At 46.3% G+C, this 119,212-nt stretch overlaps 1 protein-coding gene across 2 annotated transcripts; it reads left to right on the top strand.

The window, feature by feature from the left end:
• The first annotated feature begins 49,324 nt into the window (after positions 1-49,324).
• On the top strand, positions 49,325-115,059 carry LOC126530660 (galactosylgalactosylxylosylprotein 3-beta-glucuronosyltransferase S-like). 2 transcript variants are annotated; one of them, XM_050177927.3, is made up of 6 exons: positions 49,325-50,158; positions 60,457-60,546; positions 66,841-67,061; positions 75,775-75,978; positions 91,990-92,280; positions 114,640-115,059. In XM_050177927.3, exons 1-6 carry the CDS (start codon positions 50,113-50,115, stop codon positions 114,760-114,762), a joined length of 975 nt encoding a protein of 324 aa, XP_050033884.3. In that variant the 5' UTR covers positions 49,325-50,112; the 3' UTR covers positions 114,763-115,059. The 2 variants fall into 2 exon arrangements, with proteins under 2 accessions (XP_050033884.3, XP_054926324.2); XM_055070349.2 differs by having other exon boundaries at positions 91,990-92,288; positions 114,640-114,698.
• Positions 115,060-119,212: the final 4,153 nt, after the last annotated feature.

The raw sequence follows: 119,212 nt of genomic DNA, 5'->3' as shown, positions 1-119,212 counted from the left end.
TCCTTCATCTTCTTCTGCTTCTTCTTCTGCCCCTTTGGCTTCGGCCGCGAAGCAGGCTGGCATGGTGGGTCCTTCAGGAACCGCGCCGCGGGGTGATCAGGGCCCTGATGTGACGAAACAGTGGGTGTTGCGTCCGTCAGCTCCATCTCGTCGGCAGCGCTTTCGTTTGTAGCTGGTTCGCTAGCAGACGCTGCAGTGGACGCGCCGCCATCAGGAGCAGACGGCGCGTTGAGGATGGTGCCGGGCGCGCCCTTGCTCTTAGGGGCCGCGGAGGCGGCGGCTGTAGACTCGGCGGGATGTCGAGAGGTGGTGCTCGCCCTTCCTGGAGGGCCTCCGTCTTGGGCGGCAGGCGGAGAGGAGGTGGCGGCTGTTTCACCCGATTGTGGGGAAATGGCGCTGCCGTGGTCCGGTTGCTGCACGTGGCAGCTGGCTGCCGTGTGCTGCTCCGGGCTGGGGGGAGAGCTCGACGGCTGCTTACGTCGCCCGGTTGGCTCCTCGTCCTCGCTCTCCGTCTCGCGGGCGCGTTTCCGGGGGCTGGACATATCCATGTCCTCGTCGTCGGAGTGGGGGAGCGGGACCGAAGCATGGGGCTCTTGTACTGGGTGCCCGTCCTGGAGAGGCTTCGAAGCGGTAGTAGGCAGGGGGGGATCCACAGGGAGATCGAGCGTGGCGGCCCGTTGACTGAGCCATTGGCCCAGCATACGAGTGGCACGAAGTTCCAGGTCCTCCCTTGCCCGGAGTTCGTCGAGGGATGCAGGGCCGAGTGTCACCAGGCTCAAACTGGCATGGCGACGGTGGCGAACGCGTGGCGGGCGCTCTCCAGGCGAAGCGAAAACCATCTTGGCCCGAGACTTCAGAGCGACACGCAGCCTATCATATCTTCCGCGAAACGACCCTCGGGTGTTGGATGCGTCGGCTTCAGCTCACAGTGCACGTGCAACGCTTGTTGCTCGTGCGGCATCGAGCGCTGTCGGACTCCTTCCACGCGCCGTGTGCCTGCTGCACGTGCGACAGGTGTTCTCCCCGGCGGACCGCCGTCGTCTCGAGGGGCGTTAGGCGTAGCAAGGCGCGGGGCGGTCGGCGAAGATGAAGCTCGAAATCTTGACCAAAACGCACTCACATTTGATGTAGGTAGTATCCGCTGGTTCCTTGAATCTTGCCGATTCTAACGGTGCAAAATGAAAGGGGTGAGCGGCCTTTCTGTAGAGAGGAGCGCAGAACGCAGGAGCCCATGTGAGGCACGTCAGTACTCCACGGCCCCCTGGCGGCGAATCAAAAGAGGTAAGAGGCAAAGTTGCTGTGCAACCCACATGACGCTTTTAAGCAAATGTATCTCTAAACAATTCGGTTTTTATAGGCGATAAAAATTTGTTTTGACCCCCCAAAGCCGCGACGGAAGCCCGAAACTCGACGACAACACCAACGTCGCCCAAGACTAGTGACCTAGTCGCACACTGCAAGCACTGCATCGTCTTGACAGCCTCGTACAGCCACGAAGACCGGGGGCAGCTCAACAACCACAATGACAGCCCCATTGTCGCTAACACCATTTGTGCTGCAGCCGCCGAGGGAGCCACCGACGTTCCCCGGTTCCACATTTGAGGACCCGGAAAGCTGGCTTTAGGTGTATGAGAGGGTCGCCACATATAACAGCTGGAGCAGCGAGGACAAGCTACGCCATGTCTTTTTCGCATTGGACGACGCCACCAGGACGTGGTTCGAGAAGCCAACCTAATGACACCGGACCTGATCCGAAGCGGCTTCCCGCCGACATTTACAAGTGCCGTGCGAAAAGAGCGAGTCCAAGCTTTACTAGAAACGCGAGCGCAGCTGCCCAATGGGGCCATCGCGATCTTCATGGAGGAGATGTTCCGTCTATTCCGCCACGCCGACCTGGAAATGTCCGAATAGAAGAAAGTCCGCCTACTCTTGGGTGGTGTGAAAGAACTTTTCGGCGGAGTGATGCGAAACCCACCGAAGACCACCGACGACTTTCTTCGCGAGGACACCAGCATCGAGAGGAGACTGGAAATGCGGAACCGGTAATTCAACCGCCGCATAAACTACGCCGGAGTTCAATTAGTGGCCACCGACTACCTGCGCGAGACTATTAGGGCTGTCATATGGGAGGAGCTTAAGAAGCTGTTCCCTTCATCCTTCATGACAATCTCAAATGGCTTCACCTGGCGATGTCGCACGCGAGGAGCTCTAACAATCACTCGGAGTGCCCTAATCGCCGCAGCCTCAGCCGGAAGCGTGACGTACGCCGCCGTAGCCCGCCACCACATTCCCCCTCCGCACCTGCGCCGCGGCCCGGTAACGCACCAGTTCCTTCGTCCTCCGGACCAGTTCCTTCACTAGCGCGCCTATCAATCGCCCCGCTCAGCATTTCAAGGAAGACTGCCTTTTGGCGAGCCCCTGACCAGCGTCCGCTCCGAAGTCATTGCGGAGAAGCCGGTCACATCTACCGCCGATGTTTTTACCGCGAGATGGCACTGGGAGGGTTCGCCGTCAACGCACCGCGCCCTCGTGAAGGTGAACGCCCTCGTAATGACAAAGATTACCTCGCCGCTACTCAGTGGAGCCCTCGACGACCGTCTCAGGCGCCGTCACCAAGCCGCTACCTGTCGCAGCAGCGCAAACCGTACATTGGCCCAGCCCGGGGTGGTCCCTCAGCCCATGTCCCGAAATCTAAATGCAGCAACCTATTGAGGTGCGGTTGCTATTCGTCGAACTGACAAAGACTCTCCGCCGCCGGCGAAGATCAAAATCCTGTCTCGACGACATATCAACGAGACACCGCCACCCCGGCGAAGTCTGGAAGCAAAGAATACGCCGACGAAAGACGACCTGACAACGCCACGTACCAGCCACAGTGCAACGCGACGCAGCCGTGATACGACGCCAAGACCTAACTGCAATGCAGGAGAAAGAACCACTGAGCTCGACGTGCTTCTCGACAGCCGCGCAGGCACCGCCTTAGCGGACACAGGAGCCGATTACCCCGTCATCAATGGACCCATCACCGCCTAGTTGAAGAAAGCTAAGACAGCACGGGAACGCCCTCGACTTTGGACCACTGGAGGACACGTCGAGATGCCGTCTGGAATCGGCACGGCAAGAATTGCCGTTCATGACCAGACTTACCCTGCCACCTTCGTTATCCTCCAACAGTCTTCACGAGACACTTTCTTCGCATGAACGTCCTGAACCAAAACGGCGCAATCATCGACCTGAAGTCGAAGTCGATAACGCTGTCGGAAGTTCAATCGATACCGTCAGAGAGCTCTCGTAGTCACCCCACCTTTAGTGTGCTCGAAGATCAAGTGAGTATCCTGCCTCGCTCCAGGACTGTTAGTTCTGGCGGCCCCGAAACACCCGCAGACGTACAAGGCGTCATCGAGGGCGACTAACATCTATGAAAACGTCTATAAAACGACCATGAAACTTGCATCGCAAGAGGGATCACTCGACTGCAAGGAGGGAAAGCGAAAGTGATGCCAACGAACTTCAGCCAGGAGTTCAAGCACATCAACAAGGACTCCAGATTAACGTGCACACATCAAGGAAATGGTAGGAACCAGCAATACGCTTATCCTCTCGGATTCGGCCGCATCTACCCCGACGAGCCTAGTTCCTGAACCAGACTTCAACATAAATTCAAGGCTCTCCATAAGTAAGCAGCACGAGCTCAGTAGTCTTCTCCGATAATACAATGACTGCTTTTCGGCGTCATTGAGGATTCGACAAGCACCAGTCGCAAAGCATTGCGTAATAACCAAGGAGTGCGCTTGACCATTCCGCCAGAGCCCTTATCCAGTTTTGACGCGACAACGTGAAGCTATTAGGCAACAAGTCCACGAAATGCTTGGCGATGACATCATCGTGCCTTCGAAAAGCCCGTGGGTATCTCCTGTAGTCTTTATAAAGAGAAAGGACGGAAGCCTACGTTTCTGCGTCGATTATCGTCAACCGAAAAAATCACACAGGACGTATACCCCATTCGACGGATAGACGACGTATTGGAACGGCTCTCCAATGCTAAGTACTGCTTGTCGATGGACGACAAAGCTGGCTACTGGCAAACAGAAATCGATGAGAGAGCTCGCGAAAAGACAGCCTTCATCATGCCAGACGGCCTCTACGAGTTCAAGGTTTTGCCATTTGGATTGTCCTCGGCGCCTGCAACGTTCCAGCGAGTGATGGACACGGTGTTAACAGTACTGAAGTGGCAGACAGGCTTTGTTTACTTGGATGACGTCGTCATCTGCGTTGGAAATTTCGACGACCATTTTAGGCAACTTGCGACAATACTATAAGCGATGAAGGCATCAGGGCTAACTAAAACCAGAAAAGAGCCGCGTCGCTTACGACGAGCTTCTGTTCCTTGGCCACGCCTTCAGCAAACCTGGAGTTCGCCCCAACCCACAGAAGACAGCTGCCATGGCAATGTTCTCACAGCCCATCGACAAGAAGGTAGTGCGTAGATTTCTTGGCATGTGTGCCGATTCCATGGGCTTTGTCAAGGACTTCTCACGCATCACGGAGCCACCGGCACATCTAACTAAATTTGATATCGAGTTCAATTGGGAAGCGCCACAGCCAGACGCATTTCATTAACTCAAATCACGGATGCAGTCGCCGCCGGTACTTGCGCACTTCGACGAGAACGCCGATGCCTAAATCTAATGTAACACCAGTAGCCTAGGCCTCTGTGCCGTCCTAGTCCAAAAGAAAGATGGACTTTAAAGGGTGATGGCTAACGTGAGCCGGTCGCTGTCAAAAGTGGAAGGCAATTATTGTACTATCGAAAAGGAATGCCTCGCCATCATTTGGGCTACAGCGAAATTCCGCGCGTACTCATATGGTAGGCCCTGTAAAGTTGTCATCGACCATTACACGTTGCGTTGGCTAGTAAATATAAAGGACCCTTCAGGATGGCTCGCGTGGTGGAGCGTCAGACGGCACGAATATAAAGTCACTGTAACCCAGAAGTTCGGATGAAGATACTCGGAGAGAGAGAGAGAGAGAAGTGGTTGTGGGGAAAGGAGGAAAGGCTGGCACTATCTTCTGCAACCTTTGCGGGAGATGGCTCAGCGGCAGCAGGGGAATCGATATCGGAGTGAAAGAGATAGAAGGAGCGAGAAAGGTTGAGAGTCGCCATGGCCCAGCGGAGCAGCCCGGCCGGAAAGGCCCAGTGGCTTCGACCGGAGGAGTGGACTGGTGATAGACCATGGGAGGTGGCCTAGCAAAAGCGAAGTTGAGGCGGATCAGGAGGCCCGAGGGGAAATACTCGGATGCCGATTGCCTATCACGCGCATCCATTGACCCGCCGTCGCAAGATGACGAAAATGACGACGCCTTCCTTGCAATAATAAGCGCGGAACACTTCGCTGAACAGCATAGAGCAGACCCGGTGCTAAACAGTCTCGTCGAGTATTTGGAAGGGAACAGCGAAGTTGTATCTAGGGAATTTAGGCGAGGGTTGCCTTTATTCTCGCTTCAAAACAACCTACTCGTAAAGAAGAACTTCTCTCCAGTCCGCGCCAACTATCTCCTTGCTCGTTGTTGTTCCCTCAGCGCAGCGTCCAGAAGTACTGCACGCCCTAAATGGCGATCCGACCTCTGGGCACCTCAGAGTTTCCCGGACGCTATCGAGGATACAGGGCAAGTATTGTTGCAAAAAACACGTATATCTACAAATATATACAAGTAAGGCCAGAAGCAAAGGAGTCACAGCAGCCACTATGGTGAGGAGCCACCTCTGCGTTTCTTTCATCGATGCTGGCCTAATGCGACAGAGTTCTTCTGTCTCGCGACATTACCCCCTGGCTAAAACAGTCGCACCATCCTGGTAGGCTAGAGTGCAGCATTAACGGACGGGTTGTACAGCTTTAGCGCAGAAACGTGAACTACATCAGTCTTGACCGGCGTAGAAGGCAGTATTGGCATTGCTAGTGCAATCACAATGCGTCACGTCGGTAACTTGGCGCATAACGCCATAAGGACCGTGCTAAGTAAAAGCTTCGCTGTTAGACCAACTCGTCGAGCTGACGACCAGAGGAGTACTAAGGATCCTGGGCCGTAATATACATCCTTATGACGACAGTCGCAACGCAACTTCTGTGATGCCTGCGACATCATAAGGCGGTCACGCGCGATACGACGTGCAGCGTTCGTCCTTGCGATGGAATCTTGTGCGTACTCCGATGGTGTTTGTGGAGCGGATATGAGTAATGTATCCATAGGGAGTGTCGGTGCCCTGCCAAAAAGAAGATAAAACGAAGAACAACCTGCAATATCGTGGCGTGACGTATTATAGGCGAATCTAACAATCGGTAATGTAACATCCCAGTCATGGTGGCTGGTGCCAACGTACATGGAGAGCATGTCGGTTACGGTGCGATTCAGTCGTTCGGTGAGACCGTTTGTCTGAGGGTGATAGGCGGTGGCAGCTTTGTGTTTTGTGGAACGTGAGCGGGGGAGGCCATCCATGGCACGGAAAAAGTAAGGACCGCGATCGGTGAGCAGCTGACGAGGAGCTCCGAGATGAAGAATCACATCGCGGAGAAAAATGCCGGCAATATCGGTAGCACAACTGGTTAGAAGCGCACGTGTAATGGCGTAGCGCGTGGCACAATCTGTCGCGACAGTGCTCCATTTGTTCCCTGATGCTGATGTAGGGAACCGTCCGATCAGATCGAGGCCGACGGGGAAGAACGGCTCTACTGGGACATCGATTGGCTGAACAAGGGTGGCAGGAAGCGTAGGTGGCCTTTTGCGTCGTTTACACAGCTTTAAGCTGCCAACATACTTCTGCACGGTGCGATAAACCACAGGTCAAAATAAACGACGCTGCTCACGATCGTAAGTGCGCGTTACACCAAGCTGACCTGCTGTGTGTTCCTCGCGAAGCTGCTCGAGGAGAGTGGAAGGTTTTGGCACGTAAAGCCCCATAATATTTTAGGACAGTGGAACGCATGTTATCGATGGTTCTGTCCACTGTCTGTTGTCAGCGAACCTTGTGTCATCTGATGGCATGTATGTGCGACGCCAATGCTGTGTTCTCTCCCTGTACTCCCCCCTGTAGAAGCTATCCGGCTTTCTGCACAGAATTTTGTCCCCTCTCGTTGGAAAAGGCATAACGCATGTGCGCAACTCAACCGATTTCGTTGAAAAAGTTTTGGATCTCGTTCTCGACGACGACGAGGCCATGGTTTCGTTTGACGTTGTGTCTGTTTACTTCCATTCCCACTGACATGGCCTTGGTAGCGTGTTCTGCTGCTCTCGACGCCGATCCGGCTCTATGGCTCTGTAAATGTTATCACTCAGTGCGGGGCGCGCCTGTATGTATCGGAAGTTTCTGGAATGTTATCGATGTTTCTATCCGCTGTTTGTTGTTACCAAACCTTGCGTAATTTGATGGCATGTATGTGCGACGTGAATGATGTAGAACTTCCTGGAGGACATGCGGGCACTGGGACTTTTCTGGAATCTTCGATGGCTCGTGTATAAAAAGGCTACGCGCTTGACCGGCTTCCGGTCAAGTGCGTAGCCTTTTTACACACGGCCAGGGGCAGCGTGCTGCCGCTGGCCGTACTGCCATGGAATTCTAGCACAGAGGAATGCCGCTCGTCCACATTATCTTGTGGCTGAATACTGCACCGAGGAAGAACTGGGCAATAAAGTATTGAGTTGCTCCGCAGTTTTAAGGGCGCTTTTCTACATTCGCAGGGCCAGGATGGTGACTAAATTGTTTTTCTCTGAGCAGCCTTTGAATGCGCCGGATTAGCTGGATATTAGTTCCTTGTCAGATGGTTTAACACGCCAGCAAGCTTTGTATTCACCAAAGATGGCAGTAATATCCAAAAACATATTAGCGTTACCTAAAGGCAACCTATGATTTATAGGAACTGGTTCAAGAGATGTTACAAAAAGAAAGACAATGGGGGGATTGTGTCACTGGATCACGTTTTAGTCTGTTTTACTTACCTTAGGCGCTCTATACTTAATGCTTTTATCACGTTCAAGGTGGCGAAGTAAGCTGAGACTACTTCATCATCGCCATATTATATATCTTACGCTCGAGTCATGACAAAGACGTACACCGACCAAGTACAACGTAATAAAGAACACAATGCTTCGGACCAACATTGAAGTTCAGGCATACCTCAGGCCTAGCTTCCTGCCCTGGACGTGAGAAAAGTGGTTTGCTCTGTGGAGCACGCCATCAGCCAAGTTCATTAGTCCCACCGAAATGAGGCCCACACCCGAGTTAATGGTGTCCTCTCTCGGTTGCATCAGCCGAAATTCGCTTCACCACTTTCTGCTTACGAACGCATTGTTGTCAAGCGGCTTCGGGCCAACTCTGAGATCGTCATAATTCTGGACCTCCTTAACGACCAGGACACTTACGTCCGGCTCACCCGGGACCCTACCTTGAAGGTAAAGAAAGAACTACGGAAAATTCTAGCGGAGTTGCTCCACTTTGTTTTTCCTGAGCACAAGTCTTTCTACTACTCGTTTTTTGTCATAATGGTGCGGAGCCTGTGCTCTATGTATTACCGAAGATTCACAAACCGGATGTCCCTTTGTGACCCATAGGGGACTTTACCCGTTCCCCCTGCATAAGCTGTCCTGCTTTCTGCACAGAATTTTGTCCCGTCTCCTTGAAAAAGGCAAAACGCATGTGCGCAACTCAACCGATTTCATTGAAAAAGTTCGGGATCTCTTCCTCGACGACGACGAGGTCATGATTTTGTTTCATGTTGTTTCTCTGTTTACTTCCATTCCCACTGACACGGCCGTGGAAGCGTCTACTACTGCTATCGACGCCGACGCGGCTCTACAGGAAAGGTCGCCATTTGATGTCCCCGGCTTCAAGAGTCTCCTGAGTTTTTTTTTTTTTTTCTGGGCAGCGCCTACTTACGTTTCGATAAGGCCATCTGCAAGCAAGTCTACGTTGCACCAATGGGTGCCTCTGTCTCGGTGACCGCTGCGAATCTGATAATTGAATGGCTGGAAAGTCACGCGATCAATTCTTTCATCCCATCACCAATAACGTTTCTACTCTGCGTTGGCGATCGTTTTTGCGTAATTAAGCGCTGTGCTTTGGAAGCATTCACCACGCATATAAACAATCAAAAGTCAGTTCACGGCTGAGATCCAGACAGACGAGAAACTGCATTCCTTGGATGCTTTCGTGCAAAGAAGCAATAGTGCGCTTTCTTTCAACGTTTTCAGAAAGAGTACACACACTGGCCTGTACCTGAATTCCGTGTCTGCGCACGCTAATGCTCAGAATGGGGCGTAGCTGCCTCCCTGTTGGGCCGCGCCAGCCACATTTGCATGGAGCCTAAAGACCTAAATTACGACGTGCAGACAATCCGGAAAGATATTTCGACGAGTGGTTACCCGCCTGCGTTCATGAATGCTATGGAGCACCGTTTCTTCAACCCTTTTCAGACTGGCAGTGCCCGTCCGAAGAAACGCGCTTCCATTCCTTGCGTGCCCGGGATAAGCGAGACCCTCATCATGCGTGCTGTGTAAATATGAGGTCGAGGTGGTTCATGTTGCTTTACGCAAACTGAGGCACGCACTCGTTAGTGGGAAGGACAAGCTGCCGAAGGAAGCTTTTCCTGGCGTTGTTTACAAAACCGCCTGTGCGGACTGCGATTGCGTCTACATAGGGTAGACGAGCAACTTCAAACAGTAACATCAAAACGATGTGTATAAGAGAAGAGTGGCTTCAAATTGTTTGATTGGTTGGTTGAAATCTAGTCTAACTGGTCAGAAAAAACTTGGTCACATCTGCACCTTGAGTCTCTCTAGATACAATCAACAAACACACGCTCAATTGAAATGAAGCAACCCTTCCCCTGTCTTACGCGCGGTGGTTGCGCCACATGAAAAAATCTATTTAAACAGGCACGTAAGCCTTTTTCGCCCCATTGTGAACAAGGCTTTCGTATGGTAGGTGCTAGAATCCAGGGTTTGTAGCGATCCTTGAAAATCCTTTATTTCTAAAATGCCATTTTCAAGGCATTGAAAACCCTTGAATTTTTAGAAGTACTGGAAAGTCCTTAAACTTGTACACTTGGCTAGACTTAGCAGACATTGCCAGGCGCTTTTTTTTCCCTTCTGTGACACTCTTTCGCATGTCACAGAAAATTGTCTCTGGAGGTAATAGAAGGAAAGCGACATCCTTAAAGTTGACATTACAAAGGAGCTGCAGATACCAGTTTTATGCACATGGAACCGGCGACAAATGTGCTTGGAGGAGCAGAAGCAGGAAGCTTAACAGTTGAGGCATTCGAAGAGAAGCCGTGAAGAGTAAATTGAGAGCGACAGACACAATAAAAAGAAATTAGAAATGACTATTGCTTATTTGATGGTGAAAAAAGCTGAGGCAACAGATGACATCACATACACTGTCAAACCAAACAGTATTCAAAAACTGCAAATGTTGCAGGTCCAAGTAGTTAATTGTGCTATTGCAGAAAAACTTTGAGCGCTTTCTTGGAATGCTTCCTTGTGTGCGTTTAGTGGTGGGCGGTGAAAGGCAAATTAGCAGTCTTTCAAATGTTTGAAATCACTGAAATGCGATTTGTTTTGTTTTCTTTTGTTTGCATTAAAGTTAACGGTGTTCTTGAACAAGTTATTGCCTGTCCAAACTACTACACACATTGCACGAGGTCCTTGAAGTTACTGTGTCGGGGCCTCGAAAGTCCTTGAAAACCATTGAATTTTTTTCTTCAATATTGCTACGAAGCCAGTAGAACAACTGTCATGGAGTAAAAACCTTGGCTGAACAGGGGCTTATACGCAGAGCACAGGAAGACTAGAAATGCAGTAGTAGGCATGGAGGGCCCTGAAAAAAATGTGCCACATCCGCTCGTCTGCCTTATGTTTCTGCACCGACTGTCGCATTTTTAATAGAAGTGCACTTTCTGTTCTACTCCAATAAACGCAACATTACGAACTCCAGTGTGGGGCAGTCCTTCAGCCAGTGCAGAACTTTTTCTGTACATCCGAGTCAGCTCTGTCATTTTTCCAGCATTGTAGTACAAGATTTGTTAAACTGGTTTAGCAGAATATGAGCAGTATACTCTTAAATTAGCTGTTTATTTGTATGCAGAAGTTCAGGTCCTCAGTTTGGTTGCATGACAAATTGCCATACCTCAATAGATACAAGAAACAATTTTATTACAGTTTAATAAAATCCAAACAGTAATAATCACAACAATATAATGACATACATTTCTTTTGGTACGTATACAGCCCATGTCTTGGCAGTGTATAAATTCAACTACACACCGCAAGTACTGTGTCCTGACCACTATTATTCACATGTGTAAAACCATCACAGCAATTCAACAAATATCACAGTAATTAGTGCCATACACTTTGTAACTGCTTTACATGAGCATAATGTATACAAATGGTCCCTGTGTACCTACACATGACTAGTGCCACCCGAGTACTATTACTCACAGGTGTAAAACCAACAAAGCAGTTCTTTAAAAAATATCACAGCGCTTAGTGACGTACATGCTGTAACTCCCTTGTAGAAACTTATTACAAACACGCGAGGACACAGAAAGCTAGCAGTGGGCATACATGGGAATACCACCGCCTCAATACTAATTCACAAGTGTAAAACCAACCAAGCAGTTCTTTAAAGAATATCACAATGCTTAGTGACATACATTTTCTAACTAGCTTATATAAGCTTTTACAAACATGAGAACATACACAAAGCTAGCGGTGCACCCGTATAGAAGTGCGGCCATCTGAACACGATTATTTGCAAGTGTAAGCTCAACAGAACAGTTCGTTATAGTGACGCACATTTTGTAACTGCCTTACACAAGCTTAGTGCAAGCACAAGAATGCACAAAAATATAAATTAAAAACTTGCTCTGTGCATACAGAAACAGATCAACACAAATGGTAAACACCGCTTTGAAGACAAATGTGACTGTGGCAAAGCGCAGTGCTGTGCCGGTTGAAATTGCCACCCACAAAAGTATTGAGCAATGCTTAAACCACAGGCGATAAAGTGCTGAAAGACTGCGTCTCTAACGTAACTATTTTAATTCAAATTTCTTGAATATAGGGCTCGCTTGCAGATAAGGCATCTGATCCAACTGACCTGATTTTACACCTGCTACATGCATACAATGCACTCAGATATAACTGGTAATAATAATTATAAAAGGCATTTAAAAACTTGATAGTATGATGAAGATGCATGACTAGAAAAGTTCTGTCCCCCTCGTACTTGTTAAAAAGGTGTAAGTACAACACATGTTCTTTTTTTCCTCAATTTTTGCATTAATGGACAGCCGGGAACCTCGAACCGACACAAAAAAAAAGATACTGCTATGTTAATAGTGTTATGAATAATTTTTTGTGAAAGCTTTTTTACAGACAAGTTGCAGTCTCGTTTCTGGAGGTTGAGCTGTATCTTGCAAAATAACTTGAAAAGTGGTCACATGGGAGCATGACACTATATCATAATGTTAGTTTCAGTTGACTCTCTTGCCCTACAAGTCGCTGCTCACTGTGGCCAGTGATGCAACAGCAGTGTCTGTGTGATTTTCATCACACTTCTGTCCTATGCCATTCTTACCCGAGTTGGCGGCACATAGATACCCAAATTTCGATAGTGTTGCTTTCTCAGGTGGTTGCTTTTGATTTGCTCAATATCAGTTGGCACTTCAGCTGCATCAAACTTCTTTTTTACCTCTTCAACAACAACATCAACAACAATCTTACGACACCTGTGTTGTCCTTCTAGTTGCCTACAAAGACCAGTCAATCTAGCAACAACACTGACAGTCTCTACTATCTTGTAATGGGGGAGAGGTGTGTCCCACCATGTGTTCCACATTGTTGTCACTATGTGGGCTGGCTGGGGAGGCAACAACTGTAATATGTTTGCATTTGCATATATTAAAGTGATGCTTGTACTGTGTTATAACACCTAACTTAGTCTTGCACTTGCTGCACAATAACACTGGCTCACAGTCGTGGTGAAAAGCTTTTGTATGTTGAGCAAATGAGTTGTATCCACTACAAAAAAAGTCAGTGATAGCACACATGTTGCTCTACCAGGCCTGGTGTGGTTCCTTCTGACACTGCTGCTGATGCTGACGCGCTGCTGCTTGCCTCGTACACTGTTGCAGCTGCAGTAGACATGGCAGTCTCTGTATCTATCGCTGCCGTGTCATCTGTCATGGTAACTTCCAAGTGGTATCGGGCTCACTTCGGCAACAGAGATGTTGTTTGCCCCTTGAGGGCTCTCATGATCAGGGCCAATAATTTCGTAGGCATTGTCTCCTGCATCGAAGAACCAATAAGAACAGCATGAATTAATAAACATAGCTCTAAAAAGTACGGACATCAAGACATAACCACAAGCTTTGCACATAAGTGACCGGGCTTAATGAATAATACTTGCAGGAGGAGTTACACAATTGTTTGTGTATATTACAGTAAAGCCTCATCAGAAGATATTCAAGAGGCACGGGAAACATGTCTCTCGAAACCAAAAATTTTGAGACACTGAGGAGCCAGACAAGATCACTTTATTATGCATCATCACTAAAGTATGTTTTGATATATCTGAAGGAATAAATGCTCAGGGCGGCTTAAAGGGCCCCTAAACCACTTCTCGACATTTTTTGAACATTTCAAGTAAACACGCGTATCGAAATCAGAATGCCGTCACGATCGACGAAGCTAAATGCCAGAGTGCGTAGCACTGCCGGAGCACCACAATATGAAGAAACTGACCCCGTGCGGCTCTCTGGACCTATCCTGCTCCCCCCAGTTTGTCCTGACGTCACCAGGCTGTCTCTGATGATGTCACCAGTTTCCGGTGCTGTCGATTGGTCGAACGAAAGTGTACGACTGCCGGCAAGGCCTGCAAGCAAATACACACACTCCTTCTTCCTCGTCGCGTTGCGCGCGATGCCATTGTGGGCAGCCAATGGGGGCAAAGAACAGAAACGTCAACAGAACGGTCTCCCTATGAGGCTCTTCAACACGAGTCACCATACAGTTCCGTTGTATTAGCGCCACCCCTCGCAGGACGACGGGCCAGCGCGGCAGCAACAGAGCTCGTTGGTGTTGGCCTGTCCCGTAACATTTGGAGGTGTACTAGGCAAGGAAAAGACGATACTGTCCATATGGCGTGTACCAGATGAAAGAGTAAAATGAGTGAGGACTACTTTTCGATAATCAAACACACGTAGCTCCACTATTACTGCACCGTTTCGAAAAATTCTCGTGGCTACCTGTTCATTGCCTTATTGTGTAGAACTGCAACACCGCAACTATATTTCAACTTCGGTGGTTTAGGGGCCCTTTAAAGAAGTCATTCACAGCTTTTTAGTGACTGTGGATTGTGTTAGCTTCCTTCCCAACTTCTGGAATTTAAACACTTCACTTTGCAAGCCTTGTTGCTCGCAGTACCTTTGAGGTGCTCTTAGATGCTCGTCAGCTTCAACTGCCGACACTTTCTGCCCGGCACTGTCCTCGTTGCCCTCCTTTTCTGGTTCATGCTAAAAGAGACATGCGCGATTGACTTGTGTAAGGATTGTGTGATCTTTACGCCCTTCGGAGCACACAAGGTGCACAAAGTGAATGTGTCTGGGTTGTGTCCCTTCGAAGTAGTGAATACTTAAAAAGTCATCCTTAGTAACAAAGGTGTCTCTTGTATACAGTATTGTTAACGTGGCAAACATCGGAAAACCAACCAAACCATTTTCAGATGTCTCTTACAACCAAGTGCATCTTGTTATGAGATTCTACTGTACTGAATATTTTTCAACTATGGATCATCTGCATGTACATATAGTCACAAAGACATGTTATGTGGAATGGCGAATCGGGAAACAGTTCGTACTCTTACTTTTTGTCCCTAACATAAGCAGCTGATAACAATATGATAAAAAAGCAGGCAATGAGGCTAGAATGGAACATAATCCTTCAGCTCTAAACAGTTTTTTGGGCCCACATCATTCCCTCATATGACATAAGGAAACAACTTGATTGCAGTAATGGCTGCATGTGATCTGAGTTGATTGAAACAAACTATACGTAAGGTTGTCCTGTATGTAATTTTATCAGAGTGCTTTTTAGATGTCCTGCTGGTGATCCTGGCTGCGCGATGCTTCTCATGCTTTTTGGCACGATTCCTTTTTTTCCACTCCACTTTTTTTTCAGATTTTCTCCCCTTTCCCTTCCCCCTTGTGTAAAATAGCACACTTGAAGTATCAAATCTGTTGAACTAACGTGTGTATCAAACCTGTTAACATGTGTGCTTCTCTATGGTCTGTGTTGTATTTTTCCGCTGCACAATTCAATTCAAGATGAAAGATGGAACGTCCCTGCCTTTAGTTTAATTGTGTGTGTGTGTATGTGTGTGTGTGTATATGTCTCTCTCATGTTTTGAAATATATGTACATTCAGGAGTGCCTGCATGCCCTTCTCTCCTGCTCCAGTGACGAAAAGGAGAGCCTGTTTATGTACCATAGTAAAAAATTCAAAGGTTTTCGCTGTGCCTATTACACCCCTTATCATATGGATCTGTCACAATACAGAGTAGCAGTGGTCCATAATACTAGCCCATCCCAACATAATTATAAATTAACACATACCGACATGCTGCGAAACAGCTGTTGCAAAGCCGCTGGTGAAGGCAATTTTCGCAGCACTGCAGTGGTACAGCCGAGTTCCACCTGTATAGTGACAAATCCATATGCGTGTTAGCAACTCAGTAGTTGCTGATGGTTTCATAAGCTTTACACTACACAATAAAGTAATCTAGACAACTTTGTTGGAACAAATGCACATAATTAGGACACCACTTAAACACTAACACGATTAATTGCCCCCAATCTCTCACTCACTAAGGGATAATACTACTGAAACATCGGTGGAGAGCTCAGATTAACAGAGCCCATAAAGGACAAGCGTTCTTTGAGGAAAACAGCTATAACAGCGGTTAGTTTTCTTGATCATTTTATGTGGTAGCTTTGATTTAAATGTCATGCAGTACTATAAAATACAAAGTGCCGCATTTCTAGCAGCAGAAGGCGTCGTCAGGCTCATGGTACAACAGATTTTTGCACTGTTTGTCAGTGAGCCGACACATACAAAGAAAACCGAATTCACACATTCATATACAGTGTCAAGTGCACTTCTCCTTCTGAAAACGCAGCTACCAGTTCCAATGTTGCTGAAAGGAAAGGTTATATAAAGTGCCAGACTGCATGGAACTGCCACTTATGACTGTAAATGTATGGTCTGCTGATTGCAGAGGTAGTCACATGCTATTTCTAGTCTCTTTTAGGAGCATTACTAAAGAATAAATTAAGATCTATTCATAAGTCACGAATTTCATGCATCCACAGTTTGGCTAAATAACCTGTGAGAAAAAGACATGTTTACCTGGAATAGCAACCTTTTTTTCCTGCTGCAATACCTTCCTTCGAATTAATGAAATAACTTTACAGCGTCATAATGCGTTTCTGGCAACTACTTGCCGGCAGTGGCGAGTTAGTGTTTATATCCGACTCATTGGGCGACAATACTGCCAAACACAAATGCTTCATGAACACGAGAACACGTCCCTCGCAGAGAATAGCAACCATGTATGCCTCTGTGAGACATGATCGCACCTTTGTGGTCAAAATGTACATTAAAACGACATCACCATCTCATTAAAAAAAAAAGCCTCCGTACAAGGCAGCCGCCAGCTGCATAATGTGAAATTGCAACTGATGTCCACTTACTGGTGGCCTGTGTTTGAGTCACTTTTGGCAGTTGACTGGGTGCTGAGAAATGCACGTCCTGGGTTGTCCCTGCAAAACATACAGGGTTATGTCAAATGTTGAAAATATATATATGCCGGCATTTCATCAGTCGCAAAACAAACGAGTAAACTAATAAACAACTGTAATGTAAACAGAGTACACATCATAAGATAGGCTGTCAACTGTTAATGCATTACGCAAAAAACCTAATGCATAGGAAAGACTATATGTATACACACGAAGCTGACACACAATTTAATTCGCTCTAGGTTTTTCCGTGCAGTATATTCAAATTATTATGTCTCGCGGTTAGAGCAATATTAGTGTAACTTACGAACTAGATTATCTACCCTGGAAACTTTTCTTCAATATGCACCTGTGAGCGCTTCGAACGAGTAGCGTTGTAAAATTTACGTACATGGCATTTAACATAGTTACTGAACAAGAATTTCCTTTGCCCTGTGTCGTGTACAGTGAGCTACATATATCTGCCCCCCCCCCCCTTTTTTGTACTAGCCATACTGCGTGCCACTGCACCTATACGCACGTCAATAAACCTCACGACACAGAAATAAAAAAAGCGCCAATCACCCATGCCTGCATGTTGTAGTGGGCCTAACCTAACCAAGCATGGGCTGTTGCTTTTTATAGTAAACACAGGCACCGTGCTCAGTGCAAGTATGTATCATGTCGCTAAGCAAATATGCAATTTCATTGTACCACTATTTTTTTATCACATGGATATATCTGTTGAGAGGCAAGACAAAAAGCAGTCACTTCTCCGAACTAATCAGCTTTCTTAAAACACATTTTTAACTTTTCAATGACACTTGCTGCTATGTGTTTGTCTCCAGGGAGCATACTTGATTTGACTTTCCAATCAGAGACATTACATAAATATACCATGTTAAGATGACTGCCTGGAGCACGTGAGAATTTTCATCTTCGTGTAACATACTGTATCTTGATTTTGTTGACATTTGGTCAAATGGTACATACTAGTTTTCTTGTCCAAATAACATGCCAATGTATTTTGATTTTTTGGCATTGGCTCCTCTGCACTACGTGAAGTCGCGCTTCACTGGCTCTTTCACATCCTCGTGTCCTTGCAGCTGCCTTCTTGCGTTATATAAAGCGGGTGCCTGAAAAATATCGTATGCAAAAGTCAACACAAGGGCATCGTGCAAAACAACATCAAGACAGTCAAGGCCATGGCAATAAAAAAGTCTTAGCTCTTAGTCTTCCTAGTGAAATGCATGCAAAACATCCAAATGACTGCAACAGTCCACTGCTAAACTAACTTCAATTTTTAGATTTAAGCAAAAAAACAAATAAACCACAGTTCATCCTTGTTTTTCATGAATGTTAGAATACTCCTGCTAATGAATAGAATATTGGTCAGTTTCAGACGTCATAGGTCTGTCATGAGCCTGGTGTATCGCAAACACCACTTGTGACACATCCATGCATTTCACTCTCCTCGACATTTTGCGAGAGTAAAACGACGCTTTGAAGCGTGAACCGGCAGCTTCACTCCTGCGATACCCTTCCTAGTTTTTAGAGTGTATAAGATATCCTCCAAATTACCTGAGAAAATTATTTCCTTCATTATAAAACATTTCAATTGTTCTTGCAAACAGGCAGAAATCAGGTTCTGTCACACAGAGCGTTGTGAACATCAACCCTGAAAGGTATCTCTTGTTTCTGCGAATTGCAATAAATTACGCTTCAAGAAAACTCTCATATTCTGAAACACCTTAGGCACTCGACAAACACCACGCAATGATCGCCGAAACAGAAGATGCATTTCTAGAATCCCCTCAGGCCATGTTCCAAATTGAAATTTTTCATGTTTCATTTCAACTTTCCCCGCGTGCGCTCTCATCAATCTATTAATCTGCCTTTCGCTTAACGTTACACCTTTTCTGAATGTTCCGTCCATATTCCGCTCTTCCGAACAATACCTAAATAATATTCAAGGGGACTTGATCCATTTTTATAGAAGTCGAGAATTGCATTTGAAGTTAAAATTGGCCATCTGAAAAACACTTTCCAGCAAGAAATTCTTCAGTGTGTTCAGCAGAACTGGAGGCAGTTATGGGCAGCCGGGCAGCCCGTTCACGGTGCTTCTTTTCCTTCTTCAATTACTCGAGCAGCGAATGCCACGGCGGAGTAGAGCGAGCGCGAAACTCTCTGCCAACTGAACGTCACCTTGGCGCGTAGTTCAGATTTCATTTTGGATGTTAACGTAGACACCGCTAATTCCGATTTTGGTGCCTACGCCGCGGCCAACATGGTTGTCCTCAGCGAGCCGCAATGCATTCAGTTAGAAGACTCGTTGGGGTTTCCCGCAGTGGCCGTCGCATCTATGCTACGCAGCAGGTCGTAGCTGCATGCACCTCTAGCTTCGTATGTGCTGCGTTGAGTTTGTACACTACAGGGCCCGACATGTGCTCGCTCTCATATCAAACGGTCTTGCCGCGCTACACGGCGCAGGCCAGCTTTGTCCAGGACCAGCATGACCGACAGATAGCAACCAAATTCCACTTGCGCATGTTCAAGTGCTATCGGTATCTCAATCCGCAGTGAACTTCACCAAAATTATTTAAGAAATGGGTCAACGTCAACAAATAGCATCCACGTACGCTGAGGTATGGTTGACACATTATCGAGGAAGTTATTTAAAAGTGTTCAGAATGTACCCGTGATATTTTTTTTTTCGAAATTTTATTGCGGCATTTCAATTTAAGAAGTCCTTGGGGTAGTGGTCAAACCATGTTGAGTGTCAATATTATTGAAAGCCCATTGAAACACTGTGAAAGATGTGTGGAGTACGAACATTGAAAACATATTGAAACATTTTTGCAATCCATCGCATGTTCATAATAAAAACCTCTAGGAATATAGTTGGGGCTGTGTTTAACGTCAGTACTGAAGGGATGTAGAGATGTATAGCCCAAATGTATACTGAACAGTGTTGAAAACAGTCCTTTTCTCAAAATAGTGCTGAGCTATGTTGTGCCGCATAACATTACCTTTTATGTCACGTTGATGCAGTCTTTGCGTGTCAGAGGACAGGGGCAAATCTAAACGCAAGTTATTTTGTACTGCAGACGATGGTAGGCCTAGGCTGGAAACGATGCTCTTAGATAACATGTAATAAACCATACCGTAAAGCTGCTAGCAGAATCGTTATGCCAGTTTTTCAAATGGCTTAACACAGCAACGTGAACGATCCTTCAAGAAATAAATAGCGCGAAATTATTACGGGCAAAACCAATTTTTCCCGGTGAAGTGTTCATTTCTAACCAAACGCTTCCAGAGATGTACAGCGATTCGTAGGTCAAGAATGTGAGAAGCTTTTTAAAATGTGTTGTAAAGTACAAATTGCTGCAGTTTGAAACAATAACAAAGTTCAATACTGACAGAATAAATGTCTGTGTGGCCCTAAAGAAAATGCATTTAGCAATAGAAGAAATAGCAAATGAATAAATAAATATACGAGCAAACTGGCATGCCAATATAGCGACACTCAAAAATCATACTTTGTTTATTGGGTATCAGTAAGAGTAGCCATGGTGCGATTCGCCCGAGACAATGGCGGACGTGATATATGGGTATACGTCTCCGAGTTTTACGAAATTTTAGCCGTCCACTGTTGCAGAAACCCTAATTCTAGACCTTAAGCAGGATTATTCAGAGAGGCGTACATTACTTGGACTTGAAATCAAACGCATGTTCAAGTAGGGAACCATAGTTCAGTAATTAGGTTAATAAATTAGGGCACTATTATAATTCCCGATTTGAAGCCAGTGAGTTTACAATGGGTATGCACTTCGAACCAGCTTGGAGATATGCACTATAAAACAGGCTGCAAAATGAAATGTCTTTTCACGTATTTTATAACAGAACGACCTTTTATACATTGAAGCACAATAGTAACTGGAACACCAGTGTAGTTTGACCCTTAATTCGGGAAATATTATCTTGAAGCTGGTTTCATCTGCTAAAATCAAGTGCATACGTCTTACAAGTTCACTGGCTAGTAATAGGAAATTTCATTATGTCCGTTAAAGAGATAAATTATGTGAATAAATAAACTTGTGAGGATTAGTTCAATATGTGTTTCGATTTCTCCTGATGTCCGCCTCTGAACACTTCAGCTCAAGAACAAGAATTATGGTATTTGCCACTGGTGATTTTTTTTTTTAAATTTCGAAACCCAATGATATTCAATCTGTGTAATCCTCTTATTTTTTTCAGTAGCGTGTGCCAATTTCACTAAACGTTATCTAGCTCTGAAAACACATGACAATTGCAGTAAGCGATGCCTTGGTAGCAGTTTATTGGCTTCCCTTCCTTGTTACATGATCGAGTTGTGTTATCGGTCATGATTGCTATGTTTTTGAGCAGGTCATACCTTACCAAGCGACTTATTCAGTTTGACTATTACTCGTTTTTGTACGAAAGAAGCATGACTATAGGGATGTGCTGAAAGGCATTAGAAATTATTCGTCATGAGAGATCTATTTCATTTCATCACTCCGATAAAAATGATATGAACAAATCCACAAAAAATCTCTCGTTACTTGCATACGCGAACAAAGGCGATTGCCATTACCAACTAGCTTTTGTTGCATTTCCAATTCAAGCTTATACCTCTAAATTCTTACTGTTCTATTGGCATAGCGAAATAAACAATTGTTGCGAAGCTATGTAAAGTGTAGTTCTTATCGAACAAAGACCCTCCGACTATAGCACAGATGCATTCGCAGGTGTATGTATGAAACAAGTAGTTTCGTGAAATTTCTAGTTGTGCATACTACAGGTTTTCCCGCTCAATTTAATCCAAGCGCCAGTCAATTTAATCCGAGCGCCAGTCAATTTAATCTAAGCGCCAGTCAATTTAATCCAAGTGCCAGTGATTTTAATCCGAGCGCCGCTCAATTTAATCCAAACGCCACTCAATTTAATCCAAACGCCAGCCGAAATAATCCAAACGCCAGTGAATTTAATCCAGGCACAACGGAATTCAAGAACCTTTGGATTTCAAAAAATTATCAAAATTTGCGAACATATTATGAGTTAACACCTTGAACTTGAAAGAGCAGGGAAGTAGACCAGTAGCTATCCTGCCACGGGACTAACGACAACTTTTGGAGGTTTTGAAGCGAAAAGTATCGCTACGCTAAACACCGTGCATGGAGCAAGCCGGCGTATGTCGGAATTGGCTCCGTAAGCATGTTCGGAGTCGAATTGGCTCCGTGAGCGTGTTCGGAGTCGAATTGGCTCCGTGAGCGTGTTCGGAGTCGAATTGGCTCCGTGAGCGTGTTCGGAGTCGGCGCAGGCGGCCACTGCCGCGCGCTATGCGTCATCGTTTCAGTTCGCCGCAAGCGCGTGTTTATCGCAGAGGCCGACTATATAACCGCTTGCCAGAGAATAGGCGTGCGCATTCAACATGGAAGAAGACGAGAGTGATACTACCGATACAGAGAGCTGTGTTTATGGCTGTACAGAAATCGCAAGACACTGTGCCCAACAATGATGAATAAAGAAGTTTAATAATCCTGCATAACTTATGGTATATATCATTGATAAGCAATTTGCATAACTGCACATAGCCCACGTGTAGCATAACCATAAGCTAACCAAAGCATATCCATAAGTGAAACCGTAAGCATATCCATAGGCTAAATCATAAAGCATAACCATAAGCTAAATCTTAAAGCATAACCATAAGCTAAACCATAAGCATCACTGAACCTTTTCGATTCGAGATATCCAGGCTTAACCTTAGCTAAGCCCCAGCCAATTTTCTTATTTTCTACGTCATTATGAGAGCCACACAGAAGATGAACATTCTCAAAATTAATTGAGAGGAAACGTCAGCATGAGTACGTCGATTTAATGGTACACATGCAATTTGGTCATGACTATCAAACGAAATAATAAAGGTTGATTCGATGAGAATCACTTGACGCGTTAGCAGAAATTATTAGGCTGATGAATAAAAATTACTTTGAACTTTTTCTCTACGACATCAAAGTACTTTGATGCTCGGAAGTCTAGCTTTTCCAAAACCCTCCTAACTTCTTGCGAGCCCATAGTATATAGGCATGGTCTTACTTTTGCCTAGCCAGTAGCATATGGCAAAGACCGGGAGCGAAACTGTGATACTAACGGGAAAATTCATTGTGGCCATTCGAAGGGCTTCTTAAAGTCGAAACACGAAAGTGGCAGGCTTATGGCGGTCGCGAGAGTAAGCTTTCCCGCAGTTCAAGATTCGCCACTTTTGTCAGCCATCGATGAAGCTCAGGAACGCCTGGCCTGTGCTTCACAAGCGTGCATCCAGCGGACGCACACAGTGAACAGAATTATACAGGAATATTGGCAAGAAGAAAGCATCCCCTACGATGGACCTGACTAATGTACACAAGCAATGACTGAGAGATATGACGATAAGCAAGGCCATATATACAAATTAAGCTCTCCCTGAAAGGAATAATGTACACTGAAACACGTCGAAGCAAAACAAATGCAACCGTTCTAGGCATTTATCATTTACCCTGTTATTAGTACGGCCCTCTTTAAGTGAAGGAAAACAAAACACAAATTGTAGTGCACGCAGGTACGCTTGCTTCTCAAGAGGCTTGATGCTTTCTTTTAAATTATTGTAAAGCCGTTCTTGCAGATTGCATTTTGTGCAATTATGTGTCCATTCCAGTCCTTTTGGGCGTTTCGTCGTTTGTCGCCGCCCTTTTTACTAATTCACATCATTCGCCTTTTCAAGGAATTTGTTAGAACAGCAAACCGTCAAATAAGCCGCCTTTCTCTGAACGTATCAGACCTGCGAAAACGTTCTGTACGCATCACAGCTTCCATACGCATTGTAAAGCACCGTGAACGCCCTGTTCACTTCATAGCGTATAACCGAAGTTTATATATATGCGACGTACGGGAAATGTGATGTGATCTGTCATCTCCAGGGACTAAACCATATGAGATCCTACACAGTATAATCTAATTACGCTGCTAATGACTTTTCTTGAGATGCCGTTACAGTGAAGAATTGTATATACCCGGCAAACAGAACTGTGCAAAATCACTATTTATTGCTAATGACTCGCTGATGTTCTTTCTATTCTTCGAAATATTGCTGGTTTATTGAAACTTTACTCAATTGCAGCGCGTACAAGTAGACGCTGTAATGGTAAAAAATTATTGATATTTACTACTGGCCCAATCTTCTCATTTCATAATTGTGATAACTTAATCACCTTTTGAGAAACTTTTCATTTTATGTCCATGAAGCTGTGATTGGTGAGCAGTCGAGACAATTAAAGTGAACGTAGTCACCAATGACCCCCAGTAATTCGATCCCATCAGAAATCTCAGAGGAAAGTAATTAGGGAAAACCATTCAATACCTGTGGCAAAATGAACGAATGGTGGCTACCGCTGTCATAACAAAGTGATTCGTGATTACTAGTGGCTAATTCTTATCATCTCCAGGTTATTAATCTTGAATCATCGTTTGAATTACTTACCATTTGACATGCCTGACGCTATGCAGCATAAAAGTGCAAGAACACCGAACAGAGCTTATCGCTAGTGACCATTAATGGCTCTGCGATGTCAATTAGCAATGTTGATTGATTAAAACTCTCATTTCCTGACACTTTCATTTATACCATTGACGGCGTGCATGAATGATGGCTGTGACCATCAAACTACACAAAGTGATTCTTCATCACTAGAGTGAATCAATCTTGATATTTCCTATAGTTATCAAATTATAGTTAGTGAATAGCCGTCTGAATTACATTTAATTTCATATCTATGACGCTATTCTGCATGAAAATTCGAGAACATCGCAGTGAGCGTATCACTAGTGATGGCTAAAAACTCGGCGGTATCAGTTGGCAGTGGTAACGCAAAAGTGCTCCATCGTGCTACAACTTCATTGATACTACTGACGGCACTCACGAAGGAAAGCTGCCTCAGGGATAGTAAAATAAGTGAATAATATTCGCCAATGACTTAAGTATACGAGTTTATAGTAGGCATAGTGGGCAACTCGTTTCATCGTATTTCATTCAATGCATATGACCTTATGTTGCGCAAAACACCAAGAACCCCGAACTGCGCATTGTATTTCACTTGTGATCACTACTGACTCGACCTTATCAGTTATGCAATTAAATGGTATTCATGACTGTTTTAGCGGTACCGATGACAAGGTGTTTGATTGGAGGCTGCGGATATCGCAGTAGAATAGTGAATAGTGTTCGCTAGCGACCGAAGCCTCCCGGCGAGGGCCCAGTGATTATCATCAAATCAACCTTTATTCTTTCGTATGATAGCCATGACCAAATCGCATGCGTACCGTTAACTCGACGTACTCATGCTGACGTTTCCTCTCAATTTGGAGAATGTTCATCTTCTGTGTCGCTCTCATAACGAAGTAGAAAATAAGAAAATTGCCTGGGGCTTAGCTAAGGTTAAGCCTGGATATCTCGAATCGAAAAGGTTCGGTGATGCTCATGGTTTAGCTTATGGTTATGCTCTAAGATTTAGCTTATGGTTATGCTTTATGATTTAGCCTATGGATATGCTTACGGTTTTACTTATGGATATGCTTATGGTTTAAGTTATGGATATGCATGGGGTTTAGCTTATGGTTAAGCTCTATGATTTAGCCTATGGTTATGCTTACGGTTTCACTTATGGATATGCTTTGGTTAGCTTATGGTTATGCTACACGTGTGCCTTGTGTAGTTATGCAAATTGCTTATCAATGATATATACCATAATTTATGCAGGATTATTAAACTTCTTTATTCATCATTGCTGGGCACAGTCTCTTGCGATTTCTGTACAGCCATAAACACAGCTCTCTGTATCGGTAGTATCACTCTCGTCTTGTTCCATGTTGAATGCGCACGCCTATTCTCTGGCAAGCGGTTATATAGTCGGCCTCTGCGATAAACACGCGCTTGCGGCGAACTGAAACGATGACGCATAGCGCGCGGCAGTGGCCGCCTGCGCCGACTCCGAACACGCTCACGGAGCCAATTCACCTCCGAACACGCTCACGGAGCCAATTCACCTCCGAACACGCTCACGGAGCCATTTCGACTCCGAACATGCTTACGGAGCCAAATCCGACATACGCCGGCTCGCTCCGTGCACGGTGTTGACTAGCGTAGCGATACTTTTCGCTTCAAAACCTCCAAAAGTTGTCGTTAGTCCCGTGGCAGGATAGCTACTGGTCTACTTCCCTGCTCTTTCAAGTTCAAGGTGTTAACTCATAATATGTTCGCAAATTTTGATAATTTTTTGCAATCCAAAGGTTCTTGAATTCCGTTGTGCCTGGATTAAATTCACTGGCGTTTGGATTATTTCGGCTGGCGTTTGGATTAAATTGAGTGGCGTTTGGATTAAATTGAGTGGCGCTCGGATTAAAATCACTGGCACTTGGATTAAATTGACTGGCGCTTAGATTAAATTGACTGGCGCTCGGATTAAATTGACTGGCGCTTGGATTAAATTGAGCGGGAAAACCTGTAGTGCTTCAAAAAACTTGAAATGGTGCGGTATCATGAAATATTTACCTACAGAACTAGGCTCTTTGGTACGAAATGCCCCGATATACGTAAAACTATACTAGTAAGGAAACACTATCTTTGGTATGAGCATATTAAAATTTAAGATAACAATGTAGTGGAAAATTACAAAGTACCAATTTTATATTCCGGGTTCAGCAATCCGATTCCGCCTCTTCGGGAGGCCAGCATACTTACAATCAATAAAATTGCCATAAATATGTCGACATACAAAAGCACAACACTTGTATGCTCGATAGCAAGCAAAAATAAAATTACCCACATGACAAAACTCACACAAGAACGCCTTTGATTTGGTTTCAATTGTATAACTAGGGCTTGTCACTAAGCTTTAGGTCCTATGCGAAAATTGAGGCCATGGTGTTTTTTATATAGGGCATGTTGGTACCAGGAAACTTGTGACAGGCGAAGCCTGCAAAACAACAAAAAAGTAGAACAAGTTTTAAGATGCGTGTTCCACATGCACAAGTGTGCATACAGTGTGCCCTCATTATTACGAAACTGATATGTTTGTTTTGCTTCATTGGAAGCTTTCGAGGCTACAACTGCAAAAAATTATCAGTGGAATCGGATTCCACTTAGTATAAAACGCAGAGAAGGCCAAGGAATAACAGCACACCGTGGCAGAATAACAGTACGAATATCCTCGGTGTCCAACATGTGAAGTTTGCTTGCTTAGAAAGAAAATGGTGAGGAAAACTTCTTGTCGTTCAGGAAAATACCGAATGGGCGCTACTGGCAACTAAAGCTATTTCTAGTAACTTTCATAATTAAAATGTGCAGCACATTATTGTGGTTTTCATGATCCAAATACAGTACTGTCATTCCACTAGAGGAGTATATGGATTTATTTTAATTTACATTTTACAGTTTCACATGCAGTTGGAGTGTACTTTTCCGTTTACAATGGCTGTTATTAGAACTTTCACATTAGGAAAATACTGCTGATATCACAGTATATTTCTTGCCTCAATGGCTCTGTTATAACGATGATTCCCTCTAGTTGTGCATCAACGTGGTTACACTAACACATGCTTAAAATGACAGCTGCACGAAAAAAAGCTCATTGTTTTAAGAGTCATATGTAAGTGGACTGGCTTCTTTAAGCATGTGGAGACCAGTGCCCTAAGTGCGTGGCGGCGGTGCAACAGTTCCCAAAACGCGCCTTTTAGAACGTAGTGTCGCCTAGCATGACGCTGGTGGTGCTGCTACCTTCCGGGGCTTCTAGATAAAATTCATAATGTGCTGTAGCCCCTTGCCTTTATCCAAAATTGATTGTTATCTCAGCTCTGTAGTGGCTGCTACTGTATTATTTTCAGTGCATTTCCACTTCACCTAACCTAATAAAATAAATTATGCAAATTTAATTGCTATGAAAATGTTATGCTACTTTACTTGCCATGAAAACTCGCACTTTCGCCCGAAAGGTGAAACATCGATTGCGATAGGAAATTAGGCGACAGCTATAAAAAGTAAGGGAAATAATTTTATCAGCCTTTTAAACTCGTAGGCATAGGCATATTAAGTAAATTAACAATCATTGTGTCATGCGCGCACAGCAAGCATGAACACTTCCCACTGGATGACGGCGCAATTGTCGCTGCATAGCCTAGAAAACACATCTACGTAAGCGACGCAGCCGGCTCGACTAGGCAAGTTCTCATGATTTATGTCTATACTATGCATGCACCACTGCCTTGCATCAATCTGACAAGACCACAATGTTGAGCGAAATGACTTCATAATAGCCGCCTTTGAACAGTCTTATGACGTCCTCCGTCTAGAGAGTGTCATATCACACATGATAAGCGTGTAATATCGTATTTTAGCTTTCCTTTTGTAGCCGGTATTGAACGGGCAAAAGCGCACGGCCTAATTGCGAGGCAAGATTATTCGCTGTAGTGGCATCAGAACCCCCACACATAAAAGAAACATCTCTGGTTGTGTAATTCATAACCGAGAGTCATGCGACTATCGTAATTATCATAATGTTGTTATCGTAATATACAGCGCTTCTCGTGATATGATGTGACTGCACGCTAACGACTCTGTTTTCTCCTGCTCAGTGATGTTAACCACATCCGGTTCATGTTTCGTGGTATCGGACACTTCGGAGTGATCAACAAACCGTGACGGGCCACTAAACTGCAATATTAACGTCTTGCCGCTACCCCTTCATTCACATAAAACGAGGTAAAATGCTTTTGTTTGTGATGTTCTCGAAATACGAAGCGATAATAAAATTTATTTGATTGTGGTGACCACAGGGTGCCACAACCACACATCGCACGCCCGACACGGGCGTCTCAGAACACCACGAATTAACGATTACAGCGCAACGTTAAGTGCTTGTGTACGCCCTCCAAAAGTGCCGGGCAGCATTTACAAAGGTGCTGCAGCCACGGAAAGAGCAGTCTTTAAAGCTATTCAAGCTGTAAATGCAAAAGTAAACATGTAGTGCCTAGCAGACGACGAGCGGCGCAATCCACACAATCTCTGCCTTCCAGTCCGCGTTTCGGCTCGACCTCAACGCCAATATCTGAGGCCATAGAGTACAATATTGCTTGTACATTGAACTTTTAGTTGAGGGCTAAACGGTGTCTCAACCTTTAGGTCCCTATGTAAAAAGTTCCTACAAAAAGATGCAGCCGCTGTTTTCCGCTAACCTGCCAGCCGGCTTGGTCAGACTTGCTTGGCCAAGTAATTGCGAGTACACAGGAGAGCCGCACGTGGTCAAGCATAACCGAGAAGCCCTCCTTCAGAAAAAGTAACGAGGAAAGGAAGCTTGTTGAAGGTAGCTTTGAAGCAGCCTTACGGTAAAGGGGCACCAAGGAACGCTCTGTTAAAGACTCCATGAAAAGGAAGCTTTCAGAATTTGGCCGGCTTACGTCAGAATTGACGTGAGCCGGCCAAACCGTAAGGAAGTACTAATGTAAGGAAGACGAAAAGTAATGTAAGGGGCGCATCCCACCTGTGGCGAGCTGTTCTTTCATCCTTTTATTTCCATTTGGTTATATTTCGCGTAATCCAATTAAAACTGCAAGATAATTTTTCAGATGCTGCCATTGGTGTTACGCTATGCTGGCTTCCTATGAGAAGCCTATATATATATATATGTGTGTGTATATATATATATATGTATATATATATATTGTCACGTGGTGCTGACGTTGAATAACACAGTAGCAATACTGCGAATGACAAAACTAACTTTTATTGGGCGAACCTGTGCCCACAAAACAGGCTACACTTATAGCACAACGATAGCGGCGAACACGCTCGGCGATCGTTGAAAATCTGATCAGCGGGTCAAGTGCGTCGGCTTTTATACAGCAGTCGTCGAATGTTCCGGACTAATCGCTCCGACCCGCGTGCCTTCCACAAAGTTCTACACCATTCGCGTCAGGTGATGAAATCAGATAACATAAGGTTCGGCGACAACAGGCAGCGGATAGAAGCATCGATAACTCTCGAGAAACGTCGGATACATGCAGGCGCGTCCCACGCTGTGCGATTACATCTGTTAGGCGGCGAAACGTGGTTGCCCGATAAAGATAAGGAAACGTGTCAATATATATATATATATATATATATATATATATATATATATATATATATATATATATATATATGTGTGTGTGTGTGTGTGTGTGTGCGTGTGTGTGTGCGTGTGTGCGTGCGTGTGTGTGTGTGTGTGTGTGTGTGTGTGTGTGTGTGTGAACTATTAGTTCAAATGGTATCGCAAATTCTGTAAGATATAAGTTGGCTGGCTTGGATTTGCTTACCGCATAATTTTAATTTATTATTTCATAGCATCGAGAAATATGTGACATTTGATGGCCTGTTCAACGCCACATTTTTCTTTACTATCCGGATATCACCTGCGCGATAAATGTCCACAGGAAAAAAGAGGCTTGACGTGACGAACAGCGTTGAAGAAAGATTGTCACTGGAGCCAATATATAAAGCAAGGGCGCTTTCAAAGCGTTGGCTTTCTCTGACTTTCCTTGCTCCACCACTGTTCAAGCATTCGTGTTTTGGTCAGAAATTTTCGGTGTCTACAGTCATATGTCAAGCACCTTGGACACATTTATCAACTTCTGTATACTACAATGGCCTTTTGGCTCCGAGTTTTACACAATTTATTCATATAGTTCCGCGGATGTTGGGAGTATAGAAAGGTTGTATTTACAATATATAAACAAAATGAGTCACTGTAATTAAGATGGCTGACCACCAACAATTCGCAGCAGCCAGGGTCTCGCGATCTCCTTCTTCTATTAAAGAGACGATAGTTGCGCAAGAGGTTTATTGACGACGACTGCCCGGTGCATCACATAATATCTCAAGACACACACCCCTGCTTGGGTAGGCTATCTATACTCTAATGGTGGCGGTGGAGTGACCACAAGCGTGGCCCCGTGCTGGTTGCAACATACAACACCTTTCTTTCCTTCATTTGGCTACTGGTACTTGTATATTCGGTCCCTCGCCGGATCCTAGTGGATCACCGCAGGGGCCCTGGTCCAACTGGCTATGTCGGGTAGTTTGTTCGGTTGCTTGGCCCTCTGTTAGTGGCACTGCCTGCTGAGTGGACGTGACAGCGTATAATGCCCCCTCCCTCGGTAAAATTTCGGGGAGCACCTCGCTTTCGGTATCTGCGTTCTCCGACAACGTTATTTTGGACCAGGGAGCCGTTGGCAATTCCACTTTTCATCTTAAGTGATCGGTATGGCAATACCTAAGTACCCCACCTACGCGTACCACGAACATCACTTTTAACACCTTCTTTACAATTTTCCCTGGCCTCAATTTCACCATTTCGTTGCGAACAGTACGGACATATACCTCTTCGCTTTGCGTAAAGCCACGGCTGTTGCCCCTTCTTGCATCTGCCGTTTGTTTATTTTTTCCCTTCTGTTTTTCTACACTTTCATCCTGCCAGGTTTCAGCATGGACAGTCTGGTTCGGACTTTTCGTCCGAGAATAACTCGCAGGACGCTGATTCTGTGAACGAGTGTGGCGTCGTCCTATATGAAAACAAGAAATTATCAATGCGGTGTTGTAATGACCGCGTCCGGCCGGCTCTTTCATCTTCTAGCTGCAATTTCAAGATCCCCCTCTTCTTGGTCTGCACCAACCGTTCCATTGCACCGTTTGACTGGGTTGATACGGGAGCGTGAAAAGTGACTTTACACCATTTTGTTCCAAGAAGTGTTGAAATTCCCTGGATCAATATTTTGGACCGTTGTCGGTCACAACGACACTGGGCAGGACACACGCCGCAAAGCTGCTCCTTAGCGCCTCCACCGTGGCCACGGCAGATGTGCCGTGCATTACTCTTACCTCGAGCCATTTTGAGTACGCGTCTACCATCAGCAGCAATGATCTCCCTTCCACTTCCGCAAAATCTGAATGAACCCTCTCCCAGGCGTTTGTAGCCATTGGTTATGGCTGCACCGGTACTGATTGCGCTAAATTCCGTACACTTTGACAGACCTCGGACGCTCGTACCATGTCTTCTAGTTCTGTATCAAGATTTGGCCGCTAAATCAAACTACGCAGCAGCATTTTGATTTTTGTCAATCCTGGATGGCTCTCGTGTAATAAAGACAGAATACTTGGCCTAAGAGCTTTCGGCATAACAACCTGACTGTTACACAACCAACAACCCTGCTCTATCGGCAACTCGTGTCGACGATTAAAATATGAGCGGTATGGCTCTTCTGTTTCTTGAGGCCAACCGCGCCATGCCATCTCTACTACCGAATTTCTGAACCTCACCCCTGCTTGTTTCTTCAGCCACTTCCTGGGCTGTAAAGGGAACCTCTGATAGAGGCGGAAAAAAATGCTTTCTTGTTCTTCCTCCGCAATTGTTTCCAACGGAAGCATCGATAAGCCATCTGCGTGGCCATCTTCTTGACCCTTTTTTATTCGATGACATATCGTTAACAAGCCAAGAATTTTTTCCATCGCTGCACTCTTGCTATTGCTAATTGACTGCTATGTCTCTTCGGATCAAACAACTGCGTCAGCGGCTGATCATCAGTCAGTAATTCGAAGTGCCGACCGAACAAGTGCGTATGACACTTTTTAATGTCAGAAGTAATGGCTAGAGCTTCGCGCTCAATTTGTGAATAGTTACTTTCGGCCTCTGTAAGCGTACGTGACGCGAATGCGATAGGTCTCTCGCCGCAACCTTCGGTGTGCGCAAACACCGCTGCAAGGCCGTATGCCGATGCATCACATGTCAGGCGCAGCGGTTTGTTTCCATCGTACAAAGCTAGCACTGAATCCTCGCTCAGGAGCAGCTTGCATTTCTGAAAGCGCGTTTCACACTCTCTTGTTCATTCCCACAGGCAATCTTTTTTGAGGAGCTTGTAGTGCGGTTCCAAGGTAGTGGCTGTTTGGTAAGGAACCTAGCATAAAAATGCACCAACCGTATGAAAGCCTTCATTTCGGAGACACCAGTCGGAGTTAGAACCCTCAATATGGCTTCTACTTTATGTTTTGTAGGATGCGTGCCAACCGCGTCAATTTCGTGACCAAGATAGCAGACGCGGCTTTTAAAAAATTGACATTTATCAGCGTTGGCACGTATCCCATGCTTCCGTATTCTCTGCAGCACCTCTTCGGTGCGTCTCAAGCACTCGTCTTCGATCTTTCCAGCTATAAGAACGTCATCGAGATAGCACACTGTGCCCTCTAAGCCAGCCGATACACAATCCATTACTGACTGGAAAATGGCAAGTGCGCTCACGACACCAAACGGTAAACACATGAAACTGAAAGGCCAAGGTGTGTATTTATCGTTAGGAACTCTTGCGAAGGGTCATCCATTCGAAGCTGCAAGTACGCTTTCGACAAATCAAGCACACTGAAACAAGTTCCCCCTACCAAAGACGCGAACACATCTTCTGGCAATGGTAGCGGGTAGTGCGCAACCGTAATACAGGGGTTTAACGACATATGGTAGTCACCACAGAGCCTGACGGCTACTCCATTACTCTTCAGAACTGCTACGACAGGGTTTGCCCATTCGCTTTCACACGCCAGGTACAACAAACCGGCTGATTCCAACTCCTTCAACTCTTTTTTGACTTTGTCTTTCAGGGAGTACGGCACTGACCTGGCTTTACAAAATACAGGTTGCGCTCAATGCTTCAAAACAATGGAGCCCACAAACGCCTTAATGGTTCTAATTGGGCCTGTGAACACATCCTTGTACTTGTATAGCAACCTCTCCTGTTTAGCGATTGCGTTCACTCGCAAAACATGTGACCAGTTTAGGCGAATATGCTTCAACCAATCTCGGCCAAGCAATGCTGGTAGCGTGCGCTCCTGTTCATTCGCAGCTATCACGAGCGGCAGTCTAAAAGAATTACCGTCATTACGGCGCTTCGAGCGAACGCTTGAGCCATTATACGTCCTTAAGCGAAACTGCACAGGCTGAGATGTCCAAAATATGTCACAAATTCACTTTCAGGCCTAATAGATACCACTGAACCCGTATGTCTTTCCATGGCAATGGTTTGTCCATTTACAATCATATCAACTTTGTACAGCTCGACTTTCTCCTTGCGCGTACAATTCTAGGCTAGACACGTCCCCTTCCGCGGTGACATTTTTCTGCCTTATCTTAGACATAATAGCTAAATGTCCCGACTGGGAACAACTGTAGCACCTTGCCTTTATGTACCGACGGTCCTGCTGGTGGTGGCTACCGCCACAACGAAAACACAACCGTATCCAGTCCTTGCCAGCGGACCCTTTCCTCGCAGCCACCGTACCACGTCGCCGACAGTCGCTGGTCGAGCGCGTAGTCGCAGCACTGTCGCCGCGTTGCCACTTGACGTCGTCCTCTTCTTCTCAGGTCACATCTCGTCCCGGTAGCATCTCTCTAGCGTGGTTTTCTGTGGCTTCCATGGACAGGGCGATAACACACGCCTAGTCCCATGTTAGGCCTTTGTCGTCTTCAGCGGCCAAAAGCTTGCATCGAATAGCCTTGCTGCGCACACCCATGACGAGCTGGTCTCTGAGCGCCTCAGTTGAAAACGCTCCAAACAAGCAGTTCATTGGCAAAGGCTTCAATTCCACGATGCAGTCGTCAACTGCCTCCCAGGGTCCCTGTGGGCGTTTGTGCAAGCTGTAACGCTCCATGACTATCTAACGTTTTGGCGCGTAATGGTTCAGAAGCGCCTGATTTATATCTTCATACGTCTTTTCAGGAGTGTCCGGAAACAAGTTCCGCAATATGGCGTACGCGCTGTCACCCACTATCGTGATAACAACGTCCGTATTACTTTGGTCGTCCAGCTTACTCACCCTCGCAAAAGCCTAAAATCCTCTCGAAGTACATAGCCATATTACCTGTCGTGGTACACAATCGTGGTACAGGTGGCCGACGAACGGTTGGTGGCTAGAAGATGGTGGCAGATCATTGTACATGATGTGTACTGCTGCTTGCTGCTTGAATCAGGGCCGGTGGTTCATTCCATCTTCGTCGCCATTATTAAAGAGGCGACAATTGCGCAAGAGGCTTATTGACGACGATTGGCCGGTGCATCACATAATATCTCAAAATCTGTGACTCTCCAGGTACACCGTGGTGGAGAATGACGTCGTGGAGGAGAAGATCGGCGACGTCTGATGCGCAACGAGTAGGCAACGCCTTTGTTATCGGGTAGCGTGTCGTGTAATCAGTAGCGACGGCGATCCCCTTATTCCATCTAGTCATGGTCGGAAAAGGACCAAGCAGGTCAAGGCCTACGCGAAAGAACGGTTAAGAGGGAACTTCAAATGGATGGAGTCGTCCGACAGGTGGCAGGAAAGGTTCCTTCCGGCGCTGACACAATTCGCAAGTTACAACTTAACGACGCACGGAGCGGTGGAGACCTGGACAGAAGAACCGGCGTCATACGCGGTCGTATGTACGCACAACGCCAAGGTGTCCCGCCGTTGGTGCATCGCGAAGTTGTTCGAGAGCGACGGATCGTAAATGACGAGGAAGAAGAAGGAGAACCTCAGGGCCATCAGAGTTGATATTGCGGCGGTAGAGGATGTTTTCATGCAGAACGAACATGCGGCGTGTGGCGTTAGTGCTGCCAGATTGCAGTCTGTCGATGATGTACTGTAAGGATTCGTCGCCTTCTTGTTCAGCGCGCTTGTCGGTCATGTCCGTAAAAGCCGTCACGCAGGTCACCGGATCATGCGCAGCAGGATCAGTGGGATCCGCGCAGTGACGAGAGAGGCTATCAGCGTCCTTGTGCAGACGTCCAGACATATAATTGAGAACAAACGAAAATTCGTAAAGCCGCAAAACCCAGCAACCCAGCCGTCCTATCGGACGGCTGGAAGCCGTAGGAGTGACTTACGGCTCGATGACCCATTTTGTTGTTCCCGTACAGCCAGGCCGGATTCCGATTCTACAAGATGCAGAATTTATCCTGCGAACGCCCTCTGGATAAACCCGGTGCTACGCCGCAAGGCACAGCGCCCTGACGCTCCCTTGATAAGTCAAGATGTTACGCCGCCAGACAGCGGCGTCCTGTGGAGGAGCATCGGCGAGTGACATGTCCAAACGTGCAGCAAATTGCTAGACAGCCAGGCGCCGGTTTCCCTTTCCCCTGGAGGTCACCGCACGCGGCAAATTTGAAGCGGGGGGCCAGCGCGGTCGCTGGTTGGACCTCTCCAACGACCATAAAGTGCTGGCTTTGTATTGGGCAGTTTGAGTGAAAGCCGTTTCTTGGGGCTTCATAAGCCGCAACGCTGCCGCCTGGAGAACCCGATCCACCGAACCTCCGTGAGCCGAGTGCCGCTCTCGAGTGTAGTGAGATGTGTTACGCGTTCGAGTCTCGCCGGACGTCGCCGTGCGGGAACAGTAGCGTTTGCTGTTAGCTCTCGGCCCCCATGCCGATCCGATCTTGTCCTGTATAATGACCTTTATATAGTGTATAAAGTTCCTTTTGTTATTCTCACCGACGCCTGACTCGGAGTCTTCGCTACCGACTAGAGAGCTGGCAACGCTCTGTCACGAAACGGGTCACGATCGCTACGGGACCACCTCAACGTCGCATCGATTTGCGGAGCATTTTGTCCATTTCTGATTGGATGGCTCGCCGTTCGGCATGCATACACGATAGGGCCGCCAGTGTTTATACGGTGCTGAACAACAGATGTTTCGCCTAAAGGCCTGTCGCCGAAATCAATGATGTTGCTGTACGATTCAAGCAGGAGACGTAGGTCCGTGGCCTGTGCAGACTGCAATAATTTTCATGAAGTCATCCGTTAAGGAACCACAGCTATGAGCTGCAATTGGCGCTAACAAACCACTCTCGGCATTCAGACTTCACGTCAAATTCGGAACCACTAGAAACACTGGCCAAGAATATGCCGGTCGGAATCACTTGAGGACACAGGCTTTGTTATACGACGTTGTTATTAGTAACCGTGACCAACATATGCGGAACAGCAACCTTCCCGTTCAAAAGCACAGCGATAATGGGGCGAAGCTCATATTCACTGTCAGGAACCCGTGGCTGCGTGGTCAAAGGGACGTAAGTAACTCCATGACGTGACAGACGCACATTGTGAAGCGAGCACAAGTACGGTGGGGTGGTGCCCGGAGCATTGGAAAGTTGAGGCAGTTCTAACTGAAGAACGCTGGTCGCGCAGTCAATGAGAGCAGAATGAATATTGCTACGGAACAATATGTGCGATCACGAAAAGGCGAACAGTGTGAAGACGACGACGACTATTAGAAGCTAGCGCGGGCTGTTGCCTCTTGGCCAAGCGCAGCGTCTTTTCTTGTAAATATACTTGTACATAGCTTTTCGTCTGCGTCTTTCTACGTGACATATCTGGTGGAAGTGGACGTTCCCTGTAGCTCGTCACGGAGCTTCACAGTGGACGGTACGTCGAGCCTTCCTTCATGGCGCCCGCCAACGACAACCCGACTCCGCCGGCTCCGACACCTGCTGTCACTTCGACGATCTACATCACTCTCCCCGCTCCCCGTGATCCTGGTGTAATTAAAAATTAAATTATGGGGTTTTACGTGCCAAAACCACTTTCTGATTATGAGGCACGCCGTAGTGGAGGACTACGGAAATTTCGACCACCTGGGGTTCTTTAACGTGCACCTAAATCTAAGTACACGGGTGTTTTCGCATTTCGCCCCCATCGAAATGCGGCCGCCGTGGCCGGGATTCGATCCCGCGACCTCATGCTCAGCAGCCTAACACCATAGCCACTGAGCAACCACGGCGGGTCTGATCCTGGTGTATTCTCGGGCAAAGATGGGGAAGACGTCGATGACTGGGTCAGCCTGTTTGAACATGTCAGCCGCAATAACCGGTGGGACCGCACTATTATGCTCACCAACGTAGTCTTTTACCTCGGTGGCACACCTCGAGGTTGCTATCGCACGCGCGAAGATGAGCTCACCAGTTGGGATTCACTTAAGACACAGCTTCGAGACTTGTTCGGCAACCCTACGGTCACTAACTTGCCGCGCAGAAGGCGCTTTCCGGTCGTGTGCAGACGTCAACAGAGCCCTATGTCACGTACATTCAGGACGTCTTGGCTATGGGCCGCAAAGTTGACACCCACACGGCTGAGTCAGACAAGGTTTCTCACATCCTCAAAGGCATTGCCGATAACGCCCTCAACTTGCTCGTTTGCAACAACGTAGCGACGGTGGATCCTGTTATAAAAGAGTGCCGCCGCCTGGAACTCGCTAAAAGCCGACGTATTGACCAGCAGTTTGCCCGTCTGCCCAAAACCCCAGCGACATCTTCCTGTGCCGACAATCCTCGTCCCAACAACACTGCCCATGTTACCAGGATCGTCCGGCGTGAGATCGAGGCCGCCTATCCGGCTGCCTTCGACTCCAGTCCCACCAACACATCTGCAGTCACGGTCTCACTGATCCAGGCAGTTATCCGCCAGGAGTTCGAAAACATGGGTCTTCACACCATCTGCTCGGCCCATCACCCTGATACCCGCCCGGCTCCTTCGATTCCGTTCCGCCCCGCATCTTCTTACCCACCACGTTTCCGCAACCCATCTGAATGGCACACTGCTGACGACAAGCCCATTTGTTCCCACTGCCATCGAATCGGGCACATTTCTCGGCACTGTCGCAGTCGTTGGAGTTCCCCGACCCGGTCTACTTATACTGCCTACTCTCCCCCCCCCCCCCCATGTGGCCCTTCTCGTCCCTATGCCGCACGCTCCGATAATGCCGCCGCTGATTCTCCTGCAGCGAACCGCCCCTATTCTCGTTCGCCTTCGCCCCAACAACGACAATCTCGCTCTCCCCATCCGCGTCGCTCCTATTCGCCGACTCTCTTCGGACGCCGCTCCCAGCCGGAAAACTAGGTGATGCAGCGCCTCGAGGTGACGCTGCATTGCTCCCTACGCCACCAAATCCTCTACTGACGTTGCCCACTCATCTGAACCTTCTTGACGTGCAAGTCGACGGTGTTTCTGTGTCTGCACTCATAGACACTGGGACGCATTTGTCCGTAATGAGCGCTGACCTTCGTAACCGGCTCAATAAAATTATCACGCCCGCCACGACGCCTGTTGTCCGTGTCGCCGATGGCGGAACAGCCCCCGTAATTGGTATGTGCACCGCGCACGTCTCCTTCGCTGATCGCTCAACAATCGTGCTATTCACAGTCATTAGTAACCACGACACTGTCCACGACACGACACTGTCATAGTAACCATGACACTGTCCCCACGACATCATCCTCGGCTTAGACTTCCTCTCCGCACATTCTGCTCACATCGATTGTTCCGCCAGTACTCTCCGCCTTGACCTGCCTGTTCTGGATCCTGCTGAACCACACCCCAGTCGCCTCAGTTCCGTCGACTTCGTTCGCTTGCCACGTTCGGCACTGACCTACGTTGACCTTGTGTCATCCCCACCAGTCCCCGACGGTCACTACATCGCGGCTCCTATGCATAGACGTCCTCCTTACACACGGGATCACAGTATCTCATACAGTTTTATCTATTACGGCGAATTGCGTCTGCCTGCCAGTGGTCAACTTTGGCTTCAAGACACAAGTGCTGCCACACGGGATGTCTCTGGCCCAGCTTTGCTCATTCGAGGATCACTCAGTAGCATCCATTGCAGTAGACGACACTTCATCCGATACTCCTCTACCATCGCAGTCGGCAAATTGTGCCATCGCTGACTTACAGAAAATGATTGCGCCTGACTTGCCGTCTGAGCACGCTCGTGTACTCTACCGCGTTCTGTTTTCCTACCAGGATATTTTTTTACTTTAACGATCGTCCTTTTGCTTAAACTACAGCTGTCAAACATCGCATTAATACCGGCGATGCCCCTCCTATTCATCGCCGCTCGTATCAAGTGTCATCAGCTGAGCGTCAAATTATTCACGCAGAAGTTCGCGAAATACTTGCCAAGAACATTATCGAACTATCATATAATCCATGGGCGTCACCTGTTGTACTGGTCAAAAAGAAGGATGGCTCATTGCGCTTTTGCGTGAACTATCGTCACCTTAACAGGGTTACCAAAAAGGACGTGTATCCCTTACCTCGGATTGATGACGCCCTTGACTGCCTCCACGGTGCTCGCTATTTCTCCTCTATTGACCTTCGCTCCGGCTACTGGCAGATTGCCGTGGACGATCTCGACCGCGAGAAGACTGCTTTTGTAACACCCGACGGTCTTTCACAGTGATGCCGTTCGGTCTATGTAACGCCCCTGCTACTTTTGAAAGCATGATGGACTCCCTTCTTCACGGTTTCAAATGGTCTACGTGCCTATGCTACTTGGACGACGTCATCGTATTCTCCCCAACGTTCGCTACGCACCTCGAGCGCATCTCAGCAGTCCTGGACGTTTTTCGTCGAGCGGGTCTGCAACTCAACGCATCGAAGTGCCAATTCGGCCGTCGCCAGATAACCGTCCTTGGACATCTCGTTGACGCGAACGGAGTGCAACCGGACCCAGGCAAGATCCATGCTGTTGCGCACTTCCCTGTTCCGAACTGTGTCAAGGATGTGCGCAGCTTCATCGGTCTTTGTTCCTACTTCTGCCGTTTCGTGAGAAATTTCGCCGCCATAGCACGACCGCTAACCGAGCTTTTGAAAAAAGACGCCCCTTTCCAGTGAGGCGATAACGAGGCCTCTGCATTCTCACATCTAAGCGAAATTCTCACAACGCCTCCCGTTCTCGCCAATTTCGATCCTTCTGCGCCTACCGAAGTCCGTACTGATGCCAGCGGTCACGGAATTGGCGCAGTACTGGCACAACGCCAGCGTGGCCACGACCATCTTATCCCTTACGCCAACAGGCTCCTCTCACCCGCGGAGCGCAACTATTCCATCACTGAGCGTGAGTAGCTGGCCCTAGTTTGGGTGGTTGCGAAATTCCGCCCATACTTATATGGCGGACCCTTTTCCCTTGTCACAGACCATCACGCGCTTTGCTGGTTATGCTCACTGAAAGATCCTACAGGAAGACTTGGTCGCTGGGCCTTACGCCTCCAAGAATATTCGTGTACTGTCACCTATAAATTTGGCCGACTACACGAGGATGCTGACTGCCTGTCTCGCTACCCGGTCGACGAGCCTGCCGACGCCGACAATAGTACCGCCAACGGCATTTTCTCTGTGTCTGCCTTCGCTAACATCACCGATGAGCAGTACCGAGACCTATCGCTGCGAGCACTTATCGAGCGTCTTCCCTCTACACCTACCGACGCATCCGTTCGCCGATATGTCCTCAGGGCGGCATTCTGTATCGAAGGAACTTCTTCCCTGACGGCTCTGATCTTCTTCTTGTAGTGCCAAAACAGCTACGACAGACTGTGCTCTTTGAGATGCATGACGCACCCACTGCAGGACATCGTGGGGCAACCCGCACGTACGACCGCGTCCGCCGCCGCTTCTATTGGCCTGGTCTTGCTAGCTCCGTTCGACGCTATGTTGCTGCCTGTGATCCCTGCCAGCGTCGGAAAACACCTCAGGTGCTACCTGCTGGTCATCTCCAGCCGATCACCGTCCATGTGGAACCGTTCTTTCGTGTTGGATTAGACCTGCTCGGTCCCTTTCCCACGTCATCCTCTGGGAACAAATTGGTAGCCGTCGCCACTGATTACGCCACCCGATACGCTATCGCTCGGGCTCTCGCTACCAGTTGCGCCACTGACGTTGCGGACTTTCTCTTGCGTGACATTATCTTGCTTCATGGCGCCCCGCGACAGCTGCTTACTGACCGTGGTCGAAACTTCCTCTCTAAAGTTATCGCTGACATTGTGCGTTCCTGCTCCATTCAATACAAGCTGACTACCTCATACCATCCTCAAACCAATGGGCTGACAGAGCGGTTAAACCGTACTCTTACCGATATGCTGTCCATGCACGCTTCCAAGGACCACCACGACTGGGACATTGCTCTTCCTTACGTAACATTTGCGTACAATTCTTCCCGGCACGACACCGCCGGATTTTCTCCATTTTATCTACTGTACGGTCGCGAAGCTACCTTGCCCCTAGACACGGCACTTCCTCATGCTGCGATCTCAACAAGCGAGTATGCGCGCGACGCCATCGCCCTCGCCGATCATGCACGCCAGCTTGCCCGTGCTCGACTGACGGCCTCACAAACCACTCAGCAGTGTCAGTACAACGCCCGCCATCGTGACGTACAGTTTTCGCCTGGTGCTCTCGTGCTCGTGTAGTCGCTTCAACCTCGTCCTCTCCTTTGGCATCTAGTGATGTCGTGCATGTCAGTAGGCTCAAGGCCTACTACACTGCTTCCGAGTCCAATCTTTAGTCGCTCCGGGACGGCGCTTTTGCAGCCGGGGGTAGTGCTACGGAACAATATGTGCGATAACAAAAAGGCGAGCAGTGTGAAGACAACGACGACGATTAGAAGCTAGCGCGGGCTGTTGCATCTTGGCCAAGCGCAGCGTATTTTCTTGTAAATATACTTGTGCATAGCTTTTTGTCTGCGCCTTATATAACGTAACAATATATAGAAAGTACAAGCCAAGGATAACGTCGTGAGGGCAGTTGTCGATCACGGCAAAGAGAACAGTAGTAGGGCGGCTGGCTCTACTTAGCGCGCAGTACACTTTCCAAGAACATCCAGTACACCGCCGTCTGCCACACGAAGCACTCGGGCAGCTGATGGGGTGAGGTGAGGACCTTCTTTAAACGTCTACGGAGGGTAGCCCTCATTACAGATACGTGGGCTCCAGTGTCGACGAGGGCCTCACAGGTACGCCGTCTAGTTTAACGTCAATTACACTTCTCCTTGTGGGCACAGACAGAGGATTTGCTGCAGTAATCGGCAATGCAGCACCACCTCCGAGGTCTGCATTTCCTAGTTTTCCGAAAGGGTGCGGCCAAAAGCCACAGGGGACGAAATGCGATGTGACTGCGGCAAACGGGAAGATGTGCGACGTGTTTGCGGTGAAAGAGATTGGTGTGCGTCCTTAATTTATTCCGGAAGCAAATGAACAAAAATGGAAGCTGAATCATCGGCATCAGTAAGATTAGAAAACTGGTGAGGCTTATACATTGCTGAATAACGGCAATGTCCTGTGCTATAGAGGTCTGCCAGATAAGAAGCGATACGGGATAGGATTCCCAATCTATAAGGGTATAGCGGGCTACATCGATCAATTCTACAGCACTAATGAGAGGGTAGCTGTAGTCGTAATCAAACTTAATAAGAGGTATAGATTAAAGGTAGTACAAGTCTACGCTCCAACATCCAGTCACGATGATGAGGAAGTAGATTAGTTTTATGAAGATGTTGAACTACCTATAAGAATAGTGCAAACTCAGTATACTGTACTAATGGGCGAATTCAATGCAAGAGTTAGGAAAAAGCAGGCTGATGAGGAAGCAATGGACAACTACGGCGACCATTCTAGGAACGCTAGAGGAGAGATGCTGGTAGAATTCGCAGAAAGGAATAAGCTTCGAATAATGAACACCTTTTTCAGGAAGCGTAGCAGTAGAAAGTGCACATGGAAAAGCCGAAATGTGGAAACAAGAAATTAAATTGACTTCATAATTTCGGCTGATCCCAGCATAGTGCATGATATACAAGTGATCGGTAGGGTAAGTTGCACTGACCGCAGGTTTATAAGGGCTACGATTCACCTCAGTTTGAAGAGAGGAATAGTAAAAATAGTCAAGAAGAAACATGTCAACCTAGAGGAAGCAAGCTTAAAATTGGAAAAATTTGAGGCTGGTACTTGCAAACTAATATGAAGCCTTTGAACAGAGAGATTAAATGACATAAAGATAACGAATGAAGGTTTGCTTCAGAGGCAGCAATTGCAGTGGTAGGCACGGCACAAAGGCAATTAGTAGGCAAGGTCACCAAGTAACAAATGCCCTAATAAAGAAACGACAAAGAATGAAAATGCCCAACTCAAGAGATAAGATAGAATTAGCGGAACTGTCGAAACGTTTCAACAAGGTGAAGATAAGTGATATTCGAAACTAAAACGTGATAAACACTGAAGAAGCCGTAAAAAATTGACGAAGCCTGAAATCAGTGAGAACGAAACTTGGCATAGGACAAACCAAGATGTATGCACTGAAATATAAGAAAGGTAACATCATCAGCAATCTCGAAGATATACTAAAAAAAACGGAAGAATTTTATACTGACCTGTAAAGTACCCAGAGGAGTCAGGATACCTCCATTAGAAACAGTAATGAACAGGATGCGGAAACTCCTCCTATACCTAGCGATGAAGTCAGAAGGGCATTGCAAGATATGAAACGAGGAAGAGCGACAGGAGAAGATGGAATAACAGCTCATTTAATCAGAAATAGAGCAGACATATTGATTGGAAACCGCCGGCTATTTATACGGAGTGTCTATCGACTGCAATGGTCCTAGAAAACTAGAAGAATGCAATCATTATACTAATCCACAAAAACGTAGACGCTAATGAATTGAAAAACTCTAGGCCTATTAGCCTACTCCCAGTACTATATGAAATATTTACCAAAATAATCTCCAATAGAATAATGGTGACATTGGACTTAAATCAACCAAGGGAACCAGCTGGCTTCAAGAAGGGATACTCTACAACGGATCACATGCATGATAACCTCCAATCAAGTTATCGAGAAATCCGCAGAGTACAATAAGCCTCCGTATATGGCTTTCGTAGATTACGAAAAGGCATTTGATTCAGTAGAGATACAAGCAGTCTCAGAGGCATTATGTAATCAAGGAGTACATAAAGCTTACGTGGCTTCTCACCTTCCCGCCGCTTGACTGTGCAGCATATCGCAATTTTCGTCGCCATCCACCGACGAAGCAGCACTGGTTAGGCCTAACGGCCAAGATGCCCTCGACGAAAATTTTCTGCTGCCCGTTGCGGCAGGCATTCATCAAATAGCCACGCGAAGTTTGCGGCTATGCTATATTACTAAGAGTGGCTCATGAGTAATCGGGCCAGATAACATGCGCACTTGCTAAACTAAAGGCTTTAAAGGCGGTGCTTCGGTCTGCGGGCGACCACCTGAAAACTATACAGCGAGCCTGTGCACCACGCACACCTGCGCATTTATTCGACGGAAGATTTTAGGCTTTTGTGTTGGCTGAATGCAGCCACCGGAATTTCTGCAAAACATCCAAATGTGCCTGCATCACGCGGCTATAGTTACAGGCGTCAATAGTACGTTGCGGCATTGTGAACACAAAATGTTCTGAAAGCCTTCTGTGGCACCTATATTTAAGTTAATTATTCACACTTTGCAATTTTACGGGCTGTAATTATTCTACTGCAAGTGTTTTAAAAGAAAACGCTGAACAACTTGGCACTCCCTGTGAGAATATCTGAAAAACACCTTTAACAATTAAGCATATTATAAAGTAAAACTTTAGATTTTCAAGCAAGTTAAGCTATGCCCTTTTCAGAGTTGTCTTCTTCTCGCTCTTCTAGTTTGGTCGAAATCCCACAAATGGTCGAGCTCACCCTTAATTGCCATTCGCTTCCGAACTCGTGTACGCCTAGAACTGACGCCAAAGCGCGAGGCTGATGCTAGGAACTTAAGCGCGATTCGTCGTGCGACGCGTCGGAGTCCAACTTGTAGCGTACGATGAATTAGGACTCATCCGCTCCCCTGCATGGACGCTCTGAGTACTTCGCAATGTCGCAAAGAAAGTCAAAATCAACATTTGTGCACAGCTATCTTGTTTTGTACAATGTACGCCCCCCCCCCCCCTCCCTACTGTGGACGGCACTGCGAATGTGCCGTCCTCAGTGACAGCTCCACTGACAACCGCCGACTGCTATGGCCTGACCGGCCTAGCAGTGGCCTAGCTCGCAGGCCGTCGAATTGGTGGGCGGTGGCGATTGCTACCCGAGCGCTCGATTCTCGTTGAGGAGCGCCTATATATGTAAGAGCAATGTGTGCAAAGTAAATTTCGTCCTTTTGACGCTCATGGTATAGCGAATAGCGAACGACCAAGCCATGCGTCCGCTGAGAGACGGCATATAAGACTAGCTCGCGGGAGGTCGGATCCGAGGCTGATGGCGCTTGCGATCCATCCGCCGCTCGTAATAAAGCGCCTATATTTGTCACCACAATCGTTACCAGGACATGTGTGTCGCTTTTAAGTGAAAGTACAACCAGTTTTGAGTAAAGTAAATGGCAGCAGTCAGGAAACTACACATCCAGGTGAGCCGGTCTCCATAAACCACACGGCAAAGGCGATTGCCGCGATGGCTTCGCTGACCCCGTGCGAGTCACAATCACGTCAAGAATTTACTGTGTCGCGCTGCGTTTCATAACAGGCTCACTTTGGAAGCCACTTTATTCTTTTAGTTATTTCGTGCCAGAAAAAATTGTAGCCAAGTTTAGTGCCGCCAATAGCAGTTAAAGATGCAAGTTCCTCCACGTGGAACAAACACAGAAAAAAAGTCATGAGCCATTCCACTTTGTGAAGGAGTATCACTAGCGAAGCTGTTTAGCACACGAAACAGAGGTGAAACTAAATATTGAACAAAGGTACGAACACATTTATTGTCCTGGTCGGTGGTCATCGGGACGATAGGTACGCAGATATATTCTCGTTTCACGTCTGTTATTAAATCTGTAAGAATTTGTTTGCCCACCTAACGCAAAAGTGGTCCCTCACGTAAGAGAATATTGACTCATACCGCCGAAATGAAGGAAAAAAAATATCTACTTGAGACTGTACTGATCTTCCAAATGGTGCCTGTCGATAACAAATCAACTTAAAGTGTACATCCAAGTGATGAGACGTATAAGATTTTGCATAGAATGAAGTGATTTTGCATCAAATTCGGGAACTGAGTATGTGCACACGAAGATTCGTTGACGTACACAAAAAATCCACGGAATCCTAGCCATAAAAAGGTTCGATGTAAAAAAAGTAAGGAAAAAAATAAAGAATGAATAAACGGGGGTGCTTGGAGTGGCGAGGAACTTGATCACTCGCTCCGATTCGTCGGGTATGTCACCTGACCACGACGTTGCCCTAGTGGCCCTTTAATTGGCTGCAGCCGTCGAATGACGTGACAGATGTGCGACGCGGTGCAGTGACATCATGCGAGTTCGTCCGATGGTGTTCGTTGGTCGCGTGTACGGCGTGCGACCTGAGGCCGCATGCTGCCGGAGCCTGCTGAGAGTCTGTCGGGAGTTGGCTGCTGGCGCGAATAGTCGTACAACGGATCGCGCGCCATATCGCAGCGTCTGTCTCCCGTCAAATGACACTGATAGCTGGAATACAGTCTGGCACTTCTACACTGCTAGAAAGTGGCTCACGAAGTTGGCTACGTCAGGTCGGCGATGCCAAGAATCTTTAAAATATTTCCCCGATACAGTGCGGTGCGTTGAACGTGGTCCGCCGCAGCGCGCCGATGAGGTGTTGCCGCAGCTCGTACACGCACGTGCGGGGGCAAGCGAGCTCTTGCTTTCCTTCGAGAGGAAGGCGAAAACTCGGCGCAATCTCTCCAGTGCACCCGGACTGTCGCCCAGCCTACTGCCGACAAGCCAAGACAGGGCGCTGTGCACTCTAGCGTAGCTGTTTCCTGCAGGAGAAACGACACATTCAGTTACCGTGCCGGCCGCGTCAAAGCACGCTGAACACCGCCGGTACGCTGTTGCCTTTGTGAGAGTCGATTGCAGAACATTACTTTTAACATGCGCCGTGTAATCTAGCGGAACGGCACGTGTGTGGCACGGGTCCGCATTACGCCGGACTCTATGCGCGCTTTAACCAAGAGCGTCTGAATTTTTACGAGATCAGCAGCCATGGATATGTAAAGCAGCTTTAGTGATATCTGCTGCAAATCTTATGATGTGTTTAACGTATTTTCTTAAATGAAAAACAATTTGCCAGCAAACTAGCTTCAACGCAGCCATGGCGGCTTAGCGGCTATGGCGCTTCACTGCTAAGAACGGCCCTTTAGAATCAAATCGCCGCCGCTACGGACGCATTTACACCGGGGCGAAATCGAAGAAAAGAAAAATCATGTGTCCCGTGCATTTGGGCACGTTTAAAGAACCACATGTGATCAGAATTAATACGGAGTCCGCAACTACAGTGTCTTACAATCAGATCGTGTTTTTGGCACGTAAATCACTAGCATGTAAATAAGCTTTTCACCATAATTTCGAAGTACGCCACTAACGACATTTTGCAGTCACAACCATCGTTGCCGTTCCGTGTCCTCGTCAAGGCCCTTGTGTCAACATCCAAGTCTGCGTCGGCGTTGTCGCACTATAGCTATTGCAGTGCCGAATCGCGCCGAAAGACACCGTCCTCGCAGTCGCTCCACGCGATTTGTCGTTTAACTGCGTTTTATTGATTTAAAGATTTCAGGGATTTCGAAAACCTTGCATCAGTATTCTGAAACAATCATTGACTGCAAGCTCTTTCTGTACTCCACCGAGTTAAAAGGAGCGCCACCCACGGAAAAAATGACTGAACATCTCATGAATTTCCATGTACTATCGTGAAGCGCTGTAACCTCTTATTTCAAGCAGTACAATTTACTTTCTTGAGTCGAGGTAGGGTTTTAGTGGAGAAATGGTTATAGAATGCAGGAGCTTTAGGTAAAGCTAAACCGCAGAGGTTTTCTTGTCAAGAAATAGCACTACGTGTCACGTGAGACGCAATTACGAGGGCTCAGATTGGTTTTGACCACCAGGCTTCTTTATTTTTCACCTAAATATAAGTGCACGCGTCTTTAATAACTATGAAGCGCAAAACACATAATCAAAGGAAGTCAGAACGGATGGGACAAGTACTTGCACATTCGTTTCGTGACCATTTGGTCTTCTGCTTGCTCCTGTAATGTGGACGCGAATTTTAGCATTTCGTCTCTTTTGAAATACGGTCCCCGAGCCCCATAATCGAACCCGCGATCTTGTTGTCAGCAGCACAACGACCTAGTCAGTCAACCACCACGGTGGGTTACCTAAACGTGGGAAGTCGTACGAAGGACGAATGAAATTTGCTTTCCCTCCCGTCCATGCATGAATGGATTGTATTTGTGGGTCTTCCGCTTCTGGCCCTAACTCAAAGCAAAGCGTGCGCAGATCGCTCGCAGCGCATACTCCCTCGTTACTGGAGCGGCAAACGGAATATACAGACCGCCGGAAGTCGTCAGCGACAACGAGCAACGCTGGTGCTATGAAGCGTGGCATCGAAGCCTTCCGGTGGCGCGCCGCCTATGCTCTGAAAGGCGCGGAACGCACGGAAGTGGAGAGAAGGTAGGAAAGAGAGCATGCCCACACCACCCTCCCCACCGCAGGAAAGCTCCCTCTTTTCACCGTCTGTTTGTTTATCTTGATGAGCCGCCGTTCAATAGTGGAACACACAGTGGCTGTCTGCCGCAGTGGAAGCTGGGCTCACCGGCTTAACATTCCGAGTAAAATTCATTTCCGCAAGAGATATTCCCAGAGAACCCGCCTATAAGGATACAAGTGAGACCCGATGTGGCCGTGAAGCATTCCTACAGTGGTGTCACGTTGTAGCTGCAGACAGTGTAGTGTGCGATTCGTCTATGTCAGCTGTGCCCCATCGTGCTTTGCTGTTGGAAATTCCCGGACTGCACGCATTGATGCAGGATACCTTACAATGACCTTCTCTCAAAGCGTCACATCGACGTTGCATTACCCGAGTTCAAAACTTGATTTTCTTTGGGTGACCTAGGTGCCTTCGCCGTACAGTGCATTAATCGGGGTCCAGTTGCTGTCAACGTGTTTTAATCTTGGTCGTCGCCACATTACCCAAGCGGTTGCTGCGAAGGCCACGGCCTTTGTCTCTGCAGAGCCTGTCTTGGTGTGTGAAGTGCCCATTGGACTGCATGTTTCGTTTTACAGGTGATTGGGATTGTAGTTCATATGCAACGCCTTCGGAGATGTAAAATCAAGGTAGTCGTAAGTCTGTCCCCAAGAACCTGGAAATGTCCACTCGAAATGTGCAGAGGAGGATGTCCAAACGCAACGAATGCGTCCGGCAAGTAAAAGTGTAAGTTATTTACAAGTTTTGCGGAAAGCAACATTGTGCACCCTTCAGTTCCGGCAAGTTTCCATGAGAAAGCCGACGATGGGCTGTAGTGCGCACAGCAGGCATGCCAACGTTGACCTCACTTGGTAAAGATGGCCACTATCGTGGAACGCATGAAGTGTGCTGCATTCAAAAAAGGTACGTCGCTCCCAGAGTGTCTAGACGCTCGCATTCAGGTGGGTGCCATCGTGCAATAGGTACGGCGCGGTATTGAAATGTAGCGCGAGAAACTCTAAATCTTTTCTGAAGGGCCATGAAATCTATCGGAAAAGAAATCTAAGAGCCCTTCTGCATATACTGTAAATGTATGAGGCATATTGTTTTACCTAGTCACAGATGGCAGCGTAGTTGAATAGCTAAGTGACACTTATCAACTGCCCCTAGAAGGCAGAGAACTTCTCAATATTTGGTGGGTCTTGTGCTTGCGATGCTGAAAGTTGCTACGAAATTTCCGTATGCATGTCCTCCTTTAGCATAGGTAATTTCTATCGCGATTGCTAAAATCTGGAGCAAAATGATACTCATATGGCCAGCTAACATCTTCACTATTAAATAATATTTTTCCCGATGCCTTGTAACAAGACCGTAACAGGGCATTCTGCTATGGCTGTACTAGCAAATTTCTTACATTTTCGCTACCTATAACCTTGCAAGTATTTAAATGCAATTTTACATCAGAGCCTCTGGAAAAGGCACTGATTAAACAATTGCATTCAAGTAAAGAGAAAAATAACATGAAATAGCGAATGCATCCGTGTGGTATGGCTCATGGTATATCTTGAACATGGGATAGGAAATAAATAAATACTTTATATAGTTGACTAGAAAATAAATTAGTTTAAGCATATTGCATTCTGAGTAAAGCCACAGCCTTCTGATTTCCACAGAAATATCCAATGGCAGACTGTATGAAATATTTTTTTCAATATTTAGGAAAACTAGTACGACCCCTTCATTTTATGTATGGCAGAATAATGCATTGCAAAAGATTAGTATAGCTGCAGATAGAGTTTCGTTAGAAATAAATCCATTGTGTTGTTAAACACTAATAGCATTTTCTTAATAAACTTGTCGAAATGTTGTCGGACAATGCGGAATCGTGCGTTTATTTGTTTGGTACTTTATTTGTTTCACCACTGTGTCAAGATATTTTGCAACGTTACTGTGTAAAACATAATCCCAAACCTGTTCAGAATGGTTTCACCAAAACGTTCCGTTTCGAATTCGGTTTCGAAACGACGGCTTGAAGAGCGGTTCAGTTCTGGTTCACCTCCAGTTTTCACTTTGTTTCAGCTAATCCGTCGCTCTGTTTTAAATATTGCAACATTTTGGTGAGGTTTTCCACTGTTAACTTTTGATATAAGGTCTTCAAGAAGGGCTAATGAATTTGTATTGTGCTGGAATAGATGCGCAGCTAAATACATAGTTGAGTCTTAAAGATACAGACATGTCCCACTCACATCCTAAGGTCACGTGGGAGCTTCATAGCGAAAATAATGCCCGATTTCATAATACCAAAATAAAGTGTGTCTCCCACATGTTATGGAACTAAAATAGAAGTGAAAGAAGGATTGTAGCCTTATGACTCGACTTATTCTAATCCGATAACCAGAGAAACGGCCACATTGTGCTTAACACAGGCTGTCAAGAAGTCTTGCCAGCACTATGCTGCAGCAAGACCAGCGGTTCAGCTCAACTAGGTCACTGAACCAAGCCCTGGCTTTAGTTTCGAACATGTCTCGAAGACTAATAAAACATAAAACGGTCACCTCAGGACCGAAAGGAAAATAGCATGCGATGTACAGTGTTGCCATACACGCATGGCTTATACTAAAAACACAAGTTGGCAAAAGGGTGCAACACTTCATGTTTGTTTGAAGCTCCCAATGTGCGTAAGAGTTGCTTGTGGGAACAAATATACGCAAGTCAAGTTGCTTTCTTTATTCTTGATATCGAATGTTTTACTTAGCGAAAAGTTACCATGCAAACATCGCTTGTCACGCTCGTGCTAACTAACCCGATCCTCATACGAATCATACGAAGCGCTTAGAGCACTTCGTATGATTCAACTCCTGTGAAGATCCAAAATTTAGGTTTGCATCCGCTTTCAAGAATTTTGGTGGCTTTCATGCGGCTACCTCGCTAGAACTTATTTTCCGCATGCTTATTACTTTTAATCATTTATTTTTGTTCCACCCCAATTTCTTATTGGTTATCTATTAACATGAACTCTCATTGCACTCAACTCGTGATTTCTTTCTTTAGCTTCATGTAAGGCAGTTTCTTAAGAAAATATGACCTCATATTGGGCAAACCTTTCAGCATAGGCATATACCACTGGCGACGAAAATTGCCCCGATGTAGCGAGTTTTCAAACAAGAACAAGATAACACCTGGATGCTTGAGATTGACTCTGGGACACGACAAGGAAGTATCCTCGGGCCCTTATTGTTTGATCTTTACAATTATGACATCAGAACCATTGATGAGAGTAAGTTGATTATTTTTGCTGACGGTACTAGCTTGCATTTTACGTCTACTAATTCTAACGAGCTAGTAACACGCTGCAATTACGTCCTTAATAAACTACATAAATGGAACTCATTCGACTCACTGACCCTGCATTATTATTTACTACCTACAGCGCTCACTAAAACATGGACGAAGAGACGAGACGAAACACGTGTGCGCTGTAAGTAATAATAATGCAAATGTACTGACTCGCCAAGCTAACCACCGTACTAACCATTATTAGCACTAAAGCAAAAGTCGTGCTATTTCAAGCAAAAAATAAATAAAAACGCCACAATTAGCGGTGACCTCAGCATAGGTAATTCTATAATTGAACTTGCTCCCTGCTCCAAGAGTCTTGGAGTTATATTTGATACACACCTAACCTAAAATTATCACGTTGATTTCCTTTCCAATAATGTTGACAGAGGTGTCGGCTTACTAATAAGATTACGTTTCTCTTCACCACGAACCGTTAAAGTGCTAGTATAGAAGCAGCCATTTTTATCGCACATTAACTATTGCCACCTGGTCTGGCGTAGCTATACCCTAACCAACATTACTAAGCTGTTAATATCGCAAAAAAAGCTGTTCGTGCAGTTGCCAACGCACCGCGCCTCACTTACGCAGAACTACTTTTACCAGCCTTCAAGTGAACACCATAAATTTCATCTATAATGATTCACTGTTTAAGCGATATATAGGAAGCAAACAACAATGCTGCAATTTGATTCAGGAAGTATCTAACCTCACAAGAAACACTAATGATTACCGTACACGGATTAATGAAACATGGTCTCTTACGAGGACAAGAACCAACTTGGTGCACAGTCACTGAATTACAGACTACCATCATTACTTAAGTAACTTGACAATGCTAGGTGATTCATTCTTGCATCATTTTCTTCTTGTCAAGTTATGTTTCTTGCTTTGGTTTGCTGCTTCACATTCCTCTATCGTGAAGCATGCTCGTAAATGCTATTTTTGCATCATTTATTAATCGCTGAATGCCAAATCTCTTCAATAGACCTGTACAACTTGTTAAATTGAATAGTGCAATATCCTTGTTTGTGGTGTTCTTGTAAAATTAATCGCTGCAATGCCAAATCTCTGTTTTTATTTTTTACATAGATATGTCTAACTTAGGTAGCCTGTATTTAGAGGGGACATCGGCCTTTGTCAAGCTGCGCTCTTCGGGCATTTGCCCATATTCCTGACATTGTGTAATCATGACGTTGAAAATTTCTATCTGTGTGTCGGTCAGATCACCTTCACAAGATTGCATCACCGCATGCAATCAGCGAACTTTTCGCAAAGGAAGTCTGCCATAGGGCCATATTCTCTGTGCTCTTTAGAGTGACAGCTATAATAGGATCCCTCTTATAATTGTTTTATGGTATGCCGGGGCCAGCGTCCGGTGCTGGAATCCCAGAGCGTTCTGCCAGAATTGTGCAAAAAGTCCGCTAGGCTGCTCAACTATTCGAACTCCTGACCTACAAACAGCCCATCAGAAAAGGACGCCTCAGTGACTACGATATGCGGCAGCAAAGAATACGGCAATTGGACAAACACGTTGGCTTTCCTTCAGAACGGATTACTGACGCCACGCTCTGCAAATTATTCTTATGGCAGCGCCGAAGTTAAAGAACTTATAGGAAAACCGTGGCATGAAGCCGAAGGCTGGACAGGTTGTAGATATAGGGCCCTGGATTTCACTATACATTCCCAGTCTAGGGGATTATCCATGAACCTGGTAGTTTAAAATTTAAAAAAATATCAAAACAAAACAGAATACTTCCTGCTACCTCGGTCAGAGACGAAGGAAGTCATCATCATTATCATCATCAGCCTGGTTACGCCCACTGCAAGGCAAAGCCCTCTCCCATACTACACCTACTACCCCGGTCATGGACTAATTGTGGCCACGTTGTCCCTCCAAACTGCTTAATCTCATCCGCCCACCTAACTTCCTGCCGCCCTCTGCTACGCTTCCCTTCCCTTGGAATCCATTCCGTAACTCTTAATGACCATCGGTTATCTTCCCTCCTCATTACGTGTCCTGCCCCTGCCCATGTCATTTTCTTGATTTCAACTAAGTTATCATTAACTCGCGTTTGTTCCCTCACCCAATCTGCTCTTTTCTTATCCCTTAACGTTGCACCTATCATTCTTCTTTCCATAGATCGTTGCGTCATCCTCAATTTAAGTAGAATCCTTTTCGTAAGCCTACAGGTTTCTGCCCCGTACGTGAGTACTGGTAAGACACAGCTGTTATAAACTTCTCTCTTGAGGGATAATGACAACCTGCTGTTCTTGATCTGAGGATGCCTGCCAAACGCACCCCATCCCATTTTTATTCTTCTGATTAATTCAGTCGCATGATTCGTATCCGCAGTCACTACCTGTCCTAAGTAGATGTATTCCCTTACCACTTCCAGTGCCTCACTACCTATCCTAAACTGCTGTTCTCTTCCGAGACTGTTAAACATTACTTTAGTTTTCTGCAGATTAATTTTTAGACCCACCCTTCGGCTTTGCCTCTCCAGGGTTGTGAGCATGCATTGCAGTTGATCCACTGAGTTACTAAGGGAGGCAATATCATCAGCGAATCGCAAGTTACTAAGGTATTCTCCATTAACTCTTATCCCCAATTCTTCTCAATCCAGGTCTCTGAATACCTCCTGTAAACATGCTGTGAATAACATTGGAGAGATCGTATCTCCCTGCCTGACGCCTTTCTTTATTGGGATTTTGTTGCTTTCTTTATGGAGGACCATGGTGGCTGTGGAGCCGCCATAGATATCTTTCAGTATTTTTACATACGGCTCATCTACAACCTGATTCCGCAATGCCTCCATGACTGCTGAGCTTTCGACTGAATCAAACGCTTTCTCGTAATCAATTAAAGCTATATATAAATGTTGGTTATATTCCGCACATTTTTCTATCACCTGATTTATAGTGTGAATATGGTCTATTGCTGAGTAGCCTTTACGGAATTGTGCCTGGTCCTTTGGTTGACAGAAGTCTAAGGTGTTCCTGATTCTATTTGCAATTACCTTAGTAAATACTTTGTAGGCAATGGACAGTAAGCTGATCGGTCTATAATTTTCCCTTTCTTATCGATTAGGATTATGTTAGCGTTTTTCCAAGATTCCGGTACGCTCGAAGTCATGAGGCATTGCGTATACAGGGTGGCCAGTTTCTCTAGAACAATCTGCCCACCATCCTTCAACAAATCTGCTGTTACCTGATCCTCCCCAGCGGCCTGCCCGCTTTGCATAGCTCCCAAGGCTTTCTTTACTTCTTCCGGCGTTACCTGTGGGATTTCGAATTCCTCTAGACTACTCTCTCTTCCATTATCATCGTGGGTGCCACTGGTACTGTATAAATCTCTATAGAACTCCTCAGCCACTTAAACTATCTCATCCATATTAGTAATGATATTGCCAGCTTTGTCTCTTAACGCATACATCTGATTCTTGCCAATTCCTAGTTTCTTCTTCACTACTTTTAGGCTTCCTCCGTTCCTGAGAGCATGTTCAATTCTATCCATATTATACTTCCTTATGTCAGCTGTCTTACGCTTGTTGATTAACTTCGAAATTTCCGCAAGTTCTATTCTAGCTGTAGGGTTAGAGGCTTTCATACATTGGCGTTTCTTGATCAGATCTTTCATCTCCTGCGATAGCTTGCTGGTATCCTGTCTAACGGAGTTACCACCGACTTCTATTGCACATTCTTTAATGATGCCCACAAGATTGTCGTTCATTGCTTCAAAACTAAGGTCCTCTTGCTGAGTTAAAGCCGAATACCTGTTCTGTAGCTTGATCTGGAATTCCTCTATTTTCGCTCTTACCGCTAACTCATTGATCGGCTTCTTATGTACCAGTTTCTTCCGTTCCCTCGTCAGGTCTAGGCTAATTCGAGTTCTTATCATCCTATGGTCACTGCAGCGCACCTTGCTGAGCACGTCCACATTTTGTATGATGGCAGGGTTAGCGCAGAGTATGAAGTCTATTTCATTTCTAGTCTCGCCGTTCGGGCTCCTCCATATCCACTTTCGGCTATCCCGCTTGCGGAAGAAGGTATTCATTATCCGCATATTATTCTGTTCCGCAAACTCTACTAATAACTCCCCCCTGCTATTCCTAGTGCCTATGCCATATTCTCCCACTGCCTTGTGTCCAGCCTGCTTCTTTCCTACCTTGGCATTGATGTCGCCCATCGGTATAGTGTATTTTCTTTTGAGTTTACCCATCGCCGATTCCACGTCTTCATAGAAGCTTTCGACTTCCTGGTCATCATGACTGGATGTAGGGTCGTAGACCTGTAAAACCTTAATTGTGTACCTCTTATTATGTTTTGCAACAAGACCTCCCACCCTCTAGGTAATGCTATAGAATTCCTGTATGTTACCAGCTATACTCTTATTAATCAGGAATCCGACTTCTAGTTCTCGTCTCTCCGCTAAGCCCCGGTAGCACAGGACGTGCCCGCTTTTCAGCACTGTATATGCTTCTTTAGGCCTCCTAACTTCACTGAGCCCTATTATATTCCATTTACCGCCCTCTAATTCCTCCAATAGCACTTCTAGACTCATCTCACTAGATAACGTTCTAGCGTTAAACGTTGCCAGCTTCATATTCGAATGGCGGCCTGTCCGGAGCCAGGCATTGTCAGCACCCTCTCCTGCGTCGCAGAGCAGCATAGGATGCTAGTAGAGTGGACATAATCATTTTCTGAAAATAGAAAATTTAATAAAATAATACTTACCAACTTCATACTAATTTGGTAGTGAGTGAAGAAAGTTTGTTATGAATGCCTGCAGACTGCTTATCCCTCGCCTGTTAGGGAGGCGTTACCGTGACGCGGCCATGACGTCTTCGCGGCGTGTGGCGCCTCTACTTCGGCCGCGGCCGCACTTCTCCCTTTGGTCGAACGTGCCTGCCCCTCTTTTGGGGTGGCAGCCTCCCTCCGGTTTCGCTCGGTCGTTGCCTTTGGAGGGCCGCCGAGACCTGCTGCACGGCCTGGGCTTGGACATCTTGATCATAGCAGCTCGTTGCGACCTGTACCCGCGACGGTATCGTTGTTATCGTTGCAGCATCGTGTGGATTCTTAGCACAGTCCCAAACGATGTCAGCTGCAGTGGCTCTTTCCTTTCGGCACACATAACACAGGTCACTTACATAAACACTTAGACACGCGTCCCTCATCAGCACCGGGGTGAATAACGACCCCGTTTGAAGTTGTCGATATAAAACCGCCTCCTTGGTACAAAAAAATGTTTAGAGTTTATGTGTCAGTGACCTACAAAAATTTCCTGTAGGGCGGCTTGAAACTTAAACACAATGTACCCAAGGGAACCAAGGGTTGAGGCACCGAAGGATACCAAACAATGAGCTTTTAATTCTAATTCGATAAGGCGGAGAGGTGGTTCTATGCCCGTTTTCGTAATCAGACAAATTGTCAACAATAAATGACAGTGTTTTCCGCGATCTCTTGTTCCTTAAACAAGGACAAATCTATTTGAAGTGCCGTATCAGCCCTGCGTAGATAATGTTCCATGGTAGGCGACAGCGTAGCTTAGTAATAGTTAGTTCATGTCTTTCTCCTTTCGCACAGATTAATTTTCGGGGGTTCAGTAGGTCGTAAAAATCAGAGAAATCCGCACCGAATGACATTTGAATAGATTGGTATCCGAACTTCCAATGAGAAAAGGGCGTCACATTAGCTTGCTGAATGGTCACCACCGTGTTCCACACACACAAACCCCTCTGCGAGCTCGCAGGCTTTATACTCGGCGATCACGTGCAACGTTGCATCGCTGTTCTCCAACTTTGGGCCTGCTGTGGTGTCATTGCATCACTTTATGTGCAAAAAAGTATCACATTGTAATGAAAATGGCACAATTGAGCTTCTTCCTATCCTGTCACCGCTTCACGGTTACAGGAAACAACTTCTGGAACTTCATTTTATAAAACGGACCATAGACTTGGCATATTCGACTCCTTGCTGGTGGAGAATGGTCTGAGTAACCCAGCAACAACAGTGTCTGCTCCACCATCCGGGACGTTTTTGTTGCGTCAAAGAGATTGGCCTTCTAAATTTGCATCGCTTCTGTCTATTATTTTCTTTTACTTTCCAAATATTGAATAAGTATATTAAAATTGGCCGATTTGGTTTCACGTCAGCATGTACTATCCCTATCCAGAACCCTTACTGTATATCAGTCCTGAAATATTATCTCGTAGTATGGGTGGAATATTGGCCAATCCCTCATCGTATGCATGAGCCGCATAGCTGTTGGATGTGACGAAGATGATGAACTACAGTAACTAATACTTGGTTCATCCCAGTAAGTGGGAATGTGCGAAAGATGTTTACGTCATTATCCTCATTGTCATCACCATGATCAATCAATTTACACCAACCTGACTAGGCAGACGTCAATATGCTGCTAAATATACTTTGTCACCGTCTTTTGATTTACATCATTCCTGTTTCCCCTAGAACAAAAATTGGTGCGTCTTAAGACAATTGGAGGTATCGCTCACTAAATGGAACTGCAATATTTCGGCATTATATTTTGTTTACACAAGTCTGGTGCGCCTGTGTCTCCTCTGTGTCATTTTTAATGTACCTAAGACTAGTGAGAATTTTTCTATGCTGTACCAATTTTAAAGGCAATAAAAGCTTCTAACGTTTCACTATCTTGGGCTATAGCTAACTTCGTCATCTATTCTTTCCTTGCGGCATAGATTGTGGCCTTAAAAATAAAATTATGGGAATTTACGGGCCAGAAAAACACTATATGATTATAAGGCACGCAGTAGGGGGAGATTTCAGATTAATTTTAACCACCTAGGGTTCTTTAACGTGCACCGAAAACAGAGTAACGGGTGTTTTAGCATTTCTACCGCATCGAAATGCGACCGCCGTGGCCGGGATTTGACCCAGCAACCTTGCTTAACAGCGCAACACTAAAGCTACCAAGCAACCACGGCTGGTGACTCTATGCTTCTGTCGCACGAAATCCGGCATTCCAATTGACAAGATTGTGGTAGACACAAAGCAATCACTTTGCAAATTTTCCCAAATGTTTTACTCTTTGCTTACTTTACCTGCCGCGGTGGCTTAGCGGCTATGGTGTCGCGCTGCTAAGCACAAGATCGCGGCCGCGCTGGCCGCATTTTGATGGGGGTGAACTGCAAAAGCTGGCCGCGTCTCGTGCATTGGGGGCACGTTAAAAATCCCCAGGTAGTCAAAATTATTCTGAAGCCTCCCACTATGGCGTGCCTCATAATCAAATCATGCTTGTGGCATGTAAAACACCAGGATCCAAATTCAGTTACTGACTTATATGTGTTTACATTAAATTAGTGAGTCTCAAAAATCTGGCGCTTGCTTTTCCCATCCTAAATTTTTTTCGCTTACCAACAGTCGAATATATTTTTGGTATTCAAGAAAACTACACGCTGATAAAATTGCTTGCTCTGTGGCCAATCACCATTGTTTGAAAAGAACTCAAACCAGCATTTATGGTTCACTTCTGTTATTAGAGTATTTTTTATTAGTTAACACACTTTTCTTTTCTACGCTAATGTGCTGCTGTCGATGAAATTGGCGATCGCAGCGCCGATTTTTTCGCTTCTCAGAAGAAAACAAGCTATTAAATGTGTAACTGCAGCACCGACAAGGTAATGATAAAGTACCGCATAAGATTGTTGCCCCCAGTCCGGCTTCAATTAACCTAATACGTACGAAGAAAATAGAACTGTTCACGACGTCTCACGTCCAATGCACGCAGCGTTTATCGCTGCATTCGCTCTCTCGAAGTGCGTGATACTACTCTAGTACACAATAGCGAAAGCAAACTTCTCTCCGCCTTACCACCCCGCGCAACCCAACCTTGCACTTCGCAGCCCACGAATGTTCAGGCCTGCGCCGACGAACATGGCTGAAGTTCGGCGCCTGCACAGCCATTGGCGTTATCCTGCTACTTCTGATATACGGTAAGTGGAACCTTTCTCTTGCATGTTGTTTTGTCTGAAAATTAGATTTGTAGCTCCAACCATACCTTTCAAACATTAGTTAACTAAAAAAATTCAGATACCCGTGGTTGCACAATCATTGTGTATAATGACACATAGAAATCAAGCCGCAATGCACACAGCATACATAATTTTCGCTGCAACGCCCCCATTCTGGGTGTGCAGTACACATTTACTGACGCGCTCAGTCCGAGTACATGATAAATTTAGTGCATATGCTTAAAAGGCCTACTTACATGGTATTTGACTCTTCATGGTTGGCGTGAAATGAACGTCCAAAGCTCCTTAAACAATAAAAAGAAAAACCAACTCGCAAGTCTTGGAGCGCCCTAAATAACTCAGTATACTAGCGTTTATAAGGCTGGATTTTCTTTCGTTTCTACTGAGTCGCAAAGTCATGGCATAGAAGATGGTCACATGGGAGCAGGTCATAAAGACATTCTGACACTCGATCCGGCTTGCTCACTAATATACTCTGCTGCAACATCCGCCCTCTCACAGCGAATTGGCGCTTAGGAGGCTACCGAACGAGCCGCAGCGAGTGTCAAAGCATGTGATGTCCTTCTCCTACGTGACCTACTTCTCAGTCATGCCGTCATGACAGAGTTACCTCCTGCAAAACAAAACTTAAGCTAGCTGTAGGATTACTAACAAACTATTTGGGCGTTCTGAGGGTTTTCGGTATTTTTTCAGGAATTTCGAGGCTTAAGTACTTCATTTAAAGAAAGCAGTATGTTGTCCAAAATTCGATGTCAGTAATCTTTTAAGCGTAGCTTGCCACATGCGGCCTGTAGTTAACGTGATTAAAATAACGCTCGGCTTTTACGAACGCTAAATTGAATTCCTTTGAAGGACACTTCGCTGCGCATCCGCCGAAGAATCTCGTTTAGCCCACGGGAAAGTAAATCTCAAGAAAACGCTAAATATATGACGCTATCTGGTTCCGCGTGTAAAATTTGTCTAAGCTAAGCCAACCCGTTTGACAACCGTACTGCCTTTTCCGCATGCAGTCAAGAAAGCTTAGACGAGCTCAGCACCAGCCCAGCTGTGTTGTAGATAGTGTGATGGAAGTGACGTACTGTTCTGCGCAAGAAGCATTAGGACTGGTAGTAGAAAAGTCCCCGTTTATATAGCAACCGCACCTATGAAATTCTCGCTGCTCTCGGCCTCAAAAAAAATTGAGATAACAGCTTTCGGTCACGCCTTTATATAATGACATTTGGCTCGCGAGGGAAGCAAAGTCTGGTGTGTGAGCTTGAAAACTGTGGTTTGGGTCTGTGAGCTGTGAATGTCAACCAACAACAGAGGCTCTCGTGCATTCATGGTGTTGGATTTCGTCCCCTTGTTCAACATGCCACAGAAAAATACACAGGTGCGTCCGCTTTAATAAAGCTGTTTCTGGAGTGTTGTGCACTTCGTTCTCACGTGCGCCAGCAGCGTGCATTCATCGCTGTGTAAGTGTGGAGCCCTCGCCCATCTGTTCCGCACTGTTGATTGTAGATGTAAAACGGAGATGCGAACGAAGATATGTGCGTTTCTGGTTTAAGGCATGTGATGGTAGCGCCTCTACTAATGTTTGTTTTTTCCATGACTTTCCAAGGCGACTTGTTTCGACAGGTATACGAAATCCACAGTGGGCGAACAATTTCACAAGATGTGCGCGCCAGACACGCACATGTCGAGTTTATATATATTTACGGAAAGCGCAAGCTCCTTTCATTACTTAAAAAAGTGAAGAATTGTGAGAGTGCAATGCTCAGGTCAAGTCGCACTGAAGCGAGAGACATGGGCATAGATATGTTTGCAACACTATTTGTAAAGGCCACGTGCCTTAAAGCTTCACTGTATAGTACCCATGTGTACGGCTATAGAATAGCAGGTCAAAAATACCAATGCGCAGACAGCTGGGAAGGGCACCTCAGAATACTACTCAAGCTACCATTACGAGCTTAGCCTTGCAAAAACTTATTGATAAGCGGGGTAGCGTTTAACAACAGGGCAGAGTCGAGGACGCCCATCTTGATTCGAATTCAGCATGTTAGTTACTCTTCGCGGCAAGAAAGCATAAATGAAAAAAAAATGTCTCTCCCTGTTGCTATATCTCTTCGAGGACATAGCTTAGTAAAATTTTGACGTTATTTATTGCGAAGCATTCTTTGCCTCATTCTTGGCAGTTTCTGGTACCTATATCTTTGTCTCGTCTTCATTTAATGAAACAAGAATAATGTTTGACTCATCGTAGAATCAAACCGCTGCTGTCGCGTACAGCAGCCCGGTTCTCCAACCACTATGAAATTATCGCTTTTTTCTCTCTTAATTGCAGGCACGACTCCGTGCACATGAGTACACCCGAGATGAAAAGCATAAGAAATTGCTACAAACGGCAAACGCCAGCCAAACATGATCTCAACTTGTTGAAATTTGACAGGTTTCGTATGCACTACTCTTTGCATACGTGGCACTTACTGAGCAACACCGCTCTGAGATTTATGCACTTCAACAAAACTAGGCCATAACGGCACGCATACATCTCTCGTTCCCAAGGCTCTTTGAAAGAGCCGGCGCGTTTGCAACGTGCCGCTTTACCGTCTTCCTGCCTAGTGACAGCTCGCGATTGGATGCACTGTCGTAGACGGCACTATATTCTCGACATGCCTAATTTCCCCACCATTTTCCTCGTAGCAGTTTACCCTACGTAAAAACTGTCCTACATTGTACCAGCTTCATGATCAGCAATACCTGTTTTAACATTCCTTCGCTGCAGTACTGTGCCATCGCCCTTTTAGCACACACTCCAGGACATAGCCATGGGTACGTACGTTTGTATAACACGTAGTTTCTGATGATGTAGAAATTCCAGTTTCTGTCACTTACGTTCGTCTGCTACCCTCCTAGAGGCCAACAATCGCCATGTCGTAAGCTCACGTAGAATGACTAGCGTACAAACTGGAGCCTTCTTTGCTGTCATAAGACTTCTTCGGCGGGGTTGTCGTGGTACTCACACACCCATACGTTCGCGGCCCACGCTCATTACTACTCAATTTGCACAAACACGCTGGTTGACATTGTAGCGGTTGGCGGAAACCCGAGCAATGCTGGATTGCCAGGCACCTGCTACCTGTTTCGAATTATATCGCTTCCAGCAGTGCGTAGGATCTGCTAAATACATGTTATTAAGAGGCGATGTCTGTTATGGCGCTAACAAGACTAACAAAAGACGCCGCCTCGGCGCGCAAGTGCTTTGATGTCTATATACAGGAGGCCTCACCGCAGTTGGCGCTGGTCGTTCATTCGTCATTTGGAACCTTGTACTAAAATTCTCATTGAGGAGAAGCGTATAGAGGGACCGTAGCCGTTAAGTGCTTCCTCGTTAACAGTCAAATAGCTTTACGAACACACCGAAAAATCAAAGCAAAACCAATCTCACGATGACTCCCAACGTTAGCGATTAGCGTTTATGTAGCGTCGCATTGTTTTCCCGAATGTGCATTTATTTACAATCTGTGGTGGGGGAAATAGGTTTAGAATAGTAACGACATTCGTACACCCACGTCCGACAGCACATCTATACACCACAGCGTCTATACGTTCTAACGTCGCAGCGAAGGCTTTACAAAATACGGCCTGCCACTCGCAGCCAGTTTTGCCCCGCTAGCATTCTAGAATTCAATTTCAGCATGTCTGATTTCGAATGAACTACGGAACGATCGCATAGGCCTCTATTTCAGGCACAGAGCTTTAGTACTTTATTTTTATTCTCAACGGGAAGAGCGGTCGCTCTCACTGTTATCAGTAAATTGTTACCATGCTACGTGTCTAGCATTTCAAACTCCTCGCTTGCCCGGTTGAAGCTGTCAAGCATGCTATGCGGCATTTCTAGGCTATCGGGCGTGGCCTGATGGGATGAGTGTCAAACTGTTTAGATGAGGGAAACGGCTTTGAAAGCAGCCGTTGGACATGCTTTCTTTTTTAAAGAGAATCACGCCATTGTATTTAGACAGCTGCACATCAAAGTGGGATTGCGGTGTGGGCTTATTACGCTAATTTCATTATGGTCGACAACTGACGCGCGTCAAACAAAAACCCAGTTTTACAGAGCGATGGGGCGACAGGGCATATATATATATATATATATATATATATATATATATATATATATATATACTTCTTCGTTTTCTTGCCTGATGTTTTATCCTCTAGTTGACCTGCGCATATTTTTTGTATATTGCGCTGGACCGGCCGCTAGCCATTTTAGGTTATCGGTCCAAATATCCTTTGTACATGTATTTTCTCAAGTTCCTGAAAAATACAGTTTCAGTTCAGTTTCAGTTTCAGAGCTCGCACGGTCAGCAAAAGGCGATTTCTTGACGTACGTAAGGTGCTTACGTTAGTTAGCAAACGCCATTCTAGAACTGCTCAGTCAACTTGGCTCCAGCGATGTTCCTTGTTCCACCCTGTTTATCACTTCTGTCAACTTCTTAATTGGATCTTGAATTAACGTGCGGTGATACGCAGCACATAAGCATAAACGCAAACAATGACAGAAAAACCCTCCCACTGGAACTTTTCCAGCTACGCAGAGCACTAAACGACGCGAGAAGCTGCACAAACAACGTTTTCCATACGAGGCGTACGATAGATGTGCATGTGGAAATCCGCTGCAGAATGTGTGACTGCAGATGCAGTTTGATTGCTGCGTAATTCTAGCCATGAATGGCGAAAGGTCGAAAAGAGTAATTGCTCAAGCAACTAAGAGGGCACAATTCGGCAACAAGAATATCGGCAGACGTATCCAAAAATAAAGCAAAAAAAAAACACGCACCAGGAACAAAGAAAGTGTCTTGCTTTCATTGAGAGCGGACTGCATCGGATGAGTTGCTGTTGATCACCGTATAGTCATTCCTAGCGAAACGTCACAGATACGAAAACTGACGATCGTCCAATCTCTCGAAAAGAATTGGTCGAGTTAGCGATTGTGTCAGTGAGGTTTCCCCAATGTATCTTAGCTGAAAAAAGGTTCCGGTGACGTAAGTGCTTAGAACTGAGGTTAAACAGCGCGAAAAAGACGAGGACACAAGGAAACAAATACCACAGACAAGCGCAAATAGCCCTCATCAAGATCTTACTAACGTAAGTGCTTTTAATGTTTCGGCGAAGAACCAAAAGTTGCTTGCAGGTACAAGATTTTTATTGAATTGTAGAGATAGGCAGAATAACAAATCTAGTCTTACAATATTTCCATCGTGTTCTACTTTCATTTGTAATCATCAGTGACATGTAAGAATTTGTCACATTTATTGGCTTATTAAGAAAAGGAGAAATTGGGCCTAACTTCAGATCATTTGGGTAAACATGGTTACTGTTTCAGCCACAATAAATTGTTACACTTTTTACCTGTTGCTATATTTTAAGTGCTTATGAGGCAACTATATTCGAAAGCTGAGAAGAAAGTCTTTTCCACGAGGTTCATACCAAAATTAAGCGTCAAGGTTCTCCAGGTGAAAATACATAAGATGACTTATTACACGCACCAACCTCTCAGCTTGCGATCGAGAAATTGAAATTCCAGTAACTCTTGTTTGAGATGAGGAAAAACGTCCACAACCAATCTCACCACTGAGCACTGCTTAAATGTGTCTTGACTGCAGAACACGTAGTTGCCGCCGTTTCTTTTTTTTTTCTTTTCATTTTGCACGGATATGCATATAGACACATTTACAACGGAACGCGTGCTGCTTCACTTGACGTCGGTATGAATACATATTATACGGCATGTCTGAGTCGGTGTTGCGAGTCTGGTGCGAACCCCTAACAGAACTATTGGTATCCAAATCACGGTAGTTTCTTTATATTTGTGGAAGTCCAGGAGCCTAATTCAGAAAGTTTGTAGGTGTTGTTTCCTACAGGCCCGTTACCATCACTTACGTCCAACGTCACTATTGGCTAAGACCTGCTCTTAGGAATAGTTCTAGCGTAATAACGACTATGTTAAAGCGGGCCGAGAACAGTGTTTTTCTTGCTGCAATTATTTTTATATGTCCACAGCAAGCGTGCGTATACTGATGTCTACCTTTTCTATTTTTGTACTTCGCGAACTGCCCAGTGAAATATCAATGGCTTTCCGCATAAACCGCCCTCAATACGGATAGGTATGCATCAAGGGAACCATAAACACGCACTCGCGCTATAGTATATTGTGTTGCATGCTATATTGCATTTTAATTGCCGACACTCTAGCGGTTCTGTTGTGTGCAGCGCCTATAGTACCTTTGCCGTCGTCGTGGTGCGAGACAGGAGTTTACAAAGCCGTCGGTGGGCGCTCCTCCACCGAAGAACTGACGGTGTACGTCGTGACACCGACGTACCGGCGCGCCAACCAGGCCCCCGACATGGTCAGGCTGTCACAGGCGCTCATGTTGGCGGAAGTCCGTATCTTCTGGGTCGTTGTCGAGGACGCCGACAGACCGTCATTGTTAGTGAGTATCCTTAAAATGTTTCAGTCTCAATCTCGCGTGTAGGGGCAAGTCGCTAGACGGGTAAAGGAACCACGATATTGGATAGACGTGAAAAAAAATACTATTCCTTACAGCTGTCAAAACGATTTTCAAACCGTTTTCTCCGCTGGAAACAGCATCATTGCAGCACAATTTGCAAGTTGCAAATAAAAAGTTAAATCAAACAAAAAGTATTGAAGTTTCACCCTAAAGGCGAAGCATCGATTCAAATATGCAATTAGCGGATCTCTACACGAGGTAAGGACAATACCTTTATTGGCTGCATTAGCTTGTAAAAATTGGATTGGTATCTAAATTTAATGAGCATGGTGTCAGCGCGCGCAGCAAACATGAACACGTCACACTCGATGACCGCGAACATTCGCTGTCAAAGCGCTGCGCGGCAGCAACAGCGAGTGAAGTGGCTTTGGTGCTGTTTATCAATTCGGCGCAAACAGAGCACTGAGAACATGCAGAACGCACAAAGCTACGAGCCATCGACGCGAGAAGACGCTGCTCCAAACGCAGACCACTTTCAATATACGGCCGCACGACTGAGTGCAGCCGCTATATACGCAGTTGCGCCAGGACTAGAACGCCGCTCCCTCTCTCCGCTCCTCCTGGTGCCTTGCAAAGTTCGGTGCCTCGCACGCGACGGAAGATGGCACGCTTCCTCCCCGCTTTCGTCTCTTTAGCGCGGGCAAGATTGAGCCTCATTATGCCGCTATTGTCGGCTCTCCTCACACGATTTCACTCGCACATACAGCGTAGACCATGCGGTGACGGTCATCTTGCCCTTGGACTTTATACGTATCATCACACCGACAGCGACGCCGACGGCAGAAATGTGCCTGGAGTTTACATATAATTGCCATCCCAATAAAAGAACCCTTTTTTGGAAAAAGCAATTGGAGCATTGGTGGTTCAAAGCTTGGGGAAAACAATGTGAAAAGAACAGTACATGTTTGACTAGTATGCCTCTGGTTAGCTCAGACAGGGGATGGCTAGTGAAGGATTTATTATGTTTTCTCTCCTTTGGTGGCATTGACTACGATGGTTAATAAGAATATTAATATAATAGTAAACACTTTCTTCTACAATGACGCCGGCTATTAGGAGCCGAGAACAGGCATAGCGGAGTTACCTAAAGCACGAGCTTGGCGTAACTAACCATCGTCCCACTTAAAAGACAATAATAACTTTCCCTCGCGCCCTCTCTCGCCCTTTACTGAATTCAATCAGCGACCGGGACAGTCGCTTTTCACGTGGGGAATAATGACGCGCGGTAAGCTGCCCACTACAGGCACCTATAAATGGTTTTATAGATCAACCCGTCCATCCCCAGAAAACTGGCTTGCTGTGCATGCGCTTGTAATTTTTGAAATTGCGCGGCTTCCTCACAATAATATGCGGCTGAATGGCCAGGTGATAGAAAACAACTGAGTTGGGGTGTGTTTGTACTGAGAGAGCGTCGCTGGTTTCCAAATCGCACATACGCAGAAGGCGAGCTACATCATCATCATCATCATCATCATCATCATCATCAGCCTAGTGACGCCCACTGCAGGGCAAAAGCCTCTCCCATACTTCTCCAACTACCTCGGTCATGTGCTAATTGTGGCCATGTTGTCCCTGCAAACGTCTTAACGTCATCCGCCCACCTAACTTTCTGCCGCCCCCTACTACGCTTCCCTTCCCTTGGAATCCAGTCCGTAACCCTTAATGACTATCGGTTATCTTCCCTCCTCATTACATGTCCGGCCCATGCCCATTTCTTTTTCTTGATTTCAACTAAGATGTCATTTACCCGTGTTTGTTCCCTCACCTAATCTGCTCTTTTCTTATCCCTTAACGTTACACCTATCATTCTTCTTTCCATAGCTCGTTGCGTCGTCCTCAATTTCAGCAGAACCCTTTTCGTAAGCCTCCAGGTTTCTGCCCCATACGTGAGTACTGGTAACACACAGCTGTTATATACTTTCCTCTTGAGGGATAGTGGCAACCTGCTGTTCATGATTTGAGAATGCCTGCCAAACGTACTGCAGCCCATTCTTATTCTTCTGGTTATTTCAATCTCATGATCCGGATCCGTGGTCACTACCTGCCCTAAGTAGATGTATTCCCTTACCACTTCCAGTGCCTCGCTACCTATCGTAAACTGCTGTTATCTTCCGAGATTGCTAAACATTACTTTAGTTTTCTGTAGATTAATTTTCAGACCCACCCTTCTGCTTTGCCTCTCCAGGTCAGTGAGCATGCATTGCAATTGGTCTCCTGAGTTACTAAGCAAGGCAATATCATCAGCGAATCGCAAGTTGCTAAGGTATTCTCCATCAACTTTTATCCCCAATTCTTCCCACTCCAGGTTTCTGAATACCTCCTGTAAACATGCTGTGAATAGCATTGGAGAGATCGTATCTCCCTGTCTGACGCCTTTCTTTATTGGGATTTTGTTGCTTTCTTTGTGGAGGACAACGGTGGCTGTGGAACCGCTATAGATATCTTCCAGTATCTTTACATATGGCTCATCTACACCCTGATTCCGTAGGGCCTTCATGACTGCTGAAGTTTCGACTGAATCAAATGCTTTTTTCGTAATCAATGAAGGCTATATATAAGGGTTGGTTTTATTCCGCACATTTCTCTATCACCTGATTGATAATGTGAATATGGTCTATTGTTGAGTAGCCTTTGTGGAATCCTGCCTGGTCCTTTGGTTGACAGAAGTCTAAGGTATTCCTGATTCTATTTGCGATTACCTTAATAAATACTTTGTAGGCAACGGATAGTAAGCTGATCGGTCTATAATTTTTCAAGTCTTTGGCCTCCCCTTTCTTTCTTTCTACAACATGGGCATAGCCTAATCATGACAACAAATGTCAAGACATATGTAACAAGCACCAATAAGAAAATAGTAATGAACATTGAATCTTGAGTCATTCGTCACATTGGCACGAAGGTAACTAAGACAGAAACAAAACAGCCTTCTTTAATGAAGACTGACACCGAAAAGCCCTTCGTCCCCCCTCCCCCCTCTCCCGCCCCGACTGCCCCTTTCATACTCTTCTCTCCGGCGGTCGGTGCTTGTAGGGGGCACCTTACTTCGCGTCATTCCGACCGTTCCGGTCGGAATGACGCGAAGTTCCGTTCCGGTCGCTGATTGAACTGAGTAAAGGGCAAGAGAGGGCGCGGGAGAAAGTTTATCAGAGGGGCAGTTCTTTGAGGGCGTAGTACGGTTTCATCCATACTGGGTGGACTATCTCCGCTAGTGGCCGTCGTCGACACGACCTTAAAGTAGTACGCTGAGGGATGACCTCGTAGTTCACGTCACTGAGTCGGCTGACGATCTTGTACGGGCTGTGCACGGGTCGTATGGGCTCCGGCGTGTTTTGACGTGCCTAACAAGCGCGGGCCTACGACTGACCCCAAAGGAGTGCCGATTTGCAACGTGGCAGCTCACAATGTTAGGTTACGTCGTCTCGAAGGATGGAACCCTCCCCAATCCAGCTAAACTGCGTGCCGTCGCCGAATTACCCAAACCGACGTCTGTCAAAGAACTGCGCAGTTTCGTAGGCTTGTGTTCCTACTTTAGGCGCTTCATTCGCTATTTCGCCGCCGTCATATCGCCCCTGACGAAGCTCCCTGGAAGCAACGGACCCCGCCATTCGTGGTGGTCCGAGTGCGATGAAGCGTTCGCAAAACTCCGCCAATTGCTGAAGTCTCCCCCATTTTGCGCCACTACAACCCGAAGGCACCTATTGAGGTACACAGAGATGTCAGCGGTGTTGGCGTCGGTTGATTGCGATGAGGACGTGCTTGAGTCGTTCTCGATGTTCATAGTGTTCTCGAAAACGGCATAATGTTCTATATGTAGACTAAGCATGTCTGCCATTTCAGTCAAGAGAGAACAGTGTCCATCATCCGCTGAAATTTGGAAGGAGTGGAACACAAGCCCAAAGGGAGGACTTTAAGTTCATGTTATCCTTGAGCCGTCACAAACGCTCTGTTTCGCGGTCGCGCTCATCTACTTCGATCTGCCAGTACTCTGACTTAAGATCCAAAGAGATGAAAAATTTGGCTGGGCGTAGATGATCCAGAGCGGCATCGATCCGTGTAGAGAATTAACATCGCCTTTGGTGACACGCTTCAGCAGTAGGTAGTCTACACAGAAGCGTAGTGTGTTTTCCGTCTTCTTAACATGACGGGGCACGTCCATGGACTTAAGGACGGCTGAATCACAGCATCATTTATCATGTCTTGAACCTGGTGCTTTAAAACCTCAATTTCCGTAAGCGAAACGCAACACTCGTTCTGAGTCGTCCGTAGGAATGCGGTGTTTTGTAACGGAGGTGCCCCGTCCTTTAGACTCTGTAGAGAAGCAGCCGGAGAAGTCATTGACAAGGTGGAGTAGTTGCTGTTTCTCTCCTTCCATAAGCCGGAGTTAGTCTGAATGCGATCTCTGAGGGTGGCCGCTTCCGGTGAATTAGGCGAAGCAGTTCCGAGCGAGGCGACATCCGTGAGGGCATCAATTTCATGGAGGAAAGCGACAACTGTGCAATGCAATAAGTGCTGATAATCATTGCTGAAGTTGGTCAGCAGGACTAATGAGTGTCCGCTCTGAAGCTGGACAAGGCCCCGCGCAATGAAGACGTTCCTTGCAATCATTAGCGGAAAGTTTGCCCAGGCGATGCCCACATAGCCGTCGAATGCGTCGCATGTTAGCATGGTCAGTGGGCAGCTTCTTGGCGGTACCGTTATGCTGTCATCGCGATGCGCAAGACATTTTCTGTGTAGTTAGCGTTTGCCAGCATCGCCTGCTATGGCTTTTCCCGTAGAGAACTTCACAGTCGATTTTTCCAGGTTAAGTATGGCTCCATTCGCCTGTATAAAGTCCATGCCAAGTATAGAGTCCCTTGTGCAACTGGTTAGAATAATGAAGACCCCGACGTACGTAAATGCGCGAATATTTATTCGAGCAGTGTATGTGCCCACGGGAAGTAGCAGGAGACTTCCAGCAGTAGGAATCAATGACCCAGTCCACTGTGCAAAAAGTTTCTTTGCCTTTGGCGCAAGCTCTTTCCTCAAAACCGAGCTGTTCGCACCAGTGTCAACTAAAGCAGTGAATTCTTCGTCGTCTATGGTTACACGTATGTACGGCGTTACAACTTGTCGTTGATCATCGGAATGTGCCTGAACGTCGATTCGTTGTCGTCATTGTAATCGTGATTGATTATATTCGATGCGCTTGGTATCAGCGGCCTCAACTCCGGAGATCGCTTGACTCTGTTTTCTGGGTTTGTAGGGCTGGGTGAACGGCACCTACGAACCTCTCGAGGAAACACTGCACGGCGCGATCGGTATTGAGCTGGTGATAATGGGCGGGGCTCGTGCCTTCGCTGTTCGAATTAATTATTACGACGCGCGATAAAGTTCTCTATGTCCATAGGGCGCTCGCCAAGTGGTGGACGAGGAGCACCTGGAGGGAAGCCACGGAGACCCACGAGCCGATAGGGACGCAACCTGCAGACGTGGCCAGCCTCCCCGCAGTGAAAGCATAGCAGCCTGAGCTCAGGAGCACGCCACACGTTGATTTTTTGGGGCCTCTACTCCTCGATAAACGGTGGACGGCGACGCAACACTTCCGTTTGTTCGGTGGGGCGAATGACGTTTGAGGGGCCGTACAGCGACGGTCGTCGTACAACGTCCGCATAAGTCATTTGGACTGGCTCCCGCCGTTGTGGTACCTCGTGGCGTTCAGCAGCTTGGATGACTTGCTTGATCTCGCCGCGCACTATCTCTGCCAAAGAAATTCGTGCTCTCGGCGCGTCGGTTACCCGCAGTCTACGGAGCTCTTCTTATACCACAGCCCTGATCATTTCGCGCAGCTCCTCGAGGTGGTTTCCCGAAGTTATGGCAGGTGGGCTGCTGGAAAGTTCACGGTCGTATTGTCTGGCCCACTGTCGAAGGACTCGCATCAGATATCGGACCTTCTTTCCCTCGGCCAGTGAGGCATCCGCACTTCTGAAGAGCGGAGCCATGTCTTCGGCATCTGTGGTGACACTCTCGTTCGGGCCTTGGAATCTTGCCTGTATTGCCAACTCCGCTCTCTCCTTCCTGTCCGTCTTGGAGTATGTGGCGCTCAGCTGCCCTCGAAATTCGTCCCACGAAGATAATGACGGTTCATGGTTATGCAACCACGTCCTCGCCGAGTCTTGTAGCGCGAAGTAGACGTTGCGTGGCTTGCGCTCTTCGTTTCATCCGTTGCATTCGGCGACCCGCTCGAAGTGGTCTAGCCAACCTTCCACGTGTTCAGTAGCATTCCTGTGGAATGCAATTGGCGTCTGCAGCTGGTTGATAACAAACTGCGCCGGCACAACAGCCGCAGCCAAAGACTGAACTCAGGTTCATCGTCTGAATATGCTCAGGCAACAGACCGTGCTCAGGTTGGAGCCCATGCAGACGGCGGCTGGTACGTACGTGTACAGGGGTAATCTCTCCCGGACTAGGAGAAGTGTCAGAGGTACGCTGCGCCTCCGGCAACGCTAGCATGTCACGAAGATAACTAAGACGGGCTCGCCGAAACAGAACAGCTTTTTTTAATGATGCCCGAAACACCCCCCCCCTCCACACACACACACACACACAACTGTGCCCTCCGTGGTCCTTTCTCTCGCGTTCGGTGCCTGTAGTGGGCAGTTGACATCTGGCAATGGGACTCGTAGTGGGCAGCTTCGTGTCATTAGAGTGCCTAAAGGTCGGCTGGAATGCAATAGCGCATTCATGTGCAAGTTTCGTTTCAACTATTACAAACTGAAATTACTTTTGGGGCTTGGCGAATCAGCTATATGTTCCATAATTAAGAATGCGGAAGCCTCGTAAGGAGAGAGTGAGCATTAGTGGTGTGCCGGGGAAGAGCCATCATTGTTTCATTGAAGGCGTAGTTTAACATTACGTTGTTTACCAACCTACGCTTATTTCTGGCAAAATCTGATGACATTAGGCGCATACACAGCTCTAGTAAAATAAAGAAGCGTCGTTCAGACTGGCCTTATACAGTGCTTCTGGCACTCCGCAAATCAAACGGCGCCTATTTTGTTCTTTGTTCAACCAGGCTTCATAGGTTTCAGTGGTAGTCAATACGTATTTTGAGCTACTTGTATCATATCCGTAGTTGAACAGTGCCAGAGGACACAAGGAACCAGACGAAGAAGAACCACACGTGCACAAGCCACACTAACAACCTAAGGTTTATTCACTGGATGCGCATAATAAGTACTGGCTGAACGTGAATAAACAGAAGGCAAGAAAATGTAACAGATATGAAAGAGCATCACATGGTCAAGCCTACTATGCGTGAAAAACACCTTCTGTAAGGAATCTGACGTATTTCCCTCAGAACCTGAACAACGACTTGCTAACACACGAATCCCCCAGATGAATAAAATGGTACCACGCCGTAATGACACCAGAACATCTATCAGGTTACCTCCTCTTTCACTCCGGCAGTTCCGCAGGTTTTATGATGCCTCAAATGTCGGCCTCTGCTCATGATCACGCATTCTAATAATTGGTTTGTTCGAAGAATCTAGAGTGCTATGTTATTTTTCCCACTGCCGTTTGCTTTTGTACATTAGCCTGTCGACAGTATACGTACAGCGTATTTTGAGAAAAAAGAAAAAGCTCCAGGCTGAAGACTACACTAAGTAGGACTGGGACACCTCAGTGTTTTCACTTGCATAAGATCCCGCAGTTGACTGCGGGATCTTATGCGGATCTGCAGGATCTTCTACGAAATCATGGCTAGGTGCCTGATCTGTTGGCGTTTGAACACAGCGTCTGCAAACGCCCTTATCCATTGCGGCACAACAGTGTACAAAGCACGCGAAGGTTGCGGCATCATTTCACCGTTAGTATCCCTATAGGCCAGCTTGCCTTTAGAGCGAAGCTGGTCGAGTGTTTAAAATGTGGTACGAGGATGCTAGTGAATGTCCCTCAACACTGCCGTATGCAGTAATTGTTAAGCAGCACCAGGCGATTAGCCCTGCTAACATCACCATATGATTAAATTTTGTATCTAGGTCTCTCAACAATGCGAATATTGCGTGAAGAGCCCCGCGTATACGCGCGTGATACTATTGCGCGGGCCTGTGGTTAGTGCAAGGAATCCATCTGAACGAAGCAAGAAAGTAGGTGCTCGCTGAAAATAGCAATAAAAAAAACGCTCCATGCATGTTCGGCGCGTACATGTTTTCACATTTGCGATGCTGCGCCATTGCTTTCCTGCATCTAATGGGCATCGCTATGGCAAATATCCTTGCAATCCAATTCGCATGAAAATTTCAGCGTAAAGAGAGAGATGAAAACCAGAAGCATGGTACATATTACGTATATATTACGTTTTTTTTTATTTTCAATTATATAAACTTGTATTCTACTTCTTTCATTCACACTTATTCAGGCAAATAGAAAATTCAGAAATGAATTCAGTAAATGTTTCTAAACAATATTTTTCTGCTTACACAAGATTTTAAGCACTAACGATAACGTCATAACTTTATGTATCGCTATTCTGCTACTAGTAATACGCCTCGAAATAAAACAGTAAAACATAAAAGCACCATGAGTGAGTACTTTCCCACAGTAAATGGGCAGCTAATTAAGCTGATGACTGTAAATAAAGCATTGTCTACTGCAGGTACGGAACATAATGCACCGCTCGGGGCTGGCTGGAGTTCAGCTAACCAGTCGGACACCCTCGCAATTTCGGCAAGCGAAGCACGGCAAGGGAGTCGCCCCTCGCCTGAGGGCGATAGCTTGGCTGCGAGCCAATGCCGTGTTGCCTTCGGTCCTGTACTTTGCCGACGACGACAACTCGTACGACCACCGCCTATTCGACCAGGTAATGATGACGTATGCTCTGATGGCGCTATATTTCTGCAGTAATTGGCGATCTCACCCGTTTCTCACGTTCTCTTACCCATCTCTCGAGTCTCTTACGACATTGAAGCCAGAATTTCACACACTTAGGCAGGCGGTCTTTGTACATATCTGGCGCAACTAGACACCACAGATAATCTCACACTTACAAAAGACACTCCCGATTTTTATACGCTCCCACGCACGCACGCGGCTACATATGCGCGTGCGCTGCTTTGACTCATGCATATACAGACGCGCCTTCGGCAACGTGGTCTCAGCTTCGAGGGAGGCTGCACGAAGCGCTTGCATGGCAAATGTGATATGTTCGTGGCCATGTTCTATAAAATACGCGTGTTTTCAAGCTAGTGCACCCGCTTACTGAATATGCATGCTCATAACGCGTCATATTACGGGAGTGTGCTAGAAACTCACGCTAGCACAGGTGAACAGCCAGAGTGTGCTCGACAAGCGTTTTAAACTAAACTATGATAACGTTGTTGCCCTTGGTGTTGCCCCCTATATGAAGGGCATTTTACACTGGTTAGTGTATGTGTACCCGTTAGAATAAATGTGTTCGCATATGTTTATATTGTCGCTGCTGCTACGCTGCGGTTATTCGCAAGTTTCAATTCTTACGAACATAACATCTGTAATGTAGGGAGCAACCAGATGCCAGATTTTCAAGGAAATGAAGCAGCGTAACAAAACCTTTCGCTTTATATCTAACTATTTTGTACATCACAATCGCTATTAAGGATAATTTTGTGCGTAAGAACATTTATTACTTCACAGCACTGTTTTTTTAATAACCGCGCTAAAACTTTCTGGCTACTTTACCAATCTAACATACCAACGACAAATGAATCACATATAAACGCATTTCGTAGCAGCCATTTATTTCACTGCCGCCGGCGATAGTGAATCGACGTTGTCTTCCAGGCCAGTTAAAACGAACTGCAGTATTATCAAAACTTCTGGGGGGCTATGTCAGTGCAGGAGTTCCAAGAAAGCATTGCAAATGTTTCGATAGAAATAATGTACAGGGTGTCCCACGTAACTTGAGCCAAGACTTTACAAATGAAAGGTGCGTCTGAAGCGAATTGAACCTACCGCATACTATTCGCAATAGCGTATAGTAATTTAGCCATTTTTTTTGTTTTCCGGATAATACAATATTAAGTTAAGTTTAATTACCCAACCTTTCAATTGTAGGCTGAAGGCTCGACGTATCATACACAGATTTGTAGATCATGTTCTGAAACCACCGATCGAGCTGTTTGCTTCACGATACACCTGATGTATTTTTTTGCAGGTTGCAAAGAAAGTCCACGAATTATTGTGAACGCCACGTGACGGAGCGCTTGCGCAGTGGTAGCGTGCTGCTCTTAAGCCCATGTTCGGTGTACAAGGTGGGATGCATCGTAACTAAGGACGGGCAAGCGGCAGGGCGTTATGAGGTTTGAAGGAAGCTGTGCGAGCGGCTACCGTCGGATGACGGCGCAAATGCATGCTGCTGGGCGAGCAATGCCGAGGAGACAGATAACGCCCTGCCGCTTCCCCGTCACCAGTAACGATGCAGCCGATGTTGGTCACCGAACATACGCTTGAGAGCAGCACGATAAGACTGCGCAAGCCCTCTGTCACTTGTTCTTTTTTTTTCATATTTCGCGGACTTTCTTTGCAACCCAGAAAAAAAGACTACAGGAGCCGTATAGTACAGGAAACAATTCGATCGGTGGTTTCTGAAGGTGCTGTACAAATCTGCATACCGTATTTAGGGTCTTCAGCTAATAAATAAAAAGTTGGAAAATTAAGCCTAATTTATTGGGGATTTATGGGGAAAAACTGCCTCAGTTGTTATATGTCAGTGCAAATAGTATGCATTCAGTTCAATTGACTTCCGACGCGCCTTTCATATTTAAAAACTTGGCTCAAATTACGTTGGACACCATGTATTCATATAGCCACATCACAAAAGCTGCATCGTGTTCTTTTTTTTTCTTGCGTTTGTGGTTCAAGTTTATTTTTTCATCACAGGTACGTAAATACAGAAGATGTTATGCGTTGTTACAGGTAATATGGTTGTCCCGGAAAGCAGAATGTGTACAACTGGCAACATAAAAAACCAAACACTTTATAGCTAAAAGTGTCAGCTGATCAAGCCTTATTATATCATGTAGAAATTTGTTAGGGCGTATATGTCCTTGCTGTGAGCGATCATTTCACTAAAGTGAAATTTCGAAGAAACAATTGGCTCAGCATATTGGTATAACATGCACGTCCTTCGCCAGCCATGTAGTTTAACGATTAAAAATTTTTCAAGTGGCACTTCATGTTCGTGGGGTGCAATAACATATCAAACGGCTATGCTGAATTCGAATGAAATATTTCCAAAAAGCATGCAACACGTCGGAAATTATGTTCTTTTTACAACTTATACAGTATTCCTCCGTAGTTTCTGGGCTGCATCGCAAGAACGACAATTTAGAAGAAACAAAAAAAAACCATGTTGATGCAACCACGTTTTGCTGCCAAGTTCATTTCTGAGAAGTAGCGTTTTAATTGGTAATTTAAAGAAACAGCATGTCGTACATGACGGAAGACACGTCTTGCAATCCCGCAGGAGAACGTCGTGTCCTGAGCGATCGCAAAACGTAGAGCATTCAAACAGCGGCACGAAAAGCATTATTAATTTTAATCTTTGTGTAGTCCTTTCGTCAATACTGTGTAGAGATGTTGAGTGGAAAAGCGAAGAAAAATAAAATGCAGAGCCTAATACAGTTCATCCATAGATGCCTACAAACGTGGACGTTGAGAAATTTGGTTTAATAGTTTTAGGCTGAGCACAGCATTGGCTACATTATTATGTATAAATGGCAAATGTATTGGACGTCAACTTTCATGGTAAAAGAAAGAAAAAAAGAACGAGGTATAAGTGTCACACCCCTTGATCTCTACTTTAGTAGCGATCAGTGATCACACCACTGCATGCACCACAGGTATTGTCACACATGCTCTTCATTAGTAATATTTGAAAAGTTTGGTAGATTTCTACCTAAATAAGTTCATTCCCATGCTTTTCTGAAGTCAGGGTAATTATAGACACTTATGTATTCCTATGTGGTCCCTTCCTCTCGTAGATATTTGCCATATTGAAAAGGAATCAACATCAACCAGTCCTAGGCAACCTTCTTTCACCGTTGTAAAGATGTTCTCCCACCTCCCGTTTACAATCATATATGAATGCACAATAGTCGCATACGTTCTGTAAAAATGGTGAATTTTATTCCTTGCACGAAGAGGACAATAGAGCACGTAAAATACTGGAACGATAAGGAATACATTACGAGTCACTGTGTTGTTAAAGGAAGAAGGAAAGTGCGGACCAAAAGCACCCATAAAGCGCTGCGAACAAAGCAGTAAGTGATCGAGCCAACATTTACACATTCTAAACATTGGTGAAGCAAGGTGTGCTCCACGCAGTCAAAAGCTTTCGCTAGATGAATCTGAACCTCTGCAAAATGATTATTGTGTGAAGAGCAATACTGAAGAGCTGTACAAACAAGGCGAAAGTTGGAAACGGCCTGTGAATCCATACGTTTAGTGCGCTGCAATAAGTAGTGATATTCAAATGTCTGCACAGTAAGGTAGGCCGTTCGCATAATTTTTGTAACCTACATTCGGCAGTATACTAGGCCTATAGCCGTCTACGGAACGCAGCTTTTCTTTGTAGCCACTTTTAAGAATAAGGCTGCATGTAGCGTTGGCAAGTGTTTGTGCAGTTCCCGCATGCAACGGCATGGCCGATTAAATATATATCCTTTAGAGAAAAGCTATATTTTAGGCCCGTGCATCAAGCTCTCGTGTTATATTTAGCTCTAGTGCATTTCTTGAGCAACCAATCTGCGAAATAATTATTTGTCCTTTGGCTAAGCCATCCACAGTAATATTAAATAAAACCAATGAAAAGTACGTGGCGCATTAAAAATCATACCGCTTTTATGTCGCTTCTTGTTCGACCAAACATCTTTTCTAAGGTATGTTTCTCCAAAATTTTATCTCACTCTGAGCATCTAATGTGCTGCTTCCACAACACCAACATTTCTTTTTGCAGCATTGGCATGTTATCATAAGGATGGTAATGATGGGACAGAAAATATCAGTATCAACATAAGGCCAAAGCAATGAATGCGATAACAACATTTCAAAATATTACAGGAAGTGTAAGACTTGTACCTTCTATTGGCAGTATGAATTGAAGTAATCGTAAGTTAAGTAACAACGGGTTGTGCTAGGGGTCCTCTGTTTCAATTCTGCCATCGGACGATTCAATTTTTGTTTATTAATCAAAGCCAAAGTCTTTCTTAGCGATTTTAGGACTTTTCGACATCGATTATATTACAAACCTGTTTCCTAAGCCGATTCCGGAGGTAGTGCCCAGCCACGGCAATCAAATTACATCCTTTTAAGGTTGGAGCTCTGTTATTATTTCGCACCTTTAATGTTAAAGTGTGAGAGGATTTGAGACGAAAGGCTTGCGTTACACGCCGTGGTTGCTCAGCGGATATGGTGTTGGGCTGCTGAGCACGAGGTCGCGGGATTGAATCCCGGCCATGGCGGCCGCATTTCGATGGGGGCGAAATGCGAAAACACCCGTGTACTTAGATTTAGGTGCACGTTAAAGAACCCCACGTGGTCCAAATTTCCGGAGTCCCCCACTACGGCGTGCCTCATAATCAGAATGTGGTTTTGGCACGTAAAACCCCATAATTTAATTTTTTTTGATGGGCTTGCGTTGTCGCTTTGTTTCATGAGATTTCATTGTGGGCTGCCATTCTCACAATTCTGAGCAATAATTTTGACAAGAATGTGCGTTAGGCCTGGTATGAGCTACTTTAGTGATATATTGGTGTGACAATATCACCTGCGAATACCACATGTCTATAGCATGGCGTGCCGTGTAGCATAGGTATACTGAACCTGACGGCGGTGACGACGGCAAAAATCGCTTGGAGTATCCATAACATTTCTATCGCAATAAAAAGCTCCCTGAAGGTGCACAAATGTTCGCGTTTCTCGCGCAAACTTCCTGTAACAGATGAATGATAGAAGTGGTCTTTGCGGACATCACACTGAACAATGCATACTCATAAGCGTTTACTGTGGCAGGACAATACAACAGAGGTCGCGTAGCCTAATCTATGAAGCTGCGTACTAGTGGCCGCCTTTTTCATTCTAACAAACGCTTCTGTTGTGAAGCAATATACGCTTGGTAGCAAGTGCAATGCACGTTAGTTAGCTCAAGTAAAACAGAGGACTTATGAGACGCCCTCCATTAGCTGAGCTAATGGACCGCGTCTTCTTTAGCAAATAGCAAATAGGCTTAGCATTCCTTAGCAAATAGGCTTACTTTGTACTCGTATTCCAAGTCCCTCCTGAGCTCAGTTCTCCGAGGATATCTGTTAAAGACTGCATGCTATTTGTACACATCAACTAACAGAGAGAAATCGAGTTTTTCGTAGTTATTTTACAGATCGCATGAGAAAGAAAAAAACGTGAAACTTTCACCAAATGTTACCGCTTGGTTCAGGAATAAAATACTCATATCTTTTTCTTGAGACGCGTCTTGTGTGTAGCTCGAGCGAAATGCTAAACCTTGCTATTTCGTTCGATCTTTTACCTTTAAGAGTTTTTTCAGAGGCTGACGGTTTTTCTTGCGAGCTGCTTTACCTTAATATTAAGCGCATCCAATTTTAAAAAAGACTACGTGCTAATGAGCATTTAAGAGCACATTATGTGTAAGCAAAATATGCAAGCACATTTATATCTTAAAGAACAAAGGTTACGGCGCTAAGCAGACGAGGACGATGTGAGACACAAACGACACATACGGGCGCCGTTTTTGTCTCCCTTCGTCCTCGTCTGCTTAGGGTCGTAACATTTCTTTTTAAGTCATGAACCAAGTAGATCAGCGACAAGTTTTCTTAAATGAGATTTTATCTAATGAATTGCATATAACTGTTAATTTTTAGGCAATTACTTTTTTGGTAATCTTGTTATTTAATGAATCCTTTCTTTTACTGAGCAGCGCTCACCGTAGTTTAAACATTTACATAATACATTAGTAGTGCGTTACCAAGCAGTTGCATTTTTTTTACACAACAAGCTATGACAGGCCACGCAACTTTGGGCACTTGAGTATGGCGTGAACAACAGTGTCCAGAGAGATTAATACAGGTGCACAGGTTACCTTCTTTCACAATGAGCGTGTTGCAGTTACGATTGGATCACATGAACATGGAATTCGAGCCCATTTGCACAATGCACGTCTTATCTGGACCCAGTCTGGTTAGCCTCCCTGCCTTTCCTTCTTCCCTTCTCTCTCTCTGTCTTATCTCCTCCCTTATAATAAATCTATATGCCTCTTTCCTGGAAGCGCGTATACCCAGCCTTGATAGGTTGTAAGAGCTGTTGCTTTAATTGACGCTTAGCCCAATCTCTAACTTCTCGGGCATCAACAGAAGGTTTTCACCGTACAACGTATATCCGTCTACCGATATCATAATAGGTGGCTCACATACGCCCATTTTAAATGCGTAAGCATTTCTATGCCGTTACAAGTAAGAAAGCCGTCCGGACGTCCTTCCATCTGTCACGTAAGACGAATCCCTAAAAAGACATTAATGTATAGACCAAAATAAACTTCAAGAGAAAAACGTTGCCGGTGGTGACTTTCGAACCTACGATCAGATGCTCAGAAGCCGAGTGTCTTACCAACTGGCGAACACCCGCACTCGCCGAAAGTGAATATACCTAAACCATACGAATGTGTTGTACCGGCGGTACAAAACAAATGTCGTAGGAGTGCGGTTTATATGAACACTTTCTTGAAAAATTTGGTGATATTGGAATGAAAGTCACGTCTAAGAGCACATGTGTAGAGACGACTTGGGGCATTGTAGACCTCAAGAAAATGCTCGTATTGCGAAAATCAAACTCCAAATACGACGCGTTCCGGTGGTCGCGGCATGCGCCTTCGGTTGGGGCGTGCCTTAACCTACCGAAAATCTACAGATATCTGAGGCCTTATGCGCTTCACGTCGCGCAACGCAGACAGCTAGGCAGAGAATGAGTTGATAAGGATGATAAGTAGTGATGAGGGGTTATATTGACCTCATCACAGTTATAATGCTTCGACGCGGATGGATAAGGTGCTGAAAAGCGATAACAGTTTACAATAAATGGAACAGTTCTGATTAAGTTGATAAGGATCGATTAGGGTTAATAAGTGTTTATATTGGTCGCATCAAGTCTCACAAGCTTGATACTGCGCTGCATGGAAATGAGCAAGTGGCAGAACGCTTAGACATACTTAGGCAAATTCAGTGGTGTTCCTGCGTATATATTTCTCTGTAACACAGGAACAGTAATTCTAGGACTGAGTAGTTTGCATTGTTATAGTGAATTACATTACAGAGAAAAATTTTTGAGCAACGCGAACATTTGTGGCCGTCCGTTACAAATGATTTTCCATCCTTAATGATTAACGAGTTAACGAGTGAAAGGCGCACAGTGGAAGTCCACCATACCTTGCCAATGAAATAAAACGAGGCTTCTGTTGACAATTTGGACGTTCATCATCACGTAACACAACTTTTCACTGTCACCCGCCGTGGTTGCTCAGTGGCTATGGTGTTGGGCTGCTGAGCACGAGGTCGCGGGATCAAATCCCGGCCACGGCGGCCGCGTTTCGATGGGGGCGAAATGCGAAAACACCCGTGTACTTAGATTTAGGTGCACGTTAAAGAACCGCAGGTGGTCGAAATTTCTGGAGTCCTCCACTACGGCGTGCCTCTTAATCGGAAAGTGGTTTTGGCACGTAAAACCCCATAATTTTAAACTTTTCACTGCCCTGACGGCACCTGCTTAGGTTAGCCCTGTCAACATTTAAACACTGTGCTTCCTGATAACCTACAGACCCGTTCATCGCGGCATAAAATAACCCCAGTATCTTGAGCTTTGTGTTGCTACGTTTTTACAGAGCTCTCCTGTCCAGCTCACACATTCAGTGAGCCTTCAGTACCTCTGCCAGATGTCTTTCCCTGACAACGAGGGAAGGTTACCGAATAAAATGTTCACCCCCAACTATTAGTGAAGATAAACAACGTGTGAAGGTCGGCACGGGATGTATTGAAAGGGCCAGGCCAGCTCGTTCTTTTTACTGCATTTGTGCAACGGTACAGTAATGGTACAGTAATTGATTAGTTATTGGTCGGTTACTTTCTTGGAGCATTAATTCGTAACCTTCTTCAGTAAGATTTTTGATAGACTAATTTTAATGTAAAATATTGTTTTTTTTCTATAATGTGTGCAAGACTGTCAACAAATACTTACCGATGTTGCAGGTCGTTCAACTATCGTGATTAATAATTCAATTGAAGCAAACCCCCTGCCGTTCCTTGTTTTGCCGAGCCAAAGCTGGGTTGGAAGAAAACATCGGGTGAACTTTATAGCTGGTTGCCTGCTTTCTGTAAGCTACTGGCAAGTAAAACTTCTTCCCAAGCAATCCAGAGACGAGAAGCTCAAGTGTTCGTACATACCTACATCAACATGCCTACTGTCTCCATCCGGAATTTTCCATCCTTAATGATTAACGAGTTAACGAGTGAAAGGCGCACAGTGGAAGTCCACCATACCTTGCCAATGAAATAAAACGAGGCTTCTGTTGACAATTTGGACGTTCATCATCACGTAACACAACTTTTGACCAAGTAGACTCGCTGCGCAACGATCACAGCAATCAGAGGTGCGTAGCACGATAGAAAGATACAAAGTTAGGGTCACAGGTGCTGAAGACGGCATGGTCCGAGGCATAGTATGTGCGCTTAACTATATAAGCACTGTAGATAACAGGAATGGTCACGTAGGCGCACTGCTTTGAAACCCGCAGGAAATAGCTTAACGAACAAAGACGACATTGTGCAGGTTGTAATATAGACGTTCTTTCTGACAAATACCTATAGATTGTCTTTGTAGTTCTGTGTGAAAATTCGGCTGGATTGCAAATTTATTTTGTTTTGATCACAGTTATGTAAGCCCCGCCGCCGTCCTGCTGTGAAGGTATTTACGGTGCCTGCGGTGCCGAAGCGCGTACGCTTAAAGTGCCTCGAGAATTGCGAGAGGCGCGGAGCATGTTTGGCTTCGAAAACGTCTGCACGCACGCCGAATGCACGCCGCCGAATGCACGCTGCAAGCCGAATGCACGCACCATCACGGTCTGTGCAATCGGCTCGGCAGTGGAGACAGGGTAGCCTCGTGTAACTGGTCCGAGCGTTGTGCGTACAAAGACTAGCGTTCCTTCCGTCAACTAGTACGCAATATTGCACGCAATAAATATTTTACACGCAAAGGCGCGTAAATTCTAATCTCGCAGTGATACTATATTTAGGCTGAAGGTTATTCAAATTCAAATTATTTATTTATTCTTGAAAACACAATAAAAATGTGTCCAGTACTGTCTGGACCCGTAGCCATAGGCTAGGTATGGGTCCAAAAAATGAAATTCTATAATGCAGACACTTCGTCACATGCACAATGAAAGATTGCAAGAGCGAAGAGGCGTATAAATACACAAGAGAAATGAAAAAGGAAAGCATAACAAGGGGCAGTCGCTTCAATTCAAAAGCATCGTGCATGTTATATTACAATAATAAATCGGATGGGGACAGCAAATAGATGTCTTTTAACATGTTAATTGCATGCGCTGAAGGCGCATGCATTAGCGTGTTACATAACCCTTACATGATATAAAAATTTAAGGCAGAAAACATGGAACGATGAATGTCAACGATCAGGCGAATATCACTCGAGCAACGTAGCGACAAACCGTACTCCCGGTGTCACGATTAATAATGCGAAAACATTGTGTGGCCATTACACGAAAATCTGTAGGCGTGATCGAAAGATGGTACCAAAAATGGCCAGCGCCATAAAGGGTGAAAACACGCCACAATATGCTGGGTTTCAAGTCACATTTCTCAGGGATTCTGCTTTGAACAAAGCAAGTTAATGCCTCTGAAAACAAAATGTCCTCGTAAGTGACAATCCAACCCGAAGCTCCAGGGTGCAAGACGAGCACGCTTCCCGACGCTATGTTGGCTCCATCGTTCTGGCTGACGAAAGGAGTGCCTCGTGCGTGCGTCATTGCACACGTGATTTATGTGGTGATAAGCTTGTGTCTGTTAATGTATATTGATTAAGCAAGCTGTTCACAAGCTGTTGACCGAACCAGCTAGAAGATGCTCCAGTTAGTGAAGTGCGGCTTCGCGCAACGCCGCCTCGGTCGCTCAGTCACATGGGTCTAGCTAGCGAAGTGTACTTTACAGCAAAGCCAGAGCGGCGCGCTCCAGCTCTGTAGCAGACGACGCGAAGCGCCTCCCCGAGGTCCGTGTGCGCCTGCGCCGCGTCGCTTCTATGCGCCGCCGCGCCGGGCGCACTGGCGTCCCGCGGAGCGCGGCCACGGTGAGCCGTGTTCACCCTAAGAGTGGACGAGCCTGTACAATCTATGCCGTTCAGTGCCAGCAAGTTGTCAGCCACTGTAGAAACAGCCAATCGGGTCCGGGAGCCGCGTTTTATTGAATTTGCCTGTCGCGTTAGGTGATGAACTCAGGTGTCGGCTACGGAGCTGCACTTTCGTTCGACGACAATCTTATTTGAAGCATTCAAGCAGGCAGACCATAGATAAGTTGAACGAGGCTAAATAACTGAGTCGTGTTTCACTTCGAACACATAAGTGTCACTTGATATTCCGTTCCAAACTTCATCTTTTTTATACTCAGAAAACTGCAGTTTCTACTGGTGCTCCTAGCAGCCAACACCAGAGCGATCAGCAGATATTTTTATAAAACGGTGCAGTCTCCGGCTATTCAAAAAATATTCCCTTTCCTTTGGCAAAATAACACACCGTTAGTGCACTCGCGTTTCACGTGGTTAGTTTTCGTAATTTTGAGACGTCACGGAATATACACAGGAAGTGAGCGATGCCCAAAACCCATCGACAAATAGCAAAGGGCAAATGCCGAAAAAGGCGTAGAATTAGAAATATTTCCTTTGAAAAACTTGATTCGCCATCCCTGTCCTGCTAAAGCGGATGCCTGGTGAAGCTGTGGCGAAACCACCACTATAACAGCTGAAGGAATACGCAATACTTTATTTGTGGTTGGGATGCTTGTTTTGAGCTTGTTCATTATGTAAACGTATGCGTTTTTGTGCGTTGTGCGGGTGATTTTATTGAATGTATGCACTGTTCACTTTGCTGGACACTTCTACAGTCTCTGCCTTACGGGTGCATGACCCATTTCATTTTTGCTTGCTTACGGAGTATGAGCCATTGCTAGCGATGATAGATGCTTGTTTTGAGCTTGTTCTTTATTCAAACATACGCTGTTCTTTGCGGTGTATGCGTGATTCCTATGAAGATAAGCGCTGTTCGTTTAACTTTGATGAGTGGTTGTAGTGGGTGCTTGTAGTGGGTGCATTACGAGGGGCATGAGGCATTGCTGATGAAAACAGTTTTTGTTCACGGCCGGATACGGAAATTGCCGATCACCGAGAAGCTAACAGCTTCGCTGTAATAGACTTTCTCTGGAATTTCAAGGACCTTTTAGGACAACAGATGCGCAAAACATTCAAACCGTGATTTGTATAGATGCGAAGAAAGACATTCTGAAATATGGCCAATATTGTGCAATGTTATCTTTCCACATTTTTTTTTCGTCAGAATATTGCCATGATACTCCATAGTAAAAAACTGGAATTAGGGGTCTTTAGCGGCAGTATGTCACTAATATTCTTAGAGCCGCTGTCACAACACAGTTTTTTTGGGAGCCAAGCAATATACCGATTCTAAACAAAACAATCTGCAGGAAGTGCTCCTTATCAACAAGATTTTTTTGTAATTTTATCGTGAAGTAAATTTTTTAACTCAAATCTAAGATCAATTACTTTGGGTTCACAAATAAGCAGCAAAATGTATTTCTTTTTCGCCAAATTAAAAATTTTTACTGGGCATGCCTGGCCGACCTTGTCGGAACACAGCGACGAGGAGAAGCTTGACCAAAGTGAGATCGTGAAGTAATTTTTCTGCACTGGCACTACCCTCGTATTTAGTACAAGCAGATAAAAGTGAATGCCTCGTATTAAAATCGAATTTTTCACCTCGATAGCGCGCTTTAACGTTTTGGAAACTCCTCGGATGGTGGTCGAATTTTATGCCGGTAGAACATGCACCTATGCCACACGCAAGGCAGCTGCTGCCTGGCAGAAGAAACAGCGTCCTGGCTACTACCTGGAAGCCCACAACGCAGGCTTGATGAAGAGCACTGCTACTGGCGGTAGAAGCGTCACACGTCAAGGGTGCCAGAGATGACATCGACGGGAAACCGCCGGCGTCGGATAGTAGCCAGTGAAATACTGATAAGTTAGCTTGACAGCTACGATCCGTTGCACTAACACGAGTGCGCGCACACAGCAGCTGTGTGGTAACACTAGTGCGCGTATAGCATGAGTGCGCACGACTTTCAGGCAGGCCAGGAAAGGCGTAACGCTGTTGGGGCTCCGCTGTATAGCCTATTGAGCAGAGCGAGGAAAGTGCGTGCACTCCACTTTGTCCGATTTGCAACCTAACTTACTCGATCTTATTGTAGACCATGTATTACCGTTCGCGCTAGCAGAGCTTGCGTCGTGAGTATCTGGGCAGCATGACAGTGACAGTGGCGACGGTCAGAAGGCGCCTCGATTGTCCGTATAAGGACTAATGCAATTAGCGTATTTGGAGTAGATCTACTAGCGTGTGTTATTCAAAAGTTACATTTCAGACATTGTTGCTAAATGCGCAAGACAGCTAGGGAGATCTGAAGCGTCCCATTTATCTTCACAGAGGGCTGTCTCGAGCTGCTCGAGACCTTTACACCAAGAGAAGAACTGAGCACGCCCTGATAGGTGACGTTATCGTATTGCGGCAGTGGCGACAGCTACACAACGTACTCGACCACACGCAATCACAGCCGCAAGTGCAACGCCATGTCTGCTCAAGAGAGGTAGCTCTAAATGTTCTTAACCTCGTGTGGGGATGAGAAAGACTCAAGACGTACCGCGATGGGTACCGGCGTAAGGAACTGACATCGTATGATGACTCAGTCCTACCTTAAGTTACGTCAAAGAGATTTCCACACTGTACCTTTGCATGTCATGCAACATCTAACTTTCTTTCTCTTTTCAATGTTCTCCAAATCGAATTCCTGCAGCACTCATATATATTTCGCTCGTTCAACATAGTCACCTACTATTTTGGCTACAAGAACACCGTCTATTTATAAGCATGATACGCATAACTGCCTGTAAGAGAAGCCTGTAACACATGCTGGTGCAAATGGAACGTTGTCAAATGCTACCGACACAAGGGGCCGTATAACGTAAAACTATTCCAACATGTTTTTATTCCAATCTCCTGACGTCAAATTTGCGTAGCCGCCGACGCAAGAATCAGGCGGTCACCCGCAGGGTTGTCTGATCAAACCAATCAAATGCTTCCCTCGATCATAGGAGGTCACTTTTGTTTCATTGAAAAACGAATAACGTTGCCTGCACTGAGCGGCATCTCTTATCTAATTGGCTCACAAGAGGCGATGAGCATGCTCAAGTGCAGAGAGATTCGATGGGGCCGAGCCACTGCACTGAATATCGATAACCAGATGAAGAGGGTGGTGCCGGCGTCTGCGATTGGTTCGCTTTCTCTGACTTAGCTTGCGGTGGCTCGTCTATAATCACGACGGCATTCAAGGGAAGCTTAAGAATGACGCTAAACTGGATCCTCAGCAAAGAAGAGTTGGCAAAACGAGGTTGTAAACGTGCCGAAAGTTTTCAAAAACGTTACACGGCCACGCAGAAAGTTTTATTACACGCAAATAAACCCGTGCTCTACGGCAGGAGCGAGTAGCCAGTACCTGAGCGATCGGCGGCAACCATCATTTATTCCTTTCGGAACGGGGCAGCCTGCGGCTATTCAGAGAAAAATTAACTTTTGTTCCTCATATTAATGCATTTTTAACGCGTACACGTCACGTTGACGTGGTGAGTTTTCGCGGTTTTCTGACGTCGGGGGTGACTGGCAGGTGAAGTGGCTGCAGCCCTAAAACTTGTGACCAATCGTCTACGTCTAACGGCGAAAGGCGTCGAATCAGAAATAACTATTTTTCTTTTGTTCGGTACAATCATGCATAATCAGTGTGTACACGTCATATCAGACGGAGAGGTATCGTGGTTTTCCTGACGTCGCGTGACAGACAGGCTGAGTGGAGGTTGTCCAAAGAAGTTTGTGACCAATCGCGCAGGGCTGATTGCAGAATTGGAACAGAAAAGTTTGGAATAGCTTTACGTTATAGCGCCCAAGCATTTCGCGCAAGTTCGACATGTGCGCGACAGGTTTCCGTTTCAGCAGGACGTGCATGGTGCTTCTTACAGTGTTACACAGTAAATATTACGATAAATTTCAGAAGAAGCACTTAAACCGTCGAGTATACTTCATTTGTTCACTGTTCAAATGGTGTGCTCTCTGTAACTGGCTGCGCTGGCAGAAATTTCACTTGACTATAAGATATTGCACGGCGCTGCTTCTGCGGTCACCAACTTTCACGAAGGATCTGCCTCTAATGATTTTGGAGACCCCGTGCGAATATAGTTATTACTATAACTTTGTTGGCAAATCTTTCTGCAACATTTTTCTATGTACGATGAAGTTCATGGCCAAACACTTAGGTCGACCTAACAAGCTGCGTCACCCACTTATCTACGGCAAGGGTGGTTCAATGGTTGCATGCCATGTGGCAGTGGAGTGGGTTGTTCGCGCACTTTCACATCGTACGTTGAGCATGATACAGGAAAGGAGTTCCAATTTCTGCGAGAAGATATCTTGCCTTATATCAACAATTAAAATTAATAACTTTATGGCGTATATTTCAATTTACAAGCTGTATCTGGTGAATAAAGACGGACATTCCAATAGGAACAAATTCCATGAACTACGCTAGTTTTGACACCTACATTTTCAAGGTTTCTGACGAAATGCATTGATGTTCTAGTTACTGTCGTGCTTCAATGCATAAAACCGCGTTTTACTGAAAAACTAAGTGGAACAAAAGTGATTTTTTTTTCCGCTAGTTGGATGTGGCATATCTCGAAAACCATGCCATGATGAAAATTTGGCCTAACTGGTTATGCCTTGCAACCTAACCAGCTACAATTCGTTAATTGCATTATGTGCCGTTAGGTAAACATTCTAAGATGTAATAGGTAAATTTTGGTAAATAGATTAATTATACGTTCCTACTTCTCGTGCACGTAATGTCCACCTCTTTGAATAATCCAGCTAAAAAAAGAAGTGGAATTAAGCTCTTTGCCACCGTAAGTTTTAAAAATTCGGTAAAACATAAAAATGATCACAATGATCAAAATTATGCAAAAATGATTAAAATGATGCAAGTACATTGGTATACTCAATTTTGCAGTAGTACTTCTATAGTTTCTCCTACGTACCTGACTTGTGCTCCAGCATGCTGCGTTGGCGCCACAAGGTTAATTATTCCACCACATTCTGCGCCACTTGGCCGCTATACCAGAGCTATATTGAAACTTTCACAATAATCAGTGAAAACATTACGTACGCTTCGCTATATCAGCTGGAAATATTTCTCTCTAACCGAGTCTTTTCAACCGTTTCGTTATATCCCAGCTTTAGTTACATAATATCCGCTACATCCAACACATGTTCTAGCATGCTGCACTTTCTACGCATACGCCATGTTCGCTCTGCACCGTGCGCCTGCGCCTCCTTGATGTGAACACGCAGCCAAACGTCGGCACTGCCGTCGCGCAAAACCGTCGCGTAATGGCCCTACAGAGCTTCGCCGTCATGCCGGCCATGTGTCGAACGCAGATTGCCCGGGTGCAGCGGGTAGGCGTGTTACCTGTGGGACTGATCGGCACGTACAGCGTCAGTTCTCCGGTGGTGTCGCCCGCCGGCCGTGTAGTTGGCTTCCACGACTCGTACAAGCGGGGACGCCGCTTCGCAATGGACATGGCCGGGTTCGCCGTCAACATGCGGCTGGTTCTGTCCGGCGCAAACGTCAGCATGCCCTACAAGTTGGGACAGCTGGAGACTGGGTTTCTCGAGAGCCTCGGCGTCAGCATCGACGACATGGAGCCGCTAGCCGGCAATTGCACCGAGGTATGCACGTACGTACGTGAAAACGGAGCGATTTCTTTTGTCCACACAAGCTCCACAAACACGCTGTGTAGAACGGTTCTCTAGGAAGTTGCATTGGCTATGAAGGCAGCCAGCAAGGTCCTATCTCAGTAGAGGGGAACGGAGAAATTGTTTTCTTCGTTTTTCGGCAACAATGAACAGCTGCATAAATTTTCGTTAAGTTTTTGTTTTTTCATTTGAAGACAAACATAAAGTCTAGCTGCATAAATTTTCGTTAGGTTTTTTTCATTTGAAGATAAACATAAAGTCTAGCTACTGCAGTAAGAAGATCTCGTGTTCAGTCTGTAAACCTTTCTTGTATACAGCTTTAAAAAATTGCAACATTAAAAGAAAATTTAATGCACAAAGTTAACTAATTCGTATGCCATCAATAAAGGGCGACTAATGCACTTTCTAGAGTTGAAAGAAACACTCGAAATTTTTTTCTTGGCTTTATCAACTTTTCGTTGGATGCGGTTCTAGCTAGCCAAAAACTAAGCTGTTCAGTTTCTTATATTGCATGCTAAGATTACTTGGAATTACATTTTTGCCATATGCCTTCTTGTAGTTCTCTTGCGTTATTATGTAAAGTACAATTAGCAGTGTAATTTAATATCTATGTTTAAGATTTTTTTCTGCTTCTTTGCTGAAGTATAAATCCTTTTATGAAAAAAAATATTTGCTCACGATACTAACATCTTCTAGGTACCAAAATCTTAAGAAGGTTCAGTTGTAGAGGAAACGTTAATTCTCGCGCAATATTCGGCATGTATGCGAATAAACAACAACAGCATTGTGCAGAAGACTTTGATTAGCTTGGTAATTGATGAATTTTTAGTGGTAGGTGTCTGCTACAATCACTAAAAATTATGCTCATACGATGCCTATGTTTAAATTAGTATACAGTGCTGCACTTGTTAACTAGTACAATCTCATTTACCAGCCTTCCTTCAAAATACTATTATACCTAGCGCCCTCATAGTGAAGTAATCATGCCTTATTTTCTTGCCCCACCTAAGCGTGAATTCCGCAAGCACGTATCCTGCGGCCCGCCGCTCGTTAAACTAATATGCAATATTGTCTACATTTCAAAGAAGGACATCAGGGTTGAGCCAATTTCTTATGAATCAGTCAAACGCTTTTGACCGCGTGCTTCATAAGCTCTTGATGGTAAAGGTACCTACTGCGGGTTAAACAGCTTGGATTTTCAGCGATGTGTGGGACATTTCAGCACATTGATGGTCACATTCGAATGTAAGCACCAGTCCTGTGCTCTTATGTCGTCCTTATTCATGGCTCTAGTAGTGATTTATTCTTCCTCGTGGTTACTCGGCGAAATATCCAGAAACACTGTAGGAAACTTAAAAGCTATGTTTCAGCCTAGTGCAAAACGACATAACTGCGCACATCTTGCCACAAATGCGCAAGAAATACTGTGATATGCTGCATTTTTTCACCTTGTGCCATACGCGTCTATACTATTCCCGGTAGCGAGATAAAATAGCACTATACCGACGTGGGGTCGGCCACCACGTTCATGACATTGCTTCGTTATGTGGCCCTGGGGCGTTTCATAATCTCTGAGTCATCATCTCTGAGGTGCAGAGAGCGTTCAAATAAATTTCATAAACAAAGCCCGACGAAAGATTGTATTGCATATTGAGCATTGTTAGCAATGTCCATGCAGATCGGTCTTCAGCACTGCATGTGATGGCCGGCTTGTTTGTTAGTGTTCTTGAGTTCTTGTGCCATCGCTTGAATATAGTAAATGAGGAACAATTTTTGGCGTTTACTAGAAGCACCCTTTAGTTGCGAGTGTTCGCAGTTTTGAGATTTTGTGCGTGACCTTTAGAGCGGGGGAACGTCTGCTGCTCCATGATCAGTTTGATGGCTGATATTGTGCGGTGCAATGTGTCTGCAGCAGTAATGCAGGGATATAGCGAAAGCTAATTTATTCGCGTGAGATTTACACGACACCTACTTTTAATGTTTATTCGTGTCTTCATTTCAGATATGTAGCTAGGTTTGTGGTCTCACTGTAGACTCATCTCCATAAATACAATACGTGTACGAAACTCACTAAAGGTTTATTGGAGCGAGAATTTGACAAAAGAAGCTTGAGTTTTATTACTATAATACCCTTGAAGAATGCCAGAAAAAGAGGCCCTTACCGTAAGAAGAGGCATGGTAAGCGAAAATAAGGGGAAAGCAAAACAGCTAAAAACCAAGCCCCAGGCACCGTACCTTAAGCCGGGTGGAGTTTTGGTGCGAAATAACAATGTGGAGCTTTAACCTGAACATTTTCTTTTACTATACTTGCTTTGTCTCTCGAAATTAACAATATTGCTACGGAACAATATGTGCGATCACGACAAGGCGAGCAGTGTGAAGACGACGACGACGATTAAAAGCTAGCGCGGGCTGTTGCCTCTTGGCCAAGCGCAGCGTATTTTCATGTAAATATACTTGTACATAGCTTATCGTCTGCGTCTTCCTCCGTAACACATCTGGTGGAGGTGGACGTTCCCTGTACCTCGTCGCGGAGCTTCGCAGTGGACGGTACGTCGAGCCTTCCTTCATGGCTACCGGCGACGACAACCCGACTCCGCCGGCTCCGACCCATGCTGTCACCTCGACGACCTACATTACTCTCCCCGCTCCCCGTGATCCTGGTGTATTCTCGGGCAAAGATGGGGAAGATGGCGATGACTGGATGAGCCTGTATGAACACGTCTGCCGCAATAACCGGTGGGACCCTACTATTATGCTCGCCAACGTAGTTTTTTACCTCGGTGGCACACCTAGAGTTTGGTATCGCACGCACGAAGATGAGCTCACCAGTTGGGATTCACTTAAGACACAGCTTCGAGACCTGTTCGGCAACCCCTACGGTCACCAACGTGCCGCGCAGAAGGCGCTTTCCGGCCGTGTGCAGACGTCAACACAGCCCTATGTCACGTACATTCAGGACGTCTTGGCTCTGTGCCGCAAAGTTGACACCCACATGACTGCGTCCGACAAGGTTGCCCACATCCTCAAAGGCATTGTCGATGGCGCCTTCAACTTGCTCGTTTGCAACAACGTAGCGACGGTGGATGCTGTTATAAAGGAGTGCCGCCGCCTGGAACTCGCTAAAAGCCGACATATTCACCAGCAGTTTGCCTGTCTGCCCAACACCCCAGCGACATCTTCCTGTGCCGACACTCCTCGTCCCAACAACACTGCCGATGTTACCAGGATCGTCCGGCGTGAGATCGAGGCATCCTATCCGGCTGCCTTCGACTCCAGTCCCACCAACACATCTGCAGTCACGGTCTCACTGATCCAGGCAGTTGTCCGCGAAGAGTTCGAAAACATGGGTCTTCACACCATCTGCTCGGCCCATCGTCCTGATACCCGCCCGGCTTCTTCGATTCCGCACCGTCCCACATCTTCTTGCCCACCACGTTCCCGCAACCCATGTGAATGGCGCACTGCTGACGACAAGCCCATTTGTTTCCACTGCCATCGAATCGGGCACATTTTGTCGGCACTGTCGCAGTCGCTGGAGTTCCCCGACCCGGTCTACTTATACTGCCTACTCTCGCCCCCCAGGTGGCCCTTCTTGTCCCTATGCCGCACGCTCTGATAACGCAGCCGCTGATTCTCCTGCACCGAACCGCTCCAATTCTCGTTCGCCTTCGCCCCAACGACGACAATCTCGCTCTCCCCAACCCCGTCGCTCCTATTCGCCGACTCCATTCGGACGCCGCTCCCAGCCGGAAAACTAGACGATGCAGCGCCTCGAGGTGACGCTGCATTGCTCCCTACGCCGCCGAATCCTCTACTGACGTTGCCCATTTATCTGAACCTTCTTGACGTGCAAGTCGACGGTGTTTCTGTGTCTGCACTCATACACACTGGGGCACATTTGTCCGTAATGAGCGCTGACTTTCGTAACAGGCTCAAGAAAATTATCACGCCCGCCACGACGCCTGCTGTACGTGTCGCCGATGGCGGAACAGCCCCGTAATTGGTATGTGTACCGCCCGCGTCTCCTTTGCCGATCGCTCAACAATCGTGCTATTCACAGTCATCGCCCACTGTCCCCACGGCATCATCCTCGGCTTAGACTTCCTCTCCGCACATTCTGCTCTCATCGATTGTTCCGCCAGTACTCTCCGCCTTGACCTGCCTGTTCTGGATCCTGCTGAACCACAACCCAGTCGCCTCAGTTCCGTCACCTTCGTTCGCTTGCCACCTTCGGCACTGACCTACGTTGACCTAGTGTCTTCCCCACCAGTCCCCGACGGTCACTACATCGCGGCTCCTATGCAAGACGTCCTCCTTACACACGGGATCACAGTACCTCATACAGTTTTATCTATTACGGCGAATTGCGTCTGCCTGCCAGTGGTCAACTTTGGCTTGACGACACAAGTGCTGCCACGCGGGATGTCTCTGGCCCAGCTTTGCTCATTCGAGGATCACTCAGTAGCATCCATTGCAGTAGACGACACTTCATCCGATACTCCCCTACCATCGCAGTCGGCAAATTGTACCATCGCTGACTTACAGAAAATGATTGCGCCCGACTTGCCGTCCGAGCACGCTCGTGAACTCTACCGCGTTCTGTTTTCGTACCACCATATTTTTGACTTTAACGATCGACCTTTGGCCCAAACTACAGCTGTCAAACATCGCATTAATACCGGCGATGCCCCTCCTATTCATCGCCGGCCGTATCGAGTGTCGCCAGCTGAGCGCCAAGTTATTCACACAGAAGTTCGCAAAATACTTGCCAAGAACATTGTTGAACCATCATATAGTCCATGGGCGTCACCTGTTGTACTGGTCAAAAAGAAGGATGGCTCATGGCGCTTTTGCGTGGACTATCGGCACCTTAACAGGGTTACCAAAAAGGACCTGTATGCCCTACCTCGGATTGATGACGCCGTTGACTGCCTCCACGGTGCTCGCTATTTCTCCTCTATTGACCTTCGCTCCGGCTACTGGCAGATTGCCGTGGACGATCTCGACCGCGAGAAGAGTGCTTTTGTAACACCCGACCGTCTTTATCAATTCAAAGTGATGCCGTTCGGTCTATGTAACTCCCCTGCCATTTTTGCACGCATGATGGACTCCCTTCGTCACGGTTTCAAATGGTCCACGTGCCTGTGCCACTTGGACGACGTCATCGTATTCTCCCCAACGTTCCCTACGCACCTCGGGCACCTCTCAGCAGTCCTGCACGTTTTTCGTCCAGCCGGTCTGCAACTCAACGCATCGAAGTGTCAATTCGGCCGTCGCCAGATTACCGTCCTTGGACATCTCGTTGACGCGAACGGAGTGCAACCGGACCCAGGCAAGATCCATGCTGTTGCGCACTTCCCTGTTCCGAAGTGTGTCAAGGATGTGCGCAGCTTCATCGGCCTTTGTTCATACTTCCGCCGTTTCGTGAGAAATTTCGCCGCCATAGCACGACCACTAACCGAGCTTTTGAAGAGAGTCACACCTTTCCAGTGGGGCGATAACGAGGCTTCTGCATTCTCACATCTAATCGACATGCTCACAACACCTCCCGTTCTGGCCCATTTCGATCCTTCTGCGCCTACCGAAGTCCGTACTGATGCCAGCGGTCACGGAATCGGCGCAGTACTGGCACAACGCCAGCGTGGCCACGACCGTGTTATCGCTTACGCCAAGCAGGCTCCTCTCACCCGCGGAGCGCAACTATTCCATCACTGAGCGTGAGTGTCTGGCCCTAGTTTGGGCGGTTGCGAAATTCCGCCCATACTTATAAGGCCGACCCTTTTCCGTTGTGACATACCATCACGCGCTTTGCTGGTTATGCTCACTGAAAGATCCTACAGGAAGACTTGGTCGCTGGGCCTTACGCCGCCAAGAATATTCTTATACTGTCACCTATAAATCTGGCCGACTACACCAGGACGCTGACTGCCTGTCTCGCTACCCGGTCGACAAGCCTGCCGACGCCGACAGTAGTACCGCCAACGGCATTTTCTCTGTGTCTGCCTTCGCTAACATCGCCGATGAGCAGTACCGAGACCTATCGCTGCGAGCACTTATGGAGCGTCTGCCCTCTACACCTACCGACGCATCCGTTCGCCGATATGTCCTCCAGGGCGGCATTCTGTATCGAAGGAACTTCCTCCCTGACGGCTCTGATCTTCTTCTTGTCGTGCCAAAACAGCTACGACACACTGTGCTCTTTGAGGTGCATGATGCACGCACTGCAAGACATCTTGGGGTAACCCGCACGCACGACCGCGTCCGCCGCCGCTTCTATTGGCCTGGTCTCGCTCGCTCCGTTCGACGCCTCAGGTGCTACCTGCCGGTCATCTCCAGCCGATTACCGTCCCTGTGAAACCGTTCTTTCGTGTTGGATTAGACCTGCTCGGTCCCTTTCCCACGTCATCCTCTGGGAACAAGTGGGTAGCCGTCGCGACTGATTACGCCACCCGATACGCTATCACTCGGGCTCTCCCTACCAGTTGCGCCACTGACGTCGCGGACTTTCTCTTGCGTGACATTATCTTGCTTCATGGCGCCCCGCGACAGCTGCTTACTGACCGTGGTCGAAACTTCCTCTCGAAAGTTATCGCTGACATTGTGCGTTCCTGCTCCATTCAACACAAACTGACTACCTCATACCATCCTCAAACCAATGGCCTGACAGAGCGGTTAAACCGTACTCTTACCGATATGCTGTCCAAGTACGTTTCCAAAGACCACCACGACTGGGACATTGCCCTTCCTTACGTAACATTTGCGTACAATTCTTCCAGGCACGACACCGCCGGATTTTCTCCATTTTACCTACCGTACAGTCGCGAACCTACCTTGCCTCTAGACACGGCACTTCCTCCTGCTGCGATCTCAACAAGCGAGTATGCGCGCGACGCCATCGCCCTCGCCGACCATGCACGCCAGCTTGCCCGTGCTCGACTGACTGCCTCACAAACAACTCAGCAGTGTCAGTACAACGCCCGCCATCGTCCCGTGCAGTTTTCGCCTGGTGCGCTCGTGCTCCTGTGGTCGCCCTCTCATCACGTCGGACTTTCCGAGAAGCTCCTTGCGCGATACACAGGGCCCTACGGCGTGCTGCGCCAGGTGACGCCAGTGACTTACGAAATTGCTCCTGTGGCTTCAACCTCGTCCTCTCCTCTGGCATCTAGTGATGTCGTGCATGTCAGTAGGCTCAAGGCCTACTACACTGCTTCCGAGTCCGATCTTTAGTCGCTCCGGGACGGTGCTTTTGCAGCCGGGGGTAGTGCTACGGAACAATATGTTCGATCACGAAAAGGCGAGCAGTGTCAAGACGACGACGACGATTAGAAGCTAGCGCGGGCTGTTGCCTCTTGGCGAAGCGCAGCGTATTTTCATGTAAATATACTTGTACATAGCTTATCGTCTGCGTCTTCCTCCGTAACAATACTATGGTTTTGAAACGATAATAATGAGTATAACCTGATTTGTTGTTTGCGTTGATTACCCATGTAATGCTTACAGCATGACATAATTGGTTATAAGTTGTCACCACGTATCGTACAACTGCAAACACAGAAAGCCACGTCTAAAATACCACCTCAAAAACAACCTTGATGATGCTGCTGCGCATTTCCTAATAAAATAGTCGCAGTCTAAGCTGAAGCATGCACCTGCTGTGTATGCACGCATAAATTACCATCATATTGAACTTAAAGACACGCCACACGATGACGCTATCCTATGCAGATATTGAGGTCATAACACAAGCCATTTTCAGAGCAATGCACGATACTTACGAACTTAACACAATTTCCTCAGATAGACGGGAATGTCGGCGTGCCTGTGCTAAAAAATTAAGAGGAAGCTTTAGCTCGGGCCCAACTGCGACGCGGCCTATTCAAGTACATGTAAAAACGCAAAAACGTTTTTCTGAGATGACCCCTGGACCGATTTTAATGAAATTTGTTGCATTTGAAAGAGAAAGTTAAATTCTAGTGACTGTTGGAAGCGGAATATTGATTTAGGGCTTTTTTTTAAAAGGATTTTCAAAAATTCAGACGTTTGAAAAAAATAGAAGCATGAAGTTTACAAGCTAATAGCTCTGCATCAAGATTAGATATCGCGATTCTGTAAACGGCATCCATTAGACCATTCAAAGCGGACAAATTTGATATGTCAGTTTACATCTTACGTGAATTTGTTACGTTGTTTACGAAGGTTCTGCAAAAGTTGTAATTACACATTACTCCATTTTTTGAGGTTCATGTGTAACATGTAACAATTCACAGAATTGCGATATCATTTTTTCTTGCAGAGTTTCGATTTTTTTGCAGAATTTTCGATTTTTGCCAAACTTTTATAAAAATTTGACGACCTAAATCGAAAATTCGAAACCAACAGTCACTAGATTTTAAGCTTTTCTTTTAAATGCAGCAAACCCCGTCAAATTTGGTGCAGTGGTTGCCGAGAAAAGCGAATTCTCCTTTTACATGTATTTAGATAGGAGCACCCGAGCTAAAGCTTCCTCTTTACTCCTGCGTTCTACCTGTGCTACACTGACAAACTACATTAAAAAGTAGTTCTGCCAGTATGGGCCATCATCATCATCATCATCATCATCATCCTGGTTACGCCCACTGCAGGGTAAAGGCCTCTCCCATACTTCTCCAACTACTGCGGACATGTACTAATTGCGCCCATGTTGTCCCTGCAAACTTCTTAATCTCATCCGCCCACCTAACTTTCTACCGCCCCCTGCTACGCTTCCCTTCCCTTGGAATCCAGTCCGTAACCCTTAATGACCATCAGTTATCTTCTTTTCTGATTACATGTCCTGCCCATGCCCATTTATTTTTCTTGATTTCAACTAAGATGTCATTACCTCGCGTTTGTTCCCTCCCCCAATGTGCTCTTTTTTTATCCCTTAACGTTACACGATTCATTCTTCTTTCCATAGCTCGTTGCGTCGTCCTCAATTTAAGTAGAACCCTTTTCGTTAGCCTCCAGATTTCTGCCCCGTACATGAGTACTGGTAAGAAACAGCTGGTATATACTTTTCTCTTGAGGGATAATGGCACACTGCTTTTCATGATCTGAGAATGCGGGCCAAGCGCACCCCAGCCCATTCTTATTCTTCTGATTATTTCGGTCTCATGATCCGGATCCGCGGTCACTACCTCTCCTAAGTAGATGTATTCCCTTACCACTTCCAGTGCCTCGCAACCTATCGTAAACTGCTGTTCTCTTCTGAGACTGTTAAACATTACTTTGGTTTTCTGGATACTCCAGGTCACTGAGCATGCATTGCGATTGGCCCCCTGAGTTACTAACCAAGGCAATATCATCAGCAAATCGCAAGTTACTAAGGTATTCTCCATAAACTCTTATCCCAAGTTCTTCCCAATCCAGGTCTCTGAATACCTCCCGTAAACTCGCTGTGTATAGTATTGGAGTGAATGCATCTCCCTGCCTCACGTCTTTCTTTATGGGGATTTTGTTGCTTTCTTTATGGAGTACTACGGTGGTTGTGGAGCCGCAACAGATATCTTTCAGTATATTTACATACGGCTCGTCTGCACCCGATTCCGCAATTCCTCCATGACTGATGAGGATTCCACTGAATGAAACGCTTTCTCCTAATCAATGAAAGCTATATATAAGGGTTGGTTATATTCCGCACATTATGGTTGTATTCCGCGCTAGTGTGGGTACTAGGACACAATGAGATGAAGAGCAATAAACGAGCTCATGCATCACCTCGCAATATTGTAACTAGCAGCTACCGAATAAAGTGGCCCCAGGCCTATCACTGCAGAAGTTTCAATGCCGCACTTTGAAAACCACGCAGTAATAAGCTCAATGAATACAGAAAGAGATTCATTTTACCATCCCTTATGCAAACGCACTCTATAATGGATGTTGTATAAATTTACCAGTAACAAATTTTGACTACAATATGATCTTATCCAACGCCACATTAAGAACAGCCGCGGGAAACCAGCGTGTTAAGTATGTGGCAAATACCACAACATATTCCGAAGAGAAAGATATAGACGGCAAGAAGAAAGGCGGGCAGGTTATCTAGACTTCACCCAGTTTGCTGGCCTGCACGTGAGGAGGAGGATGAGGGAGTGAAAGAAAGAGAAAGAGAAAGGACACGAGCCTTGATCACACTATCACTTTCACATGCACTAAGCCAAGTGCAGCGTATGTTAAGTCGGCCACTCAATTCTTTCAACTTCAGGAACTGTAGAAGAGCTCGAGTGGATTTCTGGGCAGATGAGCTCTAAGACCAGGCTTCCAGGACATCTGCTTCAGTTAATGGCATATCGTACAGCCTATTAAAGGACTACTGGAGAGTCTGGTGTTGTTTATTGAAGTGAAAACAGTTGCAAAATAGATTATTGATGGCCTCTTACACACTTGCACTTAGCGAACATGGGTGAGTCAGCCATACCAATGCGATAGTTACACGAGTTAGAGAAGACTGCTCCTGCCCACAGCCAACACAGCAGTTTTGCGTCACGCCATGAAAACCTTGTGCGTAATTCCAGCTTTAGTGATGGGTCCAGGAGTGTCAGTACTATAGCCTGTGCACGTCAGGCAACGTTATCGTTGAGGTGGTTACCGACGCTGCCACAATGTCTCGGCAGCCACTGAGAGATTGTACCTTTTCCTCGTTCAAAAACGCATTGGATAATTTTGTTGATTTGGTATATTATTTTGTCGCAATTTCCACGTCGTAAACTTCGCCGGTTTCGAAGAGCTGCTTTAGAGTAAAAAAAACATTGCCCATTTGCAAGGTGATTTTTATAAATGTATTCCACAGCAGCCCGTCGAGTGGCGAGTTCTGCACCCATATATGTTTTGACTTGTGAATTTTTAAACTTGATGACGACCAATCTTCGTGGTATAACAATGGCGCCCGTCGAACCTTCCGAGACCCAGCCGTCAACGTAAAAGTGGACTTGGTTAACATGCGAAGTATGTAAAAGCTCCACTGTGGTCTTTTGAAAGCCACGGAGGACAGGCTAGCCTACTTTGAAATTCCTGAAATGGAAAACACAGGAGGATTTTTCAGGTGCCATACAGGAGATGACGTTCTAGTTGCGGGCCGATATCTGAACGGCATAGAGTGCCGGTTAGCGGCAACTTATATAGAAAGTACTGTATTGGGAGTTTTCTCAGGTAAACGAGCGAGATGGTGTTTAGCAACTCTAGTTATATGGCGAACGCGCTCCACGAGTGCGTCGATAGCTATATAACTATTCAGTGGGTGTTCTCGTGATGACAATTGTTGCTACGGTTGAACCATATCGAAGTAGCCGCAGACAAGTTCTAAGTGGCTGGCCTTGAATGCTCTGAAGGGATGTTACTTTTGCTGGATTTGTATAACACTCGTGTGCTACATCGCAAGTATCCTAGGTAGAGTGTCCTCTATAGTTAAAGCATAGGTGCCACTGACGTGACCCACGTTTTAGTGGAGAATAACCTTGGTATGTGAGCGATAGAGGTAAGCCTATTCCTCAAGTAAGCGAGGTGGGGCTTCATGAAAGATATCTGCCAATAATGATGCCTAGGAAGTTGCGAAGGTGTGTGCATGAAATTGTTTGGTAGTCGATAGAAATGGGATACCCTGTCGCGGCTGGGGCTGTCACTTGTACTTCGACTCTATGAGTGGGAGAAGCGCACTCCTGTAATCCAAGTGGAGTGCGGCTGGTTGGCCGAGTCAAAGGTGGATCTCCACCCGTAGTGACTTCTTCTACGGGCATCAGGGTTTGCTGCAGAGGCCGTGTACCGAGGGTTGGAGAGACAGTGGTATCTTGGCAGCTGACGAAGGAAAGTGTGGTGACCGTCTTTAATCCAGCTATGCAAGCCGTGCATGTCCTTGTCATCTTTTCACAGCATATGACTGCAGATTTGGATTTGGTATTAAAAGGCTACCCGAAACCAATGGCGTTCAGTTCTAACATCCCTTGTTCTTTATTGCAACACCACTTCAAAGCTCCAAATTAAGTTTACCGTGCCCTTCCGTTTCTTCCGTCATGCTGACGCCCACCGCTGTGGCCATCGCGTGCTATTTCACAAATTTACTGCTAATCCCCAGCTTCGCGCTCATTTGTGGGCGAAGCAAAATAAATTTGACAAATTCAGAATCAGTTAACAAACCTAGTTAATATAGGCTCACCATATTTATTTCTAGCACAAGAAGAAGGAGCACAAGTAGAAGAAACATACACACACAATCGCCAAACATATATTTGCATTATATTATGGAACCGTGAGCGTCAATAAAAACAGGAGCGTGTGCGTACACGCAGTACTTTAGAAATGTTGCCTTTCGTAAAGACCAGATCGTCAGGAAATGTACGAACGATATCACTGGCTAAAAAGAAAGGTATTAAAGACATATATCATTGATAGCTCAGGAGACACATGTGTTAGTCAGTCCTCTGCACACCCAACCCCAGCTGGGACTTTGTATCTCGATGTAAACATCTTTCGCACTTTTTTTGACGTTCTTGGTTTTGTAAAAGTGACCATTTTTACGCACTACTGGGCATGCGCGTATGCTGCTGGTTTTATTTAGACTCATGGTTTCACATCAAATGATAGTTTCAGTCTCCTACTTCCGTTTGTCCTCCATTTTTCAGCGTACTAAGCTTTGAGATTCGCTTCTGCCACGCCACTTCTACGCAGCGCAACAAATTATCGATATGAGAAGTGGTATAATTTTGTATAGCCTCATATTTGATGACGTTGAATTTTATTCGCTTGTTTTTTTCGTTGCGCTGTATAATAGAGAGTGCGCGTTGAATCTGCAACTGTTGGCTAAGTTCTGTGTGTGCTTTTGTTGCATTGATGAGTGCGAGTGCTTGTAGCACATTTAGATATTCTAAATACACGCGAGATCTAGCATGACGTAAGACTGCACCATTTGACATACGGTGTCGCTGCTTCGTGCTGCATTCTCTTGTAACATCCGATGTTTTAAGATTCACTCTGTGTATGATTTATTTGCACAATATAAGTAATCAATTCACGCGGCGTCTGTTATCAAATCAGTGAATTTAGAGGTCATTGATATCATGATGCACTTTCTCGCATGGGACTGCATACAAATAATGTTAAAGTGACACTCTCGTTTCTTCACATAGTGAGCACCAGTTGTTTTTGTTGTAGAGGTTCTTAAAAACCCCTGAAGGCAAAAAATAAAAAGTGCATCCTACAAGATAAGCGTCATATGAGGTAACTAAAACTCAATAAATGAAGTTCGGGTGCATTAGGCGCCATCACCAAAATCTGAAAAGCCGACAGATCCCACGCCCTGTGGGAATCGATCTCATCCAAACCAGTGTACAAGGAGCCTGCCAAGTTAACGAAGCAACCACGAGGGCACCAAGACGTAGGCGGCTGTATGATGACCTACATGACACGTGTGATCAAATTCATGCCACGACCTGTTATGTATGTTCGTCCTAAACTTTTTTCATACGCCACTTTTGGTACATAACAAGTCAACGAAACGACCATGAGAGCACCGAGTAGGAGGCTGTTTCATGACCTACATGACAAACATGTCATGATGGTCATCTCGTGACCTGTCATTCATATTGTCACGTGGTAGTGACGGCGAAGAAAGAAGCAGTACGGTGGAATACAAAACTAGCTTTTTATTGGGCGAACCTGTGCCCACAAAACAGGCTACACTTATAGCACAACGAAAGCGGCGAAGACAGTCGGCGATCGTCGAAAATCTGATCAGCGGGTCAAGCGCGTCGGCTTTTATACAGCAATCATCGAATGTTCCAGATTAAACGTTGGGACCCGCATGTCTTCTAAAATGTTCTACACCATTCGTGTCAAGCGATGAAATCAGATAACACAACGTTCGGCGACAACAGACAGCGGGTAGAGGCATCGATAACTTTCCAGAAACTTCGGATACATGCAGGCGCGTCCCGCGCTGTGCGATAACATTTGTTCGGCGGCAAAACTTGTCGCCCGATAGAGACAAGTACACGTGTCAATACCCCCCTCTTAAAAAGCATCGGCCCGATGCTGCAAACAAATCAAAGTAATAAGTAAGCACTCATAGCAAAGAATAAAGCAAAATAAGGAAAGTTCGTTAGCGTCCGTAAAATGGTTTCAGACGCACCACGTGGACCACTTAAGGTCGTGCGCGACGTCGCTGTGAATGCGAAATGCCGTCTGGCACGACCTCATAGTCCAGTGCGCCAATACGTCGGATGACCTTGTAGGGTCCGAAATAGCGTCGCAATAGTTTCTCACTCAGTCCCCGTCGGCGTATCGGGGTCCATACCCAAACACGGTCGCCGGGCTGGTACTCGACGAAGCGTCGTCGGAGATTGTAGTGTCGGCTGTCGGTCCTCTGCTGGTTCTTGATTCGCAGGCGGGCGAGCTGTCGGGCTTCTTCGGCGCGCTGGAGATAGGTAGCGACGTCAAGATTCTCTTCGTCCGTTACGTGCGGCAGCATGGCGTCGAGCGTCGTCGTCGGGTCCCTGCCGTAAACTAACTTGAACGGCGTGATCTGTGTTGTTTCTTGCACCGCCGTGTTATAAGCGAATGTTACGTACGGCAGGACGGTATCCCAGGTCTTGTGTTCGACGTCGACGTACATCGCTAGCATGTCGGCGAGGGTCTTATTCAGCCGCTCCGTAAGACCATTCGTCTGCGGGTGGTAAGCCGTTGTCCTCCTGTGCCTTGTCTGACTGTATTTCAGAATGGCTTGGGTGAGCTCCGCTGTAAAGGCCGTTCCTCGGTCGGTGATGAGGACTTCTGGGGCGCCATGTCGCAGCAGGATGTTTTCGACAAAGAATTTCGCCACTTCGGCTGCGCTACCTTTCGGCAGTGCTTTTGTTTCAGCGAAGCGGGTGAGGTAGTCCGTCGCCACGACGATCCACTTATTTCCGGTTATTGACGTCGGAAAGGGTCCCAGCAAGTCCATCCCGATCTGCTGGAATGGTCGGCAAGGAGGCTCGATTGGCTGTAGTAACCCGGCTGGCCTTGTCGGCGGTGTCTTGCGTCGCTGACAGTCTCGGCATGTTCTGACATAACGGGTGACGTCGGCGGTCAGGCGCGGCCAATAATACTTTTCTTGTATCCTCGATAGTGTCCGGGAAAATCCGAGGTGTCCAGCGGTCGGATCGTCATGTAGGGCATGCAATACTTCTGGACGCAGTCCTGACGGGACAACAAGAAGGTAATTGGTGCGGACTGGCGAGAAGTTCTTCTTCACGAGTAGACTGTCTTGAAGCGTGAAGGAAGATAATCCGCGCTTAAATGCCCTGGGGACAACGTCGGTGTGCCCTTCCAAATAATCGACGAGGCCTTTAAGTTCCGGGTCCGCTCGTTGTTGTTCAGCGAAGTCTTCCGCGCTTATTATTCCAAGGAAGGCGTCGTCATCCTCGTCATCTTGCGGCGGCGGGTCAATGGGGGCGCGTGATAGGCAATCGGCGTCTGAGTGTTTTCGTCCGGACTTGTATGTTACAGTGATGTCGTATTCTTGTAGTCCGAGGCTCCACCATGCCAGCCGTCCTGAGGGATCCTTTAAGTTCGCTAGCCAACACAAGGCGTGATGGTCGCTGACGACTTTGAATGGCCTGCCATATAGGTAAGGGCGAAATTTCGCTGTAGCCCAAACGATGGCGAGGCATTCCTTTTCGGTTGTAGAATAATTGCCTTCCGCTTTTGACAACGACCGGCTAGCGTAAGCTATCACGTGTTCATGTCCATCTTTTCTCTGGACCAGGACGGCGCCGAGGCCTAGGCTACTGGCGTCAGTGTGGATTTCGGTATCGGCGTGCTCGTCGAAGTGCGCAAGTACGGGCGGCGACTGCATGCGTCGTTTGAGTTCTTGAAATGCCTCGGCCTGCGGCGTTTCCCACTTGAACTCGACGTCACATTTAGTTAGCTGCGTCAGTGGCTCAGCGATGCGTGAAAAGTTCTTGACAAATCGCCTGTAGTAGGCACACATGCCAAGAAATCTACGCACTTCCTTCTTGTCGATGGGCTGTGGGAACTTTGCTATGGCAGCTGTCTTCTGCGGGTCGGGGCGGACTCCAGATTTGCTGATGACGTGGCCTAAAAATAGAAGCTCCTCGTAAGCGAAGCGGCACTTTTCCGGCTTCAGAGTAAGTCCTGATGACCTGATGGCCTCTAGTACTGTTGCCAGCCGCCTAAGGTGAACGTCGAAATTTCCGGCGAAGACGACGACGTCATCCAAGTATGCGAGACAGGTCTGCCACTTCAATCCTGCTAAAACCGTGTCCATCACGCGCTGGAACGTTGCAGGCGCCGAGCACAGTCCGAATGGCATAACCTTGAACTCGTAGAGGCCGTCTGGGGTGATGAAGGCGGTCTTTTCGCGATCTCTTTCGTCGACTTCTATTTGCCAATAGCCAGACTTTAGGTCCATGGACGAGAAGTATTTAGCGTTGCAGAGCCGATCCAATGCGTCGTCTATCCGTGGGAGGGGGTATACGTCCTTCTTCGTGATCTTGTTCAGACGACGATAATCGACGCAGAAACGTAGGGTTCCGTCCTTTTTCTTTACCAGAACAACAGGGGATGCCCACGGGCTTTTCGACGGCTGGATGATGTCGTCGCGCAGCATTTCGTCGACTTGTTCTCTTATAGCTTCACGTTCTCGCGCTGAAACTCGGTAAGGGCTCTGACGGAGTGGGCGAGCGCATTCCTCGGTGATTATGCGATGCTTGGCGACTGGTGTTTGTCGAAGCCTCGATGACGTCGAAAAGCAGCTTTTGTATCGTCGGAGCAGACTTCTGAGCTGCTGTTGCTTAATCATAGGGAGATTTGGATTAATGTTGTAGTCTGGTTCGGGAACCATGGTCGTCGGGGTAGATGCGGCGGAATCCGAGAGGACAAACGCATTACTTGTTTCCAGAATTTCCTCGATGTACGCGATCGTCGTGCCCTTGTTGATGTGCTTGAACTCCTGGCTGAAGTTTGTCAGCAACACTTCAGTTTTCCCTCCATGCAGTCGAGCGATCCCTCTTGCGACGCAAATTTCATGGTCTAGCAGTAGACGTTGGTCGCCTTCGATGACGCCTTCTACGTCAGCGGGTGCTTCTGTGCCGACCGAAATAACGATGCTGCAGCGAGGCGGGACGCTCACTTGATCTTCGAGCACACTCAAGGCGTGGTGACTACGAGGGTTCTCCGGCGGCATTGCTTTATCTTCCGACAGCGTTACTGACTTCGACTTCAGGTTGATGATTGCGCCGTGTTGGTCCAGGAAGTCCATACCGAGAATGACGTCTCGTGAACACTGTTGGAGGATAACGAAGGTGGCAGGGTAAGTCCGGTCATGAATGGTTATTCTTGCCGTGCAGATCCCAGTCGGCGTGATGAGGTGTCCTCCAGCGGTGCGAATCTGAGGGCCTTCCCATGCGGTCTTAACTTTCTTCAACTGGGCGGCGATGTGTCCACTCATTACGGAGTAATCGGCCCCTGTGTCGACTAAGGCCGTGACTGCGTGGCCGTCGAGAAGCACGTCGAGGTCGGTGGTTCTTTGTCTGGCGTTGCAGTTGGGTCTTGGCGTCGGATCACGGCTGCGTCGTGTTGAACTGAAGCGGGAACGTCGCGTCGTCAAGTCGTCTTTCGTCGGTGTAGTCTTGGCTTCCCGACTTCTTCGGGACGGCGGCGTGTCGTCATTAGGTCGTCGAGATGGTTTCTTCGTCGTCTTCGTCGGCGGCGGAGGATCTTCGTCAGTTCGACGAACAGCAACCGCACCTCCATCGGTTGCTGCTTTTAGTTTTCCGGGTATGGGCTCGCAGAGTGGCCCCGGGCTGGGCCAGTGTATGGACGGCGCTGCGGCGACAGGTAGCGGCCTGGTGACGGCGAACGGGACGGTCGTCGAAAGTTCCACGGAGTGGCGGCTAGGTAATCAGCAATGTCACGTGGGCGCTCCCCAAGCTGTGGACGCGGCGCGTTGACGGCGAACCCTCTCAGTCCCATGTCGCGGTATGGGCATCGGCGGTACACATGGCCGGCTTCTCCGCAGTGATAGCAGAGCGGGCGGTGGTCGGGGGCTCGCCAAATGTCCGTCTTCCTCGCGTAGGTGCGCTGGGCGACGGGTGGGCGCGCTGGCGGCGGCGGCGGACGACGGAATTGCGGTGTTGCAGCACCTTGGCGCGGTCGCGCAGGGGGGCCTTGACGGCGGGCGACGGCGGCGGCGTAGGTCATTGCTTCCGGCTGCGGTGGTTCTGGTTGCACCTCAGGAACTCCAAGGGATCGGTGCACCTCTTCCTTCACGATGTCGGCGATAGAGGCCACTTGAGGCTGCGACGAAGGCAAGACCTTGCGCAGTTCTTCGCGCACAATGGCCCTGATGGTCTCGCGCAGATCGTCCGTGGCCAGTGATTGAATTCCTGCGTAGTGGGTAGAGCTTGTGCGGCGGTTGAATTGCCGGTTCCGCATTTCGAGTGTCTTCTCAATGCCGGTGGCCTCGCGAAGGAACTCTGCTACGGTCGTCGGTGGGCTTCGTACCATTGCGCCGAAAAGTTCTTCCTTCACACCACGCATGAGTAGGCGTACTTTCTTTTCCTCGGCCATATCCGGGTCGGCGTGGCGGAACAGACGGCTCATTTCTTCCGTAAAGACGGCAACGTTCTCATTTGGTAGCTGCACTCGGGCGTCCAGCATAGCTTCGGCCCTTTCCTTGCGCACGACACTTGTAAAGGTGCGCAGGAAGCCGCTACGGAACAGGTCCCACGTTGTCAAGGTCGACTCCCTGTTCTCAAACCAAGTTCTGGCGGCGTCTTCTAAGGCGAAGTAGACATGCCGCAGCCTGTCGTCGGAGTCCCAGTTGTTGAATGTCGCGATCCGTTCGTAGGTTTCCAGCCATGATTCCGGGTCTTCGAATGTTGAACCGCGGAACGTTGGAGGCTCCCTGGGCTGCTGCAGCACGATGGGGGACGCTGGGGCTGCCATTGGGGTTTCCGTGGCCACAATCTTCTTGGTCTTCTCAGGTAGAAGTCCGTGCTCCGGGGGCAGCTGTTGAATACGGCGGCTTGCTCGATGTTCCGGGACGGCGCTGGTGTTGTCTTTGCGGTCCGGGCTTGTATTACGGCTTGTCGGGGGCGTCCGGTACATGGACGTAAAGCACCTCCACCAGATGTCACGTGGTAGTGACGGCGAAGAAAGAAGCAGTACGGTGGAATACAAAACTAGCTTTTTATTGGGCGAACCTGTGCCCACAAAACAGGCTACACGTATAGCACAACGAAAGCGGCGAACACAGTCGGCGATCGTCGAAAATCTGATCAGCGGGTCAAGCGCGTCGGCTTTTATACAGCAATCATCGAATGTTCCAGATTAAACGTTGAGACCCGCATGTCTTCTAAAATGTTCTACACCATTCGTGTCAAGCGATGAAATCAGATAACACAACGTTCGGCGACAACAGACAGCGGGTAGAGGCATCGATAACTTTCCAGAAACTTCGGATACATGCAGGCGCGTCCCGCGCTGTGCGATAACATTTGTTCGGCGGCAAAACTTGTCGCCCGATAGAGACAAGTACGCGTGTCAATATTCACCATGCACTCTTGTCGTGGTATGTCAATTTTCGTACACATCAAGTTAACGAAACGACCATGAAAGCACCAAGACGTAGAGGGCTAGATAGCTTGATAGATACTGTCGAAGTGGCAAATGTTCGCCAAGAAATGCTTCGCATTTAAATGAGGCACGCCTCAGCAGAGTCCGAATATGGTTTTTCTTTTTTTATGTGTGTGTATTCGTGCATTTGTATGCTTTCTTTCGTTCCGCACACACCGGAAAACGATATTATTCCGTATTTAATATTATTCCCACAGAAACACATATAATAGAATAAAGGAGACCATGCTAGATTGAGTTTTGCGGAATCTTGGGATACAGAGAAATTTCTGTACCTTGTGGCGGTTATATAAATTGAAGGTGACAAAATAGTGAGGCTCAGAGAAAGAAGCAGGTGTTCGAAGGCATTGTCTGGGATAGAATACCAGTGGTCCCTCAGAAGGATAGACACTGTTAAGAGTAAAATATAGATGCAGGTTTTGGGTCAGCGAATGATGTGGAGTAATCAGGAGTTCACATTATCGCTAATACGGCACGTTTCATTGAGAGAAGCGGAAGAGGATAAAGATTTCTGGCATTTGCACATCTCTTGCGGGGTACCTAACTGAGCTGGATATGTATTGGTGATGAGTATGAAGGACAGTTTCATTTCATTTCATTTATCTACTCTCAGGGCCGTTCGGCGTTACAGAGAGGAGTGGGTATACAAAAATGGAAATGGCTATACAAGAATACATCTTTAGTAGGCAGGTTAATGAAGATTGTCATATACAGCAGACTTGAAGACTTCGGGTACTGCGATGGACACGACGGGTCAGGAAGGTGGTTCCAGTCCGCGCTTGTCTTCGGAACAAACAAATCAAAATAAAGATTAGTCCTGCAGCTTGGCACGCCAACTTTGAACCGGTGGTCCATGCGGGATAAAAAGTAAGTAGGAGTAATAAAGAGTGATTGCTTAAGAGTGTCAGTGGTGAAATATATTTTGTGAAAGAGGCATAATCGAGAAATACGACGGCGTAAGGAAAGGTCAGGAAGATCTAATGTTTTCTTTATTAGCCTTACACTGGCGGAACGAGAATAATTAGAGAGTACAAAACGAACAGAATGATTTTGGATGGATTCGAGGGCTTGTATAAGTGATTTGGTGTGAGGATCCCAAATGGGAGAAGCATATTCTAGTTTCGGGTGCACAAGAGTATTATATAGAAGTATTTTTAGGGACACAGGAGCCAGGGAAAAATTACGGCGAAGGAAAAAAGTGTGCGGTTAGCATTATTAGTGATATGTGCAACGTGCTTTTTCTATGATAGGTTGGCAGTAATGTATACGCCAAGATACTTATAATCAGAGACTGGAGTTAAAGAAGAGTTATTAAGGCAGTAGGTGCATGAAGACTGGTTAGGCGTGCGCGTTATTCGCATTGCTTTGCACTTACCAATATTTCGTTTTGTAGACCAGGTGTGACACCAAGTGGAGATGTTATCCAGATCAGATTGAAGAATGGCTGCATCAGAAGGTTTAGATATTTGTCTATATATTACGCAATCATCAGCATAGAGTCTAATTTGTGAGTCCATGGAATCAGGAAGGTCTTTAATATAAGTTAGAAGAAGCAGAGGACCTAGTACGGAGCCTTGTGAAACTCCGGATGCGACGGGGCATACAGGTGAGTCACAGTCATTAATTGAAACGTACTTGGTACGGCCCTGCAAAAAACACTCGATCCACTTGATCAGATTAGCATCAAGGTTTAGTTTGCTAAGCTTGAGAAGTAGTAGTTGATGCGACACAGTACCAAATGCGTTGGCGAAATCTAAAAAATGCAATCCACAAGTGATGAACAGTCCAAAATAGAAAACAAGTCATTAGTATACGCGACCAGTTGAGCTTCACAGGAGTGGTGTTTGCGAAAACCATGATGATTAGGTGTGAAGAAACAGTTCGATTCTATATCCGACATTAGGTTAGAATATATTATATGTTGAAGCAGTTTGCACGGAATTGATGGTAATGAGATAGGGCTGTAATTGTGGGGGCTATGAACATCACCAGATACAAGCACCGGAACCACCTTTCCCACCTTCCAGTCGTCCGGCAACGTGGCGCTCTGCAATGACTGAGAAAAGACATACGACAGTATAATGGATGAATAAGTCTGGGTGTTTTTCAGAAATTTTGTAGTTAACACCATCGGTACCAGCTGACGATGAAAGTTTCGCAACTTGAATGAGTTTACAAATGCCTAACCAGTCGATAAGGATAGGGTCCATTTGAAAGAAGTCAGGTGCAGAAATAACAGGAACGGTTATTGGTGCTACATGTGAAAAAGATGACGAAAATGTGTCATTGGGTAAGATACAGCACTGTTTATTTGATACAAAGAATCCTCGATCGTTCTTCAAGCGAACTTCTTCGGATTCGCGCATGCCGATAACATTCCAAAATTTGCGTGGATTTGAAGTATGTAAAGAGGGAAGGGTTGAATGAAAATAATTGTGTTTAGCACCGATGAGAGAACGTTTGTTATATTTCTTCCAATTTCCAATCGCTATTGCAGGCAGCAAACATTGAAGAAGTTCCGTATTTATGTGGAAAGGCATTGCCGATGTTAGCAACGTTACATCTAGAAAAATTAAACCCTGAACAGTGCGATTGAACTATCAAAACTAAGTCGTGATCAAACTATTTTGATGTTCTCCATCACGTTTCCTAAAACATGATCTTTTTTTTGTGTTTTTTATTCAGGTTCTAGTGTGGCACACGAAGGTGGTTCCGAAACGATTCCCCTCAATAAAGGTATTACGTCTACTTAACATTACGTCACCGAACAATTTACCGCTATTATACAAGAACATCTTAGAAGAATAAATTCATAAGATACGCAAAAAAAACATTGCTCCCCCGTGGTGTCTCGGTGATTTGTGTTGACAAATGTGCGTCGGATTTGCAAGTGACAACCTCGGAACATGTCTTAAGCGCCCGGCTTGTGCATTTACGGCTGACCTTCATCGCCTTCTGTGGGCTTCCAGAGGACCCTGAAACACGTTTTCTCTTAACGACCTGTTAAGTAAAGCAGCATGCTTGCCAATATCACACCAGGTTTAGGTCCGGTCACCTGTGAGTGCCCCCAACATTATCGGACAATTCCACAGGTAGTGCACCCTTCCAAAATCTGTGGGCTTAACATCGTTCACGGCGCACTCAGTAATAAAAAAACTTACAAAATTTCTTTTGTGCTGGGCAGAACCGGAAGGGGCACATGTTCTTCAACCACATCAGCGTGTCACTTCACTGCGCTGAGGAAAAAAATGCTCGCGGGAAGCAAGGAATTGATTCTCACTCTAACACCCTATGGTGCGCCACTGCTTTCGGAGGCCACAGCTGGACTTCGTGGACGCACCGCTGTATGGCAGGGCTTCTTCAGGGGTAAGTGCGAGAGAGCAGCCGGGCTGCATAGCGCGGCTTACAGGCGCCGGAGCAGCACCAGTGCAATCTCGACGGCCACATCATTTTGCTGACAAGAGCAGGACTTCGTCGGCGGTTCCACAGCAATGTCCACCGTGTGCAATGGATGTTTCATAAATGAGCAGGGGGGCAGTTCACGCTTCCCAGATGATGCATTTCGTCTATTTGAATACTTCGATAGCCCTCGTTCTGGTCGAATTTGTTTAAAACTCCTGCTATCCAAGAAATGAAGGGCTGCCGTTCACAGTTATTTTAGGGACAAGCAACGAGCATGCGCTCCACTGTAAAAATTTTTCTCACATTCTGTCAAGGACGGAAACTGACAACGGTTTCTTGCCATTTTGTGTAACAAACGCCGAGATACCAGGCTTTCAGCTGGTCTTTCGGGCAAACGTGCACATAGTCGAATCCTGTTGTGTATCTTCAGTGTCACTCCTGGTGGCCCTTCCTTTTCCACCTCTTCCCCTTCCCTGTAGGTAAAATAGAAGGCTAGGGAATCATCTCTTGAGGCGGACCTCTCTGCGGTTCTTATAATCAATTGTTATGTCTTTCTCTCTCTCTTATGTGACTGTGTCCTGATACCCAGGATATTAGGCAGAAGATGCCAGGGAAGGCCAAAATAAATCACAATTTTCCTGAGCACTATACTGGCTACGTAAGGCTGCAGTACCCGTCAACAAAGCTGCAGATAATTCTGTAGTACCTTTTACACGACGGTATGCCCCCGTTTATTCCCTATTACATTTGTTTATTTAATGTTGATATGCCTAATACCACATTGAGTAAAGGCGTGCTGGAAGTGCGACCAAAGCCATTAGACGTAGACACCGGAACTGGCACCCAGATTAGAAACGTTGGTCTGTTCTTTCCTCAGTGTCATATTAAATATACCGGCTTGGTTATGGGTGTTGTGAAAACTATATAAGTGGATACGCATGTAGTACCATAAATTGTAAAACGAAGTGTGACAGAATTGCTAGGCAGTCTAATATTTATTGCGGGTATTAGTATTCAATACAAGAACAGCCAGAAATCGGTAAGCTTCAAAAATATGGAAGCGTAATGTTTACATATCTGCAGCTCTCCTCCCTAAACAGATAGAATAGTTTTCTATACAGCAAATTCTGAGCTTGCAAAACTGACTGATTTCTGTACAGGTGTACAGCTAACTAGAATTATCACATTGGTGACGAGATTTTTTCAATGTTGTAGTGAAAAACCTGCTGTGCACATGAAAGCAACGGTGAACACATACATTTCGTCCGTTTTGGATGTCCGAGGGGGTACACTTTAGAAAACTACTATAACATCTTTGATTGCTGTGGTGGAGTTTTAAACTCGAAGCTTGCCTTTTGTTAATTTTTGAATATTTTCAACCGTGTTTTTGAAAGAAACAAACAGATAACGTAAAAAATTCACTTCCAAGAATTTGGGGATTTTGAATTGTTCTATTGAATTAAAACACGGAAATGAAAATAAATTTGGGTGCAGTCGATACGGAGCGGGACCATTTCTCCTTTCCAATAATTTAGATAGCAGCTTCTGAGATGTAGCTAAGTCTTAATTACCAAAATATACAATACCGATGAATTCATTTCATAGGCCTGTGATTGCGCTGCAACTTCGTGCATTGCAAGAATCGGAGCTAGTCACCGAAAAACTACTACTTTTTACTCTTCTGAGAGCATCTATTGCGCACTGGATAGGACCGAGTCGTTCTCGCCATGAACCCACTAGGCCCTCATGTCCTAATTTGAGAACGTGATCCCAGACATTACATCAAACTAAACACAAACAGTTTTTCATAAACTTCGGTTTCTTATGCGTCAAAGAAACGAAATAACGTGGTAGAAAAAATATAATTGTGCTAAAATACTACAGGGCCGGAAGGGTTAGCAGAGAGCGACTCCCCTCTTCAGGCAAGAGGCAAGGAAAGGTTCCGTAGGTAATCAATAATTTAGTCCAGTTTCTTCTAGCACATCTCATAAAAGTGGTGGCAAGCCAGCGAGTGATCACCACTTGCATGCCAAGCAGCAATAATTAAGCAATGATTAAAATAACCCTTACTTAACAAAACGCATGTTTCTTGCTGCCATAACAGTGCATTTGAATATTTTGGTGTATATATTGCATCTAGCTACAACATAATTTTTGGCTTTCACGCAGATGTTCTGCAAGTTAGAACTTGGGAGGAACGTATAGGATTTGTTTTTTTTTTCTTGGTGTGTGGCAAAGGGCACCCTATCACCTGATGTAGAAACTTCGTGGCATGTTTTTCTTTATTGATGGTTCTCGTGCTTACCTTTAATGGGCGTGTCTCAATGCCGTGCTAAATATTGAATTCTATCTGGACCGGAATAACGCTAAAATGTGGTTTGGCGGTGCGAGCTTTAATAACCTGTACTGCGAACTCTTGCTTCTTCTAAGTATACATGCTACTTGGAAGGCGAGGTTGGATTACGTTGCGGCTAGAGAAACGCCAAGCCTGCCTGGTGGCACCTTTTTGATGGTTGCCGGCACACGGGTAGACAAACATTGAACTGACATGCATGGCAGGAAGGGTGTTGAAAGGACGGTTACTCAAGTACCTTGGCCTCGCTGAAAAAAAGCGCTATAGCATACGCTCTTCTAGCACGATATTTATGCATGTGCGTGAATGTTCAAATAATAAAGCCTTGACAGAGAAAAATGTTGTGAATGCGCTTTACTTCCACATGCACATTGCCTCACAGGCATGGTTTGAAATCGCAAGTAATGCGATTGCGGAGACAATTTCTTTTTCTTAGCGTTCTGGACAATGGCGAAAATGTAAACGACGAAGCGGCCTTATGAGGACAACAGGAACCTTTCTATGTCGTCGATGACGACAAGGGCCGTTGTCAGCGTGCCATAATGGACACACGAAAGGGAAGGACAGTCAAAGGAAACCAAATTTCAAGCAGTTGAGTGCTGTCAGAGGAAAACCAATGGCTATGACAGCACCTTCTAGCCACAAGGAGATATAATGCTCCTCATTAGGGTGACATTTATTTAGGTTATGCACATAACCACGAAATTATTACTTTGGCATTCCTAAAGACATGATTGTTCGCGAGCTTCGTGCTATATCTGATGAAAAGCGTGCTACCCTCGTCTAGAACGTTTGGAATGCATTCTAGAACGTCTAGAATGCACTGAAAAGCTCAATTAAATGCTCTTTCTACATCTGTCCTTTCCGTTAAAATGCACAAGCGACAGTTCAAAAGAGGCGCAGTGCATACCTACAAACCAAGAATAAGAGAAAGGCAACTTCAGGCGAGATCAGATCGACATTGACAGCAAATACTTTAAAAGAGAGTGAGAAATAGACGAACAAAGGAAAGGAAGGACAAGGCAATTAACCAGATCGAAAAAACTGTTTTTTTAGTGCTACACTGGGCAGTGGAGGAGGGGCATGCAGAAAGATAAGGATAGTGAAAAAGAGACAGCACAGACACACGATGATCGCTCGCTAACACAGCACCGGATCGCGTGCGGCCCAATAGACCTCAGTCTATTTGTGCAGGTTTGTTTGTTTTTCTCTGTGTATGGGTGGAAGTACGACCAGTGCACCTGCTTGGTTCGGGCGCGTTTCACGTTATACGTCGAGAGTAAGCACGCGGAACAGCGCAATACGCGCCTCTCACAGGTCAACTTGCTGCGGTAAAGCACGCCTCAGCGAGTGCAGAAACACGTGGTCATCACTGTTGCAACCACTGCCTCATCTTGCATTCGTGCGCCATTTCACAAAAAGCAATACGCCTTCAGTTCGGTGCCTTTCGTCGCAATATTATGCAAATGTCTGCTTCCTGTAAAAGGAATAATGACGAAATTA

The sequence above is a fragment of the Dermacentor andersoni genome, chromosome 4, assembly GCF_023375885.2.
Source record: "Dermacentor andersoni chromosome 4, qqDerAnde1_hic_scaffold, whole genome shotgun sequence".
Classification (NCBI taxonomy): domain Eukaryota; kingdom Metazoa; phylum Arthropoda; class Arachnida; order Ixodida; family Ixodidae; genus Dermacentor; species Dermacentor andersoni.
The sequence above is the reverse complement of the archived record's forward strand: the minus strand, read 5'-3'. Positions and strand labels throughout refer to the sequence as shown.

What these genes read in the sequence shown, in the direction of transcription:
- LOC126530660 (XM_050177927.3), top strand. Translation starts at nt 50,113, where the DNA reads ATGGCCACTATCGTGGAACGCATGAAGTGTGCTGCATTCAAAAAAG. An exon ending in CCTGCTACTTCTGATATACG is followed by an intron (nt 60,547 to 66,840) that starts GTAAGTGGAACC and finishes TGTTGTGTGCAG; the next exon opens with CGCCTATAGTACCTTTGCCG. An exon ending in ACCACCGCCTATTCGACCAG is followed by an intron (nt 75,979 to 91,989) that starts GTAATGATGACG and finishes TGTCGAACGCAG; the next exon opens with ATTGCCCGGGTGCAGCGGGT.